We start from the raw sequence: 144179 nt of genomic DNA on the forward strand, positions 1-144179 counted from the left end.
GTACATGTCGTCAGGTCGCCCCACGCACACTCCCACCCCCGCCCTTTCCGTGACCGAGAATGACGGGAAGAGGCGTCTGTAAAGGGCCGGCGTGACGCCATGCGATGCCTCCGACCCTCACGACGTGCGCATGCGCCTTCCTCGCCCTACTACTCTTCGAAGGGGGAAAGAGTAAAACGGCCGGCGCGTGACATCAGTGAACGGCTGCCCTGCCCACGTCCGGGGTCAGCCTTCGAGGCGGAGGCGGGGGGTAGGAGGAGGGAGAGAAAAAGAAGTGTGCGCGTGCGCGCCGGGCCCTGCGGCCTCCAGGTGCTCTTCCCCTCCAAGCCTCGGCTTCCCTTTCTGGAGAATGGGCGTAGTGAGTAGCGATCAGTGTCGCGGTCCAGCGCACTTTGCAGCAATCCACTCCCAGGCCTCTCACCACGCCCTGGAAGGCAGGTGCTCCGGGAGGAGCCGAGGCCCAGTGAAGGTCCTCTCATTACCTTAATGCGCTGTGTGCAGGTGGTGGTGTCTGCAGGAGGCGGCTCCCCCGGAAGCGCCCTCCGCGTGGGGGTCCTTCCAGGGGAGCCATTGGGGGAGGGGGCACAGCAGTGGCGGTCTGCCAGGGGACTCCCTAGGAGATGGAGGGAGCAGTGCAATGGGGGCTCTGCCAGGGGAGCCATAGGGAATGGGGGGCATTGCGATGGGGGCTCTGCCAGGAGATTCACGGGGGATGGGGGCCACTGCCCCTAATAAGGGGTGCAGCTGTTCTCAAGTGCTGGGCAGGAGAGGGAGGGGGCCCAGAGAGCAGGGTCTGGTCACTTCCGTCTGGCTTCATCATGGCCTGAGCCCTGTGGGTCCCCCACAGGTCCAGAGAGGGAAGGAGAAGCTAAGGCTCCCAACCCCCTGCAGGAGGGACAGAAAAGCTCCCCGGGAGGGATAATGAGGGTCCCTCCCAGAAGGGAGCCAAGCATTGTCCCATTTGTGCGGGTTCGGGGGCTACACCCCCTCTGCCGTGGGGGGGGGGGTCAGAGTTCTGGCCTCTTTATCATTCTTCTTTATGAGGTGGAGACAAAAACCAGTCATGGATAAGTTTTCCAAGATTGCTGTCTTGGGGAGGGGAGAGAGGGAGGAGGAAAAATTTGGAACGCAAGGCTTTGCAAAGGTGAATGTTGAAAACGATCTTTGCTTGTATTTGGAAAAATAAAATACCATCTTAAAAAGGCATTTTTTTCCTTCCAAAAAAAGTCTGGGGGGGAGGGAGCAGTGGCTCTGGCTCATTCACTGGGCTGAAGCCTAGGGTGAAATGGGGTGAGGCTGGAGGATGGATCAGCTATTAGGAGCCCCTTGCCCGGCCTGTAAGATCCCGGAGGGGAGTAGTGTCCTGTGGGAGAGACAGCAGGAAAACCAGGAGTTCAGGCTGGATGAGGATGGTGGCCGCACTTTGGCCCCTAGCAGGCCCAGAAGCCTACTCACTTTGGGTGCTCTCACAGGACAAGGATGCTTACCCTTGGACCACCCGGAGACCAAGAAACCAGAGGCTCTGTGTAAAGTTTTGTCGTCTCTCAATTATAATCCTTCTCTGGGAGGAGGTTTCTTGGGAGGCTTCTGGAGCCTCCAGCCAGAGCGAAGATAGAATCTCGAATCCCCTTCTCCCTTCATCTGAATGTCCTCCAGTTTCCCTGAAGTTCTCCTGGGAAGTCTTGTTCTTGACCCAATTGAGCCTGCTCTCCTCGAATGGGCTTGTGGGAACTCCTTACTGACCAATGAGCAAGCTCCTTTTAAAGGCGTAAACTCCTTTAGAGGTTTGAACTAAAGGTGTGAACTCTGAGCTAGAGAATTGTTAAGTACCATACTAAATTAGACAACCGAGGTAGCACCCAGTAATCCTAACGGCTCTGGGCCCCACCTGCTGGCGATGCAGGGGGGAAAGCGGAGACAGGCCTGCTCAGATGGGGCAGGGGCAACCTGGCCGCCATTTCTACCCCCACAGAACTTCCTGCTCCATGGGGCACAGGGCTCTCTCTCCGGGCGACCAAGAAAGGTTCCCCACAAAACCGAATCTGTCTCTTCCCAAACTAGTCTCCACTCTGGAGAGCACTTTGTACCAGATTGGCAAGGGTGGGGGGAGGAGATGTGAAAAGAGCCCTTCTCCATCAAAGTCCTTCGACCCTTAATTTAAAACTTCACTTCTGTGCTGGGCAAGAAGAAAACCATTACCGGGACAGGCCCATGTCCCAGGTGCACCTTTGGCCCAGCTTTTTCAGATATCACCCAGGAAGAGTCCCCTAGGGCCGGACATCCTGCTGGATAAAACCTCACACATCCTTTGCCCCAAAGCTCAGACTCTTGAGGAAGGGAGTAGGACCCCTCCTGTGAGGATACTAGTAAACACACTAGTGGGGACAGAAGGTGTCCTGGAGGAGGTACCCCAATTCTGGCTTCCAAGGCAGAGAACTACCTGGACAGCCCGAGAACCCAGGGCAGGCCTGCTAAGGGGCAGCCAGGGGAGACTGAGGGGACACAGCGCGGCCTACAGTGTTCGGCAGGGATACAGAGTGTGCACAGGGGACTTCTGTCAAAGACAGCTTGTGGGTCCAGATTGTGGAGGACTGCAAAGCTCCTCAAAAGAGTATTTTATTCTGTAAAGAACAGGAAGTAGTTGAATGTTAGGATTCTTACAAGGTGCTAAGTCCCTGGAATTGATAGAGACAATAATTATCTAATTTAGCATGGCACTTAACAGTTCTCTAGTTCACTACTTAGTACTTATTAATGATTTCCACAAGATTCACACCTTTAAGAGAGCATATATAAGAAGGAGCTCACAAAAGGACAAGTCCACTAAAGGACAAGCCCATTCTCAGAGGAGGAGGAGACATTCATTCCATTTTCCACCTTTGTGCTGGCTGGAGGCTGAAGGACAAACCTTCGGATTCGGAGACATTTGGAGGGAGCTCTTGGAACCAAGGAGAGAGATAGGCCTCTATTAAAGCTAACCGGCCCCCAGGAAAAGAGACAAGACTTAAAAAGAGACAATAAAGGATTTGGACTTTAACTCCTGGCTGCATTCCGGGTGATTATTACACTGAGCTGAAATGAAACCTGCTCCCAGAGAACATTATATTTTAGAGAGGAACATTACAGTTGAAGGCTTGTGTCTGGATCCTTTCTCTGGAAAGGATGGACTGGAGGAGGGAGAGCTGGAAAGAGGCTGCTCAGGAAGACAATCAACATGGTCATGAGCAGAACTTACCCTCCTCTTTCATCCCCTTGCTTCCCTTTTGCGGCCAAACTCCGGGAAAAAACTCTGCTTTTATTTCCTACATTTCCTCATCCTCTTCTTGCTTCTTAGCCCTTTGCATTTTCACTTGCCTCTATCTAACCCTAAACTGAAACTGTTCTTTCCAAAGTCGCCAAAGGCCTCATTGTTGGTCAGCCCAGTCACCTCTGGCCATGACTTCTTGGATGCCCCTGCAACATTTGATTCAGTGGGGGGGATCCTTCATTGGGGAGCCTCTGTCCTCCCTCAATATTTGGGACACTGCTTCTGCTAATATGAAATGCTCTTTCCTGGGGCCCTTCTCTTCACATTCCTCTATTAAGTTGTGAGCACATTGTCGGGCTCTTCTCTGCACACTCATTGTATTAGATTGTGAGCATGTTGTCCGGCTCTTCTCTGCACACTCATTGTATTAGATTGTGAGCACATTGTCGGGCTCTTCTCTGCACACTCATTGTATTAGATTGTGAGCATGTTGTCCAGCTCTTCTCTGCACACTCATTTTATTAGATTGCGAGCATGTTGTCGTGTTCTTCTCTGCACACTCATTGTATTAGATTGCGAGCATGTTGTCGTGTTCTTCTCTGCACACTCATTGTATTAGATTGTGAGCACGTTGTCGGGCTCTTCTCTGCACACTCATTGTATTAGATTGTGAGCATGTTGTCCAGCTCTTCTCTGCACACTCATTGTATTAGATTGCGAGCATGTTGTCGGGATCTTCTCTGCACACTCCTTCTATTAGATTGCAAGCATGTTGGCAGACTCTTCTCTGCACACATAAGATTGTGATCATGTTGTCAGGCTCTTCTCTGAACAATATTTATATTAGATTGCAAGCGTGTTGTTGGGCTCTATTCTGCACAATACTTATATTCAATTGCGAGCATGTTGTCGGGCTCTTCTCTGCCCACTTCTTCTATTAAATTGTGAGCATGTTGTCCAGTTCTTCTCTGCTCACGCATTGTATCATCACATTGTGAACTTGTTGTCAGGCTATTCTCTGCACACTCATCGTATTAGATTGTGATCATGTTATCTATTAGATTGCAAGCATGTTGGCAGACTCTTCTCTGCACACATAAGATTGTGATCATATTATCAGGCTCTTCTCTGAACAATGTTTATATTAGATTGCAAGCATGTTGATGGGCTCTACTCTGCGCAATACTTATATTCGATTGTGAGCAAGTTGTTGCCCACTCCTTCTATAAGATTGTGAGCATGTTTTCTAGTTCTTCTCTGCTCACTCCTTCTATTAGTTTGAGAACATGTTATTGGGCTCTTCTCTGCACAATATTTAGATTATGAGTATGTTATCAAGCTCTTCTCTGCACACTCCTTCTATTATATTGCAAGCATGTTGTCGGGGTCTTCTCTGCACACTCCTATTAGATTGTGAGCGTATTGTGCTCTTCTCTGCACACTCCTATTGGATTGCAGGCATGTTGTTGGGCTCTACTCTGCACACTCCTTTTAGATTGCACACATGTTGTTGGAGTCTTCTCTGGACAATACTTATATTAGATTGCGACCATCTTGTTGGGCTCTTCTCTGCACACTCCTTCTATTTTATTGCAATCATATTGTCTGGCTCATCTCTGCCCAATACTTAATTAGAATGTGAGCATGTTGTCAGGAGTCTTCTCTGAACATTCCTATTAGATTGCGAGCATGTTGACAGTCTCTACTGTTGCCAATCTTATATTTGTTTGCAAGCATGTTGTCAGGCTCATCTCTACACAATACTTATATTAGATTGCAATCATGTTGTTGGACTCTAAGTTGCATGATACTTATATTAGATTGCAAGCATGCTGTCAGGGATTTTCTCTGTATATTCCTATTAGATTGCGAGCATGTTGATGGGCTCTACTCTTGCCAATACTATATTCGATTGCGAGCATGTTGTCGGGCTCTTCTCTACACACTCCTTCTATTAGATTGTGAGCATGTTTTCTAGTTCTTCTGTGCTCACTCCTTCTATTAGATTGCAAGCATGTTGTCGGGGTCTTCTCTGCACACTCCTATTAGATTGCGAGCAAGTTTGCAGGCTCTACTCTGCACAATACTTATATTAGATTGCAAACACATTGTCAGGGTCTCCTCTGTACAATATTTATATTACATTGTAAGCATGTTGGCAGGCTCTTCTCTGCCCACTCCTTCTATTAGGTTGTGAACATCTTGCTGGGCTCTACTATGCACAATACTTATATTAGATTGTGAGCATGTTGATTGGCTCTACTCTGCACAATATTCATATTTGATTGCGAGCATGTTGTTGGACTCTTCTCTACACACGCATTACATTAGATTGTGAGCATGTTGATGGCTCTTCTCTGCCCACTCCTTCTATTAGATTGTGAGCATGTTTTCCAGTTCTTCCCTGCTCACTCCTTCTATTATTTTGTGAGCATGTTATCAGGCTCTTCTCTGCACACTCCTTTTATTAGATTGCAAGAACATTGTCGGGGGCTTCTCTGCACACTCCTATTACATTGCGAGCATGTTGTACTCTTCTTTGCATGTTTTCCAGTTCTTCTCTGCTCACTCCTTCTATTAGTTTGCGAGCATGTTATTGAGCTCTTCTCTGCACAATACTTAGATTATGAGTATGTTATCAGGCTCTTCTCTGCACGCTCCTTCTATTAGATTGTGAGCACGTTGTCGGGGTCTTCTCTGCACACTCCTATTAGATTGTGAGCGTATAATGTTGTGCTTTTCTCTGCACACTCCTATTAGATTGTGAGCATATTGTTGTGCTCTTCTCTGCACACTCCTATTGGATTGCAAGCATGTTGTTGGGGTCTTTTCTGGACAAAACTTATATTAGATTGCGAGCATGTTGTCAGGATCTTCTCTGAACAATAATTATATTAGATTGCAAGCATGTTATCAGGCTCTTCTATGCATACTCCTTCTATTATATTGCGAGCATGTTGTTGGGGTCTTCTCTGCATACACATTATATTAGATTGTGATCATGTTGCTCTTCTCTGCACACTCCTTTTATTAGATTGCACGCATGTTATCCAGCTCTACTCTGCACAATACTTAGATGATGTGCATGTTGTCAGGCTCTTCTCTGCACAATACTTACATTAGATTGTGAGTACGTTGTCAGGCCCTTCTCTGCACAAATTATATTAGGTTTTGATCATGTTATTGGGCTCTTTTCTGCCCAATACTTATATTAGATTGTGAGCATGTGGTCGGCCTCTACTCTGCACGATACTTAGATTGCGTGCATGTTGTTGGGGTATTCTCTGCACATTCCTTGTATTAGATTGAGAGCATGTTGATGGGCTTTTCTCTGCATGCTCCTTCTGTTATATTGTGATCATATTGTCAAGCTCTTCTCTGCCCACTCTTTCTATTAGATTGTGAGCACGTTTTCCAGTTCTTCTCTGCTCTCTCCTTCTATAGATTGTGACCATGTTGTCAGGCTCTACTCTGCACAATACTTATATTAAATTGCGAGCATGTTGTCTGGGTCTTCTCTGCACAATATTTTTTTAAATAGTTTTTATTTACCAGATATTTGCATGGGTAATTTTACAACATTGACAATTGCCAAACCATTTGTTCCAATTTTTCCCCTCCTTTCTCCCCCCCCCCAATGGCAGGTCCACCAATACATGTTAAATATGTTAGAGTATAAATTAAATACAATATATGTATACATTATCAAACAGTTGTTTTGCTGAACAAAAAGAATAGGACTTTGAAATAGTGTACATTTAGCCTGTGAAGGAATCCAAAATGCAGGTGGACAAAATTAGAGGGATTGGAAATTCTATGTAGTGGTTCATCATCATCTCCCAGAGTTCTTTTGCTGGGTGTAGCTGGTTCAGTTCATTACTGCTCTATTGGAAGTGATTTGGTTCATCTCATTGTGGACGAGGGCCATGTCCATCAGAATTGATCATCATACAGTATTGTTGTTGAAGTATATAATGATCTCCTGGTCCTGCTCATTTCACTCAGCATCAGTCCATGTAAGTCTCCAGGCCTTTCTGAAATCATCCTGTTGGTAATTTCTTACAGAACAATAATATTCCATAATATTCATATACCACAATTTATTCAGCCAATCTCCAATTGATGGGCATCCACGTAGTTTCCATTTTCTGGCCACCACAAAGAAGGCTGCCACAAACATTCTTGCACATACAGGTCCTTTTCCCTTCTTTAAGATCTCTTTGGGCTACAAACCCAGTAGCAACGCTGCTGGATCAAAGGGTATGCATAGTTTGATAACTTTTTGAGCTCTCCAGAATGACTGGATGTATTCGCAGTTTCACCAACAATGTATTAGTGTCCCTGTTTTCCCAAATCCCCTCCAACATTCTGTGTTACCTTTCCCTGTCATTCTAGCCAATCTGACAGGTGTGTAGTGGTATCTCAGAGTTGTCTTAATTTGCATTTCTCTGATTATTAATGATTTGGAACATCTTTTCATATGACTAAAAATAGTTTAAATTTCTTTATCCAAGAATTGTTTGTTCATATCCTTTGACCATTTATCAGTTGGAGAATAGCTTGATTTCTTATATATTAGATTTAATTCCCTATATATTTTGGAAATGAGTCCTTTATCTGAACTTTTGACGGTAAAAATGTTTTCCCAGTTTATTGTTTCCTTTCTAATCTTATCTGCATTGATTTTGTTTGTACAAAAACTTTTCAATTTGATATAATCAAAGCTTTCTATTTTGTGATCAATAATGATCTCTAGTTCTTCTTTGGTCCTGAATTCATTCCTCTTTCACAGGTCTGAGAGGTAAACTATCTTATGTTCCTCTAATTTATTTATAATCTCATTCTTTATTATTATTATTATTATGGGATCATGAACCCATTTTGACCTGACCTTGGTGTACGGTGTTAAGTGTGAATCAATGCCTACTTTCTGCCATATTAATTTCCAATTTTCCCAGAAATTTTTATCAAATGTTGAGTTTTTATCCCAAAGGCTGGGGTCCTTGGGTTTGTCAAACACTAGGTTGTTAGAGTTATTAATTATTTTGTCCTTTGGACCTAACCTATTCCACTGATCAACTAGTCTATTTCTTAGCCAATACCAAATGGTTTTGGTAAATGCTGCTTTATAATATAATTTTAGATCTGGTACAGCTAGGCCACCTTCATTTGATTTTTTTTCCATTAATTCCCTTGAAATTCTTGACCTTTTGTTTTTCCATATGAACTTTGTTGTTATTTTTTCTAGGTCATTAAACTAGTTTTTTGGGAGTCTGATTGGTATAGCGCTAAATAAATAGATTAGTTTAGAGAGTATTGTCATCTTTATTATATTTGCTCGCCCTCTCCAAGAGCATTTAATATTTTTCCAATTGGTTAGATCGGACTTAATTGTGTGGAAAGTGTTTTGTAGTTTTGCTCATATAGTTTCTTATTTTCCCTTGGCAGATAGAGTCCTAAATATTTTATATTATCAGTAGTTACTTTAAATGGAATTTCGCTCTGTAACTCTGTTGGACTTTGTTAATGACATATAAGAAGGCTGATGATTTATGTAGATTTATTTTGTATCCTGCAACTTTGCTAAAGGTGTGGATTATTTTTAATAGCTTTTTTTTTTTTTTTTTCCCCCTGAGGCTGGGCTTAAGTGACTTGCCCAGGGTCACACAGCCAGGAAGTGTTAAGTGTCTGAGGTCAAATTTGAACTCAGGTCCTCCTGAGTTTAGGGCAGTGCTCTATCCACTGCGCCACCTAGCTGCCTCCTTCTAATAGCTTTTTAGTTGAATCTTTGGGGTTCTCTATGTATACTATCATATTATCTGCAAAGAGTGTCTGCACAGTATTTATATTAGATTGAGAGCATGTTGTTGGTGTCTTCTCTGCACACTCCTCTTAGTTTGCGAGCATGTTGACGGGATCTACTCTGCACAATACTTATATTCGACTGCGAACATGTTGTTGGGCTCTTCTCTGCACAATACTTATATCAGATTATAAGCATGTTATCAGGCTCTTCAATGCACACTCCTATTAGATTGCGAGCATGTTGTCGGTGTCTTCTCTGCACACTCCTATTAGTTTGTGAGCATGTTGACAGGCTCTATTCTGCACAGTACTTATATTAGATTGTGATTCGATTGTGATCATGTTGTTGGGCTCTTCTCTGCCCACTGCTTCTATTAGATTGTGAGCATGTTTTCCAGTTCTTCTCTGTTCACTCCTGTATTAGATTGAGAACATGTTGACAGGCTCTACTCTGCATAATACTTATATTAGATTGCAAGCATGTTGTTGGGTTCTTCTCTACACATGTATTACATTGTGATCATGTTGTTGGGCTCTTCTCTACCCACTGCTTCTATTAGATTGTGAGCATGTTTTCCAGCTCTTCTCTGCTCACTCCTATTAGACTGAGAGCATGTTGAAGGGTTCTACTCTGTACAATACTTATATTCGATTGCGAGCATGTTATCAGGCTCTTCTCTGCCCGCTCCTTCTATTAGATTGTGAGCATGTTTTCCAGTTCTTCTCTTCTCTCTCCTACTATTAGATTGTGACCATGTTGTTGGGCTCTACTCTGCACAATATTTATATTAGATTGCAAGCATGTTGTTGAACTTCTCTACACACATATTACATTAGATTGCTATCATGTTGTTGGACTCTTCTATGCACAATACTTATATTAGATTGCAAACATGTTGTCAGGGTCTTCTCTGCACACTCATATTTGATTACGAGCATGTTGACAGGCTGTCCTCTGCACAATACTTATATTTGATTGCGAGCATGGTATTGGGCTCTTCTCTGCCCTCTCCTTCTATTAGATTGTGAGCATGATTTCCAGTTCTTCTCTGCTCACTCCTTCTATTAGGTTACAAGCATGTTGTTGGCTCTTCTCTGCACAATACTTACATCAGATTATATGCATATTATCAGGCTCTTCTGTGCACACTGCTATTAGATTGTGAGCATGTTGTCAGGGTCTTCTCTGCACACTCCTGTTAGAGTGTGAGCATGTTGGGGGGTTCTTCTCTGCATATGCATTATATTAGATTGCAATCATGTTGTTGTACTTTTCTCTGCACACTTTTATTAGATTGCGAGCATGCTGATGGGCTCTCCTCTGCACAATACTTATATACGATTGCGAGCATGTTGTCAAGCTCTTCTCTGCTCACTCCTTCTATTAGATTGTGAGCATGTTTTGCAGTTCTTCTCTGCACACTCCTTATATTATACTGCACAATACTTATATTAGATTGCGAGCATGTTGTCAGGGTCTTCTCTGCACACATTATATTAGATTGTGATCATGTTGTTGGGCTCTTTTCTTCCCAATACTTTTATTGGATTGTGCACATGTTGTCGGGTCATCTCTGCACACTCCTTTTATTAGATTGTGAGCTTCTTGTCGTGCTCTTCTCTGCCCAATACTTATATTATATTGTGAGCATGTTGTCAGGCTCTACTCTGCACACTCCTATTAGATTGCAAACATGCCCCTCTTTGTAGTGGCCAGAAACTGGAAACTGAGTAGATGCCCATCATTTGGAGAATGGCTGAATAAATTGTGGTATATGAATATTATGGAATATTATTGTTCTGTAAGAAATAACCAGCAGAATGATTTCAGAAAGGTCTGGAGAGACTTACATGAACTGATGTGAATTGTGAACATGTTGGGCTGTTCTCTGCACAATATTTATATTACATTGCAAGCAGGTTGTTGGGCTCTACTCTGCACACTCCTATTAGATTGCAAGCATTTTGTCAGGCTCGTCTCTACACACTCCTTCTATTAGATTGTGAGCATGTTGTCCAGTTCTCTGCTCATTCCTCCTATTTAGATTGTGAGCATGTTGTCGGGCTTTTCTCTGCACAATATTTATATTAGATTGCGAGCATGTTGTTGGGGTCTTCTGTACACACTCCTTCTATTAGATTGCAAACTTGTTGACTGGCTCTACTCTGCACAATACTTATATTAGATTGTGAGCATGTTGACTGTCTCTACTCTCTACAATACTTATATTAGATTGCAAGCATGTTGTCAGGCTCTTCTCTGCACACTCCTTTTAGATTGCGAGTATGTTGTTGGGCTCTTTTCTGCACATTCCAGTCATTTTATTAGTTTGGAGTTTTTTCCAGGCCGTTGTTTCCTTTCATCTTTAGTATCTCAGCCCTGTAGACTCTTAATAAATAGGAGATGAATAGGGTTGCCTTGTGCCTGATCAGGTGGCTCCACTGTACACATTGTTTTTTGCTACTCTGAGTCAACAGAAGCAGAGGGCTGTCAGATGCTCCCATTCAAAGAGGTCAGAATTACCTCTGTGGGGACTTTGTGATCACTGCAATGACCAGCAAGGTCACCCTGCCTTTGCATTCAAGTGAAAACAGGAGCATCATCATCTATAAGACATATGTGGCGTAGGCCCTACCATGACAGAGAGGCTCTGTGGCTCTGGCTGGAAAAAGGAGAAGTGACAGCCTCAGGATCCCTGAAAGCTTCAGCAGGGCCTTGTGCAGTGCTTTGTCCACCCTGACTGTGACTGACTCCTGGTAAGCACTTGCTTTGTATCATTCTTTGTCATTCCTTCTGGGATCCTTCCCCAATTTCCACTCAAACTTGTTGCTTGAATCCTTAGGGAGGCAGCTACTTTCTCATCATCACGTTGTCACAGCTCCTAGTATCATAGTTTACAAGCTCCCATTAATAATGCTTCCCATTAATAGTCACTATACTTCACAACTCTTAGCAAAGGCATTTACTAAAGATGGTATAGTAGGAACAGCTGGGACAAAATGTTCCCTCCTCCAAATCCCACTCTTCCAAATATCTAGAGGACCCATGGGAAGAATTGGCTCAAAATTACTTTGTGCACTAAGGAGCCCTTTTGATTAGGAGAGAACCCACATTCACAAATCAGCATATATAAAATCAATACAAGGTCATTTGGGGGAGCATCGATACTGTCCTTATCTAGAGCATGGCTTTTTTTTTTTTTTTTTTTTTTTTTTTTTTTTTTTGAGGCGGGGGTTAAGTGACTTGCCCAGGGTCACACAGCTAGGAAGTGTTAAATGTCTGAGACCAGATTTGAACTCGGTTCCTCCTGAATTCAAGGCTGGTGCTCTATCCACTGCGCCACCTAGTTGCCCCCATGGCATTTCTTTCTATGAATGGTATACATATTTAGGAAGGAGAGTGTTTGCTATCCACTGGACCACAGAAGTGGTAGGCAGGAGCCCTCCTGGCTGTGTGCCCCTGGCACCTTTCAGATGTTCCTGGGCAGAGCAGGTAGGTCTGGAATGACCTTGGCACATCCATGGTGGTTATTGGCTTTGCAACTCTGCTTCTTGTAATGAGGAAAGGCTCCATGGGGAGTGGCTGCAAATCCTCAAAGAACCTAGCTCCATGTTATGGTCCTTCTTTCTCTTAATAGCTAGTGGACAGGGGCAGCTAGGTGGTGCAGTGGATAGAGCAGCAGCCCTGGAGTAAGGAGGACCTGAGTTGAAATCTGACCTCAGACACTTAACACTTCCTGGCTGTGTGACCCTGGGCAAGTCACTTAACCCCAATTGCCTCAGCCAAAAAAAAAAAAAAAAAAAAAAAAAAAGCTTGTGGACACTACCATGACCCCTAAACTACTCACTGGTTCTTCCTCACTTTCTCCCAATGACCAGCTCACTTCCCTTCCCCATCACATATGTCCTTTTTAGATAATGACTCCTTATGTCCCTGGCTCTGCTCCCCACTCTGGGAGCTTCCTAGTGCCCTTATTTAAGTTTCCCTTCTCAGATCCCAAATGATTCCTGATGGATCTGTAGTCATGAGAGTATAATTGTGACTATTCTGAAGCAGGTCCCTAGCATGTCCCACAAGGATGCTTCCACCTCAGGTGATTTATGTTTGCACCAAAGCCTCAGGATATCGGCAATGATTTTAATAAGGAAGGAGACAAAAGGCCAGCTGGGAGCCAATGCCTTTCACTCCTCATCAGTCATCTGTCATAGCAGAGGGTCCCAAGCCCAGAGGACCAAGGCCACCCACCGTTGCTCTTCACTGTCTCCTAATCCCCCTCCTTTGGTCTCTTTCCTCTTTGTTCTTCTTTCCTTCCCCTAACAGAAACAGCTAGGTGGCTAGTGGATATGGTTCTGGATCTCAAAAAAGAAAGACCCTGGCTGGATATTTCATTCGTCAGAAGGCCAGTCCTCCACTAAGGTTTGCCTCTGATATCTCTCCCCCTCCCATATGGATTGGATATCAGTAAAAACAAACAAACAAACAAAACAAAACAAAACAAAACACAAAAAACAAAAACAAGAACTGATAGAGCCAATCCTAATGGAAAGGCTTGAAGATGGGTCCAATGACAGATAAAGTATCCATTATCTGAAAATCAGCCTTGATTTTGAGAAGAACAGAAATATCCTTCAGCAGAAAGCTGTCCAAGGAGGGAAGGATTTGGGAAAGGATAAGGGAAGGCTGGAATAACAATAACTCAAGAATTCTATCTTCTAAAGGATGTATTTGTATATGTTGTATTTTTACCAGTGAACTGTAAGCTTCTTGAGCATTAGGACCTTTGATTTTAAATTGTTCTATTCCCCCCACATAATAGATGCTTAATAAATATTTATTAAATTGAGCTTAATTAGTGCATACCTATTTATTATTGGAAAAGCATGTGCACTTATAAAGTGCTTATAATACTTAGAACCATTCTCAAAAATGATAGAATAATATCTGCTTGAATATGTTTCATGAAAACGAGGTATGATAACAGACAAAAACGATAGGGACTTAGCAGAAGCAGAAGAGATTAAGGAGAGGTGGCAAGAATACACAGAACTGTACAAGAAAGATCCTACCACCACCAAGAACCACAATGGTGTGTGGTTACTGATCTAGAGCCAGAATATCCTGGGGAATGAAGTCACAGGTGGGTCTTAGAAAGTGGTGTCTTAGTAGTCTTAGTAGAGGTGACAGAATTCCAGCTGAGCTATTTAACACCCTAAAAAAAAACAAAAAAAAAACAAAAAAAAAAAAACCTATTCTATTAAACTGTTATACTTAATGCGCCTACAATTTAGAAAACTCAACAGTGGCCACTGGGTTGGAAAAATCAGTTTATGTCTCATTCCTGAAGAAAGGCAATGCTAAGGTATGTTCAAGTTACTGAATGTTTGTGTTCATTTCAAACACCATTGCTATACTTCAGCAATATGTGAGCAGAGAATTACCAAAAGAGCAGACTGGTTTTAATTGCCGACATTCACTGGATTGAAGGGAAAGCAAGGGAGTTCCAGAAAAATATCTACTTCTGCTTCATTGGATATGGTTTGAGTGATTCACATCTTAATGTGGCAACTCCTCAGAAAGATGGAAGGGCCAAATCATCTTGTCTTCTGAGGAATCAACAAGTTAAAACCAAACATGGACCAATTGATTTGTTTTAAGATTGGAAAGGAGTATATCAATTCATTTAATTTTATAAACAGGATACATTTGCATAAGACAGTGAAGTGCCAGGCTGGATGAACCAAAAGCTGGAATGAAGATTGCCAGGAGAAATATCAACAATTTCAAATGTGCAGAAATACCACTGTGATTGCAGAAAGTGAAGAGGAATCAAGAAGCCTCTTGATGAGGGTGAAAGGAAAAAGTGTAAAAGCTGGTTTGAGGCTTACCATCAAAAAACCAAACCAAAACAAAACAAAACAAAAAAACAAACCTAAGATGATGGCAATTAACCCTATCAGTTCTTGGCAAACAGAGGAAGAAGAAATAGAAGCAGTGGCAGATTTTAAATTCTTGGGTTCAAAGATCACCACAGCCATGGCAATTACAGCCTGAAGTTAAAAGATGTTTACTTCTTGGAAGGAAAGCTCTGGCCAATCTGGACAGTAGACTAAAAACAGAGATATTACTTTACCAACAAAGGGCTGTATAGTCAAAGCTCTGTTTGTTTTTTTTTTTTTTGTTTGTTTGTTTGTTTTTTCCCCAGTAGTAATATACTGTTGGGAGAGCTGAACTATAAGGAAAGCTGAAGGCTGCAAAATTTTCCAATTGTGGTCCTAGAGAAGTATTAGGATCACAATTCAAGAACTTTACAGAGAAGACGTTTGAGAGTCCCTTGGACAGCAAGGAGATTGACAATCAGTCAATATTTAAAGAAATTAATTCAGGCTATTCTTTGGATGGTCAAATACTGAAGCTAAAGCTTAAATCTCATCACAAGGACATAAAACTAATTGAAAAGGACTATTTTCAATTGGGAATGTTTCCAATGTTGGGAAAGACAGAAGGCACAAAGAGAAAGGGATGAAAGAGGATAAGAGGGATGATGCCATAGATGCAATGGACACAAGTCAGACAGACTTCAGGAGACAGTTGAGGATCGAAAGCTCTGGCTGGCCTGCTATAGTCCACAAGGTCCTGAAGACAGGGTCACTAATGACCAACAACATATGATTGGGAGGAGCACCAGACTTTGCAGTGGTTAGAGCTCTGGGTCTGGAGTTGGGAAGGCTCCTCTTTATGATGACTGCGTTGACACCCTGAATACCTTAGAATCAGCCAGAGTCAGTCTAAGCAAAAGTCCTTGATCTTTATTCTTGGTCTTTAGTGGTAGAAGTGAAGAGAATGGACAAGTAGGATCTCTGAGACCTCACCTCCTCGTTTCCCGCCCAGAAGTGACTCTAGCTAGTCTCACTCCAACCCTAGTTCCTTCCACAAGTCTCTGTATACACCAGACGATTGGGCCAGCACAGGACAGTGGGAAGGGCCATTTTCCAAGCATATTCTTATAGAGTATTGTCCAATTAGTAATTAGCCTCAACCTCAGTGCATTAACTCAAGAGTTTCAGCCCTTTACATCTCCCGCTTTCTTTTGTTTTAGAACACAAGTGGTCACACCATCCCTGACTTTTCAGGAAAGGAGGTGAAAACACCGAAAAGGAGGTTATCACATCCCTGACTTCTCAGGAAGGGAGGTGAAAGCACTAAAAAGGAAATGATCATGATTTCCTTTTTAGTGAAATGATCATGCCTTCCCTGACGTCTCAGGAAGGGAGATGAAAAGAACCAAAGGGAAGTGGGGATTGCTTGTAGGTGTCTGGGCTTAAGGATCTTATTAGAAATAGGTATGCATAAACCCATCAGCATGGGAGGTATTACACAAGCACATAGCAATAACGCACAGGATATTAGTGATGACTTCCCCACAGCCAGTGCAGGCTCAATGTGGTGCAACAAATATGAATTGTATGTGCAAGTAGTATATAACAATATAAATCAACATGGTCTTGTAAAAGATTTCCAGAAGTCTTAGAAGGAGGGTATGTAAATAACAATCACACACATGCCTCCTTCAGCAGCCAAGAAATAGTCCAAAACCGATCTATTGTCCATTGCTTCACATGTCAGGGAGTCCAATGATCCCCGCAAGTTTTTGAAGTTCTGCAACAGTCTATTTATGTGTTAGGGAATCCAATGATTCCTGCAGGTTTTGAAGTCCTGCAACAGTTTTATCATTTCTCAGAAAATCCATTGATTCCTGAGGGTTTTCAAGTCCTACAACAGTCTTATTTTGTCTTAGAGAATCCAATAATTCCTGAGGGTTTTCAAGTCCTACAACAATCTTATCATGTCTCAGGGAATCCAATGATTCCTGAGAGTTTTGAAGTCCTACAATAATATTTTCATGTCTCAGGGATTCTAATGATTCCTGAGGATTTTGAAGTCCAACAATTTTTGATGTCCATGAGTCAAACGCCATAACTGCCAGGCTCTTTCAGTGATGGACACAGTCAGCAACAGAACCACCTCATGTTTCTTGCATCTTCTCCTTCATTTCAAGAGTCTGCTCCGTTTCTCTCCGATGGACAAGGCAAATATGGCTTGTTGGTACCCATCTGATTCCTTCTCCATCTGTAGAGATACAAGCAAACCCTCTTCCTAAAGCAGTTAACCTATCTGGTCCCTTCCATTCACCACTTTCTGGGTCTCTCCACATCACCTGGCAATTATCTAAAGATAGTGGAGCTGCTTGCACTGGACACTGCCCTTCTGGTGGGTTATAAAACCTGTCTGTCAGAGCCAGTGCATCTTTTTCAAAAAATCAAGAAGTTAACAGTATAAAGATTTAGAAGTTCTCTAGGGCTACCTATGGCTCCCCCTTTCTTTTGTTTTTGGAGGAGCATCTTAATGTCTCTCTCTCCTCTCTCCCGTTGCCTGTCCTTGAGGATTAAAAGGTATGCCAGTGGTGTGTAAAAATCTTATACTGTGCACAAAAGTGTGCAAAATATTTAGAAGTATATGCAGGTCCATTGTCTGTTTTTATTGTTTGTGGCACATCCATAATTGCAAATGCTTGTATAAGGAATTCAGTGACCACTCGGGCTGTCTCTTTTGCTGCTGAGATTGCAAAAGTGAATTTTGAAAAAGTGTCTACCACAACATGGATAAAAGACAGATGACCAAAAGATGTATAGTGGTCACATCCATTTGCCAAATTTCATTAGGCCTCAAACCACGAAGGTTCTTCCCTGGAGGGAGCATAGGAGCATGGAAAGGAAGGCAAGCTGTACATACTTTTACTATGCTTCTAGCTTCCTCTCTTGTTATTCCAAATTGTAAATGTAAAGCTCAAGCAGCTTGATGATATTTAAAGTGAGATTCTTGAGCTTCTTGAAATGAAGGAGTAGTAGCCAACATGGTTAGAAGGCTATCTGCCTTTGAATTACCATCAAAAAAATAGGATCTGGAAGTCCACTATGAGAATGGACATGCAAGATATAACTCTTACCTGGATGCTTTCTCTTGCTCTTGAAGTTCCTAATATATATCAGAGGCTACAACTTTTATTTGGGCTGTGGCAATTCTTTGAATTAGGCCAAATGAGATAGTATATTTATATTTCCTGGATAATAAGTAAGAGCTAGAATGATTGCATACAATTCATTCTGCTGAATAGACTGAAAAGCAGTTCTGACTACTCTCTTTGTAGTTAAGTCATGAGAATATACAGCACAAATATTATGTTTGGATGCATCTGTAAAGATAGTCCTTTAAGAGGAACTTTAGAAACCTTTTCTTCAAGAACCCATCGCCAATTATATAATAGTCTGGTTATCTTTAATGGAGACTTGTGTGTAAAATTTGGAACCATGGCTAATAAAATTTGCCACTCTGCGATTGTTTCACAGCACATATTAATTTGTGCATTAGTATAAAAGGTGTATATCTTGTCAGATCTTATCCCAGATAATTGTACTGCTCACTTAATGTCCTTTAATAAAATTGTAGCCACAAGCACTGGGTAAGGAGTAAGTCTTTGTTCTGGTTGTGCTGGGAGGTGCACCCACTCTATCACACTGTCTCCTTGATGAAGGACTGCTCTGGATGCCCCTTGTGTGGCAAAAACTGATATTTCCAAGGGTTTTTGAGTGACTCTTAACCACATTGGATAAAGCCAGTTCAGCTCCTTTCAAAGCGTCTTGAGCTTCTTTTGTAAGTTGGTGTGGTGAATTTAAAGCATTGTCTCCCCTTAAAATGTTATATAATTGTTGCAATTGATAGGTAGTCAAGCCTAATACTGGACATATCCATTAGATATCTCCTATCAATTTCTGAAAGTCATTTAAGTTGTTTAGCTTCTCTGTTCTTAAGGAAAGTTTTTGTACTGTAAGCACCTTAGGGTATACTTCATATCCTAAATATTGAAAAGGAGCATGTCTTTGAATTTTTTTCTGGAGCTATGTACAATTTGTAGTTCCTTAGTGTTTCTATGGTCTTTTGTAGACATGCTTCTAACATTTGTTCTTCAGGTGCACATCCCAATATATCATCCTGTAAGGGGCTAGAACTGAACAGATACAAGGTAACCTAGCACTTAGGACTAACTACGAATTGGACAATTCTCTATTAACATATGCTTGGAGAATGACCCTCCCCAACTATTCTGTGGTGGATTGGTGGGTGTGGACAAAGAAGGAAAAGAGAGAGATGAGAAGATGGAGCTGGAGAGGCAGGATCATTCTTTTGGCGGTGGAGAGAGAGGAAGGAGGTGTGGAGATTGCTAGATCTTATCCCCTGACAGGGACCCCAAAAGACCAAGAATAAAGACTTTTGCTTATCTTGACTCCTGCTAACTCTAAGATATCCAGGGTCACAACACATCCATGTAATGTAATAACATTACTTTTGGAAATGCTTTTCTTATTGGAGTATATTTGACACATAGTATGGCTTTTTATCATTCCCTGTGGCAAAACTCTCCATATTTTTAATAAGGCTCAGCTAACTCTTGAGCACTGAAAAGGCAAATCTTTTCATATCCTCCTTCTAGAGGGATAGAATAGAAATCATGAGGACCTGAATTCAAATCTAGTTTCAGACACTTAATGCTTCCTAGCTATGTGGCCCTGGTCAAGTCACTTAACCCCAATTGCCTCAGCAAAAAAAAAAAAAAAAAATTGAAGAAAAACAAAATTATGAAAAGAAAGTCAAGCAATTAGAAACGTGATGATCCAGAGTCTTAAAGAAGAAAATAAAAGTTATAAGAGACCAATAAATAATACAAAATATGAAGAATGAAAAAAATAGAAAAGAATCTGAAATATCTTGATATAGGGGAGACAGTAGTGACTGAAGCTCTTTTCACCTAAGAGTGCTCTTGTCTGTCAATGATTGCAAAAGTCCTCTGGCCTAGGAATGTAAGTGCTCTTGTCTGTCAGTAATTGTAAATTATACTAATATTTCTTCCCTTAGATTTTAGGGAAGATATATTAGTGATCCTGAAGCCCTCTGACCTTATTCTAACAATCTCTCTCTCAATGATTTAAAAGTCTTCTGGCCTTAGAATAGTCCTATAAACATTACTGACTGTCAGATAGATAATCTGTTGGTCAGTAATGACCAAGTTCCTGAGACCAACCCTCAAACCTACTTGTAAGCCATAAAATTAGTAAATAAGTAACATGAAACTCTGATCCGATTTTGTATAAATCTATTCCCTTCTCTCAGATCCCTTGCTAATTTATTTTGGAACTTAACTTGCTTATAATGGCATTACAATTACAAATAAACTTTGCCCCTTGACTAGGTTCAAGTCTGCAAATTCTTTTGAGATATCTTGCAACATTTGTCTGTGATCTCAAACTTTTTGGGTTCCTTTCCCAAGATCAACAATCTTATTTAAAAAAAAAAAAAAAAAAAAGAACTGGAGAACAGATAAAGAAGAAAAAACATAATAATTGAGTTACCTGAAATCTATGACCAAAAAAAGAATATTGACATAATACCACAAGAAATATTTTTTAATTGTGCTGAAGTGATAGAACAAGAGAGCAAATGATGAATAGTATTTATCTAAAACTAAGGGAAAGCATTATCTGTAATGGAGGTAGACTAGAAGCCTTCCCACTAAGATCAGGGATGATGTAAGGATGTCTGTTATCATCTTTCTTATTTAATATTGTAGCAGAAATGCTAGCTCTGACAATAAGACAAGGGAAAAAAAATTGAAGGAATAAGACTAGTCAATAAGGAAATAAAACAATCACTCTGCAGACAATATCATAGTATATATACTTAGAGAACCCTAGAGAATCAACTAAAAAAACCAAGTCATAGGATATAAAAGAAACCAACCAAAATCATTAGCATTTCTATATATTACCAACAAAACTCAGCAAGAAGAGAAAGAGAAATTACATTTTTAAATCACTGCAAACAGTAATAGTAATTAAATACTTGGGAATCTATCTACCAAGATACACCTACGAAAAATATGAATACAATCATAAAACACATTTCTATATATGTTTAGATCTAAACAACTAGAGAAATACACATTAGGCCAAGCCAATATAATTAAAATGACAATATTATCTAAATTTACTTGTTCAGTGCCATAGCAATCAAAAATTATTTAGCACTGAAAAATCATTTATACATTTAGAAAAAATAACAAAATTCATTCTGAAGAATAAAAGGTCAAGAATATCCAGGGAATCAACATCAACAACAACAACAACAACAAAGGTAAGGAAAGCAGTTTGGGAGTACTAGGTCTCATAAAGTAATAATTATCAAAATAATCTGGTACTGGACAAAAATTAAAATGATTGATCAGTAGGATAGATTAGTATTAGTACCAAAATAAATGACCACAGAAACTTATTGCTTGATAAATTCAAAACTTTTGGGACAAGAACTCACTATTTGACAAAAACTGTTGGGAAAATTGGAGAACAATTTGGCAAAAACTAGGTATAAAACATCTATACTGTATACCAAGTCTGAGTGGGTGCATTATTTTGACCTAAAGGGTAATTTCATAAGCAAATTATGGAATTGTGAAAAATTTTACCAATCAGTTCTATGAATTAGGGAAGAGTTGGTGATCAAACAAGAGATAGAGAGGATTATGGAAAATAAAATGGTTAATTTTAATTACATGAAATAATATAGAGTATTTCAAGGAAGATAGTATCTTTGGAAAGCTGCTTTCCATGTTTGATGTCCACCTAACCTACCTAACTCTCACCTCCAAGAAGTCATAACATGCATAGCAGCCATACCTTGGTAAATTTAATCAGAAAGACTAAACCAGGTTGAGGGTAACCAAGAAGAATCAAACTCCTTGGTAAATTTGGAGGACATCTACCCCCAAGCATATGAAGACTTCACTTGGTGGAATGAGTGGACAAGAATAATTTTCTGATGACCATAAAGGCAGCTGAAGCAGGCATTGTGGGGTACTTAGAGCTTGGTTAGACATCAATGACTCCAAGGTCATTCACTCTATCTAGAGCTACCACCAGTCATCTTGACTCTGTTCTGGTACTGGATTGTGATGACTCTGGCAAAGAGCATGAGGCTGATAACTTCATGCAACTCTACATTACTTAAATCCAATTTATGCATGAATTAAAAGATATCACCCATAACACTTTTACTTATCTCAGAGTCCTGTGGCAACAGGTAAGGGATGAAAGAGCAGATGCAGTTAAACTAAAAGTTAAAATCACAATCCTGCACACAAGTGGCCCAGCCCATAGGGTCATCTTCTTGCTGGAAGTTTCAGTGGAATTTGGTAGTCCCCTGGGGGTCTGAGCAGCCTTTTAATGCTTGCACTGTTTACCTCATGATGTGAAAAAGGGGTGAGATACAGTATTCTAAAAATTGTCTGCTTACCCAATCCTGGCCTGACAACTATAGGAGAAAGGAATCTCACTCTGGTCAAAACACAGAAAATGAACAAAAACTTATGCAAAAAATGATCCCATTCACCATCAGTTCATGAAATGTGGGCACACTTATAGACAATACAAAATCCAATAGACTTGAAAGATGAACAGCACATGTCACATCCAAATGGAAGCCTTGAGTGAAAAAAGGTTGGCAAATGAAGCCCAGCTTACTCAAGTCGGAGTTGAATACACATTTTTCTGGAGTGCTGCAGTGAAGAGGAGATCTGTGAAGCTGCTGTAGATTTTGCAATCAAAATAATCCAAATCAACAAGCTTGTATGCCTTTTAAAAGGAATGAAAGACAGGGCTCATGACACTGAGATGGCCATTTACAGAAAAATGCCATGCCACTATCAATAGTACCTACACTTTCATTGTGACAATCCCTGATGAGATCAAAGAAAAATTTTATGAAAACCTGGAGACCCTTATCAACATACCAAAAGAGGACAAGCTTATAATTCTGGATGACTCAAAGGCTAGAGTCAGCTTAGACTACTAGATATGGCAGGGAATCCTTGGGAGAAATAGAGTTGGAAATAGCAGTAGCAATGGTCACTTAGTACTAAAGACTTGTGCATCTCATGATCTCATCACCGACACTGTTTACTTAAATGCAATAAAGCTTCCTTGTAGCAAATATTAGCATTTAAAAGATACATAAGGAGGAGATAGGATGTGAGAGTGATGAAGGCAATATTTGGTATGGAGTGCTGAGCTAATCAGCTTAACCTTTTTAATATGTGTCTTCAACAAAAGTGGTGACCCCAAAGAAATTAGATTAGATTAAATTAGATTTCACTTCTCTAAATGGGAACAGTTTGATAACTTGGAGGGAAGGTTAGCTACAATGGAACAGAAAAGGTGGGCTCAATATTCAGAGATTTGATGAATTGTCTTATATTTGCTCATCTGGGTCAGAATACTCACAAATATTGACTGGTTTGATGAAAATGATGGGGAAATTCAGAAGCTGCTAAGTGTATCTACAAGATAATTCTTCTTTAAGAAGGCAGAATTTAATTCCATCTAAAGTAAAGTACAAGAGAAGCTTAGAAAGATGAAGGATTCACCTCAGGAAAAACCTAGTTGAAATCCAGTTTATGCTGATAGTAACAATCCAGAGGGCTTTTATGATGCCCTGAAGGCTATTTATGGGCCAAAGACCTACAATGCAACTCTACAGTTCAGTGTTGATAGAGCCACATTGATTAGTGATAAGGACTTGATCCTGGAGAGATGTGATGTACACTTCCACAGTGTTCTCAATAAACTGTCATCAATCAATGCTGATGCCATTTACCATTTACCTCAGGTTGAAGTCAATCTCTCCCTAGCTAAAGTTCCAACTGAAGAAGAGATTTTGAATGCTTGTGACAAAGCACTTGCTGCTGATTCTATTCTAGCTGAGATTTACAAGTGGCAATTCTATTGTTCATACCAAAATTGATATGGCAAGATATTATTCCTCAGAAGTTCAAGGATACTTACATTGCCCATCTCTATAAAGGAAATAGCTTGTCTTATGATACTTGCAGGGTGAGAGTAGGGGGAAAAGGGGAGAGGATGATTTTCCTTTAGTTGATGTTGAAAATGACATCAATATCCTTAATAGGCTGAACCTACATTTGGAAGAAGCCAGTTTGGCTTCAGAAAGGGGTGAAGAATTGTCACCCCTTTGCCCAACAACACCAAGAGAAATGCAAGGAGCATAACAGAGGTATGCACACAATGCTTGTACATCTGACCAAAGCCTTTGATACTGTCAGGAAAATTATGTCAAAATTTGGTTGCCCAGAGCATTGGTATTTTATGTCACTTTCACAACTGTTAGGTTCTTACTAAGTGCTAATGAGATAATGAGATATTAGGTTCTTACTAAGTGCTAAGTTGGTACTTGACAATTCTCTAGTTCTGCCTTTACTGGGAGTTTTACTTCTGTGAACTCCTGGGGAGGAGCTTACATGCTTAAGAGAGGCAAGTTCATTGGTTGAAGTAATTTTTCCCAGAAGCCCTTGGGTTATCCCACGCCCATTCTCTGGGAGGATAAAAGAAGGCGGCACTGGAGAGAAAGAGAAGAGTCTCTGCTCTAGGTCAGAGTTGAGGTGGCTCTCTGGAGGAAGATGTCTCTCCTCTAGACCAGAGAGCGATCGGGAGTTTCTGGAGACAACAGCACATTACACACAACGGCATGCTTGCTGCAGTTGTGGATAATGGATGGAATTCTTCAACTTGAAAATGCTATAGACCAAAAATAAAGTGGAGAAAGTGTTAGTACACAATGATTATATACTCCATGCAGGCTCTGAACCAAAGTATGGTTCAGTTCTCTGTTGCTTGTGCTAATTTTGGCCTAGCAATTAACACCAAAAAACTAGAGGTGCTCATTGTAGAGGGCCAGAATTCTGAAGAAATATACTTTAAAACAAGGTGTTAATTCAGTGTGATTGATGACATGATGGTTCTCTAGTTTACATATACTTAGGTTGTCTAGTTCACATGTACTCAATATGCTGTAATGATGTAATTATAATAGGTTATTTAAGGGCTGAGAGAACTGGGGTCACAGAGTGAGCAGACTGTGAAGGAGTCAGACTGGGACAGACTGTGAAGGAGACAATAAAGACTTTAGAATCTATTCCTGACCATCCTCGTGGTGACTATCCTGCTGAGACCAAGGCCCATCTGGAGGACCTCCAGAAAGTTAGCCTGGACACTCCATCAGTCAGCACCACGGCAAACATATATGGTTATACAGCCATTGGTATGGAACAAGGAAAAGTTTTGAATGTTGTGGATAAATTCATTTACCTTGGCAGTAGATGTCCACATTGATAATGTGGTTGACACATGGCAATGCATGTTTGGAAGGCTCTGAAGGAAAGTGTGAGAGAGACTGACTACTAAACTGAAGGTCTACAGAGCCATTGTGCTGACCTCTTTGTTGTATGCCTGTGAAACCTGGACAGTCAACCAGCACCATTCCAGGAAACTGAATCACTTCCTTATGAATTGGTCACCTGGAAAGATCATTGAGGTCCTTTCTCAAATTGTTAAGCATTCAAATTCTACTGCAAAGAGCACAACTCCAATGGGGTGGCCATGCTATAAAATACTATTTTATGGAGAATTCACACAGGACAAGTGCTCACATGGTAGTCAGAAAGTATATAAGGACACTCTCAAGACTTTGGACTTGATTACATGACATGGGAGATGTTGACAAAGGACTACCCAGCATGATGTGCTCTCGTCAGAGAACATGCTGTGTCCTATGAACAAAGCAGAATTGAAGTAGCAGAAAAGAAACTCAGAATGCACAAATTTAGAGAATCCACCCCAAATGTTCACATGGATTATTTGAATCAATCTGTGGCAGAACATTCCAAACTCATATTGGTTTGATCAGCCACAGTGAGACACACTGTAACTTGACTCTAATATATTGATGTCATTTTGTTCCTCTCCTATAATGAAGGACAATAACCAACCAACTGCTACCAATTCTGTATCTGAAAGATTAAAGAAAAAGGAAAGCGACTCATAAATCCAAAAATATTTATAGCAGCTCTTTTTGTGGTGACAAAGAATTGGAAATTGAGGGGATGTCCATCAATTGGGGAATGCCTGGACAAGTTGGGATATATGGTTGTGATTGGGGTATGAAGGGGATGGTAAAAGGAAAACCTGGGAAGACTTGTATGAAATGATGCAAAGAGAAGTGAGCAGAACCAGAAGAACATTGTATGTGGTAAGAGCAATATTATAATGATCGACTGTGAAAAACTTAGCTATTCTAATCAGTACAATGATCTAGGACAGGTTCCAAGGATTCATGATGAAAAATGTTGTCTACCTCCAGGAAGAAACTGAGGGCAGATTGAAACGGGCAGGAAGTTTGGTGCTAGCAGCTAGGCAAGACAAAAGTTGCCAGGTCCTGCTTGTTCTTCCAGTCTTGAAGATACAGAGAATGATTTGCATTGTGTAAACAGGGCATAAAGGGAGGTCAAATGAACTAAAAAGTATTCTCATTCTAATTTAGAATAAAAGGAATTCTATGGGTGGCAGCTGAACCAGAAGAAAAACAGTTAGAAACTACTTGCTTCTCTAGCCAGAGACTCTGATTTCAGATGGAATCACAAGAGATGAGCTGCCTTGGGGATTAAGATGGAAAAGAAGACCTTTCCCATTGGTTAATAATCTGAATAGCCACTTCAATTCAACATTGAACCAGCCAGCCGCAATAGCAGAGAACCTACCAAGAGCACCTCAGCCCAAGCACCAGCAGATGGCGGTAGGAGAGAAAGAAGGGATCAGTAAAAGCCCCTATGGAGGAGAAAAGGCACCAGCTCTCACCCTAGCTTGATTCTCCCAACCCCTCTTGGAAGAAGGATCTGTTCTTAGACCCATTTTACAATTGAGAAAACTGAAGCAGATAGGGTTTAGTGATTTGCAGTAGTAAGGATCTAGGACTGGATTTGAATTCAGAGCTTTCTGCACTCTATCCACTGTGGCAAGACCTAGCCAGCCTTGAGTCTTCTCTTTTTCAGGCTGTCCATTTCCATTTTTTTTTTTCTTGATCCTCCAATAATGTGATATAGTCTCTAGTCCTTTCCTCATCCTAATCAACCTCCTATAAATGCATTCCATTATGTCAACTTATTTAATCAATTGTGTGCACAATGGAACAGTTTTCCAAATGTGGTTTGACCAGTGCAGAGTCATGGAATCCAACTTCCTGTAGGAATCACCCTAGAGGAAGAGGAGATAGCAGGCTAGATGGATATTTATCTGCTCCCTTAAATATTGTTCTCATAGGGGATCTTACTTCTGATCAGTTTCTCATTCATCTGGGCAAAAGGATGACTCCCAAACTCTATATCCAAGGCTTGCCTCCTTTCCTACCTAATATCAGTTCCCCAATGAACATACATAGAAAATAATAAAACAAAAACAAAACAAAAAATCCACACAAAGCCCTTTTATCCAAATCATAGCAAAACAGAAATCAGAGGATCTATATATAGTAGGATATATTCCAAACAATACAGAGAGAAGGAATTCTTTCTCTGGGAGAGATAACTCAGCTCTGAAAAAAGAGGGTCTTGGATCTCACCTAAGGGAATAACTTCAGGTCTCTAGAGTAACAAGCTAGGGATAGGGACCTGATGGAGACTGCCAGCTCCTCTCATTGTTCCTAGAGTGTTTCTCTTCAGCAATTGAAGTGGGCTTGGATTCTTCCATTTTTTTTCTCAAAGATGGACATCAGAGTCACTCAAATGCTTCAAAAATCCAAATGGCAAATTAGCCTTGACGAGTCCCCAAAGAGAATGGGAAGGCTGGAGTTCTCTTGCTCTGGCCAATTTTTCTCCACTTCATCTGTCCAGTTTCAAAGGGCAGGGCATTCATTTTCATTGATAAGAAGAGTTCTATATCAATAGGCTTTGGGACAGGGGTTACACCAAAATGACAATGCTAAGTGTCATGCCAATTAAACTACCAAATAAAAAGACTATTTTATAGAACTACAAATAGGAATAAATTCATATGGAAAAATCAAAGGTCAAGAATCTCAAGGGAAATAATAGGAAAAAAATGTGTCAGGGAAGTGAGATCAGCAGTTCTACAAATATACTACTGAGTCATAATGATCAAAACAATCTGATACTAGTCAAAAATAGAAAAACTAATTAGTGAAATAGATCAAGTACCATATTATATGGAAACAAATGAACACAGTAGCATAGCATTTGATAAACCCAAAGACCTCAGGTACTGGAATCAAGACTCCCTTTTGATAAAAACTTTTAGGAAACTGGAAAACAGCCTAGGAAAAACTACATATAGACCAATATCTTACACAATTGGCCACAATAACTTCCAAATGGAAACATGAACTATATATAAAAAGTTACATCAAAAATAAATTTGAAGAATAGGAAAAGAGATGCTTTCATAGTAATGAATAGGAAAAGAGTTCTTGATCAAGCAAAGGGTAGAAAAGACCAGAGGTAATAAACAAAATAATTCTGATTACCTAAAATATAAAGTTTAAACAAAATCACTGCAATTAATGTTAGAGAAAAAAAAAAAAGAAAAAAAATTAACGCTAGAAAGGAAAGAGTTAAAAGCTTTCCCCCTGCCTCTATGATGTTCCTTTCAATTCTCAAATTCTGAGCCTAAAAAAAAAATTCTGTGAGCCTGAGAATAATATTTGCCATATAGTTTTTTGTTTTTTTTCCGCTTGGTATCCCCAGCAATTAGTACAGTTCCTGGCACATACTAGGAACTTTATGATTGCTTGCTTTTTGAATTGATTCAAACATATGAGGATGAGAGCTATTCCCTAATAAGTAAGGGGTCGAAAGGGCAGCTGGATGGTGTGCACTGCTGCATTTGGAATCAGAAAGACTCAGCTCCCTGAGTTCAGACACACACTAGTTGTGTGACCCTGGGCAAATCACTTAACTTTGCCTCAGTTTCTTCATCTGTAAAAATGAGCTGGAGAAGGAAATAGCAAACCACTGTCACAAAGAGTCTGACACAAGTATAACAACGAAACTTCAAAGGTTATGAACAACCATAGGAAAATGCTCTAAATCACTAATGATAAGAGAAATGTAAAGGAAAACAACTCTGAATTTTATCTCACATCTATTAGAATGGCAAAGATTTAAAAAATGGAAAATGACAAATACTGCAGGGACTACAGGACTGGCACACTAGCTCATTCTCAGCCGCTGTGAATTTCTGAAGAAATTTTGGAAGTCTGTCCTCAAGTCACTAAAATGTGCACATCCTTTGACCTAGCGATACTACTATTAGGCAAAGAGATCAAAGGGAAACATAAGAACAAACATTTTTGTAATAATGCCTCTGTGATAGATAAGACCTAGAAGTGAAAAGGTTGATTATTCTTTTTTTTTATTTTTTATTATATATTTTTTTATAATATTATCCCTTGTATTCATTTTTCCAAATTATCCCCTCCCTCCCTCTACTCCCTCCCCCCCGATGACAGGCAGTCCCATACATTTTACATGTGTTACAATATAACCTAGATACAATACATGTGTGTAAATACCATTTTCTTGTTGCACAATAAGCATTAGATTCCGAAGGTACATGTAACCTGGGCAGACAGATATTAGTGCTAACAATTTACATTCACTTCCCAGTGTTTCTTCTCTGGGTGTAGCTACCTCTGTCCATCATTGATCAACTGGAAGTGAGTTGGATCTTCTTTATGTTGAAGATTTCCACTACCATCAGAATATATCCTCATACAGTATTGTTGTTGAAGTGTACAGTGATCTTCTGGTTCTGCTCATTTCACTCAGCATCAGTTGATGTAAGTCTCTCCAAGCCTCTCTGTATTCCTCCTGCTGGTCATTTCTTACAGAGCAATAATATTCCATAAGGGTTGATTATTCTTGAGAGAAAGGCAGAACAAATTATGGCAAACAAAAGAAATGGAATATTGTTTGCACCACAAGAAATAGTGAAAGGGAATGGATTCAGAGAAACTTGGGAAGAGCTTCATCTACTGGCACAGAGTAAAGTGATTAGAACCAGGAGATCTGAAGATCCTACAGCCACAGCCACTGAAAACTTGGAAAAATAAACTCAACTCTTGGCCACCATAATCCTTCACAAAATCAAATGGTGCAGCATTGGAAACTGAGATGGTACAAACTGAAGACTAGATATGGAAACTTTGTTCCCTTTTCCCTCTACTCCTGTGGCCCTCTTTTCTCACTGAGGAGAGCCTCTTCAGTAGGAATAAAGACCTTGACCAGTCAGCCTCATTTTCTGAATTTTAACACAAGGTCTTCTGCTCCTCACTCTTGGCTTTTCAGTATCTTTCATGTGGTGCCTCCTCCCACAAGGAAGGGAACACTAGACTGGGTACTGTCTTTTTTATCTGTACCCATAGGGTTAGCTTTGCACATATTAATTGCTTAGTAAATGCTTTATCATTTTCCCCACGGCCTTATAACTTTCATCCCATCCTTCTTCCTCATTGTCATCTCCAGCCCTCAGTAGTTTTCCAGTCCACCACTCTGGCACTATATATACTCTCCTCCCTGTCCTAGCAAGAACCTATGCTATCTTCACTCCTTGATTGCTTGCCCCCTGGTTCTATCAGTAACCATGCCTTGCAAACCTCAGCCTTGATTGACTTCTACAAAATGCTATCTTCTCTCCTAGTTACATGCTACAGAATGGAGGATAACCCCACAAATTACTGCTGACTGGGCCCACTACCAAGTTATATTATGCAATCTCAACTGGGCTATCAGTATAGCAAGACCCATCTAATCCCTTCTTTATCTTGCTCCCAGTAGCAGCTGTCACAAACATTTTCATCTGTCCTCATCTTCCATGATATCCTCCCCCCATATCTTCTCAGCAAACAATATCATCTCATTCTTCACTGAAGATATTAGTCAATCATGAGTTTTCCTTTTTCTTTTTTCCTCATCTCACATCACTCAGGAGTTTTCTCTCCTTATCTCTTCTTTTGCTTCTGTCTTTGAAGTGGTCCTCCTTGAAAACTCCTCAACATCCTTAATCCCACTCCTAAATTTGCCTGCTGATTGCCCTCAACTGTCACCTTCACTCTAACCTTCAATCTCTTCCTGTCTATTGCCTTTTCCCCTACTGTCCACAACCATGTCTATACTTCCTCCATATTTATATTTATAGCACATAGAGGTTCTGGGCTCACTTTTCAAACCTTTTGCAAACCTTTGGCTAGCAGGTTCCATGAGCAAGCTCATCCATTGCTCCTCTCAGATTTCTAAGGGCTGTCAGTCCCTCTTTGAGGACTCTTCAAGCTTCAAGTTTTTTTCAGGAGTTGAGTTGCTTCCAGCTTCAAGAGAAGATGTAAAAGCCCCACCACACATCAGATTGCTGAAGGGAAAAAAACTTCTGGGAAGACATGAAAAGAGCAATGGACAGCCTCCATCATATCCCCCTCCCCAGCTTGCTACAGCAAGAACTTTGAGGAGTTTCTTCTTTGGTAAGATCCAGGATCCTCTCTCTTGATTGAGTTATATCATTCCCAATGGGGGGAGAACCTTCACCTTGAATCATCTGGTGTATATATAATATATGATTTGGATAACAGTTTCTTTGCTATCATTATTGGGGGTTCATTGTGGAATTGGTATTAGGTAGGAAAAGGTTCAAGGCTTGCATATAGAATTTGGAGTTCTCTTTCCCCCCAATGTCAAAGCAATTAGAAGATAGCTCAAACTCAATCATGTGTCCTAGAAAAACAATATTTTAAGGAGTAGATAGATATACTTCCCTACCAATAGCTGTTGAGTGATCCAGTGGAGATCAGATCTAATCCCAACCTCCTGCTACCCCCTCCTTTCCTTTCCTTTGGACAAGGGTACAGGGCAAGGAGAGGTTGGACATGTCTCTTCCACTTTCCTTCATGCAAACTCACCATACGTGGAGCTTCATCACACATTTGTCCCACTACTATATCATTGCCTCTGGACTCCTCTGTGTGGCTTTAAAGCCCCTCACAAGCTGGCTCCTTCTTGCCTTTCCATCTTCTCACCCTTTGCTCTATTCTATCCTGCCATGTGACTCGTGACATAACATACCATCTCCTGTGTCTGTCCCTTGGTGATTCCAGGACTCAGCTTCTTTGGTCCCCATTCTCACCTTATGTCAAAAGTCTTCTCTCCATTGAGCCCTTTCCACTCATCCTCCAGAAATTACTTCCCACCTCTTCTCTGTGCCTCCCAACTACAAATTTTATATGTAAGTTCTTTGAGGTCAGTGTAATGTTCTCTCTAAAATGTAATGTTCTCTGTTGAGGTTGTCTTGGGGTCTCTGGAAGCAGTTTTCGTTTTAGTTCAGTGTTCACCACACAAGTAGCCAGGAGTTAAAGTCTAAAACCTTTATTATCTCTTTCTAAGTCTTGTCTCTTTTCCTGGGGCTTTGTCTAGCTTTCTTGGAAGCCTTCTGTAATCTTGGTTCTGAGAGCATGAACTCCTGCCTCCTTCTCTGGCCTCTGAATCTCTCAGAATTCCACAGGTTTGTGTTTCAGCTTCTAGCCACAATAAAGGTGGAAGATGGAATGAATTTGAGTCAGCCTGAATGAGAGCTTCTAGTGTGCTTGTTCTTTTTTAACCCTGAGAGCTTCTCTCTTATATGTTCCACACGGAGTATACACCAATCATTATATCACTAGGAAACCATTATTTGTTGTAGGATTAAATCAAGGCTAAACTAGATTTAACCATTATCTCAATTCCACTTAGTTTCATAGAGCCCATAACATCTCCTTGTAGGATTAAATCAATCATACTGAACCATGCTAAATTAGATAATTATTGTCTCTATCAATTTCACTGTCTTAGTACCTTGTAAGAATCCTTTGTTTCAAGTTCAGAGTTCTGGCCCATAACAGGTTAGGGCCAGTATTTGGACTTTTCTTTAGTCTCAGTACCAAGTACAATATCTAGTACACATTAACAAATGCTTGTTGACTGACTAATTGACTATAACTTCTACATTGTAGAAACTTCTACATTGTTCAAAAACAAGAATTCTCATCAATGCATTAATCAATAAATTGACCAACTATAGGTCCAAGGGATAAAAAAAAAAGCCCATTGCTCATCTCTGGGCAAAAAAGTCATGGACTTAGGGTATAGAAGGAGATAACATTTTCTGATGTGGCCAAGGTGTGGATTTGTTTTGATTTACTGGGCTTATTTATGGAAAGTTTGGTATAAACTGATCAAAATAGTGATATAAGAAAAAAAAAAAAAGGAGGAAAAGAAAGAGAAGGTGGTATGGTTAATGGACTATGGCGTTAGAGGATTTGATTTTAAATTCTGACTTGGCTGCTTTCTTACTGTGTGACCTTGGATAAATTCCTTCCCTTCCCTAAACCCTATTCTGTGAAATGAAGAGGTTGGACTAATTTGTTTCTAAGAGCTCTTGTTGCTCACTTGTGTTAAAGTCCTTTCTAGCTCTAAGTCTTGTGATTCTAATAATGTTGATTGTGTGGCTGCTAACTGTGAGGGGTAGGTGGGAGATTGGAGAGGGGTGAAAGAAAAACGATAGCAGTCATTGGCAAGAAATTTTCATCTTCTTTACCTTCAAGTTAGGCTCAAAGCTAGAAAGAGGCTTGCTTGGAGCTTTTCTCTTTTTTCCACGGAAGCATTTGGCCTGAAGGGGCCTCAGGCTGCTTCAGGATTCAGCTAATGTTTTAAAAAATTAGTTTGTGCTTTTTTTTTAATTGATAAGCATTTATTTTCTCTCTCTCCCCTGGCTCCCCCTATCCCCACACACTGGATATAGGAGGAAGGAAAACCCAAACGGTCATAATATGCACATTCAGGCAAATCAAATTTCCATGTAGACCATGTCCAAAAATGAAACTAGATCTCATTTTCCTAGGTTGAGAAGCTATTTGGTGTCATTCCAAAGAGAAAAAAAGTAAACTTAAAAACTTGTGTTAGCATTTGATTGTTAAATAAATTTCATGAGCTTCCTTTAGGCATTTCCCTTAGTTAAAGTCCCTTCAGGAACAAATTCAATAATAAATGTTAAGTGCATACCATTTATAAGGCCCAATGTTAGGCTATGGAGATGCAGAGGTGAATTATGGTGTAGTCTTTGCTTTTAAAGAATATATAATAGGGCAGGTAGATGGTGCAGTAGGTGAAACAATAGGCCTGAAGTCACTAAGACAAGAGTTCAAATTTGACATTAAACACTTATTGTGTTATCTAATCCCATTAGCCTCAATTCCCTTATCTGTAAAATGAGTTTGAGAAGGAAATGACAAACTACTCCAGTATCTTTACCTAGAAAACTCTAAATGGAGTCACAGAGTTGGAGGCAGCTGAACAAAACATCTAAGAGGGTGTAGTAATAATGAAATCCAACATTTTCATTTTATAGGTGAGGAACTTATAACCTAGTAAGGTTATAACTACTAATTGTCAACCAGTGCAGATCCCAAGAGTAGATTGTTCCAAGGGTCTTCTGACATCCCATTTCAGATCTATTACTATACGGGTCCAAAGATTCAGAGTTTCTGGGTTGAAATGGACTTGAACAGCCATCTAGAGTAATTTGTACTTGAAAACATATTTTCTTATAATGTACCTGATCCATAGTCCTCTAGCCTTTGCTTGAAGACTTCAAGAGAGAAAGAGTACAATCCCTTCAGAAGCAGAGGATTCCCATTTTTTGATAGTATTTGGGAAGTTGTTCCTTATATTAAGTTTTAAGTTTGACGTTTTGCAACTTTGCCCTATTGCTGCCCATTCTGCCCTCTGGGGAAGCCGATCTGTTTTTCACAGCCTTCCAGTTCCCACTCAGTCTTCTCTTCTGCAGGCTCAATGGCTTCAATTCCCCCAAAAAACTTAAGGCTCTTGGCTAGGCCATCTTGGTGTCCTTTGGACATTGTCCTTCTTTTCAATGCCTTTGCATACACTATCAGATGAAATAATGCAAGTCAAGTGGTTTGCAAACCTTAATAACTGTATAAATAAATGTGAGCTCTTTTTATCATTCACAAAATGTGGCATCAAGAACTGAGTACAATTCTCCAAGTTTGGCTAACTCCCTATTTCTGGACTTTCCTTGATCCAGTCAGAGGTCGTCAGGTTTCTTGTTGGCTTATATTAAGTCCACTAAGAAAAAATTTTTTTTTCTGAACTAGAACTTTTTTCTAGCCTTATCTCCCCATCTTGTACTTGTAGACTTTTTTTCAACCGTTTAGATTTATTCCTCTTATTAGCTCTGGCCCAGTGTTCTAGCCTGTTGAAGTCATTAAAAAAAACAACCACCTCGCCCTACCCCCCAAAAAAAACCCAACACAAACCCATCCCTTATACTAAAAGTAGAATCCAAAAAAAAAATTGTGATGCCATGGGATCATCTGGAAATATGTCTCTGCATCTGTAGTGAATCCATAACCTTTCTATCTAGCAGAGAGAGAGAGAGATGCTTCATGTTCTCCGTCTTCTAGAGTCTTGGTCATGGCATTAATTCAAATTCTTCAATCTTTTGATTTTCCTTTGTAAAGTTGTGGTCTCTATATAAATGGCTCTAGTCCTACTCATGTGACTCTAAGTCAATTTATTCAGGTCTTCCTGGGTTTCTTCATATCCTTTTCTTTTATCATTTCCTACATTAACCTGCTTTACTTTATCCATCCATTCCTTAATTTATGAATATCTGATTTGTTTTTCCCATTTTCAAATCTGATAAGTGTCTTTCAATGCTTTGGTCCAAGTCACTGTAGAAATATTAAGTAGCATAAGAGGGAACAAAGTTCTCGGGACTCCCTGATTCCTTTCAGTCAACCAGCAATTATTAATGACTCCTTTTTGGCTTTGGCTATTCAACCAGTTCAAAATCTTAATTGTGTTAACCCCAAATATATGGCCCACATTTCATCTTTTCTATAAAAAGTGTGGCAGATTTTATCAGATGGTTTACTAAATTCTAAGAAAAGCTCCAACAAAAACAAATCTCTAACAGAATATGTTCTTGACAGTGCCATGCTAGCTTTTTCTTTTTCTTTTTAATAATTTAATTTTTATTTTATTTTATAATTATAACTTTTTTTTTTGACAGTACATATGCATGGGTAATTTTTTACATTATCCCTTGCACTTACTTCTATTCAGATTTTTTCCCTTCCTCCCCCAACCCCCTCCCCCAGATGGCAAGCAGTCTTATACATGTTAAATATATTACAGTATATTCTAGAAACACTATATGTGTGTAGAACCGAATTTCTTGTTGCACAGGAAGAATTGGATTCAGAAGGTAAAAATAACAGTTTACACTCATTTCCTTTTCTGGATGTAGCTGATTCTGTCCATCATTAATCAATTGGAATTGGATTAGCTCTTCTCTATGTTGAAGAAATCCACTTCCATCAGCATACATCCTCGTACAGTATCATTGTTGAAGTGTATAATGATCTTCTGGTTCTGCTCGTTTCACTCAGCATCAGTTGATGTAAGTCTCTCCAAGCCTCTCTGTATTTCTCCTGTTGGTCATTTCTTATAGAACAATAATATTCCATAACCTTCATATACCATAGTTTACCCAACCATTCTCCAATTGATGGACATCCATTCATCTTCCAGCTTCTAGCCACTATGAAAAGGGCTGCCACAAACATTTTGGCATATACAGGTCCCTTTCCCTTCTTTAGAAGTTCCTTGGGGTATAAGCCCAGTAGTAGTATGGCTGCGTCAAAGGGTATGCACATTTTGATAACTTTTTGGGCATAATTCCAGATTACTCTCCAGAATGGTTGGATTCTTTCACAACTCCACCAACAATGCATCAGTGTCCCAGTTTTCCCACAGTCCCTCCAACATTCATCGTTATTTGTTCCTGTCATCTTAGCCAATCTGACAGGTGTGTAATGATACCTCAGAGTTGTCTTAATTTGCATTTCTCTGATCAATAGTGATTTGGAACACTCTTTCATATGAGTGGAAATAGTTTTAATTTCATCATCTGAAAATTGTCTGTTCATATCCTTTGACCATTTATCAGTTGGAGAATGGCTTGATTTCTTATAAATTAAAGTCAATTCTCTGTATATTTTGGAGATGAGGCCTTTATCAGAACCTTTAACTGTAAAAATGTTTTCCCAATTTGTTACTTCCCTTCTAATCTTGTTTGCATTAGTTTTGTTTGTGCAGAAACTTTTTAATTTGGTGTAATCAAAATTTTCTATTTTGTGATCAATAATGGTCTCTAGTTCTCCCTTGGACACAAACTCCTTCCTCCTCCACAAGTCTGAGAGGTAAATCATCCCATGTTCCTCCAATTTATTTATGATTTCGTTCTTTATGCCTAAATCTTGGACCCATTTTGATCTAAAAAATCTTAGTATGTGGTGTTAAATGTGGGTCCATGCCTAGTTTTTGCCATACTAATTTCCAGTTTTCCCAGCAGTTTTTGTCAAATAATGAATTCTTATCCCAAAATTTGGGATCTTTGGGTTTGTCAAAGATTAGATTGCTATTTTTATTCACTATCTTGCCCTGTGAACCTAACCTATGCCACTGATCAACTAGTCTATTTCTTAGCCAATACCAAATGGTTTTGGTGACTGCTGCTATGTAATATAGCTTTAGATCAGGTACAGCTAGACCACCTTCCTCTGATGTTGTCTTTGAGGGCAGACTGCCTTGTGTCTTGTTGTATCCCCATCACTTAACATTGTACCTGACACATAAAGAAACAATATTAATAAATACTTGATTGATATTTGCAGATTATTCTCTCTCTCTCAGTAATAAAGCTTTTGCCTTTGCCACTTAAACTGTACCTCTCCCATTCTCCAATACACCGTTTTAACTTTCCTATCTCAAAAAGCTATCTCCTATAACTATATTTTTTAAAAATAATCAGCAAAGTGGATCTGGATATTTAAAAAAATCTGACATCATACGCAGTGTTTCATACTCCTGCATCCTCTCCAAGGTTATTCAAAGATGATTAACAAGTAGCTCAGCAAGCAGCAGACCAAAAACTCATTAGCTAAACCTTTACAATCTTAAACCCTGAGTGAAATAATGGAGATTCAAATGGAAAAATCAAGTCCCTGCCCTCTTACACAGCACTGAGCTGAAGAGTAATAGTCAGGGAAAGGTGGGGGGAATCTAATATTGAATGCAGCCAAGAAGCAATTGGCTGATACTTCTTAGGAATATTTGTGTTGATTTGATGCCAGAGAAGAAGACACAGAAGTAGGGTGATTACTGACACGTAATGAAGAAGGCTGGAGGACAGTGTGGTGGTTCTGGCTCTGGATCACATTTGGTGAACTCTCACATACTCTCCTAAAGATCAGGTCTTTCACCCTAGCTAATTCGGGTCACGTGACATTGTGACTTGAACTTGCCAAAGACAGCTTGGTGCTCCCTAATTCCTTTTGCTGATTAGTTCCCTCTTGGCCATTTTTGTTTATTTCCAGGCTACAGGTCATTCTTCTTAGCCACAAAAATAGAAGTCAAAGCAAAGAATTTTCTACTCTTTGTGCAATCCCATAGATTTACAATGGCCCTGGAGAAAAACCAATAAAACAAATGATTCAGAGATTTGGGTATTTAGTGAAGTTTTTTTTTTGGGGGGGGGATGGAGAAGCAGAATTGACAATTGATATGTATGTCTGTGTTACTTATGTCTTCCCTGAATTACAAATGATTCCAACATAGGCATTCTTATTTGAATGTTATATATTCTTGGATTTTGTTTACCCCATCAGAGTGGGAGTTCCCTAGGGGACCAGGTCTTCCCCATCTGTCTTAGAGGGATCCCCTAAAGAGAGAAGCCGAGTTTACTCCTCAGATTATGACTCTCAAGGGCAAGTGTCTCCTCTCAGGCTGACACTCCCCAAAGGCAGGGCTATTACACATAGGGTCACTAAGGGAGTACTGCTTACTCCCCACGGGAGGGTCCCCACCCCAGAATACAGGCCCAGGTCTCTCGGATGACAGCAATTTGAGAGGAGGCCTGCGCCCCGCTCCGTCCCCTCCTCCCCACTGCGCAGCCTCGAGCCTTTCCTTTCCCTAACACCAGAAGCACTCACTCCCAGTGTTTTTCGCGGCAGCTATCTCACAGGAGATGCTGCCTCGGATTCAGCCCAGCCTCTCCACACACCGCATCCTCTCCGCCCTCCCCATAAGCCGCCCACAATCGCCTCCGTATCTCCTGCTTCCTTCCCTCCTTGGATCCTGCGCTCTCGGCCGCCATCCCTCCACTCCGTCCTCCATTGGGCCGGGGGGCTTCGGCCTCTCCCCGGGGGCTCCTTTCTCCACGTTACGCCTCCTGGTCCCCCCCAGCCCGGGTACTTGGGATGGCCAGGGCCCTTCCTCGGGGTCCGGCCTCTCCCGCAGCCTTGGACTCTGCTCAGTGGAACCCTCTCCTCCTAGACTCCCTCCCGGCCGGTGTTCGGCCTCCCTTCCCCCACCCCTGGTCGGCCCTTCAGCGGCTCTCGGCCAGTGCGGGGAGGGTCCCCTCTCTCGTTTTATGCTCTTTCCCTCCGGACTTTTCGGCCGCCTCCAGGTTACCAGGAGCCCCTCCCTGCTCCAGTCCCCAGGGAGCCTCGGAGCGGTTAGAGAGCCCCTCCCCCATGTTCCAGGGCTCCTCCCCACTCCTTTGCATCCAGGGGCCACTCGCTCTCAGAGTCTCCTGGTGCCAGGGAACCCCCTCCCCAAGTACCAGAACCCGTCCAGCCTTCAGTGATCCCCGCCCCCGCGCATCCAGGGGCTCGCTCGGCCCCCACTTCCCTCCGCTCCCCGGTGTTTTAGGAACCCCCGCCTCTAGGGGCCCGCTCGCTCTCGGACGCCCCCTCCCCCCGAGTTAGGCGCTAAGCTTCTGGAGGGCGGGTGGCGTCTCTTAGGTTGGCGGGTGTCCGCAGCGACGGGCGAGGACCACTGGCGGCACCACCGGGGATTTCGAGCCTACGACCCAGGGTCAGGGGCAGCATGGCAGCACCTTCTGAGATTTGCGCACGCGCGGACCAGACACACCGAAGGGGGTGTGTGTGTCGGGGGAGGAGCGCGGGCATTGTTTCAGGGGAGGGTTTGTCCGGACTGGGCGGCGGAGACGCGCACGGGGCTGGGAGCGCGCAAGCGGGGGCCCCTAGAGACTCTCCGGCTTCTCCGACCGCTTCCATAGGCGGCTCCCGGCAGCCCCTGCGCGCGGGTAGGCGGCGGGGCGGGGGCGGAAGGACGCCGGCGCAGTGCGAGGTGCAGGCGGGGGAGGAGTGACGGCGGGCGCGTCGGGGCGTGTCCGGGCGTGGCGGCGTCACGCAGCGCGGCCGGGCGGAGCGCCGCCGCATTGTTTGTTTCACGGGGGGAGCGAGCGAGGAGCGAGGGAGCTAGAGAGCGAGGGAGCGGAGGAGGAGCGCAGCCGAGGGTGCGAGCGAGCGAGCGGACCGGAGCGGACCGGAGCGAGCGCCGGAGCCGAGCCGAGCCCGCCGCCGCCCCCCGCCCGCCGCCGCCGCCGCCCCGACCCCGGCCTCGGCCCTGGAGAGCGGCGCCGCGCAGCGCGGCCGGCCCGGCCCGGGCCCCCCCACGAGCCGGGGCCTCGCGTGAGGAGCCGCCCCGCCGCCCCGCCGCCCTCGCCGGCCCAGGCCCGCCGCGCAGGCCCCGGCTCCGGCCCCGGCCCGGCCCCGCCCGGGCCCCGCGCGTCCCCGAGGCCTCCGCGGCCGTTGGCGCCCGCAGCGCCGCCCCCGGAGCCTTCGGAGCCCCGGAGCCAGGTGGGTGAGTCCCCGGGGGAGGCCCGGGAGGGCCGGCCGGGCGGCGGCGGGAGGAGGCGGCGGCGCCATGTTTGCGGCCGGAGCTTTGTCCGGCCCGGCCCGGGCTGTCCGGCTGCCCGACGGCCCCGAGACGCGGCCGGGCGCCCTTGGCCTCGGCGGGGGCGGCCGAGCGCCGTCCGAGTCGGCTGCCGCCCGTGGCCTTGACTGAGGCGGGCGGCGCCTCCAGCCGCCCCCGCCCGCCCCGGCTCGGCGCCGCCGAGGGTCAGCTGGGGGCCGGAGGGGGTCGCGGCTGGAGGCCCGGCTTGGGGGCCGCGGTGTCAGACCCGCCCCGGGGGGAGGAGGGGTAGTACCGTGGTCTGGGGCCAGCCCGGTCCGGGCAGGGGTTCGGGGGCGCTGACCGGACGTTCAACAAGTGTCCTCCTTTAGCCGCGGCCCGTCCGCCCGCTCGGCCCCCCTCCCGGGGGCTGTCAGGCTCCGGCTGGCTGGATGTCATTGTTTGGCTGGGCCGGCCCTGGGCTCCCATCCCCCGGTCGTTGCCGCGGGAGGATGCCCTTTTGCCTGGTGGGTCAGTGAGGGCCCAGGGCCGGCTGCTACGCCTGGCAAGTCTCTGGGATTCTCACTACTCAGTTGTGTTTGGAAAGTAGTCAAGAAGCCCCCAGAACCGAATCGAACCGGAGAGGTGCTATCTGCACGCGGGAAGGGGCGAGGCAGCAAGCCCGGGGCGGGGGGGTGGCTGCTTCTGGGTGTCTGACAGCCGTGGGGTGGGGGGCTGAGGCCGGCCCTGGAGGGGCTGCTTAGGAGTCTGGCTCAGAAAGGAGCCCATGGACTCCTTCTCCCAGGGCTCCCGGGCAAGCCGGTCCTGTGATTTGCCCACACTGACCGTAAGCATTGGGGAAGCTTCACCTGCTGCTCAGCGGTGGGCTCCTCCCGGGACCTGGCCGGGTAGGCCGAGGAGGGGAGGATGGACGCGGGAGGGAGACGCTCTGGCTCCAGTTAAGTTAATTTGCCTGGGCCTCCCACCGCCGGAGCTGGGCAGGTCCTCCTCGTTGCTTCCTTGTAGATACAACCGGAAAAGCGCTTGCCCTAAGACAGTCATTAATTGTGATTAGAATGATAATGTGGAACTATAGCCCCTTCCCAAGTTCAGTAGCTCTGTCTGTCTCCCCCCCCCCCCCTCCTCAGGATTCAATACTATTGGTCCCGAGGAAACTGCTTTTTCGTTAGAGGGGGCACACCCCCTATTTTATCTCCTGTGGGCTGTCTGTCCTTTAATAGAAATTCAAATCAGGTCCCAAGTCCTCTTGAATACCGGGCTAGAGAGACGTGGATAAAGATTTTTGCATCAGATATTTCTTATGTTCCTGGTAGTAAACATTTCCCTATGTAAAAGAGCTTGTGAAACCATTTTTGTTTGTGTAGCTTTAAAAAAATCCAGCGAGTTTAACTTGTAAGGCCAACTGCCATTATTGTGGCCCCAAAGAACTTCCTTCTTGAACTTCTCTCTTTCACACTTGTGTGACTAACATTCTTGTCCCCATTGTTTATTAAAGGCCTTTATCTATATTTGATTCCATGCCTGTTTAAATAAGGCCATCTTTAATTATCCTTCCGCCCTAAAGTCAGCTTTGCCTCTTTGCTTGTTGCCCTCAGCAACGCCCAAATCCCATCTCTGGAGGAGGAGGGCACCAGGTCCTGGGGGGTAATTTGAGACTTGAGCTGAGATGAATGAATTTGCAAAACCTCTGTACCCAGGCGGGGTCGGAATAAGCCTTTGTATGGTGTCTACCATATGCTAAGCAAACAGTCAGTTGGCAGGGAGGCTTCTGCTGTTATTGTTGGTGTTCCCATTTTCCAGGTGAGGGACTCGGGCAAGCCGGTTCTGTGATTTGGCCATACGGCGTCTTGGGCAGGATTTGAACTCGCACAGTCTTGACCTTGCACTTGTCTCAGCCTTAAGCTTTCTCAGAATGCTCAAGGGCCCTTCAGTGTCTATCTGTTTGGACTGGGCTGCCTCTGCCCATTTTTTTTTTTTTTTTTTTACGGTACAAAAGTGTTGACTCGATCTTTGCTTGTCATTTTAGGTAATCATTGCCAAATGAGGAGGAAAGGACGATGCCATCGAGTATCTACAACCAGGCCCTCTTCTTCCCCGTGCAGTATTAAGCACTCCCCTACTCGAGAGACCCTGACGTATGCCCAAGCTCAGAGAATGGTTGAGATAGAGATCGAAGGCCGCTTGCACAGGATCAGTATTTTTGACCCCTTGGAGATCATCCTAGAAGATGACCTCACAGCTCAAGAGCTGAGCGAATGTAACAGCAATAAGGAAAACAGCGAGAGACCTCCGGTCTGTCTGCGAACGAAGCGGCACAAGAACAACAAGGTGAAGAAGAAGAACGATGCCCTTCCCGGTGCCCACGGCGCCCCCGCCGCCGCCAGCCCCCTTCCCGAGCCCCGGGTGCGGATCGTCGAGTACAGCCCGCCCTCGGCGCCCAGGCGGCCTCCGGTCTACTACAAGTTCATCGAGAAGTCAGCGGAGGAGCTGGATCACGAGGTGGAGTATGACATGGACGAGGAAGACTACGCCTGGCTAGAAATCATGAACGAGAGGCGGAAGGCCGATGGCGTGTCCGTGGTGTCTCAGAACATGTTTGAGTTCCTGATGGACCGATTTGAGAAGGAGTCCTACTGTGAGAATCAGAAGCAGGGCGACCCTCAGTCTCTGATCGACGAGGATGCCGTGTGCTGCATCTGCATGGATGGGGAGTGCCAAAATAGCAACGTCATTCTCTTCTGCGACCTGTGCAATTTAGCCGTTCACCAGGAGTGTTATGGGGTGCCCTACATCCCCGAGGGCCAGTGGCTGTGCAGGCACTGCCTGCAGTCCCGCGCCCGGCCGGTCGACTGCGTGCTGTGCCCCAACAAGGGAGGTGCCTTCAAAAAGACGGACGATGACCGCTGGGGGCACGTGGTCTGCGCCCTGTGGATTCCCGAGGTGGGGTTCGCCAACACGGTTTTCATTGAGCCCATCGACGGGGTGCGAAACATCCCCCCAGCCCGGTGGAAGCTCACATGCTACCTCTGCAAACAGAAGGGGGTCGGTGCCTGTATCCAGTGCCACAAAGCCAACTGCTACACAGCATTCCACGTGACCTGTGCCCAGAAGGCCGGCCTCTACATGAAAATGGAGCCTGTGAAGGAGGTGACGGGCAGCGGCACCACCTTCTCTGTCAAAAAGACTGCCTACTGTGATGCGCACACCCCCCCGGGCTGCACCCGCAGGCCCCTCAATATTTATGGGGACGTGGAGATGAAAAATGGGGTTTGCCGCAAGGAGGGAGCCGTCAAAACTGTTAGGTCGACCTCCAAAGTCAGGAAGAAAACAAAAAAGGCCAAGAAAACCCTGGCTGAGCCTTGTACAGTTATGCCCACGGTGTCCGCTCCTTATATACCCCCTCAGAGGTAAGCTGGCCTGAGACCTCGAGCAGGAGACACCCCAGAGGCATCTGGGGCAGCGGGTCCTCGGAATGGGAAGGGAGCGGGCGGTGTGGGGGTCGAGGGAAGGAGCCAGCCAAGAAGCTACTCCATGTTGATTCCAGTAGATCAGAGCAAAATCCCCTTTTTTTCCTGGTAGTATTTCTTGCCACCAAGTTCTCTTAGTGCCAAGTCCTGTTTAGAGCCCAGACTTGGACCTGGAAAGGAGCTTGGAGGATTTAAGCTGGAGCAGCAGAAACGGGGTCTCAGGTCCGGGGACTTGTTCCAAGCTGCACAGCTAGTGATTGGCGGAACTGGGCTTCCACTTGTTCTGATGATTGGTGTCATTGGAACCGCTGCAGAGCCATATGCAGGGCCCTGGTTCAGAGCATTGGCTGATCTTCCACATACGCAGCCCGTTTTATGTACTAATTACATTTGTGCCCATTTAATTAAGGTGACTGACATTAATGAGTTCCCCCCTCCCCCAGTTGTTTTCTTGATGGGACCGAGGCTCCTGCCTGCCTTGCCCTTTGTCTCCAGTCATGCCCTTTCTCTTACGGTAAGTGACATGACACTAATAGCCTTTCTAATGGCATGTCATTGGAAAGGAGGGCTTATCCAGCATTGTGCTGACTCTGAACCGGCACCGATTCCCAGGACTTGATAATAATTAAGCAATAAAAGATAGTGGAAGGGGAGTCTTTATCACTTTCTGTCTCTGGCTCTTCATGTTACCCCAATAAAAAATGTAAATGGCCTTTTGGGAGGTGAGGGAAATGAACGAATTAGAGAATAATTTTGAAAATTCATTTATTTTAAGAAATTGCACTTGATAGTGGTTTCTTAAATGCATTGAAATTTGTATTGTCAAATGTACTGAAATACATTCCGAATTTAGCTATGAACCAACCATTGATTTCTTGGGCTCCTCTTAGCTAGAATGAGTTGAAACTTTCAGGTGTTTGTTGAGATGAGGCTACCTGGGTGTGGAGGTGAAATAGCCCTTTAAGCTTTGGCAAAAAAGCTAGACTGCTTACTTCCTCTTAAGAATGAGGGGGGAAAGTGACTGGGAAAGATTCCAAAGGGGATTGAAAAGTGCAGGTTGATGGGCTTTGTTACAAACTGGAGGTGCTCTTTGCAAAACCAGGCTTGGTTTCATTAAAATTCTGGGGATTGCTTCTTGGGAAATGTTGTATTGAAATTATCTGAAAAGCTGAAATTGTCTTTGCATGCAGGGTTGGAGCCTGCTTCCCAGCCAGCTTTTTGATATTACTGGCATCGAGTTGGATTAAGTTAGTGCAGAGAAGAAAGGAAGGTGTTGGGACTTAGTTCATTTCTTGTGAGAATCTGATTTGCCTCAATTTCCTCATCTGTAAAGTGGCGATTTGTTTCATGTGAAGTTTGTAAAGTCATATGCAGAAGCACCAGAAATTTTCAATTAAACATAGCCATTTAAACCTCTTAGAATTAATTACACATGCTAAAGATATTAAATCTTGTTTTTGACCGTTTAGGTTATTTTTAGCAATAAAGAATTTTAAGATGAAAACATGGAGACAATCGAAACATTTGAAATGAGGAAAAGAATGGCCAAAAAGCTTGGGGGAGACCACAAAAAACATCCAGGTTCCCCTCACCCTCATACGCTTTATAGAAAGTAATCTGAAAGGGAAGGAATCTGAGTGTTGGAGAGAGGAACCCAGGAGCCAGAGGTGGTGAGGAGGGAAAGCATTCCAGGCCTGGGGAGCCTGGAGCTTGCAGCATCCTTGGAACTGGGGGTTAGAGGGCTGGAATGGGCTGAAGGAACCAGGCTGTGAAAAGCTTGGAGCAACCAAGAGGAGGCGCTTCTATTTGGCCTTTGAGAGGAGGACAGGCAAAGGGTAGACACAGGGTCTGACCTTGGCTGCTGAATGTCTGAGAGAAAGCACTTGGAACTTTGTTCTGTAGGCCAGGGTGGAGGTGAAGGAGACCTGATTGAGGGTGGGCACCACTGCTTGGAAGGAGAGGAGGACCTGAGTGGGAGAGGTGTCCTGCAGTGGCTTGGCTGGGGGCGGGGCTGAGTTGTAAGGAGTTGAGATTACAGAATTTGTGGATTCAGAGGAAGCTAATGGCCTGGACTGGGATTGGGAGGCGAGTTTCTGGAAAAGATAATGTGAACTGTTTGGGACATGTTTTAGAAGTTTAGGGGCCGTTCAGCTTGATGTACAGGAGACATTTGTGTGATTTTAGTTACAGAGTACAGAGGAACCTGGTGGAAGCTGATGAGATCTAGTGACTGGCCTTAGGGAGTCTTAAGTTTAGGAGGGTGAGGGCCTGGAGGGAAGGAGGGACTTAGAAGGGTGGGAGCCAGCATTATCTAGAAAACATGGAATTGAATAACTAGGGAGGGCTGTGATAGGCCCCTGAGAGCTGCCCCAGGTCCTGAAGGTGTGCTTGAGAGCCCTTAGGAGATCCTCATCCTTCCAGAAGACCTGTTTCCTCCCATGAAAGCTTGATGACTGAGGGTTTAGAAGAAAAAGAAGTGTTAGTGTGGGTGCTTGGAGTGGATGATTTTCTTCCCTTTAGCAGTGGAGGCAGGAAGAAATGGTTGTCATAATAGCTGTTGGACTACTCTTGTGTTTACCTTTCTTTTGAGCTCCATTTAATTGACAAAGAGATGGAGGCAGACTGAAGGAAAGGGACTTGTCCAGGATCATCCAGCTAGGACAGCTAGGATTTCAATTCGGGTCTTGCTGATTCCAGCCCAAAGGCCCATCTTATGTCTCAGACCTTCCCCTGCCCAAAGAGAGAAGGTGATAGCTAGAGATGATCCAGAAGTCACAGAAGGGTGGCTGGACAAGCAGAGAGATGAACATGGAGAGTGAGTGTGCTGGAGTGAGACCTGAAGGAGAACCTAGACCAGAACAGTGGCTGAGATTTGTCCGTAACTCTCTTACAATGTGGGGTTTATAAGGAGATGGTCTATGTTGGGTCTTGGTCAGAGAGGAGGAGAGTGCTGATGGAGGCTGGAGGTTAGGCAGGTAGGAGAGGCTAGAGGCATCTTGGATGTCTTGGACTGGGCCCTGGGGTAGCGGATGGAAGGGACACTGGCCAGAGGCAGCCTGGAAGTGAAGATCCCCGGGGCAGGACCTACCTAGGGGGTAGAGAAGGGAAGAAACTGAGACCCAGAAATGGGACAGACTTGCCAGGGCCAGATTAAGCCAAAGAGCCTTGGAAGCTGGGGTACTTGAGATCTCTGGCAGCCCTGAAGATGCTAAAGATCTTCTGCTAATCCCAGCAGCCTTTGGGCCTTGCCAAGGAGGCCAGACTGTTGAACTAAAAAAGACTGAATGGGGATGTGCTCGCTGTAGACAGAAATCTGAAGGATCCTTAGGTGGAAGGGATTAGGATTTTGTTTCCTCTCCTTGGGCTAAGGTTGGTAAGGAGCTACCCTTAAATATGGGCTGCTTTTGGAGGTAGTGGGAGGAACCGCAGGGCAGCTTGGCAGGGATGTTGTAGGCAGGATTCTGCATTCAGGGACTCTTTTGAGATAACCTTGTTTTAATTAGTCTACAGTCAGGAAACCTTTTTTAAGCACCTGTTGTGTGCATGATAATGTGCTAAGCCCTGAGAATAGAAAGAAAGGCAAAAGACATTGCTTGAGAAGTTCACAATTCTGTGGTGGTGATCACAGATCAAATAGAAAACAAATCCGCAGGTGCTCCCATTCAGGGAATCCCGAAAGGCTTCCTACCGAAGGTGGGATTGGCTGTAGCTTGGAGGCTTTCTGGGCCTGGAAATCCAGGAGAGGTTGTCTGATCGATGGGGTGAGGATCCGAGGAGATTCTATGGGGGTCTCTGTGGAAGTAGTCGCTCTTGCTCCAGGGGCTTCTCTGATGAAAGCCCTATCCCTGGGCTGTGAGCTGCCATCACAAACGCGGGTCATGGTCATTTGTCCTGGTCCTTGGTCCAGGATGTTCCATCCTTGACCATTAATAGAAAGCGTTTCCCGAGCTGCTGCTGCTGGACAAGCTGAGAGACAGAGCATGGGGTAGTAACCCTGAGGTTCTGTGAGCATTTGGTTCTCAAGGTGTTTTGTTTTTGTCTTTTTTTGATTGGAAGGAACAGGTGGTTTATTGCTTCAAGGTGAGGTTTCCCTTGTTGGTGTGGCTGGTTGTAGGCCCAGGTTCCAGGCCCCAACAGGACCCAGCATGGGCCCCTAGGAGGTGCTGAGGCTCAGGAGCCTGCATGGGGCCAGACATCTGTCCTTGTGTTCTGGAGTTTTTGCTTTGGAGGTAGTTAGGTGGACTCTGCTTTGGGATGGATTTGGGGCATACCCTGAGGCGGGGCTCAGGCCCCCGAGATTTTCTGGCTGTCCCTGGCCCCACAGTGCTGCTCAGGCCATCCTAAGGGCCCCCGATGACTGAGAGTCGCTCTCAGGACATACTGTCAGATGTGGTGGTTTTCTGGGATTGGACGGGGTGAGCATCGCCTGCTGCTTGTCAGGAGAGACAAGAGCCCAGGGCTCCCCGGGACTGCCAGCTGCCAGTTAGAGCCCCAGTTCCAGTGAGGATCTGGGATTGTTCTGGGCTAGAGTGGGCAAGATGGTGCTTTTGGGAAGAATGGTGAAGGAAGAACGAAAGCCGTGCCGGGGAGGTGATTCCCTTAGCCAGCCTTCTCTCAGCTCTGCAGGCAGCTGGCTTGTTTGCATCTATTTTGACCCCCATCTGTTCTCAGCTTTTGACCCTGCCACTGCCTTCCTTCAGCCCCCACTCCCCCCATGCGGCTTCTGAAGGGGACGTGGAAAGCGTTGTGGGATGGGCAGGAGGAATGACTGTGGGGGTGAATGAAAAGGGGTGAGCGGGAGCTGAGAACTGGGGCCTTCCCAGGGGAGACAGAGGGAAAGACTGTTTGTTCCAGGCCTGACGTCATGTGCTCCGGGTGTCAGGCGCAGACGTCCTTTGTCAAGATTACTGGAGCATCTGCCTTTTCATGTAGCAAATGAGATGGGGGGAGCCAGGGCCCTCCACGGCTCTGGGTGTCAGATGACAGCCGTGTAAAGGGAAGGTGTCCTTAGCGCCACGGGAAGTGCCGCCCAGCGGGGCCTCCTGCTCACACTGCCTTCTGCTTGGTGTCAGAGCGGCGAGCAGAAGCAGTGGGTGATTTTCTGAAATGGTGACTGCAGATAGGAAGGAGCTGTTTTCTTACTCCGTTGGTCCTTCAGATAGGGCTCTACAAATAAGGAACTGTTGGCTTTTAACTTAACACCACAATCTGTCATGACAAGTGATGCAAAAACATTGACGTTTTTACTTGGAAACAAAAATGGCTATCCTGCTTTATGGATAAAATGCACTGTGTCAAATGATGTTTCTTGATCAACTTGATCAAGATTAAATTCTGGGATGTCTTGTGTTAATACCTACAAGGAGTGAGCTCGACTGATTTATTTTTTTTAAGACAGGTGAGGTTCCAAAAGTTGCCTTACAATTCTTTTTCAAACTTGGAAACCATTTTCCCCATGAAGCTGGTGTTATAAGTGGTGGTTTTATATCTTTCCTCTCTCTCTTGTGTGCGTATTGTTTCTTCCATGGGAGTGAGTTCCTTGTCGGTAGACAGTGTCCTTGCTACCTTTAGCTTGCCTGTGGGTAGCATAGTGTCCTGCACGTGGAAGTGCTTAATCGGCACCTCCTGGCTGCCATCAGAGCCTCCAGATTGCTTTCTTAGTGTAGCCAAGAGACGATGAGTGGGTGGTCCTAGAAAGGGGCTGGAAGGGAGGAGGATAAAGGTGGATCTGCTCTCCTTTGGGCACCGGTCTGGCTCTCGGTCCTCCTCCTCCTCTCCAGATGACCAGTGTCTTAGCGCAGCCATTATAACTCTCATGGATCCTTCTCACCCTCTTCCTCATGGTCCCAAATTCTTGCTGTTCTTCCCTCTCAAATCACAGCTCTTGATTTATTGGTACAGCAAGTCTTAGGTTGAATATTAGATAAAAAACAACCTGCTTGAGTTGAAGTTGCACTGTGTATGACCCAGTGGCTTCTTTGCCCCCAGAGAGGTTGAAAAAAGGATGCTTGTTAACTCAAAGCATCTCTTGTTTCAGGCAATGAAGTTGAAATTCAGGCACCTTGGGGGATATTTTGGGCAAAATTACCCTACCTGATGTCTTCTCTTGGGCTTAGTAGTTTTTCTTTCCTAGCCTCTTTTCCACCTCTACTAAGCTATAGTTCTTTTAAAAAGCAGCGTGTGGGGAGGGATGGCATGTCATTTGTGTGGATGGATTGGAGCCTGTCTGTGGTTGTCATACATACAAGTGGTGAAGGTATGGATGTCCTAGGTAGGAAATGGACAGAATTGCTGCCTTCCTTCAGGGCCAGGAGTTCCACTTGTTTGTTGGTATCTGGTCAGGGCAAAAAGGTCTAGGGGCTTGGAGGTGATAGCTGGAGGTGCAGAAAGCCCCGAATGTTGGCTGCAGCTGAGAAATTTCACCAGAAGGGGCTGGAATCCACATCTTGGAAGAGTGGTTGTCTTCATCCAGGAATTTCCTCCTGTTGAGGTTGAATAAAGAACATCTGGTGAGCAGATTTGTTTGGGTAGAGAATTCGAAGAAATAAAAACAGTGCTGGGCACCAGCTGGGAATGGCCCCGGCCCATTAGCCAAAGGTTTTTCTGTAGGTCAGGAGGCTTTTTAAAGTTTCCACTCTAAAGTAGAGTTAGGAGGTTGAGAGAGTTCAGGAACCAGGAATACTTTGAAATTTTATCCCTTTATTTCCCAGTTACAGGCTCGGAGTTTTACTATGGTGTGCATCTGTGTGCACAACTACCCTTTCTTCACGTGGCTCCCAGCCTTCCCTGAAAGCTCTGCCAGGGCAGCGAGCAGAGGGCTGGGACTGTGGGGCCCCAGGATGGACTCTGGCAACAGAGCTAAGTCCAGAGAGTTGCCTCCAGAGCCTGACCCCCAGGAGATGGCCAGCACTTTAGCTGTGATGACAGGAAGTGTTGACCAAGATTAGATGTTGATCTCTTGATGGAGATCCAATCCTACAAATGGTGGAGAGTGGGATCCATCCCCCTACGAAGACCTCCATCCAGTCTTGGAAGTTTTGATGAGTGGGATGTGTGATGTACTTTATAGGGTGTCTGTTCCATGGGGGAGACTTTTTAGAAATTTGGGACTTAATAGAACTTTTGAGTGAATATTGTTGATCAAGTTATGTTCAGTTACTATAAAACACACTTAACAGATACTCATGGTTCATGTGGTTAATTTTAAAAATCCCTTTCTCTTTTGGTATGTGCTTGCACCAGTGATTTCTTATGATCTGTCCCTTGTGATAAAGAATTAGGCAAAGGGGATGAACACACCCAATGGCCAGGTCTGACAGTGTACTCAGCAGTTCTTACTTGGAGTGATCCTCCTCTTCTTGAGGAGGCCATGATTGGTGAGTGCATTTAATCTGAGTACAGCAGTTAGAGGTGGTTTTTGTTTAAGTAAGTGGTTTATGTTGTTTACCTTGTTCTGCTCACTTACTACATTCATTCATAAAAGTTTTCCCAAGTTCTTCTTGGTTCCTCATAGCTATTGTTTCTTTATGGCTCAGTCCTATTCCATCACCTGAATGGACCCCAAGTGATCTTCAGTTTTCTGGTGTAGGTTTCAGACTTAGAAGGTACCTTAGAGATGTCAAGGCCCAGAGGAGAATTGCTCTTGTCCAAAGGTCACACAGTCAGGAGGCGACCCAGTAGGGCTATTGATGGCTGGGCAGCTGAGACTGGACACAGTTATAGAGAGGGCTTCTGAAATTGTGAAGGGGTTGCTATGTTGTACAAGAATAAAAGCAGTTTAGGACCTGTCTTAGCTCTAGTGTAAACAGAATGACCAAAAATGTGTGGCCACACCTGTGAGCCAAACAAAGTAAAGTAACGCGGAGCCCTCCACACTTAGTCTTCAGTTTGAAAAAATGCCCCTTAGCTTCAATAAGCTCATTGTGAAATGTTCCCCTCAAAACCCTGGAGTGGTCTTTTATTTGAATTCAAATGCTGTCATTTCCTTTGGGCTGTAGCTCATTTTTACCATGTTTTATGTAATTATAAGTTTGATTTATAACTGGGAATTAGACTATGTGTGGTTACTGCTGGGGCTTCATCCGCACTGATTGAGACTCAAATATTTTTCTAGATTTGTTTCCATTTTCATTTACATAATTGTGAGTATAACCTCTTTTTGATCTTTGAATCACTTTACATACCTAGTTCTTTCCATGTTTTTTCATGTGTGTCAACTTTCCAAGTTTAGTCAACAAGTATTTGTAAACACCTACTATGTGATAGGCGTCCAGTAAAGTGCTGAGGATATAAAGAAAGGCCTCTGGGAACGCCCTGGCTAATGGGGGAGCCCAGATGCCTACTTCGGAGGGAGTCGCCACAGGACATCCTGTGGGAGGTGGTGGTGGTGCTTCCAGCTCGGCCTGGCAATGAGGAGCCGAGAGCAGCCCAGGCCGGATTGCCCCTGGCAGGATCAGGGACAGCCACTAATAAAACAGGTACCAGGTGGTACCAGGCAAAACCCTTGAGGCATTTGGTAGTGTTTTATTATTACAGATAATATTGCAGAGAGTAATGCTGCAGATGGTGAAATTTATTTAGCTGGCCTTTTGAGGTTCATAAAGTAGGCTCTGTGGGGTAAGGAGGCCCATCGTGTAAAGACTGTGAAGGTGTCTAAGGCTTGCCCAGGGTACAAAAGCCAAGGGAAGTCCAGGTCCTGCCCTCAGTAAGCTACACTAGGCCTGAGGTACCATGATGAGCATTTGGTGTGCAGCTGGAGTGACCAGCCAGTACCCGGTGGTTTAGTGTATGCTGAAAAGCCCGCTCTTCACTTCGCTGTCGAGAAACAGGCGGTTGTGTTTGGTTTTGAAAGCGGTTGGGGAGTTGGTTCTTGCTGGGCTTCCCCTGGCGGACTTGACTTCCTCTATTCTGTTCCTTGCTTTCAGGTCACTATCTCTTGGTTCTACATAGGATTTGTGAGATGCTTGCAAGAGCGGATGCTCCCAAGGAAGGCAGGTTCTTACTGCTGCTTGATCTGAATGTTTAGGACAATCCTGATTCATAAGGAGATTTAGCAGTTTCTTGTGGAGTGCCTGCTCCCCAGCCGGGATCTGGGCTGGTGGTGAGAAAGCTGGTGGGTGGGCCTTGGTGGTGGAACCACGCCCATGCACTCTAGGGAAACCAGGTTTGAATGCCAGAATTAGCCTTTTAGAGGATCCTGGCTGACATTTACATGTTGCATTTTGCAAACACTTTGGAGCCTCCCAGCCTCCCTGTGGGAGAGAAATCCTGAGGCAGTCTTTGTACCCACTTCTCACAGATGAGGGAAGTGAGTGTCCAAGTAAGCTTTTGCAGAGAACTCTCCTCCTTTCAAGGGCCTCTGGCAGTCTTTTTTTTGGCAAGTTTTTTTTTTTTTTTTTTTTTTAAAGTCTTATGACTTAAACATCAATAAATGGGAACATTCAGAGATACAAGAGGATTGTATATGAAACTTGGAAAGCCTATTAAATTAAGGGTTAAACGTATAAAGTTTAGCAAGGCTGCAACCAAATTGCCTACTTGTTTGTATATTCTAGGAAAAATGAGGAGAGGTCACTTTGGGCTGAAGGGATCAGGGAAAATTTCAGGGAACTTGAACTTGACCTTGGAAACAGACTAGTGTTTAATACAGGGAAAGGTTTGGCAGGTATACCTTCTGAGAGGCAGGGAAGGCCCGTCCCTGCATGAAGATAGAAGAGGGGAAGAAGACCTAGGGAACACCTGTTAATAATCCTGGTTGTCTGGAAGAGGGGATTAAGTTTGGCCAGATTGTGGTGGGCCTCTGAGACCACCTTGGAGAAAGAGTGCTCAAAAGCCAAAGAGTTGGTATGTTATTTCATTGACACTTGGGGAATCACTAAATATCTCGAGGGAGTGAAGTAGTCAGAGCTGTTGTTCTGGAAGATTGCTGTGGCAGTAAGGATTGGGAACCAGCAAGATGGTGAGCAAGCTGTAAGGTCAGAGAGGATTATGGGAGCATTGGGCCTAGGATGGGTCAGGAAGGAGTCCCGGGACTCCAGTATCCAGAAATAGCCACAGAGCTTGATGTCTTCTTCTAGAATGTCCTGCTTTATAAGGTACACACAGATGCAATATATGTTAGGCAAGGACTCTAGGTGATAGCATCTTGAGGTTCTGAGCCTTATTTTTCATCTCTTTGTCCAATGGGTTGTTGTGATAAATACTTGTGGGGAAATCAGAAATCATAATTGTGTAATAGACATGAAAGAAATTCAAATCAAATGAATGTCTTGTAAAGTTCCAGATAGTATAATTTGCTAAGTACTAGTATTTCCATTCTCTTAATTTCTTAACTTATTAAATTATTGGTGTAGATGGCTTGTCTGTTGGGGTGAGTGATTTGTGTTGCATTCGTTGTTCCGGCCTCCTTTGATCTGCCAGCAGTCTGTCCCAGCAGGTTCACTTAGGAAATCAGGAGTGTTTCTTGCAGAGACTTGTGTCTTAGCCTTTCCTTTCCAGTGTTTTTAAGTCTGAGGGTCATCTGTGCTGGGGTAGAGAAGAGAGAAGTGTCAGATATTCAGGTGTAGAGCAAGATTTATGAAATGAGCTTGGACAGAAATCCACTCTAACATTTGATGTGGGAAGGAGGAGATAAAGTATGCATATAAATGAATTTGTGTTTTATACCTAATAAAGGCTTTGATAAATGCTGGCAAAAGAGTGTATCTGTGTTACCAAAGTTCATTCTTAGAATTTTAGTTACTGAAGGGAGAGTGTTTGAATAGCCACATGTGTTTGCATTTCCCTGGCCTTCCATAGGGAAGATCCAAGTCCACCTAATACTGTTGACTAAAGTATGAGTTAACATGCAATTAGAGCATAATAATTAACTTCACACCCACTTTTATAGAAGCCTTAACATTTAGAAAGTGCTCATGCTTCCAGAAGCCTCTGAAAAACTTAGCCCCATTTTACAAGTGAGAATACCAAGGTTCCAGAGTGAAGTTGACTTGCGTCCATGGTCAATCCACCAGGAAGCAACAGAACCACTAGGGGTTTTGGATTTTGAGCCACGAGATCTGTCTGTTACCCTGTCACCTCACTTTCCATATCTTGTGCAGGAACAATGAGGAAGGAACAAAGAGAGACCCGGGCCTGCATCCTCCCTGAACGGGGCTTGGGTTTTTATAGAGCTGTGCACTTTCAAAAGGCTTCAGTTGACAATCATTTTTATTTGTTTTCTTTGTCCCGATTGTCTTTGTTTCTCATGAATAATTTAGAAGCTGCTTTAAGTTTCTGAACTGAAATATTTATAATTCTCACTTCTGCTTTTGCCCAGGTCTTCCCTCTCGCTCATTGAAATACAGTATTTGAGTATTTAATCAGGAGTAGGGGGATATCTAGGAAATTTGGGTTTTCATTAGGAAAAGCTTGTGATCGCTGAGTTTTTTATTTATTTATTTTATTATAGTTTTTTATTTACAGAATATATGCTTGGATAGTTTTTCAATATTGACCCTTGCAAAAACCTTCTGTTCCAACTTCTCCCCTCCTTCCCCCCACCCCTTCCCCTAGATGGCAGGTAGTCCAATACATGTTAAATATGTTAAATTAAATATATGTTTACATATTTATACAGTTATCTTGCTGCTCTAGAAAGATTGGCAATCACTAAGTTTTAAAAAGACTTCACTTTTTACAAGGAAGTCAACAACTGTGATCACATTGAAGTATCTCCTGCTTTTGAGGAAACCGCTGTTTACATTCTTGGCACTTCCCTAAGCACAGTGGGATGGCAGGAAAGTACTGGGCACCGTGCCTCCCCAAGGAGGCCTTTGGGATCAGGTTGGGCAGGCCTTTTTCAGGGAATCTGGCTCACCACGCTAGCTTGTGTGAGGGTATTTCTTTGGGGAGGAATTGTGCTATCAGAAATAATTCTTCTGCTCCTGTGTGATATCATCTAGTGGGGGGAGCTCCCAGGTAAGGCATAAGTCCCTCTTCTGCAGCTTGGCATCTTCTCTGCAGCGTGTCTGAGTCCTAGAGAGTTGTCTTAGAGTGCTCAGAGGTCAGAGGTCTTGTTCACGGCCAGGATATGGAGTTTGAACCCAAGTTTGACTTTAGGGCCTCTCTGCACTTGCCCTACCTGCTGGGGAGCCTGGGATTGAGTAATGTTTGAGAGAAGAAAAGGGCTCTTTGGAAAGTAAATTGTAAATAAACATGTCTGGTTGGAGAAACAAATAATGGTGTCGCACAGCAGTGTTCTGTGGACTCGAGTTGCTCTTTTGGTTCTTTACATGACTTTGTAAAAGTCGAAAGTTACGTGTGTAATTGCGTATAAGTACACACACAAATATGCGGTTCAGGACCTGGAATTCTCCATCTCCATCTCAGAAAGGTTTTATTTTCTGTGGGTAAGAAAGGAAAAATGAAAACTCTTGCATGGTGGTTGTGTATTTTACAGAGTATTTACTTAATTCTCCACATGCTTATACGAACCATTTAGACAGAGGAACCTCTTCTTCAGGATCCAGGATCTCCACAAATGGAATATTGTTTATATTCTATTTCAAGGCTTTCACTTTTCTTGCAAATAGTTTTTAGATTTTTTTTTAAAGACTCATTTCATGAGTTCTAAATGCATTTAACTGTTTTCTTTAAATGAAGAAAATCTACTCATTTGAAAATACTTTTTCAAAAGCTGCATTTTTCAGTTTCTTTTATTAATGTGAGTGTAGGGAATTTAAAATAAATCTTTAGTACAAAAGGCATTATTATATTTGATTTCAGTTCATCTTGTTTGAAGAAGAGTGAAAAAGATGTAGAGGGCTTGCTTAGATTTTAACATTGCTTTCTTAAAATCATTAAAAAAATTTAGGTGGTTTAATTGGACAGATTTTTTTTTTTTAGGTTAAATTATGAATTTATTCAATTCATGATTTAAATTCATGAATAGTTCAAGTAGCATACATACATGTGGTAATTATGATGGGGAAAATATATCATTGCCTACTTGGTTTTAAGGAGTTTTGAAATAAAAATGGAGGATTAACACAGTTATCAGAAGATTTTTCCTAATTTCCATAATCAAAAAGCCTCTCTTTAATGTGTTGTTTCAAAAATTAAACTTTGAGTTTTTCCATATTTTAGATTAAATAAGATTATGACTCAGGTGGCCGTTCAACGGAAGAAGCAGTTTGTTGAGAGAGCTCACAGTTACTGGTTACTAAAAAGACTGTCTAGGAACGGCGTGCCCTTGTTGCGGAGGCTGCAGTCCAGTTCACAGTCCCAAAGAAACACTCAACAGGTATGTGGCACTTCTTTTTTCCATTAAAAGAAAATGAAAATTCAAGTCCATCAGTTTATAAATGTTTTTTCTATTCCATCACCACTCCCCTCAAAAAAAAAAAAAAAGAGCTAACTCAAACAGAACCTTAGGGATAAACTGAGTGTTCAAGTTAGGATGGCCTTGGGTTGGCTTCTTAAAATGCGGGAAATTGGGAGTTGAATTTCTCCCTCATTTTTATAAAATTCAGTTACAAAGGAATCTTTTGATGGAAGCCTTGGATGGGGAATTACTCTGATAATCTGCCTGCCAGCCCTGCAGCGAAGCACGCTGATCTAGGTGTTAGCACACCTAAGCTTATGAAAAATCAGGAAATGTTTTGGTCACTTTGGTGCACCAGCCAGAATAGGACCTGGAACTGGCTTGCTGGTTCTCCCTATTCACTGGATTCCTAGATTAAATTGCCTCTTTGCCCCACCTCTACCAGCTTCTTCATTAGTGAGTTTTTCCTGCCAACAGCTTAGAGATGGGGGAGAAGAACTGAAAGGCCATGATGGTCTCAACTAGTCACCCCTCCTAGACCTGGGAGCTCTCCTTTGTGCCCCTGTGCTTTCCACTCCTTTCTCTGCTGGCTCTGATGCCCCGACCCATCCCTCTCCTTAGTGACTTTCCTGGTGACAGGAGACCCGAGACCCTGTTTTGAAGGTTCTATTGGTACTTTCTTTCTTGTATCCTAGAAGCCTATTTTTGGTGGATATTCTCGTTATTTTAACTGGCGTGTGTGCCCCTGGCGTGCCCAATATGCCCATCAGAGGGTGATTTTAATAGACTGCAGATCTGTCAGCACACAGTAACTGAGGCTGCGGGGCCTTGGGAAAGCGGCCTGTCTGAGCTGTGGCTCTGGGAGCCAGTCAGTTACTTCAGTCATCCAAGTCCCTTTTCTCCATTTAGAATCTAGACAGTAATTCTTGTGCCATGTCTGCCATGTGATTATTGTGAAGACTGTGAGCTCCAGTATGGGCTAGTTCCCTACAGCATAGAGAAGTGAAATGACCTAACCATCCCGGTCTTAACTGTCAGAGGTGGGATTTGAGCCCAATTTTTCCTGACTCTGTTTACTACCTCTTAGCACCCTTTATTTTGAGGAAGGGACTTTGTAAACTATGGTTCTCTCTAGATTTAGAAAATAGAAGTGGGGGTTAGTATGTATGCTCAGGTCTCAACAGTCCTTTCTTTCGTGGATCCCAGTCTGTTTGCAAGCTAGGGGTGATGCATTATAAGTGTTTTTAAGATCTAGATGTCAGTTTGAATTTCTGGATGTACTTGGACTTTTTTTTTTGATATGCTGGCAATCAGAAGAATTTTGATTAAATTCAACACAGGGAAGTGCTTTGTAAACCTAAAGCACTGTATAAATGCCAGCTAATTTTAAAAATGTTTTAGACATTAAAGTTTCAAGTTCTTGTTGGGCTTACATTTTAACTTTTTCTTGCCTTTTTAAAAAATTGTCTTTCTCCTCCAGTCCTAGATCGAAGCACTAATCAAGAACGGCTTCTTGTGTGGGGTCTTGCCTCTGCTCTGACCACTTGTGTATATCTAATTCTTACATTTAAATATGTGCTTCTCACTTTGCCCACTTTACAGTGTGGCTGAATTTTTTCATTTTTTATAATATTAAATAATTACAAGTTAAAACTAGATTTAAAAAAATTGGATGATAATTTTTTCACGTTATGTTAAGGCTTTGGCAGCGATCATGATGCCGAGTATTTTCAGAACACCTGAAAGTTCCCAAAGGGCTTTCTGTGCATTTTCTCATCAGCGGCGGTTACTCACAGCAGCCCTGGCAGGTAGATGCCTCTGGACCATGACAGAGCACAGGCTTGGGCTGATCTGAGTCTTCCTCATCTTCTGCAGGAATGGAGCAGGGGGTAGATCCAGTACGTTTGTTTTGTCTCCCGTAGAAATGGAATTGATAATTATTAAAATACTTCATTTAGAGATGTTTGAAGTCGGTTGAGGTTCCCCAGGAACAGGGAATGAAATTGGATTAGGAAACATTTAAAAATTATTCTTATCACTTTGGGAATTTGTGAGTAGCAGCTAGCATGTCAGAACTTCATTGAATGGTATGGGCCTGAGCCAAAGGAGAAGGAAGAGTTTGAAGATAAAAGCAAGGAGGGAAAGGGGATTAGAAGTGGGGGAAAGGCCTGTCATTTGGTTCCCAGGGAGGCCACTGTGGAGAGGAGGAACCAAGCCAAGCTAGGCTTTTTTGGTGGCTTTTTCTTTGCTCAGTTTTCTCATTTGTGAAATAAGAGGCTGTAATGGTTTTTTTTTTTTTTAATGTTCTTTTATGATCTTTTGAATGACATAATAGAGGGAAAAGCAGTCAGCCTTTACCCCTTTGCAAAGGGGGATTTTAATAGCTGGCATTTCCATTACCTTTGGATAATAAAGGAATATCAAAATGGGAAACCTGGAGGCAAGGTCCGTGGAAAATGGACCGGGAGGATTTGCTTTGTTTTTTAAGAATAAAATCACAAAGGCATTCCTTTCTATTGTATTGGAAATAAGTCCTAAAAATATAAAGATGCAAATAAAGATATAAAGACGCTGCCTTAAACTGGATCATGTCAGGTCGTTGACTGTGAAGACATTGGCCACAGTGTGGCCTTTTGTTAGGTGGCCCCTGTTTGCCAGGATGCCCGGGCAGTGACTTGCTGAGTTGATGTGAGCAGCTCCTGCCTTCACCAAAGGGCAGGAGTCGGCCAGGGTGGCTGGGTGACCCAGAGGCCTGGGGCTGGCCTGCCTTTTCCTGCATAGTCATTTGTAGGAGCTCGTCCATGGCCCCAGATTCAGACAGTTAGGTCCAGGCTGGCTCGAGCGTCTTGTCTGGGCTGCAGGTGGCCAAGTGGAGGCTTCCCGAGTTGGAGGGGCCTTCAGCCATAAGAGGGATGATGGGGAGCAGGAGTGGAGATGCTCGCCTCCTGACTGGTCTGAAGTTACCATCCTCCTCTGCTTGAGGGTTGGCAGTGATGGCAGCCTTACTACTTACTTCATTTTTGGGGAGGTCTGTCTGTAGAAAGGTTTTCCATACAACTTTAGCAGTGTGAGCTGAGGAGGACCGGTTTTATGAGGACGTAGTTTTCTGTCCATTAGAAGGTTTGGTGTGAAAGAAAACCACAGATCTTGGTGATAGGCACCTGTACCAAGTGCTCTATGATGTCTTAGAGCTCGGGGCTTCGTGCCGGCTTCCTGGGGAAGGTGGCAGGGCAGGGCCCTTTGAAAAAACGGAGGGCTGGCAGCAAGAGGCCTGAGATTGGTAGTAGGAAGCAAGGCCAGAAAGTGCAGACAGGATCACACTGGGAGGGCTTTAAGGGCAAAGGCAAGTGGACTGTGCACTGCTGCCTTAGAATGGCAGTGGTACTGACCAGGTAAGAGCTTCTGGGAGCAGGATGAAGCCATGAACGATTAACTTACTTAGGCAAGACAGAGCATCTGAACCCCAGTTCTGCTGCATAATCTGGGCCAAGCTGCTTCATTTGGTCAACCTACTTTAATAAGGCATTTGTCCTGTACTAAGGGCTCTGCTAAGTGATGGACATGTAAAGAAGGGCAAAACCAGCTCCTGTCTTCAGACAACTCCTGTCTTAATGCAGACAGCTCCTGACAGACAATTCATAGTGTGGAGGTCATCCCCGAGGGTTGTGGGAATGGAAGCAGCTTCCTGGAGGAGGTGGCATGGGAGTTGAGACTCAAAGACAGAGGTGAAACAGAGCATTCCAGACATCAGCCAGTGAGCTCTTGTCCCTGTGTTCACAGAGGCGACCTGAGAAGGAAGGAGAAAGGAGGCTGGGGGTTGTAAGGGGCCAGCTTGGGAGGTTCTAGGAGCCAAACACTGAATTTATGTTGAGGCCTGGAGGTTAGAAAGGGAGTCAGTGTAGTTGTTTGTGTCAGTGTCTTCATCTGAAAACCAAGAGGGTCTCATTACGAGACCTAGGATCCACTGGTTCCAGCTCTGTGGCTCTGGACCTGGGGCCCTGTTCTGTTTTGTGACCAGCATGGAAGAAAGTGGTGGTGGTGCTGGTGGGGTGCATAATGTCATTCTGGAATATTTTTCCCCCCTTTATAAAGAACGTAATTAGATTCAGATGTTAATTCTCTTTTGATATGAAATGTTTAGTTGTTAAATTTAACAACTTAACCATTTACAAATTTGCCTTGAAGTCCTATCTGTGCAGGGGAGCATCATGGTTAATCTTTACATGTTTTTTTTTTTTTTTGGAGGAAAAAAATTAGTCAGGAGGAGGGTGAGGAATCAAGAAACTCCAGTCCTTGTCCAGGTCTTACTTTCTGATGTGAAAACTGTGATTTTTCATCACTCTTTGGAGGTGACAATCTGGAGTGATTTAGAGTCCCAGGACAGAACTCTACTCCTTCATGATCAAAAATCCACTTAATTCAACTCAACAAACCTCCTTGCTGTATTCTGCTGAGGTAGTGGCATTAAGTTAGGGGAAGGAAGGGTTCAAGGCAGACAAGCCTGGAAGAGGTGATGTTGGATAAGTCTTGAAAGAAAGCAGTGATTCTGACAAGGAAGGAGGCATCTGAGGAACGAAGAGATTGTGGGTTAGGGGGTGTAATTTCTCTGTTCAAGGAAGTGGGTGTGGAGCATTAGCCAGGAAGCTGGTGCTGGGAATGAGGGCATGAGGGAGAGAGTGGCACCAGACTGGAGTAGCTTGGTGGGCTCCTCAATCTGCTTAATTTTGAGCAGAAGAATGACTTATTGAGACTTAATTGGGCGGGTGGGTGAGGGAGGGAGGGACCTCAGAAGCCAGCACCTGATGGTGCAGAGCCTGTGCCAGGGATGAGAAGTGGGCTCAGACTACAGCGCCAGGCCGAGGCGGAGATCTCTGGGCCCAGAATCTGAGCTTGGGCTTTGGGAAGTGAGTGAGGGAGCGTGGCACAGATACAAAGCTGTGGAGGAGGCTGGGCTTGTGTTTACCAGCAGCGGCTGTGTCTGAGGTTGTTGGGACTCCCTCGATCTGTGGGTCGGAGTTCTGGACACAGAAATGGTAGTTTGGAGGAGGATGGCCAAGGCGATAGTTTGGGCACTGGAATCCTGAGCTCCCTCGGGCACCCTTGATCCATCTCCTCTGCTCATATCACGCCACATCTCCCACTGAGGCTTTCCCCTCACCTCTGGCCCCCTCTGCTCAGGCCATTATGCTGACCATCTGCACTCATCCCCTCGCCTTCTTCCCCCTGAAAGACTCCATCCCAGAGCCTCCACCTGACCATGAGGCAGCTGTTGTCCCCTGCCCACCTGTCATTGTCGGTCCTTGGGCAGAGGAGGGAGAGTCTGGACTCGGCGCTGTGGAGGCTCCAATCCAGCCCTTCTCGAAGTCGCTTGCCTCCTCAGTCTGCTGTGGCTTCCCAGCTTTGGGCAGCGTCCCCGAAGCCTTTAATGCCACGGTCTGCTTTTGGAGTCTTATGACGTTTGTGCCTTTTGTCGGCACTCAGGGCTGTTTGCTTTGGGTAGTTCTGCTAGACAGGCAGGACCTCGTTTTACTTCATTCTTGTGGCCTCCGCCTCCCGTGGGGCAGAGGGCGTGTTTGGAGGAGTGAAGGAAACAGCTTATTAGTCTTGGCTATGAAAGCATAAGCAATTCCTAATGAATGAATTTGCTGCAGTTCTTGGCCAGGTCACATCCACTTTTACACAGGATTTAGCTTAATCCATGGGTCATACACAGGAATGCCCATCTTCCCCGCCCTCTGTTCAGGCTGCTTGGACTGACTAGTGCAGGAGAGATGGAGGGGCTTGGATGGGAGAGCGCTTTACCTGTTGCCCACCTTTCTAGTTGTTGTGCCCATTAACCTCTGAGGAGGAGAATGGGCTTAATTATGTGGGAACATTGAGGTTCAACTGGCAAGACAGCATTCCCTTATTGCAGAGCTCACCTTGTTATTTTTGGCTTCTTAAAAAGCGTCACGCTATCCAAGTGCAGGCACTTCCTTTGTTTCTTCTGGGCTAGTGTTGACCTGTGGGAATCATTTTTTTTTCCTCTGTATTTCATTTTTCCAAATACATATAAAGATATTTTCAACATTAATTAAAAATTTTTTTTTATTATAGCTTTTTATTTACAAGACATATGCATGGGTAATTTTTCAGCATTGACCCTTGTAAAATCTTCTGTTCCAACTTTTCCCCTTTCCCCCACCCTGTCCCCTAGATGGCAGGTAGTCCAATACAACAACATTCATTTTTATAAGACTTTGTGTTCCAAATTTTTCTTTCTCCTTCCCTCCCCACAGCAAACAATCTGATATAGTGCAATTCTTTTAAATGTTTCCATATATGTCATATTATACAAGAAAAAACAGACCAAAAGGGAAAAAAACCACAAGAAAGAAAAAACGGACAGACAGACAGACAGACAATAGGTGCTTCTATCCACATTTCAGTCTCCATAGTTCTCTTTCTGGATGCGGATGGCAGTCTCCATCCCAAGTCTGAGAATTGTCTTGAATCATCACGTTCTTGAGAGCAGCCAAGTTCAAGTTGATCATCTGTGGCAATCATCGATGTGATCTCAACCCCAACCCTCCTTTGCCCCATTGGAAGCCATGTTGAAAGGTTAGAACATGACCCGTCACAGAAATCAGGGGCCCAGATTGGCGTCATTGCTTAGACCTTAGACCAAGTTCATAGTATTCTTGGATCTTTTTATTTTTTTTCCATTTGTGGAAATTAAGGTGGTTGATATCTGCCTTCTCTAACCTAGTAGGTAGCTCATAGCAGAATTATGAGGGTTATTACCCATCAATGCTGAGTTCTCAGGTTAAGAATTTCTTCAGGCCAGAGGTCAGAAGAAGCCTCCTTCATGGACCTCACAGCCCAGGAGGGACACTGCTCTGTTCAGCAAAGAAACAGAAGCTGTTGTTCTTCTATTTATGTCACTTATCGGTGACTTGGAAGACATGTTCAGCATTACACTCTTCACTTACAGGGATGGTTTGGCCATTTCTGCCCCCTCCTCCGGGAGTGTAGATTGGTCAGTCCTGTCCTACTCTGGCCACTGCGAGGTTCACTTTTTTAAAGGCAATAGCAGAGGCCTGTTAAAGCTACTCTAAATAATCCCTGGTTGCTCATACTTAAGGACAGTATTCACTAGAGCACCCCTGGTTAGCTGTCTCCAGGCTGCAGCTCTCTCCGTACCCAGTTGGGCTTTTGGTTTCAGGTCCATATTGTGCTTTTGTTGACTGACTGGGAGGAAGGAAGACCTGGTAGTACCAGGCCCACCAAATAGTCCTTGCAGTGATTTGGGGGCCCTTGCTTTGGAATCAGCCTGACCTTGAGACAAATTTCTTGGTGGTTTTCCTTTTCAAATTTTTCCATCCTCTCTTGAATTTGCTAACCAAGACTCAAACCCTAGTCAGTGTGAGCACTCAAAGTTGGCCTCTGCATCAGAGCATCAAAAATGGGTTGTGGCAAATGAGGGTGTGGGAGCTGCTGCCACTGCTTTAGTAGATTGAATGAATATTCTGTGACTCCCAAGATTGGAGGAGGATGGAAGATCTTTACTGTCTTTTTGTATGGAGGTTTTTAGGATCATCTTTCAGAGGGCAATGGATCTAATTCACCCAGAGCTGCCCTTTCTATTAAAGTTGGCTCTGCTGCTGTTTCATGCCCTTTGAGCGCAAACAATCCTGCCTGAGCTGAGCACTTGCTGTGTCTGGGGTGCCTGGTGGGCCTTCCACTCAGTCCATTTCATGTGGCTGAGAATTTTTACTGCTTTTTTTGGGGGGGGGAAAGGAGGGTGCTCAAAAATCATTATTGTAACCATTGAACCTGATGGCTTCTTTTTCAGTGATTTGGAGCTTTTCCTCTGTTGATTGATTTTGACTTTCTCTTGCGGCTCCATTTGGCTTCCTTGGGTATCAGGTGGGCCCTGTGACTGGTGTTGGGCTGGTTTGTTCAGCTCTTTCTTGGAAATCCAGCTAAGCCCAAACCTGGCTCCTGGCCTCCCCCATCAGCTGCCCTGTAATCTACTTGAGCACTCCCCGGAAGGATGCATGTTGCTCTTAGCCACTTTACTCCATACTCCAGCTCATGATCCTCTGTATAACTTTGCTCTTCTCTGTAGCCCATCATCCTTATGCAGAATAGGAAAATTTAAAAAGAAATTTAAATAAGGTTTTGAAAAGTGGTTTAGATTGTGTATAGCCCATGGCTAGAATTCATTTCAACAAAACTGAAATTTCCACACCCCGGAGAGAAACTTCCTTATTTCAGATGGAGTATGAAGCTTCAGAATATCGGGGAGACGGGGAGAAAGACTGAAAGCTGTATTAGGACTTGACAGCAGCCCCTGGGGAAAATGGCGGGTCTGGTGTCCCATAGGCCCTAGCTCCCAACTGACTGCAGGTCAGCTTCAAGTTTCGCCTGTAGTTTGACTTCCCTGCAATGTTCACGTCTCAGTCAATAAGAACTGGTTTTCTTTGTGCTGTTAAAAAATCCAAAAGTGAGATTTCAGCAATGAAAGAAGCTAGGTTTATTTTGTGTTCAATTCTGAAGTTCAGATTCTTTGACTTGGATTTTTCTTTCTTGTTTTTTAAATGGTTTCTATCTCGTGTTTCTTAAATCGCCACAGAAGCCTTTGTATCCTCCTCTCCTTCCAGAGAACCATTTTATTTTGCAGAGGAAAAATAAATCAATTCCAGTGATCAATGTGTTATGAAAGTCCAGAAAACTAGGTTCTGTGTAATCTGTGTGAATCTCCCTCTCTCTGCAAGATTGGCTGGGAATCCCTTCTTGGCTTCAGTCTGCTGGGCCTTGATGATTTTGTTAGATGCCCTTCTGATTTGTTGGTGTCCATGTTTCTGCCATGGATGTGGTTGTCATCTCTTAGCTCTGCTCCTCTCCCTCTGCATCAGTTTATGTAAAAATGTCCAGGCTCCTCTGTCTCTGTCCCATACGTTCTTTTTCATAGTGCACTGGCGTTCCATGATAGTTGCAGATTTTGATTTGTTTAGCCATTCCTCAGTTGAGAGGCTGCCACTTTGTTTCTACTATAAATATATTGGAAGATGTGGAAACTTTCTTATAGATGTCTTCCTTTGGATGTAAACCCAGTAATGGAGCTGCAGGGTCAAAGGGCATGGGCATTTTATTCACTTTTAATTGCATAATTTCAATTTGCTTTAAAAAATGGTCATATCATTTCGAGGTGAAATTTCAGAGTGGGTTTTGATGTCCATTTCTCTTAGGAATTTGGAGCCTTCTTTCACGAGGTTGTGAATTCTTTGTAGTTCTTTTGAGAAATGTTTGTTCATATTCTTTGACCACTTATCTTTTAGGGAATGACTGTTTTACATGTACAGATTAGTTAAGTTGTCTATTTTATATTTTTTTGTAGTTGCCTCAGTTTTGCATCTCATTAAGAATGTGTTTTCTCTTTAGTCACTGTGTGTGTGCATGGGACTTACTGTATTACTTCACTTACATCACCTCCTGTGCCTCCTGTCCGTTTCCTTATGTGCTCCATACTTTTTTAGACTGAGGTCCTCAGTAGACATTTTTGGTCGTTGGGAAGACGCCTTCTTTCCTTTTTTCTTTCTGTGGGTATCCAGAAGGCTGTCTCCACAAGGATCACACAGCAGGTAAACGGTACTGCTGGTGTTTGGAGCCAGCATCATGTCCGTTCTTCTCCACTTGCTGCCAGGGACCACTTCTGCCCATGGTGGCCAGCTGTATTCACTTGGCCTGGCTTTTGACGAACAGGTGTTAAGAGATGGGGTTGGGATGGGGGTTGAGAGGTATTACATCAACTTTGGCAGGAAGAGAGGGAGCAAAATAAGAAATGAGCATCAGTGAGTTATCGGGGGAAGTAAGAAAAATTCAGGGACATAAAAGTCCCTTTATGAGATAGACTTGGCCAGACCATGCATCCTCCAAAATAGACATTTTTATGGTACCCCCTCCCCCACAGGGAGGAAGGAGGAGGAATAGGGACAGAAACTATTGGTGATCCAACAGTGGTAGTTTCTAAACTAACATTGCCTATCTCCCATGGAGTATCAAGTTGGGCCAGGCAACCAGAAAGGCAAAGGAGAGCTGAGGCAGGAAGGACCCGGACCCTGTAGAGGCTTTGGCAGAGCTCCCAGATGGGAGCTGCTATGGTGTGTACCTGCTCCCCTGGCTGGGTCAGGATGGGGGCGGCTCGGCCTGGTCTTAGGGGCTTACCCCAGTGGCAGTTAAAGACCACGCACAAGTTAGGAGGGCTCTTGGGAGAGATGCTGAGCTACAAGGCTACAGGGTTCCATTGAGGACATTATATTGTCTTTGTGTCAACAGCCACCTGTGACAGTGGAGTGGAAGACTTCTTTCTGGTTGTTTTGTTATTGTTGTTGTTGTTGTTCAAAATTTTTGTATTTGCTTCTCTAGAGAGAAGATGATGAAGAAATCCAAGCTTTGAAGGAGAAGTTGAAGTATTGGCAAAGACTGCGGCACGACCTGGAGAGAGCACGGCTGCTAGTGGAGCTTATCCGGAAACGGGAAAAATTGAAGCGAGAACAGGTGAGGGGAGTTGTCCTGGAAACCCTGAGAGTTGCTGCTAGAATTCTGGCTTGGGGGTTTGTGTCCTTCATTGATGGCGCAGCATCCTCCTGACAGGTGACCAGGAAGGGGGTGGGGGAGCCCTTGTCCCACTCCCCCTGTCCCCATGACCATCTGCCCAGGCTCTTTGGTCATTGGATGCAGATGGAGGGGAAGCCTGTTGTTTATCGTTTATATGTTGGGCCTCCTATTCCTACTCTTGACCCTTCTGCTCTGTGTAGGTGAAGGTGGAGCAAGTTGCCTTGGAATTACAGTTGACGCCATTCACGGTTCTCCTACGGTCAGTCCTGGACCAGTTGCAAGAAAAAGACCCTGCGCGCATCTTTGCCCAGCCAGTGAATCTGAAAGAGGTGTGTGCTTGGCTACCAGACTGATCACGGCCACCTGCCCACCGTTACTTTAACCTTAACCAATCCATATTTCAATGCATAGCAGCTTCGTAGTTTGTCTTGATTTCAAATTTCATTTGAATATCCTTTCTGGCGGAATGCTCAAAAGCACAAATTGTTATTTCCTTGCTTGATTTCTAATTAAGAGGATGTGGTGTTTGTGTGTGTGTGTATGTGTTTTCTTTCCAGAGATGGTATGCTTGTATTTTTATTCTCTTTGCAAGGTGTTTCCATCCTTTGGTTCTCTGAATTGCTCATTTTTAAATCTTTAATATTTATTCAAGCTTTATTTGAGAGTGATTTATTCCTTATTAATGTATATCTTTTAAAAAATCCTTTCTCAGACAAAAATGCACTTTAAATAATACAGATTTAAATTTTATTTTCTTTTGCTTGATTTCATGGCAAATGTGAGGCTTAAATGTGTATTCTTTGTTAAGTAGAAAAACTACCTTGTTTTCTTGTTTTTTGTTTTAGATAATTTTCTTTTTGTTTGTTTTTTGTTTTTGTTTTTGTTTTTTTAAATCTCAAATCTCAGGTTCCAGATTATTTGGATCATATTAAACATCCCATGGACTTTGCTACAATGAGAAAACGGTTAGATGCCCAAGGTTACAGAGACCTCAATGAATTTGAAGAAGATTTTCATCTCATTATAGATAATTGCATGAAATACAATGCCAAGGACACCATATTTTATAGAGCAGCCGTACGGCTGAGAGACCAGGGTGGGCTTGTCCTGAGGCAGACACGGCGGGACGCTGAAGGAGTTGGTTTCGATCATGAAACTGGAATGCACTTACCTGAACGGCCACAGTTGGAGCCTCCTCGGCCCTTTTCTTGGGAAGATGGTAAGAAATTGTGTCAGTGGTGAATGTTTTTCCAAGCTTGTGAACTGGATAGAATCGTTAGACATGAGTGGAAAGGATCTGGCGCTTTGGTGACTGCAGCGGGTGCTTTGAGCTACTCTTGAAAGCCCTTAATAATCTGTGCCTTGGGTTCTGAACAATGCGGGGACCGGGCCATGTAGATCAGGCCACACCTGTCGTAGGCAGTTTGGGGCACTCTGCTCTAGACAAATGTGTTCAGTAGAGGATGCTTTGGATGTTTGGGTAAGTGGAAGACAGGCCATTTGAGGATGGATGAAAAGCACAAGAAGAAATGACCGAGTATTTGGTGGGCATTTCAAAGGCTATCCTGGGGACCCTGGTAGGATTTGGTGGGCTCTGCCAGAGGAAGATGCATGGGGATCTTTCAGAGAGGCCGTGTTTGAGTTTGTTTTCCCCTTCATGTAATAGGCTGCCTTGTGAAACTATAATTTTTGGTAGTTGGAAGTCCGGAAGCCAGAGGAGCAACCACCTGGACCATTGGAATGGGCATTCTCAAACAAATGTGGCTTGGACTGTGATCCCTGTGTCCTAGAGAACTTTTGAGTTTGGGGGTTCAAGTCAATTTATTTTCTACCTATGACATACTTTTTGCTCCGTGGGTTTTTTCTTTAAAATTTTAAGCTGTAGTCCATTTTAAATGATAGATTAGTTCAGCCACCTGGCATGTGTTATTGTGTGGCTTGTGTCTGGGTTGTGACTGAGATTAAGTTCTTTGTGTCATTTCAGCAAACTCAGATCAGAATTTCTGAGGAGATGGAAGGGCTTTGATTTGGGTGAGGGAGGACACCAGCAAGGTCGAATTAGTCCCAACCAGTCTTAGGGTTTGTCATATGGTGCTGTGAGCTTGGAGACATTCCAGTGAAAAGGAATGAGTGGGAGAATACTATTGCACTATGCATGTTTTACAAGAACAGTTGTAGAAAGCCTTCAATATATGGGAACAAAAAAATCCAGGAAAAGAACCAGCAAGATGGCGCACGTCCTTAGATGGTCCTCAGGCTGGAAAATAACAAGGACAGGGCTGTCACACAGTGGCCAGTAGGCCCTCCTTGGTAGTGGGGACTGCCTGGGATGGGGCTGAATCTGCAGCAGTAGACCATAACCCAAAGGTAGAGATGTGCCCAACAGGAAACATAGGAATGGGAGCTACGAAGTAGGAAGGGAAGAGACAGTTGGTGTCAGGTGGCCATTAACACGGGCTACGGAGCACTTCGACAGAAATAGTGCAGGGAAGTTGGTGGGGGGCAGAGTGTGACAGGAGAAGGCAGCAGGTAAGCAGCTGCCCAAAGGCTCCCCCACTTTGGGGAGAGTACATTTCTGAGGACAAGGAGGGCCCGGAGCTTGGGGCTGGGACTTGGGCAGGGAAAATCCCTTCTAGAGGGAGGCCCCAGTATGGGAAGGTAGTCTTGTGAGCAAGCAAGTGGGGGCTTAACTCAGCAGGTACTGCTGGGGGGATGGGGGAGTCGGTTCACAATGAGAGCAAGGCCAGCTTGTTGGAGTGATGGCGCCCATGATGGGCACTCAGGCTCCCTCCATATGGGCTCCTCTTCTTTGGCAAAGACAGCATTGAAATGGCCGAAATTGAGTTGGGAATAATAGCAGTAACAATAGCAGCTTGATTGAGCTCTTCCTGTGTTGTGCTTAGGCTAAGGACTGGAGAGTTGCTATTTCATGGGATCCTCACCCCAAACTGGTGAGGGAAAGGCTGTGATTTCAAACACAAAGAAACTGAGGCGGGCAGGGAAGAACGTAGACGGGCAGCTTTCAGGAAGGGTTTCGGCAGAAGGATAAAATAGGCTGAAGAGAATTAAAAAAAAAAAGTTCTCCTCAAGAAGGACTAGTGGATATTTGAAGTGATGAAGGTTGTGTTCCCTTTGTCAGAAAAGCCATATATGACCAAAGGGCTGGAAATGAGTCTCTGCTCTCTTGTCCCATTCCCTTTGAATGAAGTGTTCTCTTCCCCTGCCAATGTAGCCAGGTCCTTCCTGGAGGGTGTGGGATGACACATTAGGGACAGTCCAGAGGGACTTGAGCTGCCAAACCTTTTCTGGTGTCACAGTTGTTCATGGCCTATGCCTTATTTATTTATTTTTTTATTAAAGCTTTTTATGTACGAAACATATGCATGGATAAATTTTTCAACATTAACTCTTGCAAAATCTTGTGTTCCAATTTTTCCCTCCTTTTTTCCAATTTGTGTCCTTGTGTCCCAATTTTTCCCCCTACCCCCTCCTCTAGATGGCAAGTAATCCAATATATATAAAAATATGTTCAATATGTACATACATACATATATATATATATATTCATATATATGTATATATGATGTAATGATATAATATATGATATTATATATCATGCATTAATATATTCAATATATACATACAATTTTATAAAATTATCTTGCTGCACAAGAAAAATCAGATCAAAAAGGGGGGGAAATGAGGAAAAAAATGCATGCAAACAACAACAAAGAGTGAAGATGCTTTGTTGTGATCCACCCTTGGTTTCCACAGTCCTCTTCCTGGATGGAGATGGCTCTCCCCATCACAAGATCATTGAAACTGATGGCCTGTGCCACGTTGAAGGGGCTGTGGGGTTTATCCAGTTCCATGGCCTGAGTCTGTGGGGAACCGTGCAGCTGCTGTGGCTGAAGAGCGTGGCTTGTTCAGTGTTAGTGCCAAAGGGAAGGAAGGCCAATGACCTTTTCTTGATTTGAGGGAGGTTTGGGGTTTTGTTTTCTGTAGTGACAAAACAACTTTTAGTCAATCTATTGATTTCTCTGTAAGGACTTGTTTTTCTCTCAGCTCTACCCCAAACTTTATTTCAGACTACCCAATTGCTAATGACAAAAGTTTACATTTCCACATATGAAACAAGCAGTGTTTTTTCTTTTAAAAGTATATGATAAGACTGTACATTTGTTTTCCTGTTTGTGCCCCAGGGTGCATGTAGGAGGCATCTGGCTGCTCTATAGTCTTCATGATTTTTCATATTTGATTTCTAGATCAGGACCCTAATTTTTTGCTTTGTTTTATGTGTAGATTTCTCTACATTCCACTTGGGGTTTTGCCAAAGCCTGTAATATGTTCTAGACCAGTGGTCCTCAAACTTTTTAAATAGGGGCCAGTTCACTGTCCCTCAGACTATAGTAAAAACAAAAACTCATACTCTGTCTCCGCCCCTCAACTCATTTGCCATAACCCGGCAGGCCGCATCTGGCCCACGGGCCGCAGTTTGAGAACCCCTGTTCTAGATTTTTATCAGATGATCTTCCTAAGTCATAGAATGAAAAAAAATACATAATATATACAATATATAAAATATACAGTTTTAAAATCAGTTGTATTTTTTCTGTGTTGCCTTGTGTGCCAGATACTATTTGACATCGTGACTACTATTTTTAGAGGATGGAACTTTTGTTCAGTGTGTGCGAATTTGTGTACCCTTGTATACACAGTCTGTCTTTGTTTTGATATATGTGCCTGTATAATTGATTCCAGCAACTTTGGAAACACGATTTTTCTCAATCTTTTCTCAGCTATAAAAGAAATTTGTTCATCAGATTAGCAAATTAGGAGACTAAAACTATTTATTGTTGAGTATTAGAATTACTTGGTTATGAAAACAGGTTTAGGAAAACATTTTGGGGCAGTTATTTCTTGTGCTTATTTTATTTATAGATATCTATCAATCTACATATATGTATGTATATATATATATATATATATACACACACACACATGGTTAAGCAAATAATATGTAGATTTATAATAGTTCAGCAAACAAATTGTTAATAAAATACCTTCAACTCTTTTTCTTTTTCTTTTTTTTTGTTTTTGGTGACTTTAGTGGATCGGTTACTAAATCCAGCTAACCGAGCGCATATGTCCTTGGAAGAACAGCTAAAAGAATTACTGGACAAACTGGATCTGACGTGCTCAATGAAATCCAGTGGGTCGAGAAGTAAACGAGCAAAGTTATTAAAAAAAGAAATTGCTGTTATTCGAAACAAGCTAAGTCAGCCAAACAGCCAACCCCCTCCACTGGAGTCAGGTATTGGGAGCTTTGAAGAGGAAGGGGCGCCATTAGAACAGGAAGCAGATGAGGAAGGTAAGGAGGGCACCTGTGGTCTGGGTTTTCTGTTGGCTGGTTGAGGGGCTTGTTCCACTGTGTGGATGAGACTAGAATGGGGGGCCCCCTATCTTGATGATTAATTACTGAGATGTTTTGGCAGACAATTGTCTCTCACAACTAGAATTCTGATCAAAGGGCTCACCTTGCAAGACATCTTTGCTTTTCTTGATTAAATTTGTACATATACTGTATTTGGTCTCTTTTAAAAATTGTGTCCACAAAATATACATACGAACCATGGATTTAAAAAAAATTTTTTTTTTTAGTCTTAACAGGTGAGCAAAAGAAACACAAAAACCTGGGCTAGACTCTTACATGAACACATGAGGTAGAAGCAGAGGACTGATGCTGAGAAGATGCTTTTTCTTCCTTGCCCCATTCAGGCCTGGCTTTCTCTGATCTCCCCTTCACTTTTCCTTTTTTCCCCTTTCCCGTTTTTCATGTCAGTGTGTCTGAATGGCTTGTGTTTTTTTTTTTTTTTTTTTTTTAATTTTTCATCTTAGACTAGAGATGGAAGAAAAGTGTAGACAGCAAAGCAAGATTACGTAGGTCCTATTCTTTTGGAGCTTCAGTTGGGGGACTGTGGTGTTGCCTTTGGTAAAACTAGTTATCGCAGGGTCCACTTCCCATGTAGAGCTTTAGCTGGGGATGTTAAACTAAGTAGTGTCACCCAACTGCTTGTCCCCAAGGCGCGTGAGCCAGAGCAACAGCAGATCAGTTTGCTTTGAGTTGCTGATCCCAGGCACATGGACACTGGCAGCTGCGTAGCTATGGATCTGTACATACATCTGTACAGAGGCACACAAATGTAAGAAATGCACACATACATACATGTGTGTATAGCATATATCAGAACTTTCACAGAGGGACACTGTACATCGATGGCTAGCTACATATGCCTGCATTTGTAAACAGACACAGCATGTGTGCGAGCATATATGCCTGTATCTTAAGTATACGTTCATATACACAATATACATGTGCACACGTGAGTGTGAAGGGGAAAAGTTATTCAAAGAAAGAATTATAGAATTCCAGTGAAAGGGACCCAAACCAGACATTTCCAGTTGTGTTTCTTAAGAGAGCACATGCCCCATTGTTTTATGCTCATTCCCTGGCTCTCCAGTTCCTTGTTCTGGAACAGACCAGGCATTAGCATTTCCATGGGGTAGGTAGATTTATTCCCTGAAGAAAACCTTGACAGAGGATGGTTCGAGGGTCGCTGCCAGAAAGCTGAGAGGGCTTCTGGCTGAGCCCAGCTCCAGGTCATTCTGAGAGTCCTTGAACGTGGCGTTGTGGGGCCCGGGGCCTGACCTTTCTCCTTTCATGGCTCCTGATTGCCTTTGCCTTCCTGAGAAGATGCAGCTGGGCTGCTTGTCTTGGGCTCCTCTCACTGAGCTTTTGTTGAGTTTGTCCTATGCCTTTGTTTTTCCGATTGGAAGGGCAGCCCTTGACTAATCGTCTTTTCTGTATAAAAGAACATCTGGGGATGGGAAGTAAGCTGATGTAAAAGGTGGCGTTTCTCAGCTTACAAGCCTAAAGTCCTTTTGTTCTTATGGGTCTTTTTGTTTAGAACTCGATTTTCATGAGGGGTCTCTCCTGACCCCCATAGGTGTCTCCCTCCCCAGAGATTCTGACCTTACAACAAAGAGATTTTAAGAATTCGTTTTTACTTTTTTTCCCCAGGCTCATACTCTTTCCCCCTCCCCTCTCCTTCCCTCATTGAGGTAACCAGAAAACCCAGACCCAGAAAGGACGAGCAAGAAAAGAAAAGCACAGCCATACAAATGAACACCCAGACATAGGATCCCTCCTGACCTTGACTTCTGCAGCAAGGGGAAATCTGGGTCCTTGGAGGCCCACGCCACACAATCTCAGGGGAGGGGGGGTCAGCAAGCCTGGGGAACCTTTCTCTGCCTCTCTCGGGAGTTTTTATGAGGAAGAGGAAAAGGGTGCTAAGGAGAGGGTTAATAGGTAACAGGTGCTCTGATCCCCTCCAAAACCTCGCACAGGGTTCCCGTACTGTTGTCAGGGTGGCATTAGTCTCCTTGGAGGAGCCTTCAGTCCTTTCTCAGTGTGTAGCTCCTTTGTGACTTGTTTGTTGAAAAATGGAGTCTGGAGTTTCTTCAGTTTATCATTGATAGTCTGAGAAAACAGATTCTCCCTTTACAAAGTATTTTTTCCATCTCTGATCACCTCCCACACAACAGCCAATCCTTAGTAGGCATCTGTCATGTACTGGGCCCTGTGTTTGTCCCTGGGGGTGTCTGTGAGTCCTCTTTTCCAGTGCACCTCTGCCTGGGCTTGCCTAGGCCCACCTGGGGGGCTCGGCAGGGTGACGAGTGCTGGGCCCTCCCACTTTGGTTTGGTGCCATAGGATGTGGGCGGCCTCTTGTCTCATGTTGGGGATTGCTGGAGATGTACAGATTCTTCCCTCCTAGTGCATAGGGAAGGAGCTGAGTGGCTCTTGGTAGGATGATGCTTTCTTGGAGAAAACTTTGGGAATTGAGTGAAGAGGTGGGCCTCGGCTTTTGGAGCTCACTTTTACAGTTTTCTGAAAGGGACAGCTTAGAGAGGAAGAAGTCAGTGTTTTGTCGGAGAGAGCGGTCAGAATCCTGGCGCTGGCAGGGAACTTTAGGCTGCCCAGGGCAATCAGTGATCTGTCCCTGAAGGGGCATCATTTTCCCAGCCTTTCCCTGTAGCCCTTCCGAGGCTTGTGGATTAGTGCCTCTCCTTGAAGCTGCTGGGCTGGGTAGAGTTGGGCCTAGTGTCCTAAGAGCCAAGTTCAAATCAGGCCTCAGAATCTTTAAATATGGAAGTTGGGCAAGTCCTTTCTGCCTCAGTTTCCTCAATTATAAAATGGGGAGAATTAGAGTTGTTGAGATGATCAGATGAGTGACAGTTGTAAAGCACTTAGCTCAGCATATAGTAGGTGTTTAATAGGTGCTTGTTCTCTTTCTTTTTCTGTCCTTTATGTCTTTCCCTTCACCCTCAGGGATTCTGAATCTCTGGTCACATGGGGCAGCCCTGGACCCCTGCTTAGATTTTTTTTTTTTTTTTTTTTTTTTTTTTGCTTAGAATCTTAATACATAAAATAAAGTGTAGAATGACAAAGGATTCACATAAGAGCAAAATAACAGTGGCCACATTCTAGGGGGAAAGTGAAAGGCTCAGCTGGCCCTGGGGTCTCCAGGTTCCTGGCCACATTTGTGCTGAACTTTTTCTCCGCAAGTATGGTTCAGGGAGGGATGTTTTGTTTCATTTCAGTGCTCTAGAATGGGGAACTCTCAGGGATGGCGTGATTAGAGCAGCCTTAAAGAGCTGGGAGCCCTTCCTGTGGAAGAGCTTGTGCTTTAGGGACCATGGACAGGGCCTGGGGGCCTGGGACTCCAGCCTCAGGCAGGCTGCCTTGACTGACCTCACCCTATGCTCGCCTGCAAGAAAAAGAAGCCAGGGCAGGGGAATTGCCTTTTTGTAAGCTGCTTTACTTAGATATTTAATTGGCAATGAATTTTGGAAAATTAACAGGCTTTCAAGTTTTGGGAAGCAGGTCTATGGACTGGTTTGTCATGTCCCTTGGCAGTTTTAAGAAATCATCTATTTTGATGATTCCCAGGATTTTTGTGGCCTAAGATATAGAAAGAATTGGAATCGTACCAGATTGGCATTTTGGGGAAGATTTTATCAGCTAGAATGTCACTGAACTTCTTCACCTTAGCTCACACTGGTGTCTTCACCTTCTGGACATCAGTATCACCCCAGCCTGCTGTTTTGATTTGTCCAACCCCTAAGCTGGCTAATGTGGGAAATGGTTTTTTGTGTCTGAACTTTATTCCAATGGGGTTTATTTCTTTTGCCTTCTCAGTGGGTGGGGGAAGGGAAGAACAAGTGTCTGAAAATAAAGTGGAATAACTAACATAACTGTAAATAAAGACAATTGATGCACTAATACCTCTTTCCCCAGGGACATTATAACAACACACACAGCCCTGATTTTTCATCAGGATGGTAGAAAATGTCTCCATTCTCTCCAAAGAGGCAGGAATAAAAATGAAGTCTTAGAATGTTGCCCTCTCTAACTAGCTCCTTTAATGGCATCTGGCCTTTTTTTTGTGAGTCAGAGGCAGCTCTCTCTGCTTTGCTTTTAGAGTGTTTGCTCTGAAAACACTTTTCTTTTTCAAGGTTAGCATTGGAAGCAAATTGGTTTTAACTAGCTCATGAAAAGTTAGATAAATTTTTAACATGTCTCAACAAGATGTCTTTAGAATGGATCTTTAAAATTCAGAAGCACGACCTCAGACAATCTCCGAGCGTGAGGCATTGAGGTAGTATAGTGCACGGAGGCTGGGAGACCAGGAGTTCAAATCCTATTTCCAGCCCTTAGTCGTTGGGTGATTCTGGACAAGTCAGGTAACATCTGATTGTCTCAGTTTCCTCGTCTGTAAAATGGGAATAGTAACACCTATCTCAAGTGAGATAATAATTGTGTGATGTGATCACCATATAAAGACGGCTTATTCCCTGTGCTGCCTTTTCCACAGTTTTAGATAAAACCTTGTCCTTTTTAAATAAAATAATGATCCAAATTCTCCCTTCCCAAATAAATCCCAACATAAATAGCATCTTGAGAAGTTGGATAGTTGGTCTTTTAAGTTAAAACCCAATGATTTAGAAAAATTAGGTGATAAGAATTGGTGAAGTTTGTTTCCCAAATTAGAACTCTGGGGGGGAGGAGGAGATGAGAAAATCTTTAAGATTACACAATGAGGGCAGTTATAATAACTATTCTTGTCACCATAGCATAGGAAGTGACAACACTTTGTGTTTGAACCTCATCTCATTCCGCCTCTGACTCCAGATTTGTAAAGTTTTAATGTTCAGGAAAAGAGCTAAATGACGACACCTTCTAGTGATTAAAAAGTAACCAAATCCCCCTCTACTCTTAGAAGGCCAGAGTCTTTGGCCTGTTTTGCCTTGGCTCCGTGGATTTAATTCTTGTTCTGCCCATCAAGACTGCTTCCCCACAGAAAAAGCCCCTTCTGTTACCCAAGACTGAGCATGCTGGGTAATGGAAGACTTAGAAAAAGGCCACCGTTTTTAGTTCTTGAAAACATTCCAGGCTACCTTTTTTTAGTATGTTCTAAATCCCCCAAATAATTTTGGCATGTTTTAAGTGAATGGGGGAGTACAGTGATTTCTGTAATGCAAGTTTTCCAGGGTCTTGTAAATAGCCATGGTCCCTCCTGGCCCTGGAAGCTCTGTTCACTCCCACCGTGCGTGGATGTTCCTCCGTCAGGGACCTGGTAGAGGGTCTTGCTGGCTTGGGGAGGAGCTCCTTCTAAATGGTGACGGCCTCCCAACATTTGTTCTGTGATTAAATAGGCTTTCCTTGAAGAGACAGCCCCGGGAAAGTTCTTATCTCGGAGTTAGTTCTAGAGAGATTCGGGCTGTTTGCCTAGATCAAGTGAATTAAACTAAGCCCCCTTTTTGTTTGTCAAGCTTTCTGTGTCAGGGTATGAGGAGACTTGAAAGACCAACTTCAATAAGTTGCCTTAAATTTTGTGAAGGATTCCCCTTCAGGTAAGCTAGAGTGATCAGATGAGGCTTGTTGGCGAATCCAAAGGTACATTTTTCGGAGTGGCGTGTGTGAAATGATCTCTCCTCATTTTTTGACCAAAAGTAATTTTCCAAACACAGAAGCCTGAGCCTTAGCAGCTCGAGTCGGCTGTTGAACTAACATGGCAGGCAGGCGGAATCTTTAGCAACTGGCCCTCAGCTTAGCTCTGCCATGCAGGCTCTAATCAAGATAAATTCAGACTTGACTAACTAGGAGAGCTTGTGACTAAAAGACATTTATGTATATAAAATATTATGCGTTGTTTCCTTAACTGAACTTAGTATTTTGGTGGACTTCACATTTATAATAAGTTTTATAATACATTTTTTAATGATCAGTTTTCAAAAATCACCCTTTATTTATAATTTTTTCAGGAGATAAATCTCCCCCTAAACTTGAACCATCAGATGCATTACCTCTTCCTTCAAACTCGGAGACTAATTCAGAACCACCAACCCTCAAACCAGTAGAACTCAATCCAGAGCAGAGTAAACTATTCAAAAGAGTAAAATTTGATAATGAATTATATAGCACGTCCATTCAGAAAGAAATGGTAAATGGACACACTCCAGAACATAAACCTGACAGTAATCTCAATGATTCGACAGTCTCTGCAGTAGCTGAGTCATCCACCGATGTAAACAGACGTACCTCTGTTCTCTTCTGCAAATCGAAAAGTGTAAGCCCCCCCAAGCCTGCCAAGACCACTGAGACCCAGCCAACTTCTCCACAGCTAGGGACCAAAACCTTTTTGTCTGTAGTCCTTCCAAGGTTGGAGACACTTCTGCAGCCAAGGAAAAGGTCCCGGAGTGCCTGCGGAGATTCCGAAGCGGATGAGGAGTCCCCGGGAAAGCGCCTAGACACAGGTAAATGGCACTGGGGGGTGCTGCTGGCTGTCGTGTTGGGGCCTGTGCGTGCCAGGTCTTTCTCTGAACCGGGGTGCTGTACCCATGGGTGCCTCTGTGTATGTGCGTGTGCTTGTGTGTGTGCGCTCGTGTGGCTGCTGGAAAGACAAACAGTACAATTTTGATTCTTTAAAAAAAAAAAAAAAGTCAGCCAGTTGGTTCCTGTGATCTGCAGTGTCCATCTGGTCAGGCTTGTGCTCTGCGTCCTCCCAGTTGTCCCTTGGAGTCTGACTACGAAAGTGAGTGCCAAGGTGGGTTCCCAATAAGGTTCCCCATCCCTCTAACCCTGCCCCGGCCCCCTCACTGTTGCCCTGTTGTGTCTCTTCATCCCACGTTGCCTTGGTCTCTAGGAGGGAGAGGCACGGTTATGTTGCCCAGAAGCCGGAGAGCTCCCTCCTCTGGTGCTTAGCCCCCGACACGAGCTCAGAATGGTCTGAGAACAATGTGGTTGCTGCCCCCTTTGGGTTTTCTTCTGCACACACCGAGTTGGAGTGTCTGTTCTGTTGCTCATAGAGGGTGGTGAAAAAATGAATGACACATGTCCATAGGCTTGTAGCTCACAACCCCCTCTGAGGCCATCCGGAGGGGCTGCTGCAGCTCGATGCTTGGCGACTGCCCTGCACGGTCATGGCCAGGTGGGGGCCGGCCATGTGAGGGGCTGTCAGGGCTGAGTGAATAGCCTTTACAGCAGGATGGGTAAGGAGAGGAGAACCCGTCAGCCCTGGAGCCGGCTCCCATAGGGTTTTGTAGCCTCCTTTTCTTGGACATTTTCCTTTACAGAAATCCTTGTTCGGGGTGTGTGGGTGCTGCTTCTCTCTCACAGCCTGGAAGGGTTGAACTGGGAAAGGTGGGAAGGCTCTCAGTCTGGCGTGGGGTTGTTCTTCCCCTGTTCCTGAAGCATTTATGTCCGTGTGCCTGGAGTGGGCGGAGCACCTCGATGGGCTCAGCTCCTAGTCTGAGCCTCTCTCCTTTTTCTTGCCGCTGCCCTGTGGTTTGGCAGAACGGACAGGACTGATGACTTTGTCTTAACGAGGTCCCCCTGGTCGATGGCCCCTATAGGTGGCGAGCCATGGTCTGTGCCCTCGGTCCATAGTTAGCAGATCGCCTTGATCTGTGTGTCGTGGGCTTGTCAGAGATCACTCTGCTGGCTTGGCCTCCAGAAGCCCAGGGTGGAGCAGATTTATCATGGAAGATTGTCACCGAGCCCTGCTACTCCTATGGCCAAACCTGGGGCTAATTTGCCTCAGTTGTGTAGTTACAGCCGGTCAAATTATTGGTATTTACAACAGGGACATCTCTTTTATTTCTTCTTCTTTGGGAAGTAGCAGGTAGGCCATCATGCCAGGCTCTTGTCAAGCCTGCCGGAACTTAGCTTCCCCCACATTGGAGGTTTTGATGATTCCTTCTTGGTGTCAGGACAGGATCAGAGCTCCCAGAAAGACTGCAAAGAGGAAGATAGATTTATCAGGTGAGACACCAGTGTTTGGGCCGGCTTGGTCAGTCTGCCTCATTTGTGACACCGGGATCTTTAAGGGAAGAGTCCCTGGCTTGGGCTGGTACTTGTCACAGACCCCTAGCTCTGTCAGCAGGGCGAGCAGCCTCCCTGGATCTGAGTTTCTCTAAAAGTGAGACAATTCTGAGGCATTCTGAGCTCCCTTCCATGCTCAGTCATTCATCTTAGCATTTTTTGGTGTGTTTTCTTGAGAAAACCCCAAATCATCCTGCTAAGTTTTAAATCCTATTGTTGTCATATAACTTAATTTAGTTAGAGATCTAATTTTCAGTGAATTTCACATATGAGATAAAATTATAGAAAACGCTTTATGTAGATTAATTTTGAAAACTATTTGGGGTTGAATGTATACAAATAGAAGATAGTTTTTTTTTTTTTTTTTTTTTTCCCCCTTCCCCCCCGAGGCTGGGGTTAAGTGACTTGCCCAGGGTCACACAGCTAGGAAGTGTTAAGTGTCTGAGATCACATTTGAACTTGGGTCCTCCTGAATTCAGGGCTGGTGCTCTGTCCACTGTGCCACCTAGCTGCCCCCCAAATACAAGATAGTTGTTGAAATTGTACATATCCAGAAGAAATTTTCCATTTTCTGTAATTAATGAACTATTCAGAGACCTTTTCTTTTTGAGGAATTAGCTTGCATTCTAATTCTTTTATGTGTCTTTAAAATATTTTGTGTCAGCAAGTGGAACATGTATTTAAAAGTTTATTAGTTTCTAATAGGGGACTACAGATTGATTTTCCTCAGTGAAAGTCAAGTTTTGAAATGAAAGTTTCCTCAATGAAAAAAAATGCTGGGTTTTAAAATTGTTTGCTATTTGCATTTAAGTTTATCTTCACTATTTTTCGCTCTTATAATAAGCATCATTGTCAGTGAAAGACCCATTCTGAATGAGTTTGGCAATATTTTTCCATATTTTGTTGAGCTTAATATGGTACATCCTAGTTCCAGAAAACGACCTTGTGAAATTCAATTGGGAAAATGGGAGTGTTTGGGGTGCCCAGGATTAGCTTATTTTGTTTAAGGGAGGGATGTAGGTAGGAATCTTGATGTTTCAGGAGTAGCTCACCCAAATTGATCACATTTCCATATCTGAAATCTTGTACCTTATTGTCTGCAGATGATCATGCTGTCTTTTCACTGGAGAGGGAAGAAATGGCAGCCACTGTTAAAATTAAGACTGTTCAGTCCATTCCCTGTTTTTCTAACAGAAATGTTTACTTATTTATAATTTGAATGCTTATTCTCTTTAGCACTTTCTTCATCATGTCACGGTTTGTGTGTGTGCGTGTGCGCATGCATGTATGTGTGTATTAAATATCTTTTGGCTACATTGAAACTTGCTGTAGCTAATAAGCACTGTTCCAGTAAAGAATTATTAATAAATGATCTCGAGTGGAGTAGAATTTTTCCTTTGAGGTACTTATTTGTTCATATCTCAAATGGGTCATACATTGTTGAAACAACTTACTAATCGTTTCTTTTGCAATTAGAATACCTTGTTCTTGGGACTCCCTTGACACGTACTTTTCAGAAAATAATCTTCAGCTGTCCTTTTCTCCATTTCTCTTTTGATGCTTAATCCTCGACTGTGTATAGCTTCCTAGTGGTGACCCTGATGTGTTGTGGTAGGAGGAATTGGGCTTGATTTTGATTAACTTTTCCGTGGGACCAGCCCCAAGAAGATATTTTTTTACACATTTAATTCTGACTGAAATGGAGCTTTCTGCTTTCTTATTCCAGAATGCCAGTAGATTTCAGTGGAAGCATGATGAATTCCTAAGCACTTCTGAAAAAGATGCTTAACACGAAGTTTTCATGACCCAACACTTTGCCAAGAGCCTTTAGTAACATTTCCACTAAATCAAAATTCCATCATTCAGGAACTCCAGGGAACCTGGCATTTGATGTGTCTGTCTGTTTAATGAACACTCTTACTACACCGGGCTCATCCCAAGTTTCTCTGCTTCTCTTGAGCTGTTGATCCAGACCAAAGTACCTGGGGGCAAAGTTTGAGAACTTGTCAGTTCCTGTCAATCATATGTGTCTTCATCTGAACCTTTGGTTGTCTTCCACAAGCCCTGGGATTTCTTGCTCCATTTTGCCTTCTTTCTCTGAGGACTTGGAAGTATTCTGAGCCTTGGTGATCCTTGTCAAAGATTCATCAGGGCACTCTGAGCCATAGGGATGCTTTCCAGTTTTCGACAGTGCCTTCCAAGGTCATGGATTCAAATCCTGTTCAAGCTCACTCAGACTTACTCAATCATGCAACTTTGTTGGGGTTTGGGGTGTATTTGGAAAGTCACCTCTTTGGAGAGCCATATGCTTTTCTGTGGAAGAAAGTAGTGACATGCCTTCAGCCGGAGTGAGCATCATTCTTTTATCCTTCATTGGAAGCAATTTAGAAAAAAATATGAATACTCTAGTCTTGATGGATGGCACATTTGAAGAAGGTTGTATTGTTATCTTCATAACTTTTTCTTTTCTTTGTTTTTTTTTCCATAAATAATTATTTCTTTATCAAAAATGAACACCCAAGCCAGCAACTAAGCTTCCATTTTGATGCTTCCTCTTGTGAAACTCTTGTTAGCTGGTTCTAGCTATGTGAAAGATTTATAGATGTGTCTCAGTGTCTTTGGACTGCAGTGGATGTATTTGTTTCCTTTCAGTCAGACTAAATGGCTTTTTCACTGTTTTCCAGGTTCTCATATTTACTAATATGCCGGGGTATTTATCTCTTTGGATCCTAATTATTTTCTGTTATCTTCAACTTGGATTGGAATTCTATTAACTGATCATTTTGGAACGCAGAAAGACCATTGCATTTCAAGTAATTATGCTGGATCACGGTGGAGACGCCGGCCATCCTTAAAACAAATCAAAAACATGAACATGTTGGAGGAAAGTCTTTGACATTTATGAACCTAAGCTCTTCATTCAGTCCATTCCCCCATCTCTGTAAGTTAAAAGTCATACATGTTGCGGTTCTCTGTGACATTGATCCCTTTTTTTCTCCTCTTCCATCTCCAGTTCCCAGAGCTCTTAGCATCTCGTTTGTTTATAAGGGCATTGTTTAATTAATAGTTGACTTAATCCTGCTCTGTTTAAAAAGAATATGATTGGTAGCAGACATCATCGCTGTGCATTCAGAGTCACAAAAGCATTAAAGAGAGTGTTTCAGGAGAGTGAGTACTGGACAAGACCCACAGTCTTCCTGCACTTTTGAATGCATTGTAGTACCCGAGGCACAGCATCATTAGTGGATGTCTTCTCCATCTGGCTTTTGGAGCCGCTACTTGCAAACTGCTGGAGCAGATCTAGGGTGACCCATTTTTCTGGCTCTTTGGGTTCTCCCCACCCTCCATTTCTTTTCATTATACTCTTGAAAGAAAATTCATAATGCATTTGTTCACAGCATCAAATTCTTTCTAGATTAGCCGTAACAGTAGTTGATTGAAACTTGAGATTATAAACCTTTTAAGAAATTATCTTAAATGGGAAGAATCTTTCTCTAGGACCAGGGACTAGTTTCCTTCACTTATGCTTTTAATTCCAGCTAACTTGAATCTTTCGGCACTTTTCTCTTGACAAGATAACACTGATTATGGGACGTGGGGTGGTCTAACCTTTCTTGGATTTTATGAAGCTTTTAGAATTTAGACCCTGGAGATTTGCTGTATAAATCCCAGAAGGCCCACAGAAGCCCTCTTAGATCCCAGCTCACACTGGTATGTGTTACCCAGCTTGCCTCCTAAGGAATCCTGTAGCTGCTGCCAGACTGGAAACTCCATAGTGCTGGGAACCTTCCCTCTTTCAAGGATATTGATGTGATGAAGCAAAGCACTATGGTCCCCAAAGGGAAGCCTCTACTAGAAGCTCCCACAGAGTCGAGCCAGTGACTAACTAGTTGTTCAGTGAATTTGCTGTTGTTAAAGACAACAACTATTATATACTTAAGTGTTTTATTGATTCCATTGGTTTTCATTTTTAGTGATTCTGGATATTTTTCCTTCCCATTATAAAACTGGCCATCAGTTTAAAAAAAAAAGTCAAGACCTCAAACAAAAAGATTTCAGTGAAATGGAATTGAATGGTTAACAAATAACAAGTAAGCGAAGTTTTGTTCAGCCCTTCCTTCCATTCCTGCTCAGCTTCTGTCATGTTTGGCTCTGATTTTTTTCCTTTTCTCCTAAAAAAAAAAAAACAAGCAGAGCCAAAAAAGCCCCCAAACACAAACTTGCCATGAGTCTTTATACCTGTTGGTTCTGCTGATTTCCTTCCGTGACTGGTGTCTGTTTCAGAGCCAGGTGTATGAAGGGCCCAGTAGATACAGTGCTAAAATGTGAGAACTTGATAACTTCTGCTTTCAGCTAGAGGCAGGGGAGGAGGGAGTTAGCTTTAAGAGCGATTTCTTGTGGCCGAAGCCCCAGTGGCCCCAGTCATCTGGTTAGAACAAATGCTGTTGCAGTGCTGGTGGCAAAGTGCCGCTGGGAGACGAGCCCCGCCTTGAAATGCGCTCTCCAGCGTGACGGGAATCAGCTTCTGCTTTCTGCTCTTTGCTTGGACGCTATAGAAGGGGCCAGAGAGTAGGCTAAGGCAAAACGGGGTGATGAATGCTGGGGATAGAAGCATCGGCCACCCCTCTGGAGCTCCCTCTGCTGGCTGCTGGGGAAGGCCAGGTTAGGAGCCAGAGAGAAGTGAAGGGGGCCATTGAGGGCCTGGTGGGAAGGATAAGCTCTTCCACACTGGCCTAGTGGCCTAGTTATGCTCTGTATTCCATAAGATTCAGAGCAATCCACAGAGATTGGATGTTGGATCTTTTTCTTGCGGATGAAGCTTTACACTGTAAGAATGGGGATATTTTGGGTCAGCTAGGTGGTGCAGTGGATAGAGCACCAGCCTTGAATTCATGAGGACCCGAGTTCAAATCTGGTCTCAGACACTTAACACTTCCCGGCTGTGTGACCCTGGGCAAGTCACTTAACCCCAGCCTTAGGAAAAAGAATGGGGATATTTTAGCCATAGATTCATTTCTAGAGGAGGTAATTTGGGGTGACATTTGTTGAATTTCCTTTTTTCCCCATGAATATTGTTCATGACTTCATAATGGGTTGCTTGAATAATGGGCCTTTGGAGCATAGGATGAAGCTGTGGTTTACCTGGTGCCCAAGGTGGCGGGCTCCTCTGATGCTCACATTTTCCTTTTGGCTTTCCTGGCAGAGCTTTGTTGGTTTTTCTTCATTTGACGAGTTGCCCCCATGTTGCCACGTTGCTGGCTCCTCCATTTCATTTGAGAAGAACCATTGAAAAAGAATGCACAGGACCTTGGCCTTGGTTGGAGATTCTGTAGCCTGCCCCCCAAGGCAGCTTCTGGTCTCCTCATTAATTCCCGGTTTCTCGATGGTAGTTGTTGGCAACTCAGCAAAATCCCCCTCCCCCCTGCTCCCCAGAGTCCTCGGGCAGCCAGCAGCCAGGCTTCGGGGAGGATCCTGGTGAGGATCCCGAGGACTGCTTGGGAAGGAGGTACCCGTAGAAGGCTTGGAGCTGGCCAGGAGGAAGTGTGCTTCTTGCAGTTGAGAAGGAATCACAGCAGTGCTGGCAGGTGCTCAGCGGGCAGGCCCTTATGGGTGGTGGCTGCCAGAGGCTGTGCCATCCTGGGTCGCCCCCCCAGCCAGCTGTCTCCTGGTGTGGTCAGCGCAGGCCATTACTTTTAGCTGAGGACTCCTCACTTCAGAAACAAGGACAACAAGCTGGACAGTGTGCGCAACCTGGTGGTAGTTGTAGGAGCTGCTGCGCAACTGATGGGCATGAAGGCAGGAGGGGGAAGCAGGGCGGTCAGAAGGGACCTCCCACATGCGGGGTACTTGGGGGCCTGGACATCACCTCTAGGACTCACTTTGTTGTTTCCCTGGCAGGTCCTGGAGGACAGAGCTTGTCCTCTTGAGTCCACGCCCATTACCCCTACACGTGAGCTCACCGTCCAGAAGCAGACTGGGCTCTCTTGGAAGTCTTGGGTCCCCTACCTCTGCCCTGGACTGGGCCAGGTGCCCTCAGAGGCTCTGGGAGAGCACCCCACGAGTCACTGGACAGTGCTTGGGATCGGGCTGTGGAGCGGGAGAGGCTGGAGAACTGAGTTCAGGAAGGAACCGAGCTCAGGAACAGTGGAAGGCCCCCATGATCGAAAGCGGTCCAGGCCAGATCCTTGTTTTTTAGGGGCTTCCAGGAGGGGCGTCCCCAGGGCAGACAGGCCCTGCTCTGCTGCTGGTTTGGAAGAGGCATCAGGTGGGATCCACCGCTTTGGGGCTCAATCCTTGGTCCAGTCATTAGAGACTTGTGTGGATGCATCTGCATGGGTGGGGAAGGAAGGACATCAAACTTGGAGGCCAGCTCTCCACTCTGACCTTTGTCTCCTTCAGCCACGGTTCACATGGAACAAGGGGGATGTAGTCCTTGACACTCTGGGCACCTGCAGGAGGGAGGAAGAAAAGGGCCTTGGGCTGACTGTGGCTTTTTCCTGTTGGGTGCGTTTGGGGAGCCAGAATTCAGGAAAGGCTCGGGGAACATGGGAGAAGTGCAGAGCGGCCTGGAGAAGCCTGCTGGTTCTCCACTGGGCTCCTTTTCTGTTCGGGGAGTCCTTTTTCAGAAGCATATTAAAACAAGCAAGCCACGCTTTAGTGTTAACCGTTTGTCCTTTCCCCTAAGAACAGGATCGTTTGTTCACAAGTCCCCTTCTTCAACGGTGAAGAGCGGTTAAGCCAGAATGATGGAGGAGCATCAGTGCTCAGCACCTGTGGGCCCCACTTTTCTGCCAGGCGGAGCAATGGTTTTTCTTCGGGCAGAATAATCGGGAAAACTTTTGTTTTCTCTATTTCTGAACCTCTTGTTGCTGCTTTGGTTTTGCTGATGGCATAAACGTACTTAGTTGTATATTTGAGTATAGAGCAACCTTGTGTCTTTGTCGTGTTTTGAGTTCCTTTTGTTTTATTTAGAGCTGGGAAAAGTCTTTTTGAGAATCAGGTGGAAACGATAAAACATTTGCAAAATAAGAAGTTCCCTGGAACCCCAACATTTAGGCCTTTCTTTTTATAACTTACTACGAGTTATAAAGTATACATGTAAAAGAGATCACATGCTGCCAGTTTGGCTTTTTTTTGAGGCAGAAAAGGCTCAGAGGCTTACGGTTTTCCCTGTGGCATTGGAAGTAGTGTCTGAACCTGAAGGATGACCCCGCCATTGGGTCATTTATCCCTGATCCCTGAAGCTTTTCGTGATTTTGGGGGGGCAGCTCGTGCAGTTACTCACCTCTTGGTGACAGCAGGGAGCTGTGCTCTCCGTGGTCCGCGTTGTCGGTTTAGGACCTGTGCCTTTTCTTGTGGTGGGCAGGATCCTGGGTCAACTTCCCAGGAGATCCTACTCCCATTCTGTGATTCTGAGGTGGCTTAGCCAAGGGGATGGATGTAAGCGTAAGATGCTTACTGGCTGGGTGACCCCCTGCTGGTCTCTGTCCCTCTGCCTGCCTTAGTTTCCTGAACTGTGAAATGGGAAGAGTGAGATTTCCTTCCTCCCTGAGGTGCTGTGAGGATCAAATGAAGTAATAGAATGCTTTACAGTCAATGCTAGTCAGGGTCAGCATCCTTATTAACATCCCTCTTGCCCATTTGCAGTCAATCCACTTGGTTAAAGGGTTTTTCAAATTTTAACCTTTACACAGACATTTCTGGAGAAATAATCCCTCTGAAAGAAGGCATTCCCTGTTTGGGTTGGAGCCCGGCTGGATCTTCCTCTCCATAGGCTGTCATCACTGAGCCCTCCTCAGCAAGGGCTGCTGGGAAGTGAAGGGAGTTGGGGCTGCCCTCTGTGGCCTTAGGGCCCAGGGCTCTGACCTGGGGGACAGAGCAGGAAGATGGAGAAGTGACAGGTGGCACAGTCCGGTGGACTGGGGTCTGACCTCTCAGCCGTGGCCCATCCCAGCCACCGTTAGCGTTCCTGTAGATGCCACTTCTGGGACCTGGCTTGCTGCTGCCTTGGAGATAGGGAAGAAAAGAAGCAAAGGAAGAAATCGGCGGCTCTTATACCATCGGTCATTGGTGGCCCGGGGGGTGTGAGGGCAGAGCAGCCGCTGTGGCAGCGGGGCAGAGTTCACTCAGGCTGGTTTGTCCGTGACGGCTGTGAGACTCACTTGAGTTTGGGATCAGGCCCCGCCAAGGCTATGTGAGAAGACCCCTTCCTGACTGACTCCACGGGGTGAGCAGACCCACAGTCCTTGAGCTCTGGGACTGTTCTTATGGCCGGGGGATGGGGAGGGGCTATGACTTATCTTTGACCCTCCTTCCACTGCCCACTGCTGACCACAATCTACACCTCTTTCGGACTGTAGACAGGTGACGGTTGGGGGACGGGTGAGTGGTGGCCAGAGATGAGCCATTTCTGAGACAAAGACAGAGGGTCTGAGCAGGGCTTGGGGGAAGGGGAGGGGAGGCTGTGCTTGGGGGTTCTCACACGTTCTCTCTGGCTTCCAGAAGCAGGGGTAGATCCTAGCCCCTTTCTCTTGTTAGGAACTTGGGAGTCCAGAGTTGCTGCCACAGCCAGACAGCCTCCCTGGCCCTTTTAGGAACACTGGTGTTTTCTTTACCGTCACTTGGCCTTTGGGTCCTGGAAAGGGAGCTCAGCTTGACAGTCTAGCCCGGGGGTCCCTGGCACAGTCGGGGGCTTCCTGACGCTTGGTCCCACTGCTGCCCATGCTCAGCTGTGCGCGGCGCTCTCTGTCTTTGTCTTCCAGGTCTGTCCAATGGCTTTGGAGGCGAAGCCAAGGAGCCAGAGCCAGACGACGGCCCTGGACGGAGAGTGGAGCCCCGGCGCCGCTGTGCGTCCGAGTCCAGCATCTCCTCAAGTAACAGCCTGCTGTGTAACTCCAGGTGAGCGGGGCAGCCAGAACGGGGAACGGGGTGGGGGATGTAGCTCCTGGGGCCGTGGAGAGTGGGAGGTGCAGCCCCTTCAGACTTCATGAGAGCTTCCTCCTCTGCTGACCGTCACTTCATATATTGGGTGATGGGCTTTGTCATGAGGCCGAGTAGAAGGCCCAGACTTTTTGGACATCTTGTCAACTCTCTGTTAGGGGTGTCTGAGGGAGCAGCCCCGCAAAAGTGCCCGGACCCTTCCCCTGTGCCCCCAGGTCCCCTGTCCAGTCTGGAATCACGTGGTCCTCCTGAGCGTGAGGGAGCACATGGGTGAGCTCCTCGCTCACCTCCTTGGTTCTGACCATCTCTATCGATGACCTGTTGTTTGTGCCCTTACAGCTTACCAAAGTGTGGCAAGGGCAAGCCGGCTCTGATCCGAAGACACACGCTGGAAGATCGGAGCGAGCTCATCTCTTGCATTGAAAACGGGAACTATGCAAAAGCCGCGAGGATCGCAGCGGGTCAGTAAGGAGGCTCCCCCTACCCCCTCCCCTTCCACAAGCTCTGGGGATCATTCCTGGCTTTTCTACTTAGACAAGAGTCCTTGCAGCCAATCAGCGATAGTCATAATTGAGCAGAACCAGCTGGATGGCGGCATAGGGCTTGGTCCTGCTTGCTTCCGGTGTGCCGCCTTGACTTCATCCTGCCCCGCGCTCCCCCTCACGGTCATGGTCTGTTCCCCACCTCCTTGGCTCTCGTCCCTTTGATGGGCACCATCTTTGCTTCCAATCCTTGGGTGTTACAGAGAGCTTTGCTGGAAATCTTTGTGGTGTGTGGTGGTCCTTTTTGTCAGGGGCCTTTTTGGGGGTCTTTGGGTCAGAGGCACAGTCCAGTTTTTGTGAGATTTAAAAATTACTGCTTTGTCACGCGCTTCCTTCTTGTCCTTGTCCAGCCGACGATTCTGAAATCGCCCAGCCTGCTCCCGGAGACTCAGTTTTTGCCCCTGACCATTGATTCATAAACTCTGGGCTGTAGTTCAGAGACAGACGCCTGATAGGTCTCAAGACTGGAGGACCAGGGAGCCGTGAGCAGATCCAGGAGCACAGTTAGATCTCTCTTGGCACCAGGTTCTCGGTCAGATGTGTTCCCTGCCTGCCCACACAGGGACCAACCACCTGATTTACTGCCTGAGAGGCGGGCGCATTAAAGAATCATTGAAGAACTGACAGAAAGGGGGCAGAGATCTCGGCAGGGACAGACCAGCCATATTAAATTGGGGGACCCCCTCCCCAAACACTCCAACTCGGGCTGTTAGTAGTGGTGACCCATGGCTTCCTATGGCACGGGTCTTTTGGGGGAGATGTTTATGTGTGGCCAATTCCTGATAATAAAACTATCCGAGGACCGCAGCAAGGAAGGTGCAGGACCGAGGGTTGGGAGAAAGAGAAGGAGCACCCCCCTTGGCATCAGCATCCGTGGAGGTTGCCATGCTGTGGGGCTCTCAGACCCTGGGGCACAATTGTCCAGGAGCCCTGAGGAGCTCTCACTGGGAGTCCGCAGCTGCATAATAAAGCCCCACCCTGACAGCTATGGTGCCAGTCCTGTTTGGCGCTGTCTTCTCTAGCAGTGGCTCTCTTCAACTTTTATTTGATGTTGCAAGCTGACTCTTTCTTATCATTCTAAAATCAGCGTGTCCAATTTGGACTCGTTTTTCTCTGCAAATCCCACTAGTGTCAAAGCCACTGCCGTCCGATGCCCCGGCGCACGGTTTTGCTGGCATCTAGGTCCCTCTCCCTGGACACTTGTAGCCTGCTGGCTGTCTCTCAGTCCATCCTCCACATGCAGCCTGATCTTGTCATACTCCTACCGAATAAAATCTTGTGGCTCCCTTTTATCTCGGGGTTCAAACAGAAGCCTTTTAGAGCTCTTCTGCCCTTCATTTGAGCCTCCTGCACGTGTTCTGTGATGCTCCAATGGGGTCTCCTTGCCATTCTCCCGAGCTTTTCCATGGCTGCCTTCTACCTGCTGATCTCCAAGAAGCCTTTCTGATTCCTCTCGCCGCCATTGCCTTTCCTCTGAGACGACCTCCATCTCCCCCTTTAGCTCCTTGTGTTTTGCCTTTCTCTAGCACTTAGCCCAGTGTCGGGCACAGAGTAGGTGCCCATTCAGTGCTGGCTGCTCTTGGTCACAGTTCACCATCTTGCATTGTGGCTGGTTTCCCTTTCCCAGAGTCATTAAAGTCCAACAGCGGGACAAAAGCGGGGCCTGAGAGGCAGCAGACCTTCTCCTCACCCTGTCTGCCAGGACGGGCTCTTGGAGCCTCAGGGAGAGTTGGGACACCAGAAGCGAGCAAGCCCTCCTACCAGAGGCACTGGTCTTCGCCACACACCCCGTGCATCCTGGGGCTATTGGCCAAGTGGCGGCGAAGAATTTAGGGGAGAGCCTGCGGTTTTTAGGGACTGTTCTGAGAGCAACAGGGTCCCACCTGTTTGGAAAGTCTTGTTCTAAGTTACAGTTTAGTGGAAGCAGGCAGGATAGCTGATGTTCACCTTCCAAAGGTAATAAGTTGTTTTGGTCATCTGTTGCAACTGCTCATGATGGCGAAAAAAATCCACACCCAACCTGTCCTGAAAAGTCAGCTTGGGCATTAGTCAGCCCTAAGGAAAGTTCACGGAGATGTTGGTGACGTTCTTCAAAGTCAGTTAGCAGAGACTTTGATCCTCAGGCTGAGAAAGTGCAGACGGTGAGAAACATATCGATCACCGTGGATCAGGAAGAAGGAAGCGGCCAAGGAAAATTTGGAAGCCTAATGCCGCTGCATCTTGAATATTTCATCATCAAGAAAAGCTGATTGATAGCTAGGTCCTACGTGTTCTGCATGGAAGCATTTATATCAAAAATTCAACAGGCAGAAAAGCACTTTATGGATGCGGGAGTCGGTTCTGTTGTCCGAGACTTCTCAGATTTCTGAGAGCAAAGATTGAAAGGAAAGGTGAAAAAAGACAGGCAATTGAGCAGCCTGACTTAATGAAAAGTGGTGGAGAAAAAGACATAGACTCAGATGACGATAATTTTATTTAAATACTTAACTAAATAAATAATAAATAAATAATTAAGTAAAAAAAGATGAAAGCTTTTGAACTTCTGTCAGAATGCTATGGATTTAGTTGCCAAGGGAGATGACAGGCAAAGGTTTTGAAGGTTATCTTGTTTAGAAAATCTCACAAGCCAGAGACCATTGTGGGGAGCATCGCGGTCCCCCTGCCCCCCACATGCTGAGAGGAATGTCATCCAGATGGCATTTAAGGAAGAAGTGTGCATCAATTTTTGTGCCCAACAATTTTCATTTTGGTCACCACAGTGGCTACCCTAGGCCCTCATGCCATCTTCTACTACACTTAGAAATGATGCTGATGGAGACTAGAAGGGACAGGGGGCAACTGCCAACCAGGACCGGGTATTCGCCCTGGAGAGCTTGGCTAGAAATGGCCCCTGCCGGCAGCCAGGAATGGGCATTTTCCTCCTGGGAATGGGTCACACAACAAGTGGTGCTGGTGGAGATGCCGCTGGTGGCTTGGGCTGGACTCTGTCTAGCATAGGTGGAGGAGGTGGCTGTCACTAGGACTGTGCCCCCCTCCTAGACATGAGTGCCCTCACTTCTGAATGGGGCCGCTGAAGGGACAGCAGGGCAGTGCCAGGGACGAGTGGGTTCTCACATGGAGGGGACACAGCATGCCCTTAGGGAAGGCCCCTGCGCTGGTGGCTGGGTATTCGCGGAGCATTGTGTTGTTCAGAGGCTTTCTTCCTTTTGGTTCTTTCTTCCTTCTGGTTTTCATCTGATCCCGCATCACATTATTCAAGATTCCCTAAAAGGGAAAGTCACAAAAAGCCTTCTATAGGGTCTTTTGACCCCAAAGCTTGCTGAAGATACTAAACGGGCTCAGAGTGCCCAGGATCAGCCCTTTGGCCCCAAGGGCCTGGCATGGTGGCATGGCCCCTTGGAAAAGGCTTCCGTGATCCTCCTGAGGCTTGGTCCCACTCCTCCTGGCAGAAAGAGGAAGTGGGCAAAAGATGCTCCTTGTCCAGCCTCTGTATAGGATTTTTTTTTTTTTTTTAAATTGAGGCTGGGGTTAAGTGACTTGCCCAGGGTCACACAGCTAGGAAGTGTTAAGTGTCTGAGATCAGATTCGAACTCGGGTCCTCCTGAATTCAGGGCTGGTGCTCTATCGACTGTGCCACCTAGCTGCCCCTTCTGTATGGGATTTTGAAACACCTCTTCCACCAGTAGCCTTCCTTTGTCTTGATGCAGTCTTGCCCCTTTCATTCTGTCCTGCTGCTGGCTTGCTTGTGCCTCTGGCTGGGCTTCTCCGGTCCTTGATGGCTCAGCCCAGACCTAGGGCCCAGCGGGTACTTTGTGGTTGCCACTTCCATGGCTTTGTCTGCATCCCCTGTGGATGGCTGGAGTCCCCTCCTAGATCAAGGCATGGTGCCGCTCCAAAAGTTAGGGGTGGGATGAGGTGACACCCTTGATTTGGTGCCTTTGGCTTTCATTCCATCAAACTGCCTTCAAGGTGCTCACCCTGCCTCAGGGGTCCCGGCAGAGGCCCACAGCTCTGGGATGGAATGGCCGCCATCTTCTTTGGGAGCCTGCGAAGATCCCGAAGGGCTGTCCCTGGTCCCTGTCTCATAGACATTTCAGAATGGCTGGTTTCCGTCCTGAAAGAAATCTGAGGAGGTGTGAAGCCAAGGTGGTAGTGGGGATGAGGGGGATCCCTTCTTTGGGAGCTGGGTGCACCTCGCCGTGGGGGGTGTCACTGGGAGTGTGGTCAGCGGTGCAGGGGCCAGCTGGTGTGAGGGGATGCTGGATCTGGTGTGTGGTATTCAGTGGCCCACAGTGTGCCCACGGGAGGAGCTCGCCGAACCAGTACGGCCCTGGGGCTCCTCTGTTGGGCCCCCATTTGGGCTCTGGCATTGGTTTTCCCAATAATTGAATGCTACTACATCAGAGAAGGGGTTCTTGTCTGTTCTTGCCTTGGGTCTCCATCACTGCCTGGTCAGCCCTCACTGAGGTGCCTTGGGGGCGTTGAGAGCCCTGGGCTCTGTCCCGTGGCTCCTGGCACATCTTCACAGAGCGCCTCACGTATTGCTGCCCAACCCCCCCTCCCCTCTCCCCCACGAAGGACGGCTGGACACAGGCACTTTTGGGGGCATGGTTGTCGGGGGCTGGTACTCACCTCAGGCTCTCCGTTTCCCCCCTTAGAAGTTGGCCAGAACAGCATGTGGATTTCTTCTGACGCAGCAACCTCTGTCCTGGAGCCTCTGAAAGTGGTGTGGGCCAAATGCAGTGGCTATCCTTCCTACCCTGCCCTGGTAAGTGGGGGCCTAGAGAGGCCTGGCCCTGGGGGCTCACAGCAAAGGCCTGAGATGGTCAGTCCTTTCCATAATCTCACAAAAAGAAAAATTTGATTGTGGGGCTTAATGTTTAGAACAAATGCCCATTTATTTAGCACCTACTGTGTGTCAGCATTGGAAAGGGAGAGAAAAAGGAGCAGTCCCTGCCTTGGTGCAACTTTCCCATCCACAGAGTCCCCAGTGGTCTCGGCGGCAGGGGCACACCCCAGGAGCCCCACTCCGTTGCAGGCCTTGGTGTGTCCTGCCACCTTTCTTGCTCTTTTTCAAGGACTTCTGGTGCCTCTGGTTCTGCCCTTGGGGCCCATCCCACCAAATCCGCTCCTGCTGGTCCCAGAGCCACTCCCCCATGCACTGGGGGTACAGACTCCGCTGTCAGGGGGGTGGGCTTTATCTTCTGACCTGTTGTTCTCTCTCCAGATAATTGACCCCCAGATGCCCCGGGTGGCTGGCCATCACAATGGTGTCACCATCCCGGCCCCACCCCTGGATGTGCTCAAGGTCGGAGAGCAGATGCAGACCAAGGCCGACGAGAAGCTCTTCTTAGTGTTGTTTTTTGACAATAAAAGGAGTTGGTGAGTCTGCCCTTCGTGTAGGGTGCGGGGGCTGGCTGCGCCTGGGCGGGGCCCTTGGGACCTCCTGGGGGAGGAGCTCTGTGGGACCCTTGGGCACGGGTCTGGAGAGAAAGGTGGTACCCCTGGGGACAGTGAAGTGCTTTTTAGGTGGCGGTTCTTAAAAGAAGTATGTTTGGGAGAGGGGAGAAGTTGAGCTCCTCAGTCAGAAGTTATGGGAACGGTTGATTTTTGTGGGTCACGGGAAAGCAGAAGCCAAGGATCCCTGGGATGGGGCCACTCCTCTCCCAGTGCGCCCTTGGCGCAGCCCCCCACGGTGCAGCCCCCACAGACTGTCCTCTCCTCCTTGTTTTCTAAAGGCAGTGGCTTCCCAAGTCCAAAATGGTCCCTCTTGGAGTCGACGAGACAATAGACAAGCTGAAAATGATGGAAGGCCGGAACTCCAGCATCCGCAAAGCCGTGCGGATCGCCTTTGAACGCGCCACCAACCACCTGAGCCGCGTGCACGGCGACCCGGTCAGCGACTTCAGCGACATCGACTAGGCGCCCGGCACGGCCGCGACCCCGAGCAGGCCTCCGGGGGGCTCGGACTCTCTCTTCCAAAGGAATGTCCTGAAGATCTAGCTCCGTAATCATTGATGGATGCGGTGGCCGAGCGCCTGCTCTGCTCGCCATCGCCCCGTTGATTAATGATTGTATCACTGCGTTGCTGCCGGAAGGAGCCCACACAACCCTGCTCCGAGTGTCTTTGTCCATAGTGTCCCCGCCCCGCTGTACATAGGTGTATATTGTTCAGAACTTAACTTATTCTGGTTTTTAGTAGGAGTTCCTTCCTTCTTTCTTTGTCCCCAGCTGGGGGGGTGGGGGTGGTTTTACTCCATGTTTTCTACCTGAAGCTGGGCAGCTGAGCACCGCTGGGCGGGCGGCCCGCCGGCCTCCCGGCGCCTCGGCCCTGGCCCTCTGGCCTCCAATACGGTGCTGCTCCTCTTCCTTTCCTGGGTCTGTGGCTTTTTTTTAAAGACTTTTGAATGTTTTAATAATTTTTGTAAATCATCCTCTTTGCACAGAGTACCACTTATTTAATAAGACTGATGTAAATTTCCAATGACAAAAATGTATTTTAAGAAAATGACCTTATTTTGAAGGGTCCTCTGTGGAAAGAGGTGGAGAGTAAATGTATGCTATGTACATCACTTGCAAATCACCAAAAACACTCCATTGCTGCCCAGAATGGCTCAGGAGCCCCTTGTTGTTTTCCTCGCTTTGCTTTGCTGGGGCTCTGAGCCCGGTTTTTCTTTCCCCCGATCTTTTTCTCATCTAGCTCCCTTCAGAATCTCCTCCTCCCATCCATCTCCCAGTGACTTCATTTTTTTTCCTAGGTGTGCCTCCCTGTGATTTATTTATTGTAGAAAGTATTAATTTGCTTTATAATGAAAAATAAATTTGGAAAAGTCTATTGATATGCATTTTTATACAGGCACATGAGCGTTCAACTTGCTATGGGAGAAACTTGTATCACAATTGTTGTCGAAACGGACCCGGTGGCTTGTGTGTAATTGGGTTTTGTACCTTGTAATCTTTTGTTTACAACGAGGGGATTTCTGTAACGCGTTTTACTTTAGAACCCTTTGGTAGCAATAGAAACTTTGGATACCTTTTTGTATGGTACATGTGATGTATATAGAATTAGGACTTTATTTTTATTTTTAAGAGGTAAAGCATTATGTTAGGGCAAGAGGAGGGGGGGGTTTCCAGAACTGCATTTTTTATATTAAAAAATAAAGTCAGGATTTGGATCGTTGTCGCCACTTTATTCTTACGTTCACGGAAATGCTGAGTCGGCAGCAGTGGGAAGGACGACGTCGCGTCTGCAGGCGGAGGACGGCTCCGTCGTGGATCGGAGTTGGCGGTCACCGCCGAGCTTTTCCGCGGAGGCTATTCCTCCGCGCCCGTGCCGCGCATGGGCTGCCACGTCCGCCACCTCGCTCCACCGATCCCTGCAAAGACCGTGGGTGCCCGGCTGCCAATGCTGGCTTAGCACATGAGGCAAAGCTCGTATTTTTCATCTTCAAAAGATTTAATCGGTTAGCATTTGTCATTGTTTAATCTCAGATTTTTATTTTAAAGGGTCATTCAGTTACTTTAAAAAAAATAGCTTTGATGTTTCTTTTTTAAATTCTCCATTGTTTGTAATACCCCCTTAGAAGCTTTGAAAATAAAAAAATTCTTTACTGCTCCTTGTCTTCCCTTTGACAGCTGCTGTGTGGGGTCAGCTCCTCTTCTCCCAGGGCCATGTTGGAAAAGCAGAGGGTGGGGGAGGCTGCCGGCGGGACCCCTCCCGAGTGGCCGGATGGCCCCCTCCCAGACACCCTGCCAGGAGGGAACCCCTGAGCCGAGGCGATGGCCATGGCCCACAGTGGGCCTGCTGGGTTTAGAGCCAGGCTGACTGGGTGCCATTGTGCCCCAAAGGCCTTGGGGAGCCGCAGAAGAAGCAGGAGAATGAAAGCCGCATTTTAGTGAATTGGGCTTGGTGGTGACCGGGGAAGGGGGCAAGCACCTACTGTGTGCCGAGTACCAGTGTCTGAGCTATGCTGGTGGGACGTGGTTACAAAGCAGGGGACGGAGGGCAGACACGGAGCCCACTGGCAGAAAGCAAGAGCCTCATCCAGTGGGCCTGCAAAGGCGGGCTCCTTCCTCCAAGGCAGCCCAGCCCAGCCTCTAAAGCTCTTGTGTCTCAAAGACCTCAGAGTTTTGCCCAACTCTGGTCTTTGTAGAGGAAAGCGGCCTGCCAGGGGAAGGCCCTGAGGCTCTGGCTGAGCAGCCCTTTTCTTGTCTCCCTCTCAATGCAGGTTGCTTTTTATAAAATGTAGAGCTCTAAGTCGACGAGCACTTATTAAGCTCCTATTGTTTGCCGCAGGAAATACATAGAAAGGCAGAACACAGGCCCTACTTGCCCTCCCAATCCAGTGGAACCATTGGAGGGGTCTTTGCTGCCCTCTCCAGCCAGAGCGGCTGCTACCTTCCAGGCCCATGGGATAGCATCCCCGGCCTGTGTGTTCTCCGGTCTCCCAGGGATCCCCGTCCTTGGCTGCTGTCAGCCGGCCCACATCCGAGGCAGCTTTCCCCCCGGTTCCATGTTCCCCAAGTCTGTTCTGAAGTTCGGACAAGTGTCATTTATGTTCATTATCAGAGATGTCAGAGCTGGAAGAAGGTTGATTTCATGAGTGATCTGTACCCCCCTGCTTCCGAGCCTCTGTGGACATTGCAGCTTTTCACCCAAAGAAAGCATCTTTTCGGGGGAGTCTTTCCCACAAACGAGCATTTATTAAGGTCCTACTGTGTGTGGAGGGGGCAGGGCTGTCCCTGTGCTAGGACCTGGGAATACAAGTACGTTTTACTTGCCCAGATTGAGTCAATGTGAACATAAAAAAGCACCATGGCAATAATGCTATACAAGGTTTTTCTTATTGTGCGAGGCGATTGAATAACCCCAGCCCTAAAACCAGGAAGACCAAATCAGGTCTGGACCTGGTCCTTGCTGTGAGACCGAAGACAAGCCAGCCCCCAGTTCTGGGGAAGGCTACACTAGGAGACGTCTCACAGGCTTTTACTAGTTCCTTGCCTGGGCCTTCCCTATGCTCATGAAATCAAAGTTCCTTTGATGGAGGTTTTTTTTTAGTTATTTTATTATTTATTATTTTGTTTATTTCTATTATATATTGTTATTTTAATATTCATATTTATTATTTTTATTTATATTATTTTAGAGTTAAGTGACTTGCCCCAGAGTCACAGGCAAATAAGTGAGGCTGGATTTGAATTCAGATCTTCCTGAACACCCCCTTTTATTATAGTTACTGATTTGTTCTCAAAAGCCCAAGGGTAGAATCAGCCTGCTTTGCCTTCCTGGCGGCTCTCCCTCCCTTCTTCACTTTTTTTGTGATTCAGGAGATCCCCTTTTTCATATCTGTAGGAAAGTCCTAAGAGGGCAGCTCAGGGGCAGAGGGTCTGGGGTTTGGAGGGCTCATGGCCTCCCCCTCTCTGCCTCAGTTTCTCATCTGAACAGCAGCTAACTTTTTTATTTACTGTGGCTTGCATTTTCTTGGTTTGGGCACCAGAGGGAGAACTTGACCAGGCAAGAAATGCCAACCTCTGGCTTTCCCTTGATCCGGCCTGGGGGCGAACCTCCTCCTGCCAGCACTGAAGTTTATCCCGGCTCTCAGACCATCCCGGGGGGTCCATTGGGACACTTGACATCGCTCCCCGACTCAAGCAAGAGGGACCCTCTGGTCCCCTGACTCCCTTTGCTCCATCAAATGTGGGAGGGTGGAATCTCCGCTCCCGGATAAATCCCTTTAGGGAGCTGTCCAGTGCTGATGTAGATTTCCCACCCTCCCTAGCTCAGATTTCTCCCCCATGCAAGGGCATTCATTAAGTGCCTACTATGTGCTAGGGAGCGGTGGCCGGGCCCGAGACAGCCAACTCCATCGACAAAGAAGAGGGGAGCCCATCTTGCTCGAGTCAGCCACTGAGCAAGTATGGGGAGGGAAGGGCCCAGAAGCCATGGCGAGACTTGCCCAGAATAAAGTGCCCTGCATTTGTGTGCCTCTGTGCACACCCACGCGCGTGCATCCCTGCACTTGCCCTATCCTGGAGGGCCTATGCCTAGAGAGCAGCCCTATCCACGGCATGGCGGCTCTGCTCGGCAAGAACCAAAGTTAACCTTTTTCTAACTGGCCCGTGGGGCCGACCCAGAGCTGGCAAAAAGGAGATCAGCGTTGCTGGATCGATTGGGGTGCGGTCCTCAAGTTTCAGCCTTGTTTGTTCCAGATGGGGGTCTGAATGTGGAACACCTCAGATGGGGCAAAAGTGGGTGCTTCTGGTGGGAGGGGTTTCTTGGGGGCTGCCATTAACAGGATGTTTCATTGTATTTTTATTTATTCTGTTAGATGGTTTCCATTGACAACTTGACCCAGCTTGGGCTGGAGTGTTGGCTACCTCTGGTCTGGAGCACAGATGGTGATTTGGCCGTACCACCAGAGGCGAGGTGTATCTATGGGGAGACTCGAATCTGAGTCTTAGTGGATTCAAAGCTGGCTGGCTCGCTACCCGCTGCCCTGCACTGTCTAGCAAAGTAATATAATAAGAGGGGATCAAGTTACAGAGTCATTTTCTGCCTCTCTATGCACAATATAGTTTCCCACAGGGTGCCGAACATATGTGGTCATATACCGGATGCATTGTCTGTGGGCTGGGAGTCGGAAAGGTCTGAGTTCAAATCCAGCCTCACATTTCCTAGCTGGGTTGCCCTGCACAACCCCCTGCCTCAGTTTCCTCAATTGTAAAATGGGGATAATAACAGCACCTATTTCCTTGGCTGGTTGTGAGAGTCAAATGAGATATAACTAGAGGAGGCCTTTAGTAAATGCTGATTCCCTTCCTCTAATTCTACCCATTGATTGAGCAGTGGAAACAGATGAACCAAAAGAACAGAGTTGGCTTCCAGCCCTGAGGAGAATGGAAGCTTTTGGAGGCTCAGGAGCAGCCCTCAGGAGATTGTTCTTCGGGGAAATTAAACTAAGAATTATGATAGGCCAGAACAAGAAAAACGTTGCAAAAGCAGGTGTGATAGGGTCAGAGCAGAGGTAGAAGTATCGGTAGGTAAGGAGTTATAGAGCAGTGTAGGTTAGAGCAGTCAAGGAGGGCTGGAGATAGATCCAGGAGATGAAATGAACTGGGCTTTGAAGAACGAGAGCGGATCTGGGTCAGAAAAGGCAGAGGGGGAGGGATCCTTGGTGGGGTGGTTGGATGGAAGCTAAGGAAAAAACCAAACAAAGCCAGACTGGGGAGGGACGGAGAAGGGGAGGAGTTGGGCACTTGGAAGACCTGGGTGCCCACATACACCTTAGGCTTGTGGGTTAGAATTCTCAGATGGGGGGGGGGAGAGTTTCCAAACACCTGGCCCCCATTCATATCATATTGCTTTCTCTTTTGTCCTTAGATGTCCACCCACCAGACCATCATCATGAGCATCAAAGGAACGTGGAAATCCGGCTGACATCGGACCTTGGCACTCGATGCTTTAGGGGCATGGTGTGGCTATCGCCAACTGTGGGCTTATGGTCCCGACCCTTAAAGTTCATGACGAGTGCTTCCTTTGAGGAAAAGACTTCAGCTAATGGGCCTATTCCTCAGTAGCCTGATTTCAGTCCTTTTCTGGCACTGATCTCAAAACCGGACCCAGGTTTGTCTTCACCACAGAAAAGCTTCTTCTTTCCTCCAGAGGGAATCAAACTTCTGCCAATACTTGCCACTTCCTGTCTCTGCTTGCAGGTTTTCTGAATTGAAATGTGTTTTAAAAGGCACAGCAGCCGTCGAGCATTGAGAGGAGGCTTATTTTCTCGACCTCAGACCCGGGAGGTTGCAGGAAGGCAAGTTTGGGAGTTCTCAACCAGCAGATCCTCCAGTGGTGCATTGGGTTGCTTCAATGAGGAGGGAGTTCCCCATCACTGAAGGTGTTCAGGTGGATGCTGGATGGCCATTTGTCAGGGCTGTTCCAGAGGTTCCTTCCGGCTCAGAGGTTGATTGAGGTCACCAATCACTCAAGCACGGCACATACAAGGACGCCAACCTTCCAGGCAGCCTTCAGCGCTTGGGGCTGCAGACAGAGGTGGGTAAATGCTGCTCTCCTCTCTGACCTTTCTAGGTAATTTCCACAGGTCCCACTGGTTTCCCATGCATCTCAGAAAGAGGCATGGCAGTCACACCAGTGCTTAATCAAGAGTGAGTGGATCTCTCTACCCTACTGAACTTATCCCACCTGATCTCCACATTGAAACTCATTTTGATACCTTTTTATTTTCAAAATACACTCAAAGATAGTTTTCAGAATTCACCCTTGCAAAACCTCATGTTCCAAATTTTTCTCTCTCCCTCTCCTAGATGGCAAGTAATACGATATAGGTTAAATACATTGAGGCTCATTTTAAAAACGTTCCTGAGGAACAATTCCTGGGAAGTGAGTTGTTTTCCGAACATCATCTCAGTCAGTGGAACTAATGGAAGAAGCCAGGCAGGGGAGACTGTGTGGTGCAGTAGACAGGGGAGACTGTGTGGTGCAGTAGACAGGGGAGACTGTGTGGTGCAATAGACAGGGGAGACTGTGTGGTGCACTAGGTAGGGCCTTGAATAGGAATTCACAGTCCTGGATGCTATTTTCTTTCCTTTATCAGTGAGAACACTATTTAAGGTGTGTGTGTATGTGTGTGGGAGGGAAGTCAGGCTAGCCATATGTTCATTTCTCACCTGCCTCTGTTGCTGTGACCTCCACTTGCCTCTTCCCCATTTTCAACTTCTATAAAGTCTTCCCCCATTTGGTTAGAAACTTCTTGAGAACAAGTACTATCTTTTTTGTGTTTTTGTATTTTTGTTTCCAAAACTTAGCATGATTCTTGGGATTTAGTAGGTGCTTAATAAATGTTTGTCAACTTTGGATCTGCAAGGGGTTGTTTTTACAGGTGAGGAAGATGAGCCCCAGACAGGAGTGACCTCAGTTTCCTTAGCTATAAAAATCATTTTTCCCTCCAACGGTTTTTTTTCCTTTTTTCTTTCAAATTTAAATACAAAATAGGAAAAAAATTGCCATGTACACAGCAGAATGCAAAAGAGGATTAAAAATATAAACCAATACATTTTCATTTCAAGAAAGCCTATTGGGGGCAGCTAGGTGTCGCAGTGGATAGAGCACCAGCCCTGAATTCGGGAGGACCCAAGTTCAGATCTGATCTCAGACACTTAGCACTTCCTAGCTGTGTGACCTTGGGCAAGTCACTTAACCCCAGCCTCAAAAAAAAAAAAAAAAAAAAAAAAAAAAAAAAAAAGACAGCCTATTACGTAATATTTATTATGTTGTATACAGAGCTTTCCATCTTTTCTTTGTTTCCGAGTAGGTTTTGTTTTGTTCTTTGCTCTGCACTTTTTACTTTATTCGTTTTCCCCCTCCTTCCCCAAGTTATAATCAAGCACAGGTACATCCAAAAACAAACATATATACATACATATATACACAAAGATTTCTTTAATTATACACAAATGCACACATATACATTCATATGCATCTATGTAAGACTATACGATGCTTGTCTTTGGATATCTTCCTTTATAAGTCCAAGTCTCTCTCTCAATTTTTTTTTCTTTAATCAAAGCTTTTAATTTTCAAAACATAGGCAAACATAGTTTTCAACTTTCATCCTTGCAAAACCTTGTGTTCCAATTTTTTTCTCCCTTCCTTCCCTCCCCCCACTCCCTTACATGGCAAGTAATCCAATACATATTAAATATGTGCAATTCTTCTACACATATTTCCACAATGATCATGCTGCACAAGAAAAATCAGATCAAAAAGGAAAAAATGAGAAAGAAAACAAAAAACAGCAAAAAAAAAAGTAAAAATACCACATTGTGATCAATGCTGTCACAACAGCCCTTTTTCTGGGTGCAGAAGACTCTTTCCATTACAAGCCCATTGGAACTGGCCTGAATCACCTCAATTTTGAAAAGAGCCACATCCATCAGAATTGATCATCCTACCATTGCCGTGTACAATATTCTCTTGGTTCCACTCATTTCACTCAGCATCAGTTCTTCTAAGTCTCCCCAGGCCTTTCTAAAATCATCTTGCTGGTCATTTCTTATAGAACAATAATATTCCACAATATTCACACACTATAACTTATTTAGTCATTCCCCAACTGATGGGCATCCACTCATTCTCCAGTTCCTTGCTATTGCAAAAAGGGCTGCTATAAACATTTTTGTACCTGTGGGTTCTTTTCCCTTTTTTATTATCTCTTTGGGATACAGCTCTAGTAGAGACACTACCGGATCAAAAGCTATCCACAATTTTTTTTTAACCCTTTGGGCTTCCATATTGCTCTTTAAGTCGGTTGGATCAATTCACAACTCTACCAACAATGTATTAGCGTCCCAATTTTTCCACATCCCCTCCAACATTTATCATTATCTTTTCCTGTCTTTCCCCTTCGATGAGTTAACTCAAGGTGGATTCACACTTGAATCCTCTGTCTCCAGAACTAAGTCTCTCTGCTTTTAACTCCTGCAGACAGACCCTCATCTCCACTTAGTTCGTTTATCCTTTGTAAATCTTCTGCCCCCACCTCCTGAGCAGGTATAAATGAGCATGCCCACTGGAAGAGAAGAAACCTTGGATTTTTAGCCAGTTGTTACAGTGTCTGCTGTACCCCAAATCTGTTGGGGGACAAAACACCTCAGACCCTTCTAGGAATTGGAGACAAGAGTCAATAATACTGAAGTCCAGAGTCAAGATACAATTTTGTCCAAGAATGGGAGGAATTTAAGGGGAGCTCACAGCCCATGGACAATGGGGAAAGTTACCAAGTTCCTGGGAAAGATACCAGGGTAGGAAAGTTTGAGCGTATGAACTATTGGAGCTTTTTGGTTACCACCAAGATTGTGTACCATGGGATGAAAATAACATTCTTTATCTGCTCTAAACATGGAGGATGTTTAGATAGTAAATGCCCGTTCAAGGCACAAGGGGCACCATTGAGACTTCCCAGCTCCCAGGAAGAGAGAAGGAGAGGCAGAGAGAAAGAGTGAGAGAGGGAATTACTTTTTTTTTTTTTTTACTTTCTTCCCAAACTTTTTTAACATTTTATTTAGAATTTTTTTCCCCACAGTATATATGCATGAGTAATTTTTTATAATATTATCCCTTGTATTCATTTTTCCAAATTATCCCCCCCTCCCTCTACTCCCTCCCCCCGATGGCAGGTAATCCCATACATTTTACATGTGTTACAATATAACCTAGATACAATATATGTGTGTGAATACCATTTTCTTGTTGCACATTAAGTATTAGCTTCCGAAGGTATAAGTAACCTGGGTAGATAGACAGTAGTGCTAACAGTTTACATTCACTTCCCAGTGTTCCTTCTCTGGGAGTAGTTGTTTCTGTCCATCATTGATCAACTGGAAGTGAGTTGGATCTTCTTTATGTTGAAGATATCCACTTCCATTAGAATACATCTTCATACAGCATTGAAGTGTACAGCGATCTTCTGGTTCTGCTCATTTCACTCAGCATCAGTTGATGTAAGTCTCTCCAAGCCTCTCTGTATTCCTCCTGCGGTCATTTCTTACAGAGCAATAATATTCCATAGCCTTCATAATTTACCCAGCCATTCTCCAATTGATGGGCATCCATCCATTTTCCAGTTTCTAGACACTACAAAAAGGGCTGCCACAAACATTTTGGCACATACAGGTCCCTTTCCGCTCTTTAGTAGTTCTTTGGGATATAAGCCCAATAGCAGCAATGCTGGATCAAAGGGCATGCACAGTTTGATAACTTTTTGGGAATAATTCCAGATTGCTCTCCAGAATGGCTGGATTCTTTCACAATTCCACCAGCAATGTATTAGTGTCCCAGTTTTCCCACATCCCCTCCAACATTCATCATGATTTGTTCCTGTATCTTAGCCAATCTGACAGGTGTGTAGTGGTATCTCAGAGTTGTCTTAATTTGCATTTCTCTGATCAGTAGTGATTTGGAACACTCTTTCATATGAGTGGATATAGTTTCAATTTCATCATCTGAGAATTGTCTGTTCATATCCTTTGACCATTTATCAATTGGAGAATGGTTCGGTTTCTTATAAATTAGGGTCAGTTCTCTATATATTTTGGAAATGAGACCTTTGTCAGAACCTTTAACTTTAAAAATATTTTCCCAATTTGTTACTTTCCTTCTAATCTTGTTTGCATTAGTATTGTTTGTACAGAAACTTTTTAGTTTGATGTAATCAAAATCTTCTATTTTGTGATCGATAATGATCTCTAGTTCTCCTCTGGTCATAAATTCCTTCCTCCTCCACAGGTCTGAGAGGTAGACTATTCTCTTTTCCTCTAATCTATTTATGATCTCATTCTTTATGCCTAAGTCATGGACCCATTTTGATCTTATCTTGGTATATGGTGTTAAGTGTGGATCCATATCTAGTTTCTGCCATACTAATTTCCAGTGAGAGGGAATTACTTTTGATCATTCCTTTTCTCAGTCGCTCAATAAGCATTTCTTAAATTCTCACTGTGTATTAGGCACTCCATTAGGGAGATGTGAATAAAGGTTAGGGCTAATTCACACCAAGAGAAGCCATTTCTCTTCTTTTATTTTATTTATCTCTTTCTGTCACTGGGAATTGAGCAGTGGTAAGATAAGCTTACCTTTCTAAATAGGCAGTCACTTCTATATTCTTGTGGCTTTCCCCCCTGTTTTTTACAAAGTCTACTTCCATTCTGACCCTGAAGTTAATGCTAGAATAGCATCTAGGAAGTCTCTGTCTTTTCCTCCAAATGCAAAAGACTGGCCAAGGGCCACCCATTTGTCATCTACATGAACATGGAAATTTCTGTATGAGCCCGTCTTTGGGTTGGCCATTGCTTCTCCATGCCCTGATCTATAACTGTGGTTAGAATAAGGCTTTTCATTGATTTTTGTCCTAAATTGTAAGTGGCTGGTTTTCTTTCCGGAGAAAGTGTCACACCCTGAGTTCAACACCCCTTTATCCAGCTGTTCTTCAGCTCAGCAACAAGGGTGATGCAATTTCCCATTGCCAACATCTCTGGGAATGTGCTATTTAGGATCAGAGAGGCTCTGCCCCCTTTCAAGCATAAAAACCCACTTCCCTCAATCTAGCCCTCTTGACTCATTGAGGACCACATTTCAAAACCAAGAGAATCCTGGATTTTTTAGGAGAGGGAGCTGCCCCATTAGCCCATGACCTTATAATCCTCAGGAGTTGGGGAGGGGGGCAAGTAAGATAAGTCAAGGGACACCATCTTCTTCAGATATAAGTTGTAAAATATTCAATTCTATCAGGTATAACTTTGATATTAAATTAATAATATTTTCATTGAACTGGAATTTTCATTGAACAAATTTCAATTTTTCTCTTTCTTTACTACTGGAGGAAAAAAAAAAAGCCCTTATAACAAAAATGAATGATCAAGCAAAACAAATTGTCATATTATCCATATCCCAAACCAGTATTTCTTGTTCTGCCCCATGAGTCCAGATTGCACGTCTCATCAACATGGATCCTTTGAAAATATGGCTGGTCACAGCATTGATCGGAGTTCTCAAATCTCGTTGGGTCATTTCTTTTTACAATGTTATTGTTAATTATATAAATTATCTTCTTGGTTTACTTCCTTCTGCATCATTTCATAAAAATCTTCCCAGGTTTCTATGAAACCATCCCTTTAATCAATTCTTTCATACACCACAACTTGTTGAGTCATTTTTCAGCTGATGGGCACCCTTGGATTTCTACTTCCTTGGGACAGATGGCCCAAAGAGATGCAATAAACGTTTTTATATGTGAGTCCTTTTCTTTTTTCTTTGATTTTTGGGCATTATAGGCCTCTTGGTAGTAGCAGTGGGACAGAGTTTAATAACTTTTAATTTTTCTCCAGGATGGTTGGATCAGTTCACAACTCCACCAACATTTTAATGTATCTATTTTCCCATAGCTTTTCTAGTATTTGTCATTTTTCTTTTTTGTCAATTTTGGCAACATAATGGAAACGATATTGTTAGGGAGATATGAAGAGACCTTGAGACAGCCTGCTCCTTTTTTCTCTCTCCCTCCAGACTGCCTTGTGAGTGGGGATAAGTATTTAATGAGGATTATGAAAAATTAAATACTATATGTGCAGACTTTTCCAATGCATTTCTACTTAATTCTAGCCTGTGTCCAAAGTCCGGGCTCAGTCTGTTCCTGGCCCTAGAGTTAGTCTGAATTTCTCTTTATAAAGAGCTTCTTTGAAAATCCTCTTTTTCTCCTTTCCAGTTTCCAGCTATCCCAATTCATTGTCCTTGAAAAGATCCATAGATTTTCATTATTTCTGAATTTGGACTCCCAAGTGAAGCCCTTTTAGAGAAGGAATATAAATATTCAGAGAGAAGGTTTTTCCCAAGTAAATTTTGTCTGTACCCATAGACCGTTAATCTTCATTTAAATTTTTCCCTTTAAAAGGAGTCGTACTCCATTTGTGAAATTTTCTATTTATCTCTTCTTAGTCTTCTAATAGCTAGAAAGAGCATTCCTGCTGACATAACAAATTGTCCTAGGATTCACTGATAGGTACTATTGCCAATCATAGCTATTAACACATGGACATTTTCATAATTGGCTTATTATATTCTTGGAGCACATATACAAAAACCAATAGACTCTGAATTCCATTTTCAGCAATTTATATAGTCCTTAGTTACATCAGCAGGATGGATGGATACTGTAGGAATTTTGCAGAGGACACAGGGAAAGGGAAAGATCGATATATCAAAGAATCGATAACAAAAGAGGGAAGATCTACATCAGGTAAAATAGCAAACTGATCAGAAAAGATGATCTAAAACTGCTTTCTCAAGCTGGAATTTTATAAACAGAGCAGGAACTAACCAGATAGCACCAGCACCATATTCCTGATGGCTCAGGAAATAGGGGTGATCAAACTGAGCCAGAAATTCTTCTTTCAGGAACCAATTAATTACTTGATCTTAAGACTCACCAGTGATGTGATTTTTCTCAAATAAATCCTGGCAATACTAAAATTCTTTTATTACATTTATTACATTGTTTGCCATGCCTTTCCCTCCAAATTTGGTGTCTTACCTGTAGGAAAGATGGGAACACTGCTCATCATGCTATTTGCTTTTGGAGAATGCTTTAAGCCCAGAGTGTGGGGACAGTGGTGAGAACAGCCTCTGTCCAATGGCCACTTCTCCAGAGCAGAAATAGAAAAAACCAAGTGGATGATTCAACACAGAGAAAGAAGGATAGCCCCTTGGCTTGCAATTCTAGATCAGATCGGCCCTGGCCTCTTCTAGATGGCAATTCTTCTAGGACACTTTCCTTGGTTTTCCTGGTCAGAAATTAGCCCTTTCTTATTGTAAGCCCTGCAGGGGCTTAGGAAAAAATAGTAATTTTATTAATAGCTTTTGTTTTTATAGCATGATCATCAACATATATTCCCAATTTAATATATTCCCATTCCTTTCCCAGCTTGTATAATCCATATTTAAAAGAAAGAGAAAAAACATTTCAATAAACCTAACCAACATTTAGATTCTGTCAGTGTATGCAGAATTCCTTACCCATAGCCTTTTTATATATATATATGTATGTATATATATACAATATATATATACAATATATATATACATATATATATATATATACAATATATATATACAATATATATATGTTATTATAATTATGTAGTATCCAATTTTATTATTATAAAATTACCTTGGTATCAGGATAATAGTTAATCCTATTCAACATATTTAAGTTGAATTTTCAAAAAAAAGGCATTTTGCCTGAGTAAATTTGCATTTTACATGGGAAAACTGAGGTATAAAGTAAAATTTATTTTCTGATTCAATGGTAAATGTATGCAAATCTGAGGGTTTTCTTTTTTTTTTTCTTGACATTTGCTCTAGTCATTATGAAGATGGTTTTCTTTGTTCTGCTTCTTTCCTTCTGTATCAGTTTATACAAGTCATCTTATTCTTCACATTCATCATTTTTTACAATCCAAGAATACTGCAGTATATTAGAGATATGTGACTGTGATGGAGGATTATTGCATCTCAGAGTACTTTATAGTGGAAATGAGAATATTCAAAGAGTCTCAGGAGGATATTTGTGCATCCTAGACTTATCCTCTCACCAGGCTGTGAGAACTTTGAAGCTGCCTGAGTACTGTAATAATTCAAATTAAGTCAGCAAGCATTTATTCTATGCTTACTTTGTGTCTAAGTATTGGATTATCAGTACAAGTAGAAAGATGGTCCTTGTCCTCAAGGAGCTTACATTCTAATTGGGGAAGATAGAACGTAAAAGGAAACTAAGAAAAGTGATGGTGATGAGGGGGAAGGGGAAGAGGGAGGATGAAAGGGGATAAGAGAGAGTAGGGGGCGGGGAGGGAGAAGTTACCCATGCAGAGGCTTGGTGGAGAAAAGTCAGGAGTAGAGCTTGGATGGGAATAAAGATATGGCTGAGCTGGGCACTCTCCTTAAAATTAAAATCCTGGGAAGAAGCAGTCCATCAGAGAAAGGGACCATGGGAGGAGTCCCGGGCTGAAGAGAACTTGCAGGGTTGGGGCCTTTGGTGGTCTGGCAGAGGAAGTCTGAGGTGCTGGGAAGGAAGCCTGGAGTGGAAGGTCTTTTCCTCCATCTCCCACTTTCCAGGCTTCTACATATAAAAAGAAGGCTAACCTAGGAGATGGTCCGCAGAGTGTGAGCTGGAACCCGTATGGGAGCTAGTATTGGACTTCTTTCCCTCTTCAAATTATTTAACTTATTTAATTGTTTAGGTGCTCACTATTCTCTCCCATCCCCAATAGAAAATAAGCTTCTTCAGGGGCTTCATTCTTGGTACCTATTGGATATAAAGTCTTGCACTGCTTCCTCCCAGGGTTTGGGATCATTTGGGATGCATCATTTGGGATGGAGGGTCATTTGAGGGCATGTTTTTGTTCTCCTAATACAGGCTGCCTTAGAGAAGCTCTGAGATCAGCTCCCTGAAGCTTGTGATTCTTAAAGCTTCTGACTGCTTCTGTGCCAACTCTTCCCCTTCCCTCTCCAAATATCAAAGAATTAATATGGAGGATCAATGATTTTCTACAACTTTCTAATTTGGAATTGTGAAGATTTGGTCTAGGGTAGAAAGTTGCCTGCAAATGTTTGCCTATTTTCTTCTCCTTCTTCATTAAGGATGCTTTCGAATGATTATTGTGTGACAATACAGGAAAACTACAAAAAAGGCCAAAGTAATCATCATTCTCAAGTGCTTACAGTCGAATGGGGGAGATAACACGTAAATAGCTAAGTAATATGATATATACATCTGTATGTCTATATATATTATATACAAATATCTAACTCTGGAATTTGACTATAACATTCCTGGGAGTTTTCATTTTGGTATCTCTTTCAGTACATGATTGGTGGATTGGTTCGATTTCAATTTTATGCTCTGGTTCTAAAATATCAGGGCAGTTTTAAAAAAATAATTTCTTTCTTTCTTTTTCTTTTCTTTTTTTGGAGTTAATTGGGAAACTTGTTAAAAAGTAGATACATAATATTTACTCTATATTTATTTTTTCTCTTCCTCCTCTTCTTTCTCTAACTCTCTTTTTTCTCCTCCTCCTCCTCCTTTCCTTCCTCCTCCTCTTCCTCTTTTTTCTCTTCCTCCTCCTCTTCCTTCTTCTTTTCCTCCTTCTTCTAAACCTTAGACTCTTAGATCTGCCTGGTGAATTGATACATTCAGTGACTTAGCCAGAGTCACACATCTTGTCTACTTCAGAGATGGGACTCCCACCAGGTCTTCTTGACCCCAGAGTTAATGCCTCATTGGATCTCATTGTCTCTCAGTCAAATATATATCTGTGACACAAGGTTATTTTTACCCATTATGATGACAATTTCAGAAATAGACAAGTACAGAAAATGATATATCTATTTGAATATATATATATATATATATATATTTACTTTTATAAAACCAGGACAGGAAAATACTATAATAATGTTGCCTATAAACTGGATGTCATTTCTGTGCCCTACTATTTTAATAAGAGCTTTGCACATTATTTTATTTTTATTACATTTTTAAGGAAACTGTAAAATACCTAGGGACTCATATTGTTGAGTCTACAGAAATTATAAAATTACCTTGATATCAGGATAATAATTAATTCCTATTCAACATGTTTAAGTTAAATTTTCAAAAGAAAGTATTTTGCCCGAGTATATTTAGGTTTTATATGGGGAAACTGAGGTATAGAGTAAAATTTGTTTTCTGATTCAATTTTAAATTTATGCAAATCTGAGAATTCTGGATCCTATTTGTTTTCAAACATATGTTTGGATGGGATCAACTTCTTTTCTTTGATGGAGGCACCAGAAACCAAATCAGCTGTCACAGCAATGGTGATATTGGTAAGATTTGAACTTGGATCTTTCTGATTTCAAATGCAATGCTCTATCTACTGTACTACCCAGACGCCTCTCTGGACTTGAGTTTTCCTCCTTGGTGAAGGTGGTCAGGGCAATTTCTAAGCTGTGAATATGTGTCTACATGTATATGTGTGTGTGAATGAGAGTGGCACCCTTGTCTTATATTCCTCCATCCTAAATTGTCCAGTCCAGGGGAGAAGTAGCCTAGCAATATGGAAGCATCACAGGACTAAGAGTCAGGAGATCCAAGTTCTAATCCTAGTCCTAGAACAATCACTTGCTATGTGACTCTAAGCAAATCTCTCTTCCCTCTCCTGGGCTTTAGTTTCCACCTCTGGGATGAGCCAATCTTTGCAAAGACTTTTTGTACAGTTACCTTGCAGGAGTGTCCCATTAGTACTCTGAAGTTGGTAGAGAGGGAGAGTATCTAGAAGCGTAGTGGATGGAGTACTGGACTTGGAATCAGGAAGACCACATTTCAAATGCAGCTTCCTCATGAGAGCATCTCCAAGGCTCCCTATATGGTAGTATTGATGCTTCATTCATGGGTGTGAATGGAGGGACTGGAAAGGAACCCAAAGGGGTGGCTGCTGTCAAGGAGGCCCATGTGGATGACCTGAGCCTGAAATCTGAGGCTGCTTGGAATACAGATGGAGGAGGTGATAGGGGCTTGGCGGGCAGGAGCGGACACGAAGGGACACCTTAACTCCAGAGCTGATTTAGGAAGTGTTAGCCGGCCAGTACTGGCCGTTATTCATGGCTTTGTTTTTATTTTACATCATATTCGGGTGTGACTATACATTTTAGTGGAAAATAAATTTTATTTAAATGGGAAAGTCTAACCTTGAGCAGAATTTGATCACTGTGTTAGCTTGGTTTTTTATAACACAGCATCGGCTCACTCACAGGGGAGGGATGGGATGGGGGTGGGGCAGATCAGATTCAGCAGGAGGAAGCCTGGTTCTTGAACATGGCCAATGGCCACAGTGCCTGGCCCAGCCATGACTCCAATTCTAACCAGGCCTGCTCCCAACTGCTGTGAAGGTCTGACTATGCTTGAGGGGTCAGACCTGTGGCTGCAATCCCCATCCAGATTCAGATGTATTTGGGAATGATTAATAAAATAAATAAAAACAATGGAGAAATGACAAACCAGGGGTAGCTAAGGCTTGGTGAGAGGGCTGACCGCCATGTCCTCCTAGGATTGGTTGAAGGACATGGAGAAGACATAAGTGGATTCGATGGCCTTTTTCAAGTATCCGAAAGTCAGAACTGGGAGCATTGTGGGAGGTGTTCTGTGGTATGGAGGTAGATTGAGGCTTGATGGAAAGAAAAGCTCCCTCCGGATGGGAGCTGTCCAGCAGTGCAATGGGCTGTCCCAAGGACTGTGGTTTCCCCTTGGTCAAATGGAGGCTAGTTGACCACATGTAGAAGACATCCTAAACTACCCCTCTGCCCAAGGGTTGATCAGACTGGCTCTTCTCTACAATCCTAAATCCTAGCTCTCAATTTTTGAGATTGTAATGAAGTCCTCATTAACCTGGATTTCAAATGCTAGGGATATGTTACTCAAATAAATACACTACCTAGTGATTTGGTCAGTCAATCAGTCAGACAACAAGCATTTATTAAGCACCTACTATATGCCAGGCATAGTACTAAGCCCTGGAAATACAAAGAAAGACTCCCAAGGAGCTCATAGTCGAGTAGGAGAGATGCCTATATTCAGGCAAGATAGAGTCAGGATAAATGGGAGTTAATCAATGAAAGAAAGGCACTAGAACTGGGAGGGGGGTGGCTTCCTGCAGATGGTGGGCTTGAACTGGAATTTGAAGAGCACTAGGCCAGAGGGAGATGAAGGGAGGAAGTATTCCAGACACGAGGGCCAGCCTGAGAGGGCTTCTTCAATAAAGGGATAGTTAGGAGAACCTGATCCTTCAGTGGCTACAGGGACTCCTTCCTTCTTTGTATATTTATCTTCCATGCCAGCACAGTGCTCGTATTTAGTGCTTGTTGCTTGATTAATGACTCAAATTTCTGAAGCAATTTAAGATTTCCAAATTTTTTCCTCCCTGTAGTCCAGGGGGTACAAGTAATATTATCACTGTTTTTCAGATTAAAAAAAACAAAAAACAAACAAAAACAAAAAAAAAAACCAACTGAGGCTCCCAAAGTGGAAATTACTTTTGCCCAAGACTAGCAGTTAGAGAGCATCCCTCCCAGGCTCAGACCCTACAGTAGTCACAAATTTGTTCTGGCTTTGCTCTGTACCACTCTAGCCTTGCTGGACAGTGCCACATCTGAATATCTGTATTATTATTACCTGTATGTCCTGGCATGTGTGCTCCATCTTGCTCTTTATGGTGTGTGACCAATAGATGCACGGGCACGGCTCTCAGCTGAGCCTTAGTAAAGTTGAAGCCTTTTGGGATGCCTCGGGAGCCACTCTTTGGAAAGTCCTATAATTAGACTTGTTCTGAGATATAGTGGAGGCTATGCTAAGCAAACCAGATGCCAAAGGGCAGGGCCCTGGGGAGTTGAGTAATTGAGTCTGGGCTGACTGAAGCACTTAAGGAAGGTCTGGGGACTCACAACTATGGGGATAGTCATCGGAAGAATAATCCCCATAAGCAGGAGAAACACCCTGATTTACATCTTGACACATCACCAAGTTGAAAACTTAGGGTTCCTAAGGCACAATTTTCCTCAATTAAATAAGTTGGTTTATCTAACCAGATTAGCTCAGAAGAGCCTCAACTGTGATGGCTGAGATTCTCAAACATAGTGCTGTCCTGTATCTTCTCCCACCCCAAGCAAACACTTTGCTGCTATCTTCACTTCTTCTTTCTTTCCCCTTCCTTTTCTCTCTCTTTCTTTCTTTGTGAATTCATCTATCCATCCTTCTATTTATCTATTAATTTGCTTACTTAGTCATTTAGTTAATTAGTTCATTGTCTTTCATTTGCTCACTCAACCATTCGTTTAATGCATCATTTTTTCATCCATCTTTCTATTCACTCATTTATTTGTTAATTCATTTACTTACTCATCCATCTGTCCATCCACCACCCATTTATTCATCTAATCACTTGTTCATTTGTTGACGTTCATTGTTCATTCTCTCAGTCATTCATTGGTGCATCCATCCAGTCATCTCATTTGTTCAGTAATCATTCATCTACCCATTCATCCATCCACTCATCTTTTATTAACATAATGTAGCAAACATTTACTAAGTCCTAGTTTCACTCAGTTCAGGTACCAGAGGATCCAGAATTGGTGTGGAGACTAGATTTTGCCACTATAATTTTAGGAGCATTTCTTTGGTTGCTTATTTTGCTTCCATGACATCTTGGGTTACTTCCTCCCACTTTCTGTCAGACTCCAGCCTTCACTCACTCACTCACTCATTTCTTCCTTTCCTCCTCCTTTGACTCTGACAAACTATTTCTGAGAATAATGAAATCATATGTCTCTTTTAATAGAACCTAATTATTTTTCTTTACTTGAAAACATCATTTATTGGTAGAATGGCTTAAAGTCAATTTCTTCATTCATTGCTTTCGGCATTAATAGTTCTGAGGTTGAATAATCAATGCATCCCTTTCCTTTCCAGAGGCCTTTTCCTGTTCTACCTTGTTAAAGGAAATGACTGGGAGCTGATGGATTATGCCATTATAATTCTAAATGTTTAATCAGTTCCAACTTTGGTGAATTTTCGGGGGCATAGGAGTTAGGAAAGGGGAGTAAGAAATACTTGTTAAAATAAAGATAAGTATGACTCTCCACTGAAGATTTGTCCCCTAAGGGAATGATAACCTGGTGATGTGGTGTTGGCTATTCCCCATGTTAAGCTAACATGGACCCATTCAGTAGAATCCTAGTCTCCTGTATACAATTTTCACATTCAGTCCATCTTGATGCTCAGAGCACTGAATGAGAAATCCACAATCATGGACTTGCAGAATCTTCATGCTGGAAAAGAACTTTAGGGGCTGTTTCAGAGAAGCCCTGCTTATGTCATCTTATTAAGTAGCCACTCAGCTTCTGAAGATCTTCAGCAAGGAAAAACCCATTGTCCTCTGACACAGTCCATTCCACTTTTGGATTGCTCTAAATGTTAGGAAATCTGGGATCAACAGACTTAGAGTTGAATCTGGGTTCTGCCATTAATTTACTGTGTGACCTTGGTCTAGTGCTTTCCCTTCCCATCTCCAGCCCCTTTGTTTATTCTTCTTACATCATGGGGGTTGAACTGTAGGGTCTCTAAGGTCCTTCACAGCTCTAAGAGTCTAGAATTTGATTTGTATATCAGTCAGTATTTATTAAGAACCTATTATGTGCCAAGTTCTGTACCAAACGCTGAGAATATAAAGTAAGGCAAAATACAGTGCCTGCTCTTAAGGAGCTCACAGTCTGATGAGAGAGACCATACTCTATAACAACTATATAAAAGTAAGTTATAGACAGAATAAATATGGCATAATTAACAGAGGGAAGGCACTGGAATTAAGGGGGACCAAGAAAGACTTTTTATACAAAATGGGATTTTAACTGGGACTTGAGGGAAGCTCAGAGATGGGGATGATGATGAAGAGAATCCCAGGAATGGAGGAAAACTAATGGAACTACACAAGGTTGGAAAATGGAGTGGCATGTGAAAGGGTCAGCAAGGAAGCATGGGCTTCTGGGTCATTGTTATCTGGAGGATGGGGAGGGCAGAATGAGGAAGGTGAAAGAAGAAAGGAAAGGTAGGAGGGGCTCAGGTTGGTGTCTGGGAGGCTGGTGGTCCCCTTGGCAGTAATGGGGAAATTCAGAAGAGAAAAAAGTTTTTTGGGAAAAAGAATGAATTTAGTTTTGGACATGTTCAATTTAAGATGCTTTTTGGTTTGAGATGTCTAAAAGGCAATTGAAGATGTGAAACTGGAAGTCAGTAGAGAGAGATGGGTGGATGAGTATATTTGAGAATCTACAGCATGAGAAATGATCATTTAATCAGCACGTGAAGCAATACAAAGGGAGAAAAGAGGAGGGCCTGGAAAGAGTCCTAGAACCCCCCATAGTTAGTGAGTGTCACTTGGAGTGGTTAGCCATTTCCTTTTCCAGCTCGTTTTACAGAGGAGGAAACTGAGGCAAACCGCATGAATTGACTCGACATTAGGAAGTATATGAGATTGCATTTGAACTCAAGTCTTTCTGCCTCCAGGCTCAGTGCTCTACTCTCTACATCTCAGAATCCCTAATCATTCTCCATCTCCTCTAACTTCATTGTGTATTTATCTAGGAAAATGGAGATTAATTATATCATTTTTAAATTCAATGTATCTTGCATGAAGATAAGGCATAGGCTGAAATGAGTGGCAAAAAAGATGGTCTGGCTGCTTCATGAAAGAAGGCTTGATCTACCCTCTTACACCCATGGCTGATGATTTCATACGTGTTTGGTCTTCATTAGTGTCTTTACTATCCATCTATAAATAAAGAGTTAACATATTTGCAAATATGTTTGAATTTCACACATTGGGGGACCCAGGTTCAGCTATTTCTCTAAAGGGCATATATTCACTGGGTTGTTAGAGGTGGGGAGTCCTAGTTGCTCCAAGTTCTTATTTTGCCTGTTGTTTTCCCAAGGCCTCTAGGGCCATGATCCCAGGATCTTTGGGCCTTGGTCATAATGCACCTGTGAACTAAATCCCACAATATAATGACTTAACTTTAGACTTCACTTGTGGACTCTGTCATGAAAAGTGTTCCTGTTGCAAAAGAGGGTGACTTAAGTGATCTCTCATGTATATGTAGGGGAAATCACCCCAACACACGTGCAAACTACCTTTTGAAATGCCAATAACTGTCATTTGAACTGTTGGTTGTTACTAGCTCCATAATGCCCATAAAAGTGGTGCTGGTGGTGATGATAATAGTGGTGGTGATGATGATGATGGTGCTGGTGATGATGATGATGTTGATGGTGATGATGATGGTGCTGGTGATGATGATGATGTTGATGGTGATGATGATGGTGCTGGTGATTATGATGATGTTGATGGTGGTAATGATGATGATGGTGGTAGTGGTGGTGACGATGATGATGATGCTGGTGACAATGATGGTGGTGGTGGTGGTGCTGGTGACAATGATGATGATGATGGTGGTGGTGCTGCTGCTGCTGATGGTAGTGCTGGTGATCATGATGATGTTGATGATGGTGGTGATGATGATGGTGCTGGTGATTATGATGATGTTGATGGTGGTAATGATGATGATGGTGGTAGTGGTGGTGACGATGATGATGATGCTGGTGACAATGATGATGGTGGTGGTGGTGCTGGTGACAATGATGATGATGATGGTGGTGGTGCTGCTGCTGCTGATGGTAGTGCTGGTGATGATGATGATGTTGATGATGGTGGTGGTGGTGATGATGTTGATGGTGATGATGGTGGTGCTGGTGACGATGATGATGTTAATGGTGACGATGATGATGTTGATGGTGATGATGGTGATGCTGCTGCTGCTGATGTTAATGGTGACGACGATGATGTTGATGGTGACGATGATGATGGTGGTGGTGGTGGTGATGGTGGTGGTGGTGGTGATGATGGTGATGTTGATGATAGTGGTACTGGAGATGATGAAATCTCCACTTCTAGAATTCATGGATTTGTGACTGAAGCCATATGGCTCTGCCTCTTGTTAATGCAGTTGGAGCCTTTTTCTGTGATGGTCCAGTTCTGAGATAGATCATGGCCAAAGACACTTGTCTGCTGCTGTGCCAGCTTCTAGCAATGACCTTTGCCATAGCTAGGCAAGCTGGTCCTCAGGTGACTATCACTGTGGGACACATTGAAGCCTTTCCACCTGCCAGAGCTTAGGGTAGTGGAGGTTGAAGCACAGCCTTCAAGAGCCCAGGGTCACCTTCCACTGAAATGAGGCATTGGAATATAGAAGCACTGGTTGCTGTCCTTCATTCTTGAAGAGGATCAAAATGGCATCATTATGTTAAAGTGAAGTTAGTGTATCCGACTGTGGCTTATGATGCTATAAGCTTGGAATGGTCTGCCATGGGTTGGACACAACACAAATCATCCTTATGAATATTTGGGATGATTTCTCTAATTTTGTGCATTTTGAGTTTTTTTTCTGAGCTAATTCAATTCTACTTTGCTTATTGAGCATAGCACCTTTTTTGATGAAGGTACACCATTCTGAGGGGCCCTATGTCAGTGTTTCTAATGTTGTACAATCAATTCTAAAGTTCTTAATAGAGATCTTGAGAATGTCCTTGTATTTTTTTCTCTGTCCACTTGTGAGAAAGGACGGGACTTGGGAATTGGAAAAATCCAAGTTTTTCTCTGATGCTCTGACACTACCTAGTTGTGTGATGTAGAGTTTAACATCTCAGTCTTCTAATCTGTAAAATGGAGATAAGAAAGCACTTCCCTTTAAAGGTTGTTACGAGGATCAAATGAGATAATAGTGATGATTGAAGTATTTAATAAAGTGCTACCTTTGATGTTGATTATTGGGATGTAAAAAATGAGAATAATCATTCCCATAAAACACTTCTCAAGAGAAGTTCTTAACTTTTTTGGGGGAATACCCTGAGTGACATTCACTTGAGCACTGAGCTTTCACTAAGGTGAAGCCATTTTAATAACCATGTTTTTAAATGCATAAAATAAAATAGAGCTCCTCCAAAGAACTCCATGGATGGGGAAGCCACTTCCATTTCAAGGTGAAGTGGCTCATTTCACTTTTGGACAGCTCTAGTCATGAAGAAGCTCTTCCTTCATAGGCAGGCCAAATCTGCCCTCTGCCATGTGTTCATATCACTCTTGGCTCTCTTTTCTGGGACCCAAACAGAGACAGACTAGCTTTCTTCCATGTGATGAATGGCATCAAACCTCCCTCACTGCACAGTTGCTTTTATGTCCTAATTTCTAGAGACTCCAAGGCCAGTGCCCTAACTGTTGTGCCTCATCAAATCAACCAATATTTATTGAATTCCTATTCTGCAAAAAGCACAGGTGCTCAATTAATCATAAATGAGAGGGATTTGGATGTTGGATGATAAAATCCAGAGCCAGGAGGGGCTCAGGGATCTTTAGTCTACCTCCTTCATTTCGTAGAAGGGGAAACTGAGGCACAGGGCTGCCAAGAGGAGGACATGGACCCAGTTCCTCCAACTCTGAATGAGGCACTTGTTATAACTAATAAAGTTGGAATGGAGAAAGACAATAAAACAGTCATTTTCTGGCAGAGCTTTTCTTGAGACAAACATTTCAATCAGCTCAATTGACAAGTATTTTAAATTTAAGAATGGCAGGATTTTATCATCCAATCCCCTTATTTTATAGATGAGAGCAAAATGTCACAAAGTGGATCAGTAACAGCTTTGGGATTGCCCCTCATTGCTGCCGTCTGCCAAGCTGGAACTTCCCTACCTGTACTCGGGAGTCCAAGAGACAGTGGGCATCATGGGTATATTCTTGCCCTGATACCCTATTTATAAGAAGTCTTACCTATCTCTTGGAGAAGGAGATTCTTCTTTCCCTTCTGGGTGAAGGAGACTCTCCCCTGTGATTATGAAGGAGGAGCAGTGCAGAAATGTCGCCTGGAAAGTTTTCGAGCAACTTGACTTTGAATTTAATTCTGAAATGCAGTTCATTGATCACGTTTAATCTTCTCCATTCTTGGCTATTGATCGGTAGAAGAGGGGCTTAACATGGCTGATGGGTCCTTATTAGTGATTAGTGGCAATTCCCCCACACGGGAGGGGGCAGGGAGGGGGTGAGGAGACATTCAGAGTCAGCTTCACTTACTGTGCTAGCTCCAGGATGTCCCTGGGAGAGAAGCTCAGCTCCTTCTCTTACTGGTCTTTGGTAAAATGGTCCAGTTAGGGTTGGTATTGGGCTTCTTTTATGCCCAGCACCTCAAATCACCAAAAGGACCCTCTTCTGTTATTGCCTGTCCACTTTCAGAAAAGGCACAGAAGCTTCTCATTCACATCTCAGAGGGAAAAGAACATGTCAGAAGTGTAACTGACCTCTCCTGTCCAAATGAAAATTCTAGAAGGCCCTACTAAGGAAGGAAACCAAAGGTGCAGAGATTTATAGTTGGAAGGAGTTGTAGGAGGCATTCTAAGGCCAGTAAGTCCACCTACTTAATTTTACAGATGAGCAAACTGTGACTGAGAGTGATGAGATCACACAGATAGCAAATGGCAGATTCTCCTTTTTTTTGGGGGGCACAAAAACTCATGAAGTTTGTTTATTAAGGTATGGAGTTTGGGAAATATCGATCTAATTCAAACACTCCCTATAAGTATCACTGAAAAATGATCCATTCCCAGAATTGGGGAATTTACTTCTCCACTTTAAATTTGCATTGATGCAGAAAGTTCTTGTTTTTATGAAATTGTAAATCTTGGAAATGTTGAAATATAGATTATCTCTGTAGGAAGTCTTCCTCAACTGCTCTTAAGTCCAGTATCTTCCCTATTTTAATTATTATTAATTTTCTTTATTGAACTGATTAATTAATTAATTATTTTACTTTAAAAATTTTTTATTTATAAATTTTTTGACAATATATATGCATGAGTAATTTTTTATAACATTATCCCTTGTATTCATTTTTCCAAATTATCCCCTCCCTCCCTCCACTCCCTCCCCCCGAACACAGGTAATCCCATACATTTTACATGTGTTACAATATAACCTAGATACAATATATGTGTGTAAATACCATTTTCTTGTTGCACATTAAGTATTAGCTTCCGAAGGTATAAGTAACCTGGGTAGATAGACAGTAGTGCTAACAATTTACATTCACTTCCTTCTCTGGGTGTAGTTATTTCTGTCCATCATTGATCAACTGGAAGTGAGTTGGATCTTCTTTATGTTGAAGATTTCCACTTCCATTAGAATCCATCCTCATACTGTATCATTGTTGAAGTGTACAGTGATCTCCTAGTTCTGCTCATATCACTCAGCATCAGTTGATGTGTCTCTCCAACCCTCTCTGTATTCCTCCTGTTGGTCATTTCTTACAGAGCAATAATATTCCATAACCTTCATATACCATAATTCACCCAACCATTCTCCAATGGATGGACATCCATTCATCTTCCAGCTTCTAGCTACTACAAAAAGAGCTGCTACAAACATTTTGGCACATACAGGTCCCTTTCTCATCTTTAGTATTTCTTTGGGATATAAGCCCAGCAATGCTGGGTCAAAGGGTATGCACAGTTTGATAACTTTTTGGGCATAGTTCCAAATTGCTCTCCAGAATGGTTGGATTCTTTCACAATTCCACCAACAATGTATTAGTATCCCTGAACTGATTAATTTATGATGTGACTTTTCAGATTTAAGTTAAGTACCCATTTGGACAAATATTTAACTACTGTGTCTACATAATGAGAAAACAGAACATGTTAGAAAAGACTCTGACATTGGGAAAGATTGAAGGCAAAAGGAGAAGGGAATGGCAGATGATGAAATAAATAGATAGTGTCATTGAGGCAATGAATATGAGCTTGAACAGAGTTTGAGAGATAGTGGAAAAAGAGAGAAGGTCCGGGTGTGCCAAAGTCTATGAGGTCAGGAAGAGTCAGACATGACTGAATAAGAAAATAATCCATTGGTAGTTTATGTTGGTATATGGTATGAGGTACTGGTCTAAACCCAATTTCTGCCACACTGCTGTCCAATTTTCCCAACAGTTTTTATCAAATAATGAGTCTTTATTCCAACCTCTAGAGTCTTTGGTTTTTATCAAATACTAAGCTACTGAATTTATCTGCTTATGTATACTGTGTACCTAATCTGATCCACCGATGGACTCTTGATTTTTTAATTGATATCAAATATTTGTACAAAATTGTTTGTAGTATACTTTGAGATCTGATACTATGAGGCACAGTAAGATACTTCTTTCCTCTCTTCATTCTCTCTACCTATGCTCCCTGCCTTATTATATCTCTTGAAGTTCTTGTTTTTTTTCCCCAGATTTTTTTGTTTTCCAGATGAGTTCATAAAATCTTGGCTTTCTACGGCCAGAGCAGAAAAATAGCAAATTAGGATGGGGAGAAGGGTCCTGCCGGAGGCAGAGACAATGACTTCAGTCAGGAATGATAGCTGGCAGTTTGAAATTGGGGGAGGAAATAGAAAAACTGTAAAAAACAGACACAAGAACAGAGAAAGCATAGGCACTCAGCCCCCAAGCTCCAGTAGCCCCTGAGGGTACTATTTAATCACAGCCTAGTCGAATATTTGATTCAGAAGCACCTTGAAGAATATTCCAAATATTGGTCCCTAACCTTTTCAAGTGGCAGGACTCCTTTTAAAAATTTAGAAATTACACAGATCTCAGAAGAAAGCAATTGTGCCATCAGCATCCTTTGATTAAAGAAATACATGATAACAAAAACCCATTATGTATTCAACATCACTTTTCATTGAACCTTTGATTCACAACACCCACAGCTGCATAAATTTGAAAAACAGCAATATGTTGATGTACGAGACACTGTATTTATTCAGCCTATAGAAGGTGTGCTTCCTGAATTGCTGATTAAGTTGTTTGCAATAACTCCAAAGTCTTCTGAGGTCCACAGTTTACAGAGATTAGAGTCCACTGGGGTCACTCAATTACCTCAATTTATAGATGAAGAGCAGCAGTCCCAAGAGGGGAAGGGATTTTCCTATAGTCAAATGGGTGATGGAGATCTGGATTTGAACCCAAGCTCTTTAACTCCAAATATAAGGCTTGGTCTGCTCCATGGCTGGTCAAATAGTCAGTGGAACTGACCCTTATAATGAGGACCCCGAGTCAGGGAGGAATGATGAAATTTCATCAGGTGTCCTGTTTGAGCAAAGAGTGAAGGTGGGCTGAGAAGAGCCCCACTCATAAAGTCTTATAATACAGGATTTAACTTTATTTGGCCCCCAAATTATTTATTAAACTTTGAATTTGTGTTCAAGGTCCTGGGGATCTGTAATAGTGATGTAACAATGCCTATCCTCAGGGAACTTATTCTTTTGGAGAGATGCAACATGTACCTGGGGAAGTAAATGCAATACAAAGTCATTTCAGCAGGGAAACAGGATTAACCTCTGGAGGTGGGGAGAATCAGGAAAGGCTTCATAGAGGAGGTGACCCCTGACATGAGGCTTGAAAGAAGCCAAGGATCCAAAGGATGGAGGTGAGGGGGAACCTCCTTGGCATGATGGGATTGATGGGATGTTTAGCTCTCAGTAAGAAGCACAATGTTAAGGGACAGGTCAGCTCTCCAACAGCCTCCACCACTGTGGATCTGAAGAAGTTGCAGGGCAGCCTTTGCTGACACAGGTGTTGCATACTGGGAATGAGATAAAATGGAGGCAGAGGGGAGAGGAGAGAGATCAGAGAACAGCAACTGCCTCTCGGTCTCCTTGTGTCATCCTCTCACAAGAGGAGATTCATTCTGGACTGGATCTCCAGCAGCCACTGTCAGGCAGCTCCTGTGTATTCCAACATACAGTTTGGCTGGAGCAGAGTGAGTGAAGAGGAATATGTGTAATAAGTTTGGAAAGGGGAAGGGGCCATCCACAATAACTTCTTCCGTTCCAGGTCTGGTTCTAGAGTGGAGGGAACTGAGTCCAAACTGGCTGCAATTTTGTGATTGTCCATCATTTGATAAGGAAAGACTCTGCTTATTCTTTCTTTCTTTCTTTCTTTCTTTCTTTCTTTCTTTCTTTCTTTCTTTCTTTCTTTCTTTCTTTCTTTCTTTCTTTCTTTCTTTCTTTCTTTCTTTCTTTCTTTCTTTCTTTCTTTCTTTCTTTCTTTCTTTCTTTCTTTCTTTCTTTCTTTCTTTCTTTCTTTCTTTCTTTCTTTCTTTCTTTCTTTCTTTCTTTCTTTCTTTCTTTCTTTCTTTCTTTCTTTCTTTCTTTCTTTCTTTCTTTCTTTCTTTCTTTCTTTCTTTCTTTCTTTCTTTCTTTCTTTCTTTCTTGCAATTGGGGTTAAGTGATTTGCCCAGGGTCACACAGCTAGGACGTGTTAAGTGTCTGAGACCACATTTGAACTCTGGTCCTTCTGAATTCAAGGCTGGTGCTCTATCCACTACGCCACCTAGCTGTCCCTATTTTTAATTTCAAATAAGGATGGAGGAGAGGAAAAGATGGAAAAGAAATAGAAGGATCTAAACAAAATTAAATTAAATTAATTAATTTTTAAATGTTTAAAATTTTAATTTAATTTAAAGAGGTCAGATTTCAGACTTACCCAACAGGTAGAGGACAGGTTTTTTGAGGGGTTAGGGTGGGATTTGTGTATGTACCCTGACATAAAGTCACATTGTTACTTGGCCATTTTTTCCCTCTTCATCATCACCCTGGGCTGGACCCTCATAACTACTGACTGAGATGATTGCCTCTAATCTATCTCTCTCTCTATCCCTCCAAAATGACAGAATGATATTTTTGGCTTTGCCACTCTCCTCCTCAAACATCTTTGGTGGCTCTCTATTGCCTTTCCAATGTCTCTAATGTTTCCCAACCTTCATGTCTCTGCTCACCGATGCCTGTGTCCGCACTGTATATTCTCATTTTCTTCAGCTGGCGGAAAACCTCCTTCCCCTTTCAAGTCCAGCTTCCTCACGTCTCTCCTAGGGAGTCTTCCCTGATGGAATACTCTTCCTGTAATTCCCAGAGTATTGGAGAGCTCAGGGTGTCTTTTGGGTCTAATGGATGAGAACTCCAACAGAGGGGGCACCTCTTTAAATCCTCTCCCCCTCCTCTCTTCCAAGGTCAACTCAAGGCTTTACACACAGGAGGCTTTGAAGAAATGTTTGTTGAATAAAGGAATGAGTGAAAGCTGAATATATGACGGGGTGATGGAGACCCTTCTGCCCATCCAAAGCCCACCTGGTCTCTTTCCGGTCCGGCTGTCTCCTTCCTTGTCCCTCTCCCCGTCCTTCCCAGTCCCTGACACCAATAGACACCCAAACGCTGATTTGTGGGTATTAGGAAAGACCACCGCTGCAAAAGGCTGATGGCACTTCCCACCTTGGCCACACGGGGGCGCGACAGGACCAGGCACGGTCCAGCCTGTTTGCTCACCTGCAGCCAAAATACAGGCGGTTTCCATGGTTAGGGATACGGTTGGGGATGGAGAGGGAGAGGGATCTGGGGACCAGGGGAGGGATACCTGTCAGAACTGTCTCCCCCTTTCTCCCATGCCTTCCTCTTTTAAGAACAGGCTGCTCCTCACCTTCCCAAGGGAGGAGTGCATGGGGAGGTGTGTGTGTGTGTGTGTGTGTGTGTGTGTGTGTGTGTGTGTGTGTGATAGCTGGGCTGTGAAAATGTCCATCCATCAGAGACTCCCAGCCTGTTTACCTGTCCTAGTTGAGGGCGTAGCTACAGAATAGGAGGGATCGTGGAGGGTAAGGTTGAAGACATCCCCATGATGTCTCCAGAGCAGCCCAGTAGTGCCCTTGACTTAAATGAGAGACTTGGCTCGAGCCTTCACAGCTGTGTGACCTTGGACAAGTTCCTTCTCATCTCACAGCCTTGATCTCCAAAACAATGAGGAACGAAGGGGTTGGACCACAAAGCAGAGGTTCTTACCTTGGGATTCCCAAATAGATTTAGGGGGTCTGTGAACGTGGAGAGGAAAAATGACATTTATTTCATTAATTTTTGGTTTTTCTTTCAATCCTCTCTTTGATTTTACGCAATGAAAAATGTGTTTCTGAGAAGAAACTAAATCATAGACTGTCAGAGGGGCCAGGACACAATAAAGCTAAGAACTCCTGAGTTAGTAGTCACGACTTTGAGCTTCACCTGAGGTTCACAGGTCTCCCCAAAGAGCTCTGTGTAAAGATCTCAGCTGGTCCCTGAACTTGAAGAAGAAAAAAATATTGTGATAACTGTTTCAATATAATTGCTTTCTTTGGTATTGCTTTGCATTTTATTTTATGCACTTAAAAGCCTGGTTCTGAGAAGGGGCCATAGGCTGCACTAAGCTGTCAGAGGGGGGCCATGGCACAAAAAAGGGGAAGAACTTCTGACCTAAAGGATCTCTCCAGTTCCTTTCAGCTCGAAATTGAATGCCTTTCTAAGTCCAGGAGACAGGATTCACATACATGAAAGGATTATTAAGCAAGAGAAATAGTCTATGAACAATAACTAAAGCTGATATTTAGGGAGTGATTTTGAGGAGTGAGGTTCTCAAATTTGAAAAGTTCCCATGGGCTGGAGAGATCAGGGAAGGCTTCTTGAAGGAGGTGACATGTAATTGAAGTACTTCTGAGCCCCTTTGTGGGTCTATTACTATATTTATGCCTTATTTCTTTTTTTCCATCCCTGAACTTGACCCTAATTTTGTATTCTGTCTATAAGGGGCTCCTGATCTTTGCTAGAATGCACTAGAAGCACAGTCAAACTGGAGAGGAGGTAAAATGTGCCCTCCAGACACCACTGCCCCTGCTTCCTGGAGCCTGGAGGGGCAAGTGTTCTTGGGGCCACAGAGAGACGGCAGACATGCACCTCTGCTAGTGAAACTGGAGCAGGGGGAGGACTAGCCTCAGAGAATTCCTGCAGAGACCTAATCTCTTCCCCCCGAACTTGGGCTTTCCTTTCTAAGGCTGCACAACAACATTTTGCTTTGCCTACGTGTTTTGTCCCTGACTGGTCTGTAAAGGAGGGAGAGATTTTGCACAAAGGGAACATATTTTCCCCTTATATTTAGGCAGTGTCTGCTCTTCCCACTCAATTCTCCTAATTCTGCCCCCTGGGGCCAAGCAGAACAAATCCAGTCTATCTTCCCCATGATACCTTTCAAGAACTTGAATATGGCTATCACAGCTCTCATGTGCCCTTCTGCCTTCAACTGACTCTTTTCCAAGCAAAACATAAGAGTTCCTTTGGAATTTCCATATGACATGGATTCCAGAACCTTCCCTATCTCAGTTTCCCTCTCTGGGAACTCTCCAATGTACCATTGTCTTGAGATCAAAGTGCCCACAACTGACAGACTTGTGGTCTGGCCAGATTACTATTGTCCTGATTTGGTAAACACAGGCTAAACTGACCTCAGATCTTTGTCCCAGGAGCTGGGGCCCTTGTTTTGTCCACTATGTGCCTTTTATGGTTTCCTCTAGAGACCTGTTTTTATCTTTGCTGGCCAGGCCTCTGAGGAAAGGAGGGAAACCTGTGTCTACAATCAGAACTCTCTGATGGGGATGATCAGCTTGTCTGCCCTACCCTACTGCCCTTCTTCTTGGGACTGAGACTGACTCCATCTCATATCCAAGGCTCTTGGGTTCTGTTATGGAGGAAGTACTGACCTGGAGCTCAAGAAACCTGAACACTTGGCAATTTAGGAAGCATCCTGAGACACTGAGGAGTGTCACTAGGAGAACATGAGAACCAGGGAGAAGCCCACAAGGATCAGTGGGAGGAACTGGGAAGGCTTAGCCTGGAGAAGAGAAGAGAAGAGAGGGCTGTTCTCTTCCAATTTTGGAAAAGCCTCTTATCTAGAAAGGGGATTAGGCTGGTTCTCCTTGGCCCCACAGGACAAAGCTAGGAGAAGTGGGAAGAAAGCAGCCAATGTTTGATTTTAAAGTAAAGAAAAATCTTAAATTGGAACTATCCCAAAGTGGAATGGATGCAAGCGAGATATTGTGAGGTAGGGGATTATGCACTAGTGGAGATCTTCAAGGACAGGCTGAATGATCACCTTGCCAAGGATTCTTAAAGGGATTCATGCTCAGATCTCCCTTCTTCCCTTCCTCCCTCCCTCCCTTCCTCCCTTCTTTCCTTCCTTCTTCCCTCCCTCCCTCCCTTGATGAGAAAGTCAAGGGATTCCCTACTGCTTATCCATTGCTTCTTATTGGCCCAATAACTGGGCCTTGAAGTATAGATTTAAACTCCTTACCTTGGCATATCTTTTTTAGGTTCATCTCCTAAATTTCTTCATTAATATCTTTTATTTGAATATATTTACATTTTCCAAAGCACCTCCCTCCACATCCTTTCTCCCAGAGAGCCAACCCTTATAATAAAGAATAAAAAAGAGGGGGGAAGTTTTGGCAAAAAATGGACAACATATTGAAAAGTTGGATTTCTTTGTGATGTTCCATTCCCTACAGAGAAGCAGGGAGAAAGGCACCTTTTTATATCTCCCATTGGGCTCATTACAGTTTCATAGGATTCAGTTTCATTTTTGTCTTGTAATCACTGTTCATATTATTTCTCTGGTTCTGAGTCCTTCACTTTGCATCAGTTTGTACAATTCTTCCCCTGCCTCCATGTCTGCTTCCTTATAGCACAGCCACTGTGCGTTACATATACCAGGGGCTGGGCACATGCACAATGTGTCTGTAAAGGCCATCCCTATGTGGAGGAGCCTGGGAAAATTGATAATATGCAAAAGAAGAGATTTCCTCAAAGATCGGGCAGTCATTCTGTAACTGTTTCTGGTTTGCTGATTGGCTGCTGAGTTCCTCAGAACTGGGGTGCATTCAAAAGGCACCTCACTCATTGGCCAAAGTGAGACTTCTTTCTCTGTCCTGCCTGGCTGTATTAGATTGTGGTAAAGAAAGCCATAGACCTCTTGGTGGGGAGTGAAGACTTAGTCCTTTATTTCCCCACCTGAACTGCATGAGCATGACCTTTTCCTCGGGGCCTCTGTTACATCCCTCCTTCCATGCTTTTAGGAGAAGATGGCTATGACCTGGACCATGCTGAAAGTCTAGAAGAGCACCACTAAAAGTCTTGCAGCTGGAATCTGGGTGTGTTTTTTTTTTCTGGAAACCAGGTGAGCAATAATGGTCTCAAGGAGTGTGGATGGGAGGGAGCATGAAGGTACCAGAGGCTCAGGTCCATCCAGTCCTCCGGCTTTTCTACTTTCAGATGCATCTTGGGGGAATGAGGGAATGCTCTGTAGAAACTGCTTTCAATTAGAATTCACTCTCCCTAAGGACAAAGGTGGTATGAAGAGAGAATATATCCTAGGCACTGGTACTTCTGTGATTCTGGTTTTCTGTGATATCCAAGTAATTTGAATGCAAAGCAGAATAGGATCCAAGGTGCTATGGGAAATAGGAGGAATATAGCATAATTTATGGCAAAAGGAAGCTAGGAAGGCTTCTTGGAAGAGGTGCCATTTGAGCTGATCAGAAATTCAGGAGACAGAAATGAGAGAAGGGAAGGAATAGAGTAACATTCTTGGCACAGGGGTGAGTGCTTATGAAAGGGAGGGTATTTTGGGGGGTCACAGACCTTTCTAGAAGATCTTCCACTTGCCCATGGGAGAGTTGAGTTCTAATGAAAAAGACAACTGGAAGATGGATACCTTTGGCTTGAGCCGTGTCTTTGAGTAGCACAAAGATGATGCAAGGGAACGTTGCCCATTGGACATTAGTTGAGTTCAACAATAGGAGAGCTGAATAAAAACCTTGTAATTACTTGGCAATTAGGAGATCGAAGTGCACATCCAATAATGGCTAAGATGAGGTATAAACAGCTCAATTAACGCAATTAGCGCTGATCCAAGTATCATTATTGCAAAAACGGCATATTTGAAAATACTCTTTTAATAAAGAATAAATTAGAGGGTGGAGATAATAGTGACTTTGAAACTGGAACCAAGTTGAGCGCTCAACAATTTTTTCCAGTGTGATTTGTCTAAAGCAAAAAGACAGAACTTGCATATTTGGTTGTTTGAATCGAAGAGTCACCGACTCACAGGCATTCAGAGTCAGGTAGTCCCTCAAAGGGATTTAATTTGGGAAAACCCCCTCTTCTCTCTGAGACTCAGTTTCTTTGTCTGTCACATGGAAATAATGAAGTATGACCCACAGGATTTAGAGGTCTGCTTTGAGGGAAGCATTTTGAAAATGGTTAGAAAGTGCTGAAGGAAGAAGTGCTATTTTTATGGCCAGTATTTAAGTAGGAATTCCCCTCCCCAAATCCTGAATTAGTGACCCTACAGCTTATGCTTGAAGTTCTTCAGGCATGGGGAGCTCGTTGCTTTCCAAAGCAGCCCATTTCACTTTAAGGCTATTCTTATAGGGTGTTTCTTCTGTCCTCAAGTCCAAGTGCCCTTTATTGTGGCTTTCTCCCCACTCCTCATGGACATGCCCGTTGGGCATGGCTAATTCCTGCTTTATAGAATAGTCTTTCCAATCCACAGGAGCCAGAACTCCCATGACTCCCTTGGGAGCAGGAGCCTTGGGGATGGGTCCTAGGTCTAGCAGGTACCACAGGGAAGTTCTAGTTTATGGGATGAGAGCAAGGGGGTCAATTTCTTCTTAGGGCTAGACAAGGGAGAGGTTCAAAGAGGACAAAAGTTTCAGATGTTTTCTTCTCGGTGCAGTGAAGACTTCATCAAGTGAAAACTCAGCCTGAAACCCCTGGAGCTTCGGAAGGGAGGCTGCCAACAGCTGGGATAGACTCTCTCCAACATATGGCTTAATTCTTTCTTAAATGCTCTCCTTTCCCCCAAAGCACCCACATATATACAGCATTTAACTTAGGAATACAAATTTCATTCTATGCAGACTGGCCAAGGAAGCTGGTGAAACAGCCACTTAATCTAATCATAAAGAAACTGGTCTGCCATCTGCCTTCCTTAGGTAAGTCTTAATTTGCTCAGATTAGTTTGGAGGCTGCTAAAAATTCTAAGAAGTTGGGTTTTTAGTTAACTTTGTGGAGAAAATGATTTCTGGGGCCAAGATCTCTTTTCAGAGATTTTGTAGACCAAGAATCCCTTCAAAGGTCTCCGCACAAGGAGTCCTCCAGCCTCTTCCTGAGACCTCCAGGAAGAGGCTCTGAGGCAGTGCAGCCCACAGTCTTCTTCCCCTGACATTGGATAGAATGATAGTGGGGGAGACAAAACTCTTTCCTTTGAAGCCATGAAAGGCAGCATAAACTTTGGTGCTGAATGGTGAGGTCTCTTAGACACTGGGAACCAGAAGGCTTTTCCATTATGGGATTTCTTGGTTTTAGAATCATTCTTTCAGAACCGAGTTGTATGGATGGAAGTACTGGATTTATAGGAGTCAGATAATTTGGGTTTAAATCCCACCTATGTGACATTGGGCAAACCATTCCTTCTGGTTTGGTCCTGATGATCTCGAGGCCCTGGGTCCCTAGCCACAAAGCCCACAGATGGGGACAGGAATGACAATCATATAATTTCATAATACCCTTGGAGTTCAATGACTTCATGAATTCAGTGATCTCATTTTCCAGATAGGGAAACTGAGGCCCCGAGAGGGGAAGGGACTCTCATGGCAACTGGGTGCCAAGGTGAGAAAAAGCTCTCAGCCCACATCCTGCTGGATCACCTGGCTCTAAGCATCTGCAAGGAGGAGGTAGCCTCTTGGAGAGACATGACTTTTTATTTGTTTCTCTGAGAATCTTGGTTAAAAAACATTTAGTCTGCTTTAGGAGGCTCTAGTCTATTGATGAGAATTGATTAAGTGATACAGAAGCAGAACAGAATTCCCGGAGTCAGACCAGGATCCACTATCCTAATTGCAGACATGGAATTTCCACAAGTTCTTAGGGAGACGGCATCAGCTCAATTTCCCTAGCTGCTAGCAGGATCGACAGTCAATTATCCCTGTGGGTTTTTTGATTTTGAGCATCCTTAACCCTCCCCATCCAGGGACCTCCATTTCCCCTTGGCCCTTTCCCCTTCAGTGACTGACCTGCAATGCTATCAACACACTCCATCCTCTACAGAGGTCCGGGACTCAGTTTCCTGCTGGCACCTGCTGCTCCACTTCCAGCATCAGGAGAAAGTCCTGACTATTCTTTTACAGCCTGAGGGGATAATTAATAACCACCGACCTTCTGTGGTAGCACCACTGTCTTGTCTGACTCCATCAATTAATGATTAGGCAAGATTCCTCCCCCATCGGGCTGGCTTTATTAAATACTGCACACCCCGCCTTATTGCAGTCCTTTGTGCTCTTTCCCCCCAGAAACAAGACATATAAAATGAATGATCAAATAAACACCCCAAAAGGGCAGCCTATTCCCCTGTGCTAAGATAGATCAGTTGAAAAGTATGCTGTGTCAGGCAAAACACACTTGGAAGGAAGGATGAGAGCAGGGAGGAAAAGGATGGAAAATGAATGGGTTTTCCATTTGCCGTGTTACTCATTTGTAATGTAAGTTGGAAACTCTTGAAGAGGAGGAAGAAATGCTGACCCTGAGAACTTTGTTCATCCTGATCTCGGGGGTCTGTCCTGTGTGAAATTCTCTGTCCAACCAGTCACAGGAACCTTTGGAGACAAATATAATGACCCTGTCTGCCTGTCTGCCTGTCTGCCTGTCTGCCTGTCTGCCTGTCTGCCTGTCGTGCTAGTGACACACATTATAGTAGAATTCAGATTTCAGTAGACTAATATTTTGGGAAGGAGAGGCAACAGGACCATTGAGTTTTGCTCTGTTGTTTGACTTAAGTAAATGACCAATATTGATAAAAGTCTGTTTTGGTGATTTAATGATTTCTTGGCAGAAATTATAAAAGTTGAAAAAATGAAATCTGTGACTAATATTCTTACCATTTGTGTAGAACTCTTGTGGTTTGGGGGGAGAATCTAACAACTGTGTTTTTTGCTTTTTGTTTCTTTGCTCCACAAGCTCTCCCCATGCCTTTTCCTCCTGCCTCAGTAGCCCCTGCTTTTTGTCCTGCTCCTCTCCCACTCCTCCCATTTAAAATTTTCTACACCTGGAACTTCCAGCAAACTGACAAGATCTCAACATTTCTAGTCTTACGACCTTGGGTAAAGCACTTCTCTTTGGGTCTCAGTTTCCCTGCCTGTATAATGAAGGGACTGGAAGAGCTAGACTTTAAAGTGACTTTCATCCTGAGTCCTTTTTCTGAGTCCTTGGGTAACTCTTGCTACAAGCCAGGTAGGCAGGGCCCCCAATCCAGTGTGTCCCACCCACACAATGTATCTTCCCACTCCTTTGCTGGCCTTCAGGAAGCAGGCAGTTGTCCCTCCTTTCCCAATTTCATCCCTAGTCACTCCCATCTTCACTTGCTGTTTTCAGCTAAAAGTCCACTCTTTGACTCCTGTGTATTCCTCCCATGTTCTTGGTTCTCTGCCTTTTACAAAACTTTTTTTCCTGTGTTTTATCCTCTTTGTGATATCCACCCCACCCCCCATATTCTAAAGCCCAATTCTGCTGCCATATGCTCCAAAAAACCTTCTCTGGCCTCTTCTTTCCCCCATAGGTAAAGAGACCTGCCCCTTTAGAGTCACTTTGAAAGTCAAAATGTAAATTAAATTTGTAAAGCCTTTTCTAGCACAGAACAAAATAGGAATAACAAAAAGTTATTCCTTTACTCTTTCATTCATACTGCCCATAACACCATGTTTTCACCTCTGTAATGTACTCACTCTAATTAACTCATTTATCTTCAAGCATTTATTAAGTTTTTACTGGTTGCCAGATGCTGATAGATCCTGAGAATGAGAAGGAACAGCAAAACTCGACCTTGATCTCCAGGAATTTCCATGGGAACAGGGGAGACAACATGTCCATAAGTAGCTATGCACATGACACATATAGAATAAAAGGACAGCAGCTTTCTGGGTGAAAGTTCTGGTGGATGGGGAGGGTTGGGAAAGCCTCCAGCAGAAGGGTTCATTGGAACACAGTCTTGGAAGGAGCCAGGGATGTCTGGAGGCACAGATGGGGAGGGACAGTATTCCAAGCACGAGGAACAAACAGTGCAAATGCATGGAGTTAGAAGATGGTTTGTTCTGCGGGAGAAGCAAAGTAAGCTGGACCATAAGTTGTTTAAAGGGAGTAAAGTGTGATTATGGAAAGGTAGGAGGAGAAGCTGTAAATGTCAAATGGAGGAATTTTTATTTGATCCTGGAGGCAATAGGGAGCCACTGAAGCCTTTTTTTTCTAGCAGGGATAGTGGAAATGTGGGAAGATCTGTACTTTCATAAAAGACTGTTTGAAGTGAGGACAGATTTGATACAAGGAAACTAATTAGAATGCTAACACAAAAGCCTGGAGAGAGTGAGTGAGGATTTGAACTAAACTGGTATCTGGGTGAATGGACAGAAGGGATGGGTAGCAGAGATTATGTGAAAGTATAAATAATCTGATTTCACCAAAGATTGGTGTTTGAATGGCAGTGAGGTGTTAACATTGAGATTGTGAACTTGGGATGCTGGGAAGATGGTGGGGCTCTTGACAATAATAGTGAGGGGAGGGGGAAAAATCAAAAGTCAACAGGGTTAGATGATGCAGAGAGGTTAAAAAAGCATAAAGGTTGAGAAAAGCCCATCATATTTGTTAATTGAGAGATCTTTGATAACTTTGGAGAAGGTAGTTTCAGTTGAACCAGATTGCAAAGGGTTTAAAAGGGAGACATAAAAGGGAGAAGTGGAGACATTGAATGTAGATGGCTTTCTCAAAGAGTTTAGTTATGAAAGGGAAGAGGGGTATAAAATGATATTGGTGCTTTTGGTTGGATCAAGTAGAAACCTTTTGAGAATAAGAGAGTCACGGACAGCATGAGAGACATGTAAGCAAAAGAGCCAATAGATAGGAAGGGACTGAAGTTCAGAAAGAGTGCAGATGATGGAGAATGCAACCTGCTGAAGAAGATGGGAGGGGATAATATCTGGTGTGCATTTAGAGAGGTTAACCTTGGCAAGAAGGGTAACTTCTTTATCAGAGCCTGGAATGAATTTGTGCATTGTATGGAACATTATGGCATCCATTTTCTGTCTCATTTTCCTATAAGATTATAATGTCCTGAGGTCAATGACCATGTCTTTTCTAAACTTTATATCTTATACCTTAGTTTCCAGGAATGTTTTTGAATATAATAAGCACTTTAAAATGTGTTTATTAAATGAATGAATGTACTATGCCTAGCATCTTCACAATTAATTTATATCAACCTTGTAATTCAAAGAAAAAGGCTTAGTCTGTCATCACAAGCTCTTGGTGAACCTATTTTGGTTCAAAGTAATCACCCCTTTCTCTTCTAAGAGCTCACAAACCATATACTTACTAATCCATTTGGAATTTTTTTTTGCCAGAGACACTGGATTTACTAGTCTGAAGATTCTAGAATTTGATTTCTTCCATGTTTTTAAATTTAGGAGGAACTTTGTTCATCTCCAATCTCCTGATACTTTTTTCCTCCATTATTTCTCAAAGATTATCTACTGTGTTTCTCCACCCATGCTTGAAAGTTCTTTTTACCATTCTAACAGTCTAACACTAACAGGTCTGTGTCCTTCTTTGTTCTGATCTTCTCCAGAGAAACCCTCTTCATTTCTCTCAGCTCTTCCTCAGAAGATTTAATTTCCATGTATCGATTGCCTTCTACCCCAGGATTTATCTGCATAGGGAGCCTGAGGCTGCTGACAATGTGAACGTGACCCATTTAATAAGCAAACCAACAAAACAAGCAGTCTTAGAACTCCTGCTTTCTTGGTATAGGAGATACTTCATCAAGTCACAGGGTCTGATTTTTTTGTTTTTAATTTTCTCATATTACTTTAATGTAGCCATATTACTTTACTTCATTACAGTCTTCTTAGTCATGCTAATGAAGTACATATTTCATTTGCCTCTGGGTCCCAGGGAGAGCCCCTCCCTCTGTGGATAAGAATTCAGAATCTCAAGTTCCAAGCTATAATCACACCATTCTCCAGGCTATTGGTGTTCTTAGTCATCTCTCAAATCACTGAGGAGTTCAGTTTGTTTCAATTCAATTCTCCATATCCTGGAGCTGGGAGAGACCTCTGAAATAATTTAGTCTAACCCCTTTTATTTCTAGACATGAGAAACCTCAGGACAACAGAATTTAGGAAGAGAGGAGAAGCTCAAAGTCACCTAGATAGAAAGCAGAAAAGTCAGAATTTGAACCCAGGTCTTCTGACTTCAATCCAATATTCTTCTTACTTAAGATGATATATCTATGGACATTCAGTTCCAGCCATTTAGGAACAAAATTCTCTATGCTATCTTCCACAAGTGGTCATCCAACTTCCCCTTGAAGATGGCTATTTAATTAAGCAAACATCTATTATGTATCTACTATGTATATGCGGATAGCATGGATGGCATGGATAGCATGGAGTTACGAGGAAAAAAAATCAAATAGTCTTTGCCTATAGCTACAGAGGATAGATAAAAAACCCCAAGATAATTTAGGGAATGGTGGAGGTAATGAGAGATGCAACCAAAGAGGCCCAGGAGATGTGAAGAGATTGGAAGTTTTCATGGAAGAAAAAGCACTTGACTTGACCCTTGAAGGAAGAGAAGTTCATCATGTGGAGTTAAGGAGAAGAGAGACTACTGAGCATGGAAGAAACTCTTGAATGCACTGAGGCAAGAGATGTCAATGTGAGACAATGTTTGAACCCCTTTTCCTTCTTGGTGACTAAATCAGCTCTCATGGTTTCAGTTACCACTTTCATGCAGATGATTATAAGTCTCATCTTCTCCCCTGAATTTCCAGCTCAAAGCACATAAGTACCTATGTTTCAAATAAAATTTCCCAGATACATCTAAAACTCAACATGTCCCAAACCCAACTCACCACCTTCTCTTTCCCTAATCTGCCCTTTGAAGCCCAGCTTTCCCCATTTCTGGCAATATTACCAACATCTTTCCGGTCTCTCAAGTTTTTAACCTCGACAACTTCGCCTTCAACTTCACTTTCTCCCATAACCAACCAATTGCCAAACCTTACTTTTTCTATCTCCACAATAACTCTCCCATTCATCCCCTTCTCTGTGATTTTCCTCAAACTCAGACTTGACCATATCACTTTGTTACTTAATAATAAGAGTAACTATTGGCCATTACTAAGTTTAAATATAAACTCTTTTAAATGATTTCGTGCATTGGCCCCAACCTAGTTTTCCAATCTCATTACACATTATTTCCTTTAGGCAAAGTGGAATTCTTGCTATTCTTCTTACATGGTTCTCCATTCCCTCATGGTGCTCCATTTCCTCATTCTGTGTCTTTGTATGCGCTGTCCCTGGTCCTTAAAATGCTCTCCCATATCTGTATATTCTCTGCTTTCCTTCAAGACATCCCAGGCACCATCTTCTGGAATCTTTCCTGATCCCCCCTCACTTGCTTATGCCCCTCTTTCTTAAACTATGATTTATTCTATATTTACTTATACATGCTCATGTTGTCTCTCCTGACAGAATATTAACTCCTCAAGGGCAAGAACTATTTCATTTTTAAAAATCCCTTCACAGTGCCTGACACACAGTTGGCACTTAATAAATGCTTATTGACTAGTTGAAAAAATTGTATAATGGCTAGGAGTCCAATATAGAGTATATAAAGGGAGAAGTTATTTCATTCTGCAGATGGGACCACAAGTCTTAGGATTTTTATGTAATTTAGTCCTCAGACATCTGAGAGAGACTGAACCGGCAAGGTGGGTAGGATAGATAAACCCCAGTCTTCAGCTCTAGTTTCTATTATGTCACTGTGTGAATATATTATGTGACTGAGGAAAAGTCTTGGGTCCTCAGTTTCCTTTTTTGTAATACAAAGAGGTTGGAGTCTATGCTCTTCCCCTTTAAATCCTCTGAGAGACAGGTCAATACTAGAAACCTAGTGCACTTGTCTCTGGCCCCAGAGCCATCCTCGTGGAGGGGAGGCAGTAGGCTTGGCTGTGGAAGGCTGCTGACAGCTGAAGGACAGCTGGATCCAGGAACTGACTCTGGACTCATTTCAGCTCCTTGAAGGTTGTGGGGATGTGTTTAAAATTCCAATCTCCTCTGAATCCCGGGTGACTCTGTGCCGGGTGGAGAAACACTTCTTAGAGAAGTCATTTTGTCTTCATTAGGGTGGTTTTGCACAGAGGAAAAAAGATACTAGCTTTGCATTCAGTTGGAGAATAAGTATGGGAGCAGCAAACTAAGAAGGATTGGAGAAGCCCCTCTGCCTCAGCCCTGAAATTTCTCAGCTTAATGTGCCTGAGCTGTCCTTTCTTGGCCCCCATGTGACAGGAGAGAGAAGATGAGGAAACTGAGGCAGGGTAGGGAATTCAATGCATATAGTATTATTATTATTATTATTACTATATAAATAATCCTGTTAATAATTCACATTCCTAGGGTCCTTTAGGGATTTATGATCATTTTCCTGAACAGTCTTGGCAGAGATTCGCCTTCATTTTAAAAATAAAATAAACTGAAGCTCATCAAGGTTAAGTGACTTGCTCACTTGCCACAGATCTAGCAAGCAACAGAAAAAAAGAAGGAATTTTCTAAATTTAAGGGTGGTACTTTCCCCACTGGGTTGTGCTGGGCCATTAATAACATCCGGGGAGGGAGCTATGATTTGACAGAAATCAGCAAATAAGGGTTTGAGGCCTGGCTCTGCCACCAATGTGCTGTGTGATTGTGGACAAGTCCCTGCATCCCCCTGGGCATTTGTAATTGGAAAAAATCTGATTTTACCTTTTTTTGTATCAAGGAACCTCTGGGGCCATCTGTTTAGTAAAGCTATGGACTGCTTCTTAGAATTAGGTTTTTAAATGCACAAACTAAGATATATAAGGCTACGAAGGAAATAGATCATTTTGAAATAGTTATCAAAATATAAAAGAAAACCCCAAACAAGTTTAAGAACTCTATGTTAAGATCTCTAGCTGGATATCTCTTGGGTAGCAAGCAGAATCAGGAAGGAGTCTGTCTGCTCCCTTTTCTCTATGATGGGCCTTCAAATTCAAAGGAAGTTACCACAGGAAAGAAATTGGATCAGCCTGAAAAGAAGCTGTGCGTGTTTTTGTTTTTTCATTGTATCCTCAGAGAAGAAATAGGCCATTGAGGAATCACAGCACCTCCCCTCTCCTTCTCCATCAATTGTTGCTTTCTTCTTCCTGAGGGGACCCTAGGGGTGTTCCTGGGTATGGTTATGCAGAAGAGACAGAAGATGACATGACATTAATTATGAATATCATTATGTTGTGGTCTTGAGGCGGGGCCAGGTGAGCTCATCTCCTTTGGGCAAATGTAAGTGTCTAAATAGAGCACTGAGGGTGGGGGCACCTTCGCCACTTGAGAACGAAGATGAATTTGAGTATGAGATGAAGAACTCTCCAGGGCCTCTACTCTAACCAGCAGCTGAGCAGCGATTCCCTCTGAAACATCTCCAATAAGTGTCCTCTAGCCTCTTCCCGGAATCACCTCCTGAGGAGAAAAGGAAGACAAGATGGGGCCCCCTTTGTACTGAGCGTTGTTTTGCTTGTGGAAAGGGGCAGAAACACAGACATTTTTAAGGATCTGAGAGAAAATTACCCAGAGAACCAGAGGGAAAATGCCATTTACTGAAGGCAGAAGTGCTGCAGAGGCTTGTTTCTCAACAGTTAATTTCCAGATGACTCTGTTGAACACTGTGAGATTGAAAACCGAGAGAATAAGAACTTCCAGGAACCCATGGAATAATTGCATATTAATGTATTTTTGAGATGTCCAACGGCACTGTCAACAAGCATTTGTTAAGCATTTATTCTACGCCAGGCACTGGGCTGAATTCTGGAGATACAAGGGAAAAACAAGTCAGATCTGCCTTCAAGGAACTTCCATTCTAGTGAGAGAGAACAAAGACCATAGCTAGAACATGCACAGTGTATGAAAGGGCTGGATGGTTGGGGGATGAGAAAGGAAAAGATGGATGGAGCATTGGGCTAGGAGCTGTGAGGAAAAGCATCTGTCCAGATAGAAGTGGAAATAAATGGGTAAATTTTTCTCTGGGTCTATGTCTTTTTCTTCCTTTTTAGAACTAAGGTCTATGAGGGCAGAAACTTGATAAATGCAAAAAGAAATAGCATTCAATTAAACAGAAAGATTAATAAGTGTTTATTGAATGAGTGAATTGTCCCTTCCCATATTTCTCTGGTTCGGCATCATTCTTGCCATTAGCACGTTAACTGCCAAGTGATGGAGTCCATAGCCCAGGGGGCTCTTGTTTTTCTTCCCTTATTTTATAGTTATTTAGGACTTTTATTTGAGTGGTGGGCAAGTGCTCCTTTGCTGCTGGTCAATGCAGTCATTGACTGGCTTGTAGGTAAAGCTTTTTGAATTCAGGGAATGATTTAGGGAATTTGGATTTAGGGAATGATCCATTATCACTGGATGGTTGCAGTTGGTTCTAGTTTAATGAGCAGTGTGAGAGTCCCCACATCTCAGGTTCCTAATTTGGGCTCATTAGCCCTGAGGTTGCTTTGGGATCTAGAGCATGGAGCCAAGTGCTCCCCACCCCTTTACAGGGGGCAGGGTGTGGAGCCAATTCTCTATTAGGCTAATGATGGCTCTTCATTACAAAACTGCACAAGCAGCAGGAGAAAGGGAAGTCCAAGGCTAAAGGAAGTCTAATAACATTAAGACTTTTGGAACAAGCCATTATGCATCACCTTTGGCAAAGAGCAAGCAGCCATCGCTCAACCTCAGTGGCCCATTACCCATATAATTCTCTGCCTGCCATGAGGTCTGGAACAACTGTCCCCACCCACCTAGACCGTTGTGCCTCTAATGGCTCCAACTTAGCCATTAGGTGAGCGATGGGCTCGGGAATCATGTCAGGAGGGAGGGACAGCTTGTGCTTCTGATGCCAGCAGGGCAGTAGAAATGCTTTTCCTTGATGTCCAAATTGACTCCCCATCCTTCTGTCTGACTTTCCCCCATTACCCCCCTCCACTGCTCTGGGCCCCTTTCAAGGAGAGATTGTAATGACTGGGTGTCACCTAGGGCTTGGTAAATATTCTAATGGATTGGTCTAATGTTTAAATTACTGTTCCATTTGACAAGATGTGGGTTTATGGGTATTTAAATTCCAAAAGGAATCAGATTAACATATTCATGTCTTGTTTTAAACTAATTACTGGGATTGTCAGCACATTTGCATGCTCCATTATGGCATCTCTTCCTGGCCTTCTCTTGGGCTACTCAGATTTATCTGACCACAAGTCTAGTTGTGGAATGAGCAAACTGCAGATTTGGGAACAACTTCCCAAGGTTCCTAGTATAAACCTGTTAAAAATACTGATCCTGACTCCCCTGATAAATTGTCACCTAAATCAGTCCTCCCCACAATCCCACGAGGTTGTGTGATTGTTATCCCTAGTAAGTTCTTTACTTATTAAATGGGGACAACAATCACATCAACCTCGTGAGGTTGGGGGGAGGATCGATTTAATGACAGAACCAAAGGATTTCAGAGTTGTAATGGATCCCAGGGGCCAGCCTGGTCCTTCTTTCTGACTAAGTATCCAGACCTTACATGATGCTTTGCAAACCCTGGAGAGCTACAAGAATGGTTCACAGGGAAGCTCCCAGAATCACCTGGAAAACTTCCTGGAGAATGAGAGTCCTTTTCGGTGATGGGCTTAGGAGCAAGGGTGTGGAGGAGGGGAGAATTCAATGTCAAAGTCCATGGGATATAGTTCTTTCTTTGGAAAGAAAACAAATTTGGGTTTGGACCTTGGGGAAGCCTCTCTGTATTAGAGTTTTGGACAATGGTACAAGTGATAAATAGGGCAGCCATAGTGGATAGACCATCGGGACTG

The 144179-nt window shown here is 43.9% G+C and overlaps 1 protein-coding gene across 5 annotated transcripts; it reads left to right on the forward strand.

Annotated features, from left to right (window-relative positions):
- Positions 1 to 40663: 40663 nt before the first annotated feature.
- On the forward strand, positions 40664 to 98759 carry BRD1 (bromodomain containing 1). Of its 5 annotated transcripts, none has more exons than XM_074272063.1 (13): positions 40665 to 40790; positions 42872 to 44252; positions 57438 to 57594; positions 68026 to 68157; positions 68418 to 68546; positions 69124 to 69436; positions 73328 to 73588; positions 79604 to 80095; positions 90425 to 90560; positions 90942 to 91063; positions 95803 to 95912; positions 96372 to 96526; positions 96883 to 98759. In XM_074272063.1, exons 2-13 carry the CDS (start codon positions 42886 to 42888, stop codon positions 97064 to 97066), a joined length of 3558 nt encoding a protein of 1185 aa, XP_074128164.1. In that variant the 5' UTR covers positions 40665 to 40790; positions 42872 to 42885; the 3' UTR covers positions 97067 to 98759. The 5 variants fall into 5 exon arrangements, 4 of the variants coding, with proteins under 4 accessions (XP_074128167.1, XP_074128164.1, XP_074128165.1 ...); XM_074272064.1 differs by having other exon boundaries at positions 79838 to 80095; XM_074272065.1 differs by having other exon boundaries at positions 79991 to 80095.
- Positions 98760 to 144179: the final 45420 nt, after the last annotated feature.

The sequence above is a fragment of the Sminthopsis crassicaudata genome, chromosome 5, assembly GCF_048593235.1.
Source record: "Sminthopsis crassicaudata isolate SCR6 chromosome 5, ASM4859323v1, whole genome shotgun sequence".
NCBI lineage: Eukaryota > Metazoa > Chordata > Mammalia > Dasyuromorphia > Dasyuridae > Sminthopsis > Sminthopsis crassicaudata.

What these genes read in the sequence shown, in the direction of transcription:
- BRD1 (XM_074272063.1), top strand. Translation starts at nt 42,886, where the DNA reads ATGAGGAGGAAAGGACGATGCCATCGAGTATCTACAACCAGGCCCTCT. An exon ending in AGCCAGTGAATCTGAAAGAG is followed by an intron (nt 68,547 to 69,123) that starts GTGTGTGCTTGG and finishes CTCAAATCTCAG; the next exon opens with GTTCCAGATTATTTGGATCA. An exon ending in GGGAAAGCGCCTAGACACAG is followed by an intron (nt 80,096 to 90,424) that starts GTAAATGGCACT and finishes TTTGTCTTCCAG; the next exon opens with GTCTGTCCAATGGCTTTGGA.